This window comes from Amblyomma mixtum, chromosome 3 (genome assembly GCF_055824585.1).
Source record: "Amblyomma mixtum isolate Tamu chromosome 3, ASM5582458v1, whole genome shotgun sequence".
In the NCBI taxonomy this organism is placed as follows: Eukaryota; Metazoa; Arthropoda; class Arachnida; order Ixodida; family Ixodidae; genus Amblyomma; species Amblyomma mixtum.
Window position 1 is genome coordinate 61,834,956 of NC_143014.1, and position 112,591 is coordinate 61,947,546.

Below are 112,591 nucleotides of genomic sequence, written 5' to 3' on the forward strand. Positions count from 1 at the left end.
GAAAGGACTGACTGGGAGAGCGAAAGACGAAGGAGGGAGCGCCTTCATGAGCACTTGGCTTGCGAAGGCTGGCCGCTAGGCGTCGCGCTCCCTCCTGTTTCTTTTCCTCCATGGGAACTGCAGACTGAAGGTTTTCGTGGCGAAGCGCGCGTTTTCGATCGCCAGTACGTCTTCGGCATCCATGCGCTGAGCTTTCTGTTGTTCCCATTACACACATTTCGCGAAAGGGAATGCAAGCACGACCACTACTAATTTAAGTTGCTATTTCCGCACATATGTCAGAGGGATCGGCGGGGTACGTAAAGGGCTGACCGTATAGTACCTTTCTGCTGCTGGTATCTGCCTGAATCACAGCAAAATATACACCATTTGGTTTGGTTTATGGAGGTTTAATGTCCCAAAGCGACTCAGGGTATGAGGGAAGCCGTAGTGAAGGGCTCCGACGATTTCAACCCCCTGGGGTTCTTTACGTGCACTGATATCGATCGCACAGTACGCAGGCCTCTAGAATTTCGCCTCCATCGAAATTACGATTTATTACAGTATATGGCACTTGGCCAATAAACGTGACTTCGGGCCACAGAATTCGTGACAGCTAGCTTCTCTGCTAATATTTATTCAAGCTTTGATAAATTAAGCGAAAATACTTTTCTATGTGCCAGACAGCAAAACCGTGAGGAGATTTTTCTGTTAGCCCTGTGACTGAGTTGAGCTCACAACGATAATTTGGTGATGCAACTGGCGCACCCCCACGCAGGCGACAACAAAGTCCTAATTGAGGGGGTACTGTAAAGCTGGCTGGAAAGATTAAGAGCACATTGGAATTGGAACTCCATGCTAGCCATACACCTAATGCTTGATGTTGACCAAAAAGTTTTCTCTGCGCCGGCACCATTAACATGGATGTCAAACTAAATGTCATGATTAACCCATCAATTTCACCCGTTTGATAACGCAAAGACTTCGTGCAACATAACCGCGCTGTGTAAGTATGCTCGGCAATGTTCATTTTAGCCACGAAGCTCCCGCAGTCTCCAAAGAAACGCCCGCACCGCGGCGCGCCAGTCAGCGTCTTTGAACGCGCAGCTACAAAAAGAAATTTAACGAAGATGACACATGTGCAGTGTGTGGTAGATCTGTAGAAACAATTGAACACCTCATACTGAAATGTGATGGTATCCATCCGGATGTCGATGCAGGCACAGTCACTCTTCCGGAGGCCCTACGATTTAAAGATAACAATGGTCATGTAAATAAATCTGCAGTGGAAGTTAGCAAAAAGCGATTGGAGGATTGATGGCTGAAAAGCAGAGATGTGACATAAGTGTAGGAAACCGTAGGTAAAGATGGCGAATCTTAATGAGAATTAACACAGTTGAACAAAAATAAAGAAAAGCTGAGCATGGTGGCAATTTCCACCATCCACCCACCCATCCATCCACCCATCCATCCATCCTTCCACCCATCCATCCATCCATCCATCCACCCACCCACCCACCCACCCACCCACCCACCCATCCATCCATCCATCCATCCATCCATCCATCCACCCACCCACCCACCCACCCATCCATCCATCCATCCATCCATCCATCCATCCATCCAATGGCCGCGCTAGAGAATGGCTCCATCCATCCATCCATCCATCCATCCATCCATCCATCCATCCATCCATCCATCCATCCATCCATCCATCCATCCATCCATCCATCCATCCATCCATCCATCCAATGGCCGCGCTAGAGAATGGCTCCGGATTCCTCTATGCTATAGTGCCTAGAATATACTGGCTAGTGTGCTGAGCGCGGGCGGCACGGTGGCACCCGCGGTGATGCCTGCCGCGGCGGCCGCGTAGCGGCGCTGTGGTGCGGGAGGGTGTAGGGTGAGCGCGCGCGTCGGGGCGAGCCGGTTTCTCGCACGCGTCGCGCCTCTGAGGGTTGGAAAGGGCTAACCAAACCAAGTGTAAGCACACAGGAGCGTAAGCGGTTGATGGGATTCAAGCTAAAAAAAAAAACACCTTTCACAAAACGCACAATTCGGTTTAATAGAATGAATGCAGTATGTTTAATCAAAGGGGAAGTGCGAGTGGGGGTAAGGCTTTTTGGCCAACAGAAAGTACGATAAAGTGCGTATTCAATTGCAGTGGCAACAGAGTGACAGTGACACTCTGTGACAGTGCAGAGGCACTGTCACAGATAGCCAGCAACAGATAGATACTGTGTAGGCTTCACCTACACAAATTAACTTTGAGTGTGATAGAGTAGCACATTTTATACTTGCCAAAGCGGCAGGATATCAAACTTACAGCTTTTGAGTATATTAGTACGGAAACAGATAAAACACTACGCTATTATGAATGCATTGCAGCCTATAATTTATATAAATTTTAAAAGTTCCAAGTAAAGAGAACTTGTTACGATTACGGCTGAACGTGTCCATGCTTTTGGTCTTTTCGCTTAAAGCCTAAAAATCCTTCGTGTTTTTTTGCAAGTATTTTCGCCCAGGCAAAATCATAATGCTCTGCTTCCGAAGGTGCTCGCAGAGCTTTGGGCTCCTCATTAGCAAACATTCCACAATCCAGGCATCATCGTAAGGCATGCCTCTCAGAGACTTTCGTCTTGCGGCCAGGAAACAAGCTCTCACAGCTAACTGCTGCTTCTTCGGGAGTGACTGCATTTTTGCCTCGAGTGTTTCTTAGCTCAGTGCATTGTTTTGCTCCTTCATTTGAGTCACATGTTGCTGAGCATTGGCCACGCTTTTCTCTGTCTTTCTCAAAGCACGAGAAAATTTCTCGATTTTTTTTTGTCACTGCAAGGATCTTTCGTCTTTTTTCTTTTGTACATGTTGTTCTGCGAGAGCTTCCGTAAATATTTGCACTGCAAGCAAGACTCTCCTTTTCTATCGGTGGTCAGCAAGCATTTCTCTGCAAAGTGCATACTTCTGTATGAAGTGTGCTAGCCTGCAACAGGAATCATGCCGCATCCATTACAAAGGCCACGCAGAGCCAATTCTTAGATTAATCTGCCTCATGGCGGGATGTAAGCACGCGCTTTTCCTTTTCTCTTCCTCGGAAGTAAATTGTGGCAATTACAGAACCGTGCTCACGCAAGGTTTTTACAAAAGTCACCATTCTTTCGATTAATTGTTTCGAGAAGTCATCAGTGTCGGTCTCGCAACAGACATAAGTTAAAGCGGCATTTGACGCAGCAGGCAACTTCATCCATGTCACCGGAATCAGAATTCCATCGAACGGGTGCCGAACATCACTTGGGCACGGACACTGCAGTATCGCTTCGCTATCACACACCAGTCCTGTAGCAATCTCTGTCTGCTCGGAATCGGAACGCCTCTGGAGTTCCTCTGATGCGCCTCCACGAGCGACGCAATGAGGGTCAACCCGCGTATCATCCCCGTCGACTGCAGAACACAACTCGGGATCCACCAGCTCAACATTTCGCTTCCGTTATTTAGGTGCCGGTCCTTGGTCGCAAATGTTTCGCACCTTCTTTTTCACCGTCTCTTTAGGCACAAGATGAGGTGGATAATTTTCGAATACTGTAGGGACAGCATCGGGCTTCAGGCGTGAGTTCATTCACGACGCCGTTCACCGTAATCTTGAAAAGATCTTTCGATGCATTCGTTCTCGAAATGTTTTCATCTTATTTTCCCATTCAGCATGCCGTGCTGGGTTCGCCTATGCAGTGAACAAAGATACCTTTTCTTCACCGATAACCGCTTCGACACAACGGAACAAAACACGTCCTCTCTTTGCATTGCTGCTTATCCTTTAACATTTCAGGGTGTTTTTGCTCACGTTTAGCGTCTTCCAGCTTCACAATCCAAGAGATGATGTCTGTCAAACATTGATTTCACACGAGCAATCGCGCGAGGCTGCCGTATCGGCGCGACAGCAGACGACAGGAGTCCGGCGGCTTTCGCGCACCCTCCCGACCGGCAGCGCCCCTTGCGGCCTCTCCGCGCGGGCATCGCGGCGAGGGCCTCGCCCTCCCGTACGGAACGCGCGCGCTGCGCACACTAGCCAGTATATTCTAGGCACTATATCTATAGAGGCTAGAAGTTTTGACTAGTGTCGTGAGCAGGCGCCCTCGCCAGCCGCCGCGCCGAAACCTGTTTCGATGCTAGCGTAGGTGGCGCTGTTCGCGGCAGGCGAGTTAGGCGAGCCGAGAAGACCGATGCCGCCGCCGCAGCTCCTCGTGTCGCTCGTCGAGTCTTTCTCGTTTGTTTCCGCTTCGCTCACTTCGTTTCTGATTGCCTGGCATGTTTGTGCGCAACGCATGACAACGCATTTGATAAAATGCGTGTCTACCTAGCCTTCAAGCAGTTCAGCGATGAGGTTTTGAAAGGACTTTTTTTTTCACAAGGATAAGCTCGACAAAATTTTCCGTACTACTGAGCCAACAGAAGGATTGGTGAAGCTCATGGAACGCTTGATATTTGTCATGGCATCAAGGGTGCCCTCCAAAGGGCTTCGCCCAGAGTAAGCAAGTGCGAGCTTTCTGAAGAATTTTTAGCTTTTTTGAATGAATGGGAACGGTACGCCGCTCAGCACGGCGATGGATTTCTCAGTGCAGGGACTGCCCTCGGACTTCGTGTGACGCTGAAAAGCACACTGTCACTTATGATTTATGTGACGCGTCATCACTATAAAATACAAATATCTCCTGACAGCCAATTTGATCCACGACAAATTCGAGAATTTATTTGGAATTGTAAGACAATCATTCGGCTGCAATGACCACCTCTCCAGAACAATTTTTGCTTATAGTAAATAACCTTGCCTTCTACAACTTGGCAAGGTCGCCAAGGAATGGAAATTCACCAGCTGAGGTTGTGAGTTCTCTTGATGTAAGGAAAGAAAAGGTGGCACAGATAACGAGCCTAATCGATGATCTCTTGGACGAGGGAAATCTCGCACATGCTTCAGCAGTGCTGCAAGAGCAGGACAGCATGTTTGACCATAAAGGCGGCGTAGAAAAGAAAAGTGACTGCCGACTCACTTTTTATATGTCGCTGGCTGCGTTGTCAGGAAATCACTGAAAATATTCCCGTGCCCCTTCGCATGTGCATCTTGGCTATCTTGCCCCTAGAGGCTGATGAAAATGCGAATGCCTCACTGACGAGGCAGGATGACCATGGAGGTTTGGTGAACGCTTCAAAGCGCATTGAAGTGCTAATAACTGCACTAGAAAATGCATTCACTGCCTTTTTCAGCAGAAACAAGCTGCATATGCTGGTAGCATGATGTCTTTTTTACATTTTTTACAAGGGCGTGAACTCCAAGAAATTGGCTCCAGCGAACACTCCCGCGCTCTTACAAGGGATATGAATAAGTTTTATGTATTGACAAGGTAGCATTTTTTACTAAGGCAATGAGCAAAGATAAGGCGTCCAATAGCGGGAAGCAAAAGCTGCTCGAGGCGGTGCCAATGAAACTGCGTCAGTGAAATGTTCCTGTAAACAAAAATTCCGTTAATGTGTTCTGTTCCCTTATTTATGTGATTATATTAATGTATTCGGAGCTGTAACGACCATCCGCGAGTGGTGCCTTCCACACGTGAGGCCGTAATTTCGCTCGGTCGCTATACGAGGCAAGCTCAAACTCTTGGATAACGAGCCTTTGTTTTTGCGCATGTCGTGTTGTGCTCGTTCCTTTCCCTTCGTCGTTGTCTTGCTGCACACCTTTTCTTTATTCCTTTTTCCGCGAAAATGGGTCAACCAAAGCATAGAAGAGCAAAAATATAACTGCTCGCGGCTTCAACAGGCTGTGTCCACCTGAAGAAGTAGCTTCGAAAGTGGTTTGCTGAGAATACCGTTTCTGACCGATGCCGCATGCCCCGCAGAACATATGGACACTCGTATTATATTTTATGCTTTGGCCAGACGAATGTCACAGCCGTTACAGCGAGATGCGCGCAGCGAAACGCGTTTCCCGGCATTGCTGCCGAGCGCGCGCACAACACACCTGCCAGCGGCAGCGCCATCTGTGAGCCGTCATTGCAAATCATTTCCACTGCGCCCGCGCGTTCACGACACTAGTCAAACCTTCTAGCCTCTATACTATATCTATCAACGTTACTAGAACCAAATCAGTTTCACAGCTCCCCATACCGCCCAGCGGAGGAGAGTGTCCCAAGCGGCGGTCACGAGAACTAGCGGCGCTGCAGTCGAGTCTTGCTCCCTGCCGGGCGCGTCGTCTGCTACACGCAGCGCGGAAGCGTGGAGCGGCCGGCATATATGAGTTTTTGGCGGGCTACGTTCGCGCTCTACGTGGCTGCAGTAAAATAATACTTCCATTACGACAGCTTTTGCTTCGAAGCTACGTGTTATCTTGGAGAACACGTTTGTGTGATGCAAAATTAGGCTGTTAATATTGTGAAAAAAGTGCAAAAACGCTGTCAGCACGCTCGCGAGCATTGTTTCTTCTTTGCTCAATGGCTTGTGTTTTGTAGCGCGCACCCTAGTGCATAGTTCCTATAATGTAAACAGATCGGACAAAGTTTCTGTTCGTGGGTGCACTCTACCTTAGAAGGTAACGTAGTGAATGTCATGTTTGCTGCGGTACAGCGCAGATTGCCTGCATTGCGTGCAGAAAGCTGCAGGTTAGCCTGTGCAGTCTATTCACTGAGTGCTTGAAGTCTGCTACTCGCGTGAAACGAGACAGTGAACACAGAACACAGGCAAACGGCCTCCGTCGGCTTATAATCAAAAGCGTTTTTCTTAGTGTCCTGCTTTTGACTCAGCGGCACTACCTCTGATATCATTGTGAAAAAGTTTTACTATTATGTTTTCTGAACGTCGCGTAGGCGGAGTTATTTAATGAAGTGGCTGCAAGAGAAATCAGTAGGAAGGAACGCACGCACAGTGAAAATAGAGCAAGAGCGAGCCTCTTGAAGAAGAAAAAATAAATTTATTGCACGTAATGACAGGAAGTCGTCATTCTATTCGCTTTACGACCTTGAGAAATGTCATCTATCTCCTCCACGTCCCCCTCCTCGAAAAAAAAAACAAAAACTTTTATTGCTTGTAGGGGAAATTAATGCATTCGCAAACTAGCACTGGACAGCAATGGTAGACACACGATATTGAAGGCATATATTTGCATTGGAAGGGCACTACTTACAGAGGAGTTAATATCATGAATTCATGAACGCAACAACGAAAAACAAGCAAAAATGCAATATTGTCAAAAATAGTGGTGGCATATACGAAAATAAATGAAATGCACCAACCAACTTCGAGAAATTCATCAACGTATACAAATTTTCCAAGAATCGACAGCAATGCAAATGACAATGCTACTTCCTCTTCGGTAAATATTTGATTACGCAGCAGAATCTAACAATTTGTTACATCCTTATTTACATATAAACATCGCAAAGTGCATATATGTAGGGCATGTATTTTGCCATGATTGCACATGTGACAGAAGTATTTAAGCAATATAATTCGCATATGCAAGACAATCTATACACAGAAATAACTAATAGTTAAAACCAAAATAGTTAAAACCAAAATAAAACCTGCACAGCAGGAGGAAATGAAATCGATCAAAGTAACTTGGCCTTTTTCCTTGCAACTCTGACTTTTTCTGTAAGCTCTGCGTCGCGGTTCTTTTTTCTGCAATAGAAGTGCATTCGCATCACAACATAAAAGTTCACAACTCTGGCTGTCACCTCTTCGTAGTGATCGGAACACCCCAAAGGAGGGACACCCGATTCCTCTAGGTTATCTAAAACCTCCCAGAAAAGATCACCGACCATTGGACCATTCTCAAGTGTATGCTGTACAGTTTTCTCTATTTCCTTTATCGTACAAAAAAAACTTGCGCGAAGGATGCCGCAAGCATCCTTGCTTAAACGCGCGCAAATCTGTGAGCTGACGCTCAAGTGGTCTGGGCTCAAGCGCGTGATCTTCAGGGCTAGCTGTCAAAGCTTTCTTGCACTCTGTGCAAGACATTACTTTTTCCATCTTTTTATGGATATATCCACACAGGTAATAGACAACTGTATCTTGAGTGTCGGCTTTGTGGTAGCCATGGTCGTCCTCATGGTTGTCCCCAGAGAGAACCACATACTGCAGTTTTTTAGAAAGCTTTAACTCGACAGCTGATTTCATCTCGACTGCAGCCTTGGCTTTCTCGGTCAAGCTGTCGTGCAGGGAAACTAGAACTGACTCGCAGGTGCCAGAGCAGTTCCCTTTGATGGCAGTTTTGACGGGAGTATACAGCGACAGCAATCTGTAGATTTGGCTGAACTGGGTGATGGTTGGATGGTCCTCGTCACCGTTGAAGGAGCGAACCAGGCCGAAAAATCTCTGTAAAACCAAGGTGCTTGCAATCAAAAAGTAATACTGGCGCCCAAGTCTAGATCGCATCCCAAAACCGGCCTGAAGGTATAACTCCGCACACACACACACAAAAAACTTCGTTACTGAACTCCGAAAGAATTGGCTCATTTCGTAATATAACATTTATGTCTGTCTAGTATGCTGCGGTGAAGAAAACTGAGGTGATTTGCCATGCCCTACCCTAGAAATGTCTACGCTTATTAATACTGTCAATATACCTTGCGTTTCTTACCTCAAGTGGGTCCTGGTTCAGCTTAGCTGTCAAAACGTACGGGACGCCGGCCTTATGCAACTCGTCGATAATATCCAAAATGGACAGCAGTGTTACCCGCAACGATTCTGTTGTCTGACGTGAGGCAAACAAAAGCATGTTCTCGTTGCAGTGGTTGCGTTCTGTTTCATTTAACATATCCAGGTAGTCCTTGATGACCTAAATATGAAGAGAAATAAAGGGTTGTACTAGTGGGAAGATAAATCAACGTATTCTGAAGACGGTGCAGACGACAGTAACAAGGATAGAGAAAGCACATAAAACGGTTTGCCGGTTGTTTTTTTTGTGCCTTCACTGTATACCTGCTGCCTCTTTGCGCCGTTACCAGAATACGGTACAGTGAATAAATTAGTGAAAAGCAGCCTAGACTCATACCTGAATTCGAGGAGAACCCTTCCTGATGCCTTCAGCAGGATGCCTTGCGTTCAGAGCATCGAAAAGGTCGTTCGTGCTCCTGGTAAAGGCTTCGGTGCCGGAGGAGTCTCGTAGCTCTGTGACGCCAGCGTCTCGGTACACCTTCAGTCCAATTGCTGTGCTCCGGCTGAACAACTGCAAAAGGTCAGTTGGATGATGTTTACACTAACGTGGCGTGATAAACGAAGGTCGTAAGCACGGGTTTTTGCGGTTACCTGCGTAGCAAGCCGTACATTCATTCTTTGAAGATTATTCGGCTGAACGTGCGCTGCTTTCAACTTCGGCACCACCTTGAGGTGCTTGTCCTTTTCCGTTTCGTACAGAGCCTTATAGTGACCAAAATTTATGTTTTGCGTTCCAGCCTGAAACGTGAATAAAAAAGGTAGCAGTTAGGCTTTCCTCAAAACAATGAAAAGTATTTCGTCATGGCTATACTTACTTGGCCCCTTTGGTGCTTTAGAAGATGATTTCTTACGCACTTGATGATGTGTGTGGCACATCGCAGACAAAGTATATGAACTTGCCGTCAGGTAAGCATGGATGTGGCATCTTGTGGCTGGTACCAGCCATGCTGCCGTTCACACCAAAATGCTGCCACATGGACTTGTTGCTTCCCGCTCCATCGCTTACAATGCTGAGGACAGTTGCTCCGTACTTGTGAAGCCTCACCACGGCCTCAAGCACCAGTTCCGCCAAGACGCGCCCAGGAGCTGCGCTTTTGGTTGCGAAGCTTGCAATTGGCTGCACCCATCCTTCAAACATTGGCACGAACATGAGAACTAACGCATGGTCTGCCTCCTCGCTAGCATTTCCGCTGACGACACCACCGTAGTCGATGAAACCGTCGACTGTGTATGTAGATTTGTTGAAGTCATAACATTGTTTCAACTTAATTTCGTCCAAGATTAGAGTGCCGAATTTCCCATGGCCATCTTTTGTTTCCATGTGTGTTTGGATTGCTTCAAGAGCAACAGCATTAAATCCATATTTGCAGGGAATGCCCTTCAGTATTTGAGTTAGGCGACTCATGCTTGGTAGTGGTAGCATCTTGAGCTCATTCAGAAGCTTGTATGCTCTCGGACTTGCCAGTCTCACAAGCATGCAGTTAAGAAGCCATTCGGCATCGTATCTGATTCCAGACGGCGCTTTGGCTTTTATTTGCCTAAATGCCGTGATTAAAGCCAGCCGTTGCAGGTTTGGAAGGCCTTCTAGCTGCCGTTCTAGTTGCTCTTCTGAGCTCTTCTCGAGCTTATCTTTTAACTCAGATATTTCTGCCTTCCGTTTCTTGTTAGCTGCCGCAGCTCGCAGCAGGGCTTTTCTAAGACGTCGTGTCTTTAGTTGTTGCAGATGTTTTAGTTTTTCAGAATTTTTTGCTTGACGAATTTGTCTACGCAGCCTCAAGCAATAAGGACAAACTCGCCGCGACGTTATGACAGAGCAGTTCTTGTGATACCTCGTACCTCCGCATGAGCTTTGAGATGTGGCTCCCTCACACAATTTCATTTCATCGATCTTCTTCATAAGAGCTTCTACGTCAGAAACACTCGCAATGTGATATGAGATCTTCTTGTGCAGCTTGCTATACGCGTTCACAGTACATGATATTTGCTCATCAATCAGAATGGTCTTCTCAACAAGCAAGTTCCCCTGCACTAGACGGCGAGTGTAAAATATGCCGCATCTTTCGTCGGTTGTGGCGTCACGGAAATATTCGAATTTCCACTGCGTTGTCGGTAATGCTGCGGACTCCAGACGGTCAAGGTTAAAATCACTTTCTGCAGCGCAGCTGTCCGGTTCGGAATGCACTGATGCGCTCTCGGAATCCTCCAAGTTACCTCCTGGCAGTGCTATCGCGACACACTGGGCACCGCGATCCACTGGAGGCTTTCTCTTCGCCGTAGTGCATTTTGGCTTTGAAATATGCGCCGGCAATGAAGGAAACAGCCTCGGGAGGGCGCCTGGTGCCAGCATCCATTTTCCTCTCTCCAAAAGCACTTCCTTACCTTGCACTACATGACGATAGTGCTTTAGAAGGTCTTCTTCCTCGAAATGGAGATCACAAACTTTGCATTTCGAAGTCAGTTTGCGATCCTTTCTGTGAAGTGCATGCTCCCACCTCTTAAACTCGATGGGGTCTTTCGGCGGCCCGAAGAAATGACGCTCCGTCGAGTCATCGTTGCGATACCCGCTATTGCACCCCGGTGCAAAGCAGGTTGGCATGAAGAGGCACGATGTCAGAAAATACAAACAAAAATGAACTGAGAAGCTGACGACACAAAGCGGCTGTCGCGAGCGCGCTTTAAAAAGGGCGCAGCAGGGCCGGCAACCAGCGTCTCCGCTTCGGCGGACGCGGTTACTGCGACGCACGTCTTTTCAAGGGCGCAGAAGGGCCGGCAACCAGCGTCTCCGCTTCGGCGGACGCGGTTACTGCCAACGTTACTAGAACAAACCAGTAGCGTTGGTTACTGCGACGCGCGTCTTTTCAAGGGCGTAGCAGGGCCAGCAACCAGCGTCTCCGCTTCGGCGGACGCGGTTACTGCGACGCACGTCTTTTCAAGGGCGCAGAAGGGCCGGCAACCAGCGTCTCCGCTTCGGCGGACGCGGTTACTGCCAACGTTACTAGAACAAACTAGAAACGTTGGTTACTGCGACGCGCGTCTTTTCAAGGGCGTAGCAGGGCCAGCAACCAGCGTCTCCGCTTCGGCGGACGCGGTTACTGCGACGCGTGTCTTTTCTGTCTCTCTTGCTGTTATGTTAATACGTAAATAGTTTTATTACCAGTGTACCTCTCCCCCTGTCCTCTCTACTCTCCCCTCACCTCTTTATTTTCACTCCTACACACTGCCTGCTATCCTTTATTTCCGCTGCCCCAGCTCAGGTGCTTCCAGCAGCGATGGCAGATGCCGGAGCTAGTAACAATCTTTTTCCTTCCATTTACAATGTATTGCTGTCATATCTTTCAAATCTCTTGTTTCTGCACGTATCAGCGGTGGTGGCTCAGCAGTCTTTCAGTGGCCCGAAGAAATGACTGGCCGGGGAGTCATCGTTGGGATACCCGCTATTGCATCCCGGTGCAAAGCAGGTCAGCATGTACTAACTAGTCATAACCCAATTATTCACGAATGGTTAGTCATGACTAGTTAGTAATTAACCAGTCATGGCTAGTCATGACTAACGGCTAACCATGACTATCGGCTAACCAGTCATGACTAGCAATGACTGGTTAATTACTAACTAGTCATGACTAACCATTCATGACTAACTGGGTCATGACTTGGCCCATGCCTTACTAGTCATGATTGGTTATTGAATAACTAGTCATGTCTGGTTAATGACTAGCTAGTTATGATTAACCAGCGATGACAAACAGTCATGATTGATTAATGACGAAGTAGTCATGTCTGGTTAATGACTAGGTAGTCATGACTAACCAGCGATGACAAACCAGTCATGACTAATCAGTCATTAACCAGTTGTAACTAGTCATGACTGGTTAACTAGTCACGATTGCTTAATGACTAACCAGTCATGACTAATCAGTCATTAGTCATGAGTAACCAGTCATGACTAACCATGACTAACGGCTAACCAGTCATGGCTAGCCATGACTGGTTAATTACTAACTAGTCATGACTAACCATTCATGACTAATTGGGTCATGACTTGACCCATGACTTACTAGTCATGACTGGTTATTGGCTAACTAGTCATGTCTGGCTAATAACTAGCTAGTCATGACTAACCAGCGATGACAAACCAGTCATGACTAGTCATGACTAATCAGTCATTAACCAGTCGTAACTAGTCATGACTGGTTAATGACTAACCAGTCACGATTGCTTAATGACTAACCAGTCATGACTAATCAGGCATTAGTCATGACTGCTTCATGACTAACTTGTCATGACTAACCAATCATGACTAATTGGGTAACGACTCACCAATCATGACTAATTGGGTCACATGAACCATGACATACTAGTCATGATTGGTTATAGACTAACTAGTCTGACTAGTTAATTGATGCCTGCTTATTGACCAACTAGTCATGATAGGTTAATGATGAACTAGTCATGTCTGGCTAAGGACTTGCTAGTCATGACCAACTAGTCATGATTGGTTACCGACGAACTAGTCGTCTGGCTAATGACTAGCCAGTCATGACCAACATTACTAGAACTTGGTTCCAGTAACGTTGGTCATGACAAACCAGTCATGACTAATCAGTCATAACTGGTCATGACTGGTTAATGACTAACTAGTCGACTGCTTAATGACTAACCAGTCATGACTAATGTGTCATTAGTCATGGTTAGTCATGGATAACCAGTCATGACTAACCATGAGTAACGACTAATCAGTCATGACTAGTAATGACTGGTAATTGAATAACTAGTCATGACGAACCAATCATGACTAACTAGTCACGAGTTCTTAATGATTAGTTCAAATGCCAAATGAGTAGCTAGTGACTTCAAATGCCAAAGGCATTTTGTTTTTTGTTAAAGCCTGGATTTTTCACAATGAATGACAAAGGTCGTGGTTCGATTCTCAGCCTCGACAGGTTTTTTTTTAGTAGTGACGCCTACACGCGGACACATCTGCCGACACGGCTGCTAACGACAGTATGAGGCATTAAAGGCTTTAGTCTTAAAATTAACTGAAGACGACACAAAACGGCTGTCGCGAGCACTCTTTAAAAAAGGCGCATCAGGGCCAGCGAGCCGCACCGAGCGGCGACGAGGGAGCAAGACTCGATCACAGCGCCACTAGTTCGCGCGACCGCCACTTGGGACAGCTCTCCGGGCAGAGCTGCGAAACTGATTTGGTTCTAGTAACGTTGATATCTATGCTATTCTGGTGATGTCCCTTGCGAGTGGGATTCTGAGAAGCCAGAAGTATGGGGTGCGTTCCAATAGTCCCGAGTAGACGTCTACTTAGACGTCTTGCCGGACAGCCGCCATTTTGAGACGCGTTCCAATTTTCACGAAGCCGTCCAAGAAGACTGCTTCGCCGAAGTCCACATCGATGCAGGCTAAGTTCCTGTCTAAAGATGGCGGAGCAGTTGGTGCAGTCAGAGCTGAGTGAACCGTGCTCTTGGCGGGCACTGGAGGCCCGGAGACGCACCATCTTTCAAGTGTCAGTCATTCCGTTAAGTTGATTTTTATAGGAACTGGCGGCAAATAAAGCCGTCTTTGTGGACCTACGATTATATTTGTGAATCGCGCGAGAGGAAATCGTGTGGGTGAGATCGTCTGCTGAAGCGGTAGCGATGAACGCACCATTATTGCAGAAAAAATAAAATAAAATAAGAACTAGCAAACTACTAACAGAGTGTTTTTAACTTGTTTTATTAAGAATTTTAAAGAACATAGGGTTGCAACTATTCGCAAATGTTAGTTCAGTTTATATGCCGCAAGGCGGCGCGTGAAGTAGACACGTTCCAATATGTAGACATGTAGACGGCTTCCTAGACGTCACACTAGACGTCTTGTTGGACGTCTAGAGAATTGGAACGCACTGATGGTTTTCGACATGGCTGTTTCACTGTTGCCATACTATCTGAAATTCTACACGAGATGGCCAAATGCACTGATAAAAAAGAGCGACTGGATATCACCTTCATTGATTTTAAAAAAGACTGACAAAATATCCCACCATAAGAGTTTCGAAACCAATTTATTGAACAATATGGCAATGGATTGAGGCATACCTAACAGAAAAGTTTCTCGACAATGTTGCCAGTTTAAATAAGGATGTACAATCAAGTATTCCACAAGCGTCTGCGATGACTTTGCTTTTACCTTTGTATATCAGCGACATGAGCATCAGCTTTTTACCAGAAAAAACATTATGCAGACGATACTATTACTTATTGTAATATACAATCTCATGATTATCAGAACAGACTGAATGAGCACTTGGTCATAAGTAGTGCTGGGTGCAAGGGGTGGCCAAAGGAAATGAATACAGAAAAGACAGCTGTTTTGAAGCGATAGCTTCACTCTGCTAGATAAAGCCGGGTATCGCCATGTGTGCAACATCACGAGCATGACTGGCAGGTGGCGCCAAGAGAGCAGCCCAGGAGGCAGGTTGGCCACCTAGGTCAAGTGACCTCATGCGGTCCAGAACCAAGTGCTAGCGACATCAAATTAGTGGAACTAAAGCGCCAAAATGAAATGAGTGGACAGACACGACTAGAAGAGGAAAATAATTAGGACATATTTTGTGTTTCAAAAGCATTCAAAAACAATTGCAGTGATTCCTTTTAAAATGTTTAGTTGTGTGCATTTTGTTAGAAAGTATAGCTATAGTATAGCGCTTGCTTTGTAAAAATTTTTATGACAGCGTTCGCTCAGAGCAGCGGCAATGGCAGCGGGACGATGCCAAGGTTGACGGTGCTCTGATGTCATACCCTTGTCATATCTTTTGACCACGACCCCCTCTATAAACTTCCGAGACTTCCGACCTGTTCATGCTGGCGCTCCATCTGTCGCCAGATTTGCTTTTGCTTGTCTAGTTTTTTTTTAGTTCGCCAAACTGCCGCCACAAGCCGTGGGCGCTGCAACTTGCCCCCATCGCTTTGCCGGCTTTGCTCTCCGCTCTCCGCACGGCTGTCTCCGCGTGCTCCGCTTGTTGTTGCGTGCCGAAGGTGTTTTCTTTTGTGTCATTCGGAGGTGATCGTGTATAATGCCTGTATACTTGCTTCAGATGTGATGTTGGTGGGCTGTCGGTAAATTGCTGGGTGCTATGTAGTTGGAGCTTGTATATTTTCGATTATGTCCTTAGTCATACAACCTATATTTTAACTGGTAGTATACTGGTCGTACTTCGCAGTGTTGGTGGGTTGCACATTAATAAAATATGTTCTGCTGGTCTGAACATTTCAGTTTCAGATTACTGATTTTCATGCATTTGTGATGCTTCAAAAGCAATGTCTGCAAATGTGAACAGATATCGTCAAAGTACTGGTGCTGGAATGTACCATACTATATTCAGGGAATAAAACTTTGCTTGAACTGTGAGCTTGCTTCTTACCTCTATTTCTTGCCGTGCAAAACTGCTACATACAGCTGCGTGCAAAAGGTTTACAGCATGGAACTTGCATGGAATTCCAAATTTTCGTCCATTAGTACTGAGCATGGAAACCGTGAAAATTTGTAGCAGTCATAACGAGATTTGACCGCTAAGCATTTCTTTTTGAGAAGGAATCCATTCGCAGCAGCAGAATATCGTTCCTGAATTTCATTCTGCAGAGGCTTTTAAGGTGGATCTAATGTTAATAGGTGTTGATCAAGATTAACCACCCATGTTCATCTAGTATTGCAAACAACAGGATGTCTAAAAGTGTTCAACCAGAACACATGTCCTTTTCCAAGAAGAAAATCCTACGGAAATAGTTTTTCAGCACAAGATTTTCATAGGTAGAGTATTCAAATTGGTCATACTACATAAAGCTTGGCTTTCTACATAACATTCCTATGGATCAGAAGCGCTCACAAGAGTTGCTGAATGAATTTCAGTTAGCCTCCTAACGCTTTAAGCTAGGTGATCCGCAGTAATGAAAGCGCAGGGCACCTTCGATGCGAGATATGCGGCAGTTAATGCCAGCGAAGCTCGAACAGTGGCCATAATCGCGAGAATTAACGGTGTTAAGGGTCATTTTGAAGATGTAGGCACGAATAGTCGCTGTAGCACGTAGCGGTACGCCGACTGTTGCCTTCGTCCTTAGAAGGTCGCTATTACTAGACCCCAACGCGTAAAACACGGTTAACGGAACCTGGAAACAGCAGGTCGTAAAGGTAACCGACTTATACGGGTGACAGTTTACGCTAATTGTATTTTTTTCGCGCTGCAGGAACTTGGTTTTCAAGATCAATGTATTGACTAGCCCATGCACGAATTACTTTTGCACCAGACAGCGAAGCGTTGCTGCACAAAATGAAGCAAGGAAAGGAATATAAGACTTGCATTTTCCAGGCCATGCGCTGTATATTACTGTTCTTTGTTTTTCATACCTATGCGTTCCCACGGCAAAATCGCTCGTGCACTGGATCAGGTAGTCAATCGTATTTCGGAACCCTCCGCTACGGTGCTTCTCATGGCCAGAGTGCTGCTTTGAGACGTTGAACCCCATGAATCAGTCAATATACGCGCTAGGAACACGAAAAACAAACAGAAGAACGCGCACTGCGGTGCGCCAGGACCAGCCAGGACCGTGGCGCACGACATCGCATCGTCTGCTGTGGGGGTTAGTCCAGGCGACACCTGGCGGTACCTTCGGTCCCTACACAACAGTTTTTAGGTCCGCGCGCCGCCGTAGGGGTGGCGTCAGTGAGCAGGTCGGAATAAAGCCCCTGAAAAAACTAAAGTAGCGACAAGACGCCCTCCCTCTTCTCTCCTCCTCCCCCGCGCGCCGGGCGAACGACTTTTGTTTTCTTTGTGATTTCATGTGACTGCGGTGGCGACCTCTAGCCCGCTCCGACGGAACTAACGCCCCTTTTCAATTGGTTGCGCTGGATTCCCGTGCTTGCCGAGTTCTTCTCTAGTCTCCGCATTAACCGTGCGTTCCGCTGCATAAATACATCGGTGACTTAGGAGAAACATTTGCATGCTTCACTGAATCGTCTAAAGGCAAAAATGAGCACGCATAGATGGATTGTTTTGGTCGAGCCGCACGCGCACCATGTCCGGGAGCGCCGGGCTCTATGCGGAGTGCGAAGTTTGATATCGAGAGTGGAGCGTGCATTGAACGTAACCGTGAATCACGAGGCCGTAGAATGAATTTGCGGTGATCTGTTTTGGTGAAGAGGGGTATGCAAACAGAACGACCGTCCCCGCCTGAACGCTGGACGTGCTACTACGGATGCAGAGGTTTGACATTCGAAAAGACACCTGCAAGTGAAGGCATTCTAAATGCCCGTAGTTCATCCGCTCTTCTAGTGGCTTTTGGTTTTGGTCTGCTGCAGTGTATCGCGGACCAGGTAAGACGCTTGAGGGAGTGCTCGAAATACGGTATGAAGGCCACGCTACGTGTGTACTTATCTGTGCCTCCCCTAATGTTCTCTCGCGTGCATGAACTGTAACGATATAGACTCCCGCATTAAAATTTTCTTTGGAATAGTTACTTAGTAAGGACAAAACCTACCTCGCAAATATCCTTCGCCTGCCAGCAAAGGGATAATAAAGTTCTACATAAAGTTCTACATAAACGATGGGCACTATCACGCGTACCCACAGCTACTGGTCATATTTCGAGAGTAAACGCAAGCCAGCGCGCGCTAGCTGGTGTTTCCACCAACGGTGCCTACGGTGCCTTGACGATGCATATCGGCGCGATAATTCTCTTTTTGTCTTTTTCTGTAATATATCTATATATAATATACACACACGCACGCGCGCACGCGCGCGACTGCAGAATGTAACGCGTGCGCTTCACCATGTCAGAGCGCAGTTTGATCTCCGCTTATAGTACGCACGTATGTCTAACTGCGGCATGCGCTCAAATTTAAGGAACTCACTCTACAGTTAGACGTGTGCCTCGCGTCAGCAAGGCAGAAATTTGGGCGAGTTGGTACGTATTCATGATTTTGTTCACAGCGCATGACAAGAACGGGAAAAACGCCTCGCGTCAGTTACACGTTTGCGTGCGTGCAATCACGATGCGCTCAACGCAAGCTCCCTTATGTCGAGCTTACTGCGGCCATACGGTCGATTGCGAACAAACCACTGCACAGCGTAGCTTGAAAAAAAAAAAAAGGAAAACTCAGCAGCTATTGAAAGCACGTCACTGACCTCGCAAAGTCTGATCGATGGCGTTGCGTTAAATTTCGCCCGGCCAATTCTGTGTAACCAAACCTTCCTCCGGCCAGCGTCGATTTTCGATGATGGAATTGCGAAGAACCGCTTTCCGCCGTCGTGACGGTTCTTGTACCCGAAGGCGCAGCTGCTCGTCATGCCGCACAGATAGACGGCTTGAAGTTAGGTGACTGACACACGTTCCGAACAAAACAAAAGCCGCTGTTCTTCACAGCAAGCAAAAGCGCAGTGTCCGCAACGACGCCTGCCGAACCTACGGTGCGCGGTTGGAGCGGACAATATGGCGTCTGCGGCCGCGAAAAGCGCGGGTTTAAAGGACTTTTGCGCGCGAAACCACCGACCAATGGGAAGAGGCGACGGGCGCCAGCGACCAATGGGAAGAGGCGACGGGCGTAGGAGAGGGAGAGGCGGCGTTTTGCAAAGGTTGTCGCTACTTTAAAAATTTCCAGGGGCTTTAGGTCGGAAGTTTATAGAGGAGGTCGTGCTTTTGACCATTCTGCTTGCTTTTGTTTGAAACTCGATTCTGCTAGCCCTACTTTTTCCTCGTTGCTTGTTGCTCGAGTTCTTGGTGTGCATCGTTCGTGTACAGTTTCCGCTTTTCCCTTTTGCCAGCGCTTCTGTGTAGTTTCGTTCGGTTGGGTGCGGTTCTGTCGCTTTTGCCCCAAAAGGGCATCGTCTGTGGCCATGGGGCCCCCGTACGCAAAAAAGAGGTGAGCGGTTGCACGATGTGCGAGCGATAACCTGTCTGGCGGCGTCACATTTCATCGCTTTCCCAAGTAGGGGACGAAGGAAAAAGGCACAACGAGAATTGACTGCCTAAAAATAGCGTTGGTGGTCGGCACTCGTCGCGTCTTCATTCTTCGTTCTCGTGTCGGGTGTCGCGCTGAAGCGTCGCGGCGTTCAGTTTATTTTCCCGCCAAGCAGCACGTGAAGCTCACGTCACGAATATGACGTCACTAAAACACGTGACTTCGACGTCGCGTTTTTGTTTTAATTATGACGTCACTTTTTAGTTGTCCACGAATTTCGAAGATAGCGCTGGCTGCGCACCATAAGCCGCTATGTTTTGAACGTATGGGCTTCTAAGCAGCCTACGCTACCATAGTACATCTACTTTGGCGCCATCACAACCTGCCTATCGGATAGTGAGCAAACTGCCCACCGTAGTAGGTGACCATTAATGATTTGTTGCTCGGGATGAGCAACTTGGGCCACACAAAGCACACCGCTATAAGCTTGCCATCTCAGGGTAGCGGTGCATCGGTTAACCACAGCACCACTGCGCTAGGAAGACTATGAGGACTCCCAGGGATCTATGAATGCATAAAATAGAGAATAACTTCCTGCCTATATGCGAATTACCCCAATACGCTATTGCATCATGCCCTTAAGGCGTGGCTTAAGTGTCCCCCTCCTTTGTTATTTTAGTATCATAGTAAAAGGCCCCCCCCCCCCCCCCCTTGATTTTATTATAGAACTGATGCCATTCTGAAGGATGTCACCGAGTACAGGTACTTGGGCTTGTGCCTCAGACATGATCTCAATTCATCAGCAGCACATGTAAACAAAGTTGGCGATAAAGGAATTAAAAAGCCTTCAGACACTACAGCAGATATGAAGCAGACTCCTACAGCTAATGATATATGCAAGCCCAGTTTGGGAGCCTTATGTCGAGTAGAATATTTTGAAATGTGAACGCCTACAGAACAATGCTCTTAGGTTCATATAACTTATTCTAGAATGCAATCATCTTCAAGACTTGGGAAAGGCTAGATTTACAACCGTAAAGAAAATGGAACACAATAGGATTGTTTTCTTCTACCACATTTTGCGTGGCTATTAAAGCGTAAACCTTGCAAGATGCAAGAGACAGTTTGACCGCGTCAGGGACGAAACACACCAAACATAATAAACCACCGATTTACAGGAGATTGCTTTCGTTATTCTGTTCTCATGCAGACAATAGCAGAGTGGAACAAAAACTATCAATGAAACTATAGGTTCTGAAGTTAAGGGAGCTTTGAAGCTGCATTACAGAAATATTTCAAGAGTTCTTATATTTTGTATACTAGCCTTGCTACATGTCATTGTTTAAGTGTTCTATGAATGCTGCATCTCTGCTTTGTTTCATTTCAATACTAGTCAGTGAGAACTGCTCTTGATTACAATTTCTTGCACTTTTGTTACTTTGGCTGTGTGCAGTTTTTTTTTTTTCACATTGCATACAAGTTGACTGAAAGCAATGCTATATAGTATTTTCGGATATTTCTACGTATGTTTAAATCTGTTTCCTACAACAGTTTATGCCATATCATATACTTTCAGTAGTGTGCCATAATGCTAATGTTCAATGGTTTCGTTTACTCTTATCGTATTTCACGCACAGGCGACTTCAAAATTTTGTATTTGCGGAGTTGCGACTCCTGCCTTGGCCTGTGCCGGCAGTATGAATAAAAATAGCAGACGGCCCACACTGGCCAGCACAGCCCAGCGCTTCCGAGAGCACACTGTTTTAGTCGTCGATTTGTATTGCCAGACTGCAGTGGGTTTTGAGCCTCTTTGCAGATTCAGAGCAATATGTCGGATAGCAGATTAGAATTTGTCATAATCTGCCATTCGCCACCCGCTACGATCTGCACATCGGAAGCTACGGTACGCCAAGCGTTCCAATCATGGCACCCGTAACGTCACATGCAGGCCATTCAGAAATGATTTTGGCAATAGCCAACTAGATGCACGCCTTTACAGTGAACATTTCGCAGCTTTAGACGTGCAGATAAATTCATGTACGGTAAAAAATAGGGGCTGAAAAACACAGTAAATTGCATTTGCACTATTTGCATTTGCAACTGCATTGCACTACTTCATTGTGTAACCCAGACTTTCCTTTCATCCGTGCCTCTCGCATGTAGATGAGCCCACAGAAGTTTGCAGAAGATGGGAAACAAAACACCCCCAAACTTTTGCCTTTAGGCATGGCTCAATATCGAGAGATGCACAGTGCAGGCAGTCCGTGGTTGCATGCATGAACTGCTAAGGAATTTACCATCTTCGTGCCCTCCATGCTCCATACACTACTTGGTTGTTCGTGCACAGGAAAAGTACACAGGTGCACTAAATGACTGCACTAACTTTTTCCACTTGTGGCCCATTTTGCTCTCCTACACATTATGCCACCCACTGCCAACCTATAGTAGGATACAACTTAAAAACAAACACAGCAGTTGGCAACACTGGAGACTGTCCGCAGCATCCTGTATTACTCTGCTAACCAATGACAATAACAAAAAAAATCACTTTTCTAATATTTGACCGTATCAAACAAGCAAGAGGCATCAAAATTCTTGCAACTTTTAATTTCATCTCATGATTAGCTTCTTTAGATAATTAGACAGCTTTGACAACAGTCTACTTTTTGTCATTGAGGATTCGCAGGCCTGAATGTGGATGGAGGTTCACTGCAGACTTGAGTTCTGACTATAGTTCCCAGTTTTCCACTCTGTTCCATAGTTCTGCATACTTCATTGCAACATAACATTGGCTGTTGCTTTGCCTGCATACATCTACCACTGCAAGATGCAACAGCACCAACTTCTTACAACTGCTTCCACATTTATGATGCGCTTCACTAGTGCTGCGCTCTTGCTCCATATGCCCTCAAAGCATTAGGCTTACCTAATGCTCTCCACACATCTCAAAGTGCCCCACTGGCTATCTTAAGGCTAAAAATAGCAGCTTAAATGCACACTGAACTTAATAGTTTTGATGCTTTTCTGCTCTTTTATGAGTAGTAGGCATGTGGCCTGAAGATGACTAAGCGATTCCCCATGGTGACAAGCACTAATAAGCTACGGTGCTCTCAGGCCATGGACACCGTAACACTTGCACCAGCTCGCTATGCTGATATGAACACACGTAATACCTGAATGAATCAAGTGAAACAAGATTCATTCCATGCAGCTGTCCCACTGCTTCTGATGCAGCAGCACCACAGAGGAGGAGGAGGAGGTATGGACAAAGAAAACAAATGCATTCCAATGCACTCACACATGAACACTCACTTTTATTTGTTGCAGTTTCTGGAAGACTGCAGCCAAAGCTAAAACCAGGTCTCATGTGGAACCCTGGTACTGATGGCCAGACAAATTCTGCTGCTTTGACTCATTTTTGAAGTCTTCACAGTCTCCCATACTTAAATTAAAGCTACTAGTTTATTCACAAAAATCCAGCAAAATGCCACTAAAGTGTAAATAATAATAATATTCAACTCCACTTCAACAAAACGATAACTGCATTGCAAACCCAAAACCAGTTCCACAGGGCATGCTACAGTAGTATATACTCACACCAACAGTGCTTTTAAGCAGCGCACAACCTAGTAAAAAAGCAACCAAATTTGCAGCTTCACATCTGAACAAACCACAAGGCTTTTAAAAATATCACGCTCTGAGATAAAAGCAGCCGAGAGAGGACAATGCAGAGCTGCGGCTCATTAAAAGTATACAACTGGAACCACCCAAAACTATAGTATCAAAAAAAAAAAAAGAGAGCTAAGAGTATAAACACAAATCTGAACTTATATTCACTTCAAAGTCACTTCCCATCACAATCTGCTTGCATATGCTGTAGGTACGCCCATAATCTAAACATAAAGACCAAAAAATACATATACATTTCAGCATTTAAACAGTTCGATTCAATGAAAAATTTGTTCAAATTACACTCCTGACTAAAGGAATGAATATAAAAAGTAGTTTAAGGAACAATCGTCCCAACAAATAGTTACCACAGTGAGCATGAAACCTTGCTCACTGTTCAGTTAGTGAAGCACTATATATTCTAAAGACCTTTGGTAGGAAACTAACAGCTTTGGAACTATGATCAGCCCTGGTGTGGGCCCTCAGCTTGAGCAGCCATGGTAGAGTATTTTCTCTTGGCATAACCATCAGTCTTCGCATGACGAACCTGTGCATCAAAATCTGCTCAACAAAGAACTCCTTTGCATATACAAAGCAAGACTAAGAAAAAAAAGTAATTAAACCCAAGCAGGAAGACCTACAAGTTGGGGTAAAAGGCTACTACAAGCAATGCAATTTGTTTCTAGGCAATCAAATTGATGCAAGACGCTCTCTCTGGTGCATAACGATGTGGGCAATATCAGTGTAGATGGTGGGCATAATGTACATGCCAGAATGAGCAATGAGCACAATTATCTACTCTGGAATTGCTCAAACTTTCACAAAGTCAACATGGTAACCTGTTTACGTTTTCATGAACCATACAAAGCTTCTTGTTGCCATCAAAAAAGGCATGAGCACTGAGTTGCTTAGCAACCTACCAGATGCAAACACCCACCCAAGCAGGTCTCTCGATGTAAATATAAAACAACTAAGGTAGTGACCTTCTATGTGCAAACTGTCTTCGAAACATTCTACTGACCCTATATCTTCAAATATGTCATGAGAGGTCCTAATGTTCAGGTTTTGTTCAAGTTCTAATGTTTTGAAAAGTTCAGATGCTTCCAGGCATTTCTGCACACTACAATTAGTGGGAACTAATGACGATATAGAAGAGAATTCAAGTAGTATGGATTTACATTCTGAAACTTGGGCTTCTCAGTTCACACCACGTTTTGAAATTGCAGTGCTAAATTATTTTGGCAAAAGCTGCATACTTAGTGTAATAACTTCCTATAGAGCACAAAATTCTGATCAGGCCACATGACACTTTATACACATAGAACCCATTTGGGAAGTGAGTAGAAAGAAAAGCTAGGCTTTTATGTTGAAATGAAAGCCCCTATAAGGGTATACTATCAGACCAACGCGCTTGCACAGCAGCACAAATAGTAAGAGGAACTAATGTATAAAGCTTCACAGGTATCTGACAGAAAATGTTAAGCTTTCTGAATTATTACAAGCGTGCACAGAGTTATGAAACAGAAAGACAAATGTCGACACTATGCACTGCTTCCAGACTAGGTAATCCTCTCACACAACAATGATCTAGACCAGCTGCCTTGAGAGCATATAATCATGCACAAAAAAAAATCACAGCAAAAAAAATTTTACAAACTTTTGTAAGGTCATTTAAAAGCGAGTTATGACCTTCAGTAAATGCGCTTTAAAAGGTATTAACAATGAGGTGCTTTCATTCTGCATAGCAATAATCTTCAGGTAGTACTTGAGTCTTCAACCTCTGACAAATCCAAACGCGGTGGTGTGGATGAAACTGGAGAACTTGACACAAAGTCCGACACCGAAGCCTGACGCATCATCCGTTGCCGGAACCCATCAGAGTCAAAAGGGGTGATGTGCTAAGACAAGAACAGAATCAATCATGATAGTGTTGCCACTCATCATCGTTCCCTCAAGGAGTGCAACCTTTCTCTTTGCCAGAACATGAGCCAACGTACGTGCCAAGCCATCCATGCACATGAAAATAATGGACAATACTATCTAGGCATTAGAAGGACGTTTGGACAAAAGGAGCAGACAGCCCCTGAAAGAATGAAACGTGCGTGCTTTGCCAGTACCATTGCAGACAAAATATCGCCACTGCCAAATGAATGCAAGCATGAAACGAGGACCAGATGCAGAAAGCCAACATGCAATAAAACCTAGCAGAAATTCCAAAACAAGACATGAGCCATACATAACACAAAATTATCTGCCAATGGTAAAGGCTACGTTTAACGCATAAGCAGTACCTCAGAGCCGCAAATTATGCCTGCCACTGTAGCAAACACAAAGCAAACATCTAGAATGAACATATGCGTGTCACTCTTTGGACTACACAGATTAGAGGGAATGAACTTTTGAACATGCCACAAGCTGCTATACCATGACAACGTTGCGAGAGACATGCGAAGCAACTACAACAACGCAAGCTGCCTTCTTGGACAAGCAGATAATATGCACTGACCAAGCAAAAAATTCAAGCAAATAAACTCCACAATGAAGCAGAAAAAGATGCCTACTACAGTCCATTGAATTTAACTGCCCTCTGACGCAAGGTAGCACCATAAAATCCAATGATCAATTTCAAAGTTGTAAAACATTCTTGTAGTTCAACCTTAGTCAAGATACTGCTGATTTAGCATGCAATAAAAACATGGAGCCAGCATTTGCAATTCTGTCTTCAGGGTTGGCAACAAAAATCAGCCTACAGCAGTGCAATATGTGGAAGTAGTGCAAGCAGAATATTCTTTCTGGAAGCAATAGCAGTAAGTCTAAAGCATGCAAAATGTACAAAGAGCTATACCATGTTACATTCCAAGGAAAATGATGAAACAGCTTACAATCATCAGCTACAACAAAGCAAAACACCAGCAATGACATGTTTAGCAAAAAAAACCTAACATTAGCATCTAACAACATAAACATGTCAGTTTAACTTCCCTGCTTTCAAGTATTTCATTTGAAGACAAGAGCAGATGTCAAAGCATTTATCACTTAAATATGCAAAATCCAATGCTGCCTTTAAAAAGCTGATAATAAGCAGAAACAGAAAGATAACACTAGCTACAACTGCATCCCAACGTTAGTTTTTAAAGGAGAGCTCACAAGCACCCTGGGTTTCATTCTTAAGACACAGAGTGCACACGATGGGAGAAGCAATAATGCAAGACAGAAAGGCAATACATCGCAATGCTAGCATTGGATGTTATCTGGCAACCTTTTCAAGGTAACATAAAGCAGTACACCTTGGTATACACCTCCAATTACTTGAGCCTACCTAGGCGACCCTAAACCCAGCAAACTCATCCCTTCACCTGGCCTCAGCTACCTCCGACTACATTTCCCTTCCTTTAGTATCCATTGTCTCACTCCAAAAAATTACTAGCAGTCTGTTCTGTGTATTATTAAAAGTCTTGCCCAAGTCTATTTCATTCTCTCATATTCGGCTACAGTACTTCATATGCATTCACTTCACAAACATTAATTTTTAAGCCAACTATTGCATTTTGTTTGTTCAAGTCCTCAATTAGGTGCTGCAATTCACCGTTTCAGTTACTTAAAAGACAATGCTGCCACCAAATCAGAGGCTACCAAGTTCTTTAACACCTACTTTCCCCCAATTCAACCCTCTGATCACTTCTGAGCATACAGCGAATAAGAAGATATACAATCAAGCCCGCTCATAGCGAACATGACAGTCAAGTGCCGTCCGTCTGTTATATCCCAATGTGCGCACTAAGTCAGCCAGACATAACAGATTCACCCTCCGTAAGGAGGAGTTCTGTGGTGCGCTCCTTATGCAGTATGTGGGGGCTCACTGTCACCTCAGTAGTTCTGGCACTGGCTGGCCCATTTTCGTACTGCTGCTTGTTTCTGCCTTGGCTAGAAAACACTGAGAGCTCTACGTGCATGGCGATTAACACGCCAGTTGCCACCATAAAGCCTAGCCCGTACCAAAGGTCAGTTTTAATCACAGGCCGAATGTCAGTTAATCACGAAATTTAAACCTGCAATTGTGGTCATTCCTCCATATACGGCACTTTGTTTTAGTCAGGGCGCCATCTTTGTTGAGCGGTGACATGTGGCAACATTTCAGTGAAGAGAACACCAATGCTGCCTGTGAGTGTGATGGCAGTGGTGAGCTTTTGTGCAAAGAAAGTGTTCCAGGCCGTCCAGAACCAAATTTTGGGCCAAACATAAGGCATGCTCATTCAGCAAGTTTAGCACAAATGTAGTGCTAGTGAAAGGGCATTTGTGGGGCACACTATTACCATAGTAGATGACAAAAGCTATAAAAAGCTGTCCATCTTGACAGCACACATATTTGGAAAAGTAGGTGCATATGCTTTTTTCAGTTAGTAGCATTAATCTCTCTATAACCCGCCTCGAAAAGATTCCTGGAGTTCCACATTAGATGGCACAGGCTGGGACACTTTTTTTTCCACTTCATTTTTCTTAGTCCGACTACAGTATTAGTCCCATATTAGAAGGGGAGGGAGGTAGTATTGCCAACCCATGAATGTGCCACCCTTCTTTCAGGGCGTGACATTCCTTTAATAGGCAAGCCTTGTAGTAGCCTCAATGCATGCAAAAACCATGATACTGTGCTCCTGTGACAAATTTTCTTTTTTCGTCTTTTCACTGCATTTGTGTGAAAACCGTCCTAGTCATGGTTTTCACATGGAAGGTGAAAGCTGATGAGTTTTTAATGCTTTTGTACATCCCTGATAGGGAGTGCAACAGCGTAGTGTCTCCCTGTTTGCAATGTGTGCATGTTCACTGTAAGTGGGTCCCGCGATCACAGATGCTTGTTCTAACTGAAGCTCGATCACATAGTCTTAACGCTATATTGTCTTTGTTCGTACAAAGCAAGTGTTCCCTTTAAGTGGGGCCATTATAAGTGAGCTAAACTTTTTCTCCCTGCCCGACACACCCTCTGATTGGTATTTTCTTATTCTTCCTGTGAAGGACTATAGTCACTGTACAGTTGTACACATTTGAGTGACAGCAGCATACAAGACATTTTCGATACTGTAAACGGTACTGCATCATACATTATAACTAGAAACTCCCAACTTTAACTTCGTGGCCAAAGAGAATACTGCCCAGGTGAGCCCAAGCCAGAGAGGCCATGCGGACCGGGATGTGGGGGCTCTCAACAATAGGCTACCTGAAGCCACCTGATTAAGTGACCACAAGACATTGGGCACGAGAGTGGGAGCACTTATGGGAGGACGTATAATACAGCTATCACGGTCAATTTGGCTGGGGGCCTTTGGTTGGGAAGAGTTCACTCCTAGCATATTTATGCAAGCACTGTCCACACCCTGGCTACTACGTCACAACCAAATGAACACTAGCGCTTCCACTGAATCTAATATATATTTTTTTTAATTTTCAAAGACTGTACAAAGATTATATTTAGGGTCCTTTGTTTTCAGGTTTCATTTTTTCTGGAATTCAGGGGGTACAAAATGGGGTGTTATTTTTTGAGCTCAAATTCAGGTCATTTTTTGAAGCAAAAGACAATTTACTAGAGGCATTCGTTTTTCTGCTGGATACAAAATGCCCAATTTTTGTGCACTATTTGATAAATAAAGAAATGGCAGCGTACAGCAAAAAACTTTGTCAAAATCATCTATTAAATTCATTGCATATACGTTACCAATCTCTTACACAGCATTTCAGCATCTGTGCAAGACCTGTCTGCCTTTATTGTATACCAAGCGAAGACATTCTACATCACAGCCGCCACTTAAAAGGGGCTCTGAAAGGCGGTCTCAATAATGTTGCGGTATGCCTAGAATGTGAAAGGATGCCGTTTCACAAATATCCTCCAGCAAAAATTTTTTTAATGCGCTTCGTGGAAGCCAAATTACCTGTAGTTAAAATTGAATTTCTGCATTTTCGTGCCTTTCTCTTTCCTCCCGTCACTTTTGCATACTGAAATATTTGCGCTCCTCTGCCGGCCCCACCCGCTAGGCCTCTCCGCCGGCTGCCGACGCGCGTGGGAGTCCTCCGGGGGACGGAGCTTCCAGCTGCAGCCATGGTGGCTGAGTGACGTCAGAAAGAGCTGGCATGGCGAACCAATTATAGCCTTCCGCCGCTGACGCAACAAGCTCTGCATGACACGCTGCACACGAATTCGGGCAAAAACTCGGCACCGCTGGCCGCCCTGAGGCGTAGAAGCGCAAGTTTTTAAAAATATACTGTAAATGATCGGCTTGCTCGTCAGGTCTTGTAGGCGGCATGAACACTCGCTGGCCTGTATACTCTACATAATGCAAGCGCATTATAGCCAACCCCAAACATCCTTTTCAGGGACCCTTTAGGTGCGCGAGAACCTTGGAGCCCGACGTCATTAGCGCAAGTAGCACTTGATACAATGACGGTAGTACGATGTCTGTTTGGTACCTGTGTTTTTGCTGCTCGATTTTAAATCACACTTTTAAAACTTATCAAATTAAGCTGCATCATGAATATCAAGCATTAAAGGGGGTTCAAGATCACCAGAAAACCAAAGACACCGCTATGTAAAAAGCACAAGATATCCCCATATTTTCGAGCAGTGTCTTAGCCTTGTGCACTAGAAAGCCTATGTTCTGCACTGAAATACCTACATAGTCTAGAAGGCGCATTTTCGGACAGAAATCGTGGTTTAACCCGAATTTTTAGAAATCTGTTTCGGGTGCAAGAATTGGGTAACATTGGGTTTTGCCTGAAAACAAAGGGCCCGAATTTAATTACATGTGCATTGTCCTTCATGACCCAGTTGACATGAGCTTGCTCTTTTTTAGAGTACCCTTTCCACAAGCCAGCCTACTGCCTCAGTTCTGCTGGCATTTACATTAGTAAATATCTTGTAAACAATAGACAATAAGCTAATTAGTCATCTTTTCAAGTCCGGGCCTCATCCTTCTTGCGGGTCAGCATTACGTTAACACTCCTTGGTCAGTCACTGGCATATTTCAGATCATGAGCTGTAAACAAAGTTGCAAGCTTTCCGAGCACAATACTGCCGCAGTCTTTCAGTGAGTACGTAGTCACTTGATCATCCCCTGCCAATTTTACGCCCTTCTTCCCACCAGCATACCATTTATCACACCCTGGCTGTCATACACACCTGCTTCACCATTAAATTAGCCACTTCAGGATCCAACGAAGGGAAATCCGGTGGCATCTGTGTGGCAACTGACGACTGTGAGCACTCAAGGAGAAACTCTCGTGAGTACGTTCGGCGGTTTGATTGTGCATCATCTGGCAGATCAGAAGAATCTAACGAAGCAGAAGAAGGCACTTGTGGACGGTCAGCCTATAGACAAGACAATAAAAAGAGAAAATGTAACCAAGTACATACTAATGCGAGCACTAAGCACATACCTTGGCTGAAAACTCTGGCGAGCTTCCAGATCTCTTGAACTGCTTAGTCTGTACAGGTGCCTCCACAATGCCAGATGCTTTGGTGGCTGCAAGCCACACAAGTGTATCATGTAGTACCGCTGAAAATACTAGAGTTATGTTGCTAAAATGCAGCTAGACTATAAGAAGACAGGTGATAGATATTAAACTCTCTTTTAGTACATGCAAAAAAAACAAAAGAATGCAATTTTTGCCTAGTGCCACTAAATTTGTTTGCCCTGTTGACAATAAAAGATTACATTACAATATATTAGAATGCAATTTCAAATCATGTACGTGTCAGATGAAAATTTCAAAGCATAAAATTTCACCGAGCTTTAAAATCAATAACTACCGTATTTACTCGCATAATGATCGCATTCGCGTAATGATCGCACCCCCGAATATTGTTGGCAAAATTCAATTCTTTTTATTCCCCGCGTATTGATCGCACCCCGAACTTGCCGCTGCAATTTGTTGACGACGTCGACTCCAGCCGACGATGTTTGTACATGCCATCTGTCTGACAGATGGCACATGCAGATGACCATCTTGCTCTGTCAGCATTACAGCAGCAGCCGCCTGTTGGTTGACCTGCAGTCACACGGGCAGTATAAATGCGGTTATGCTTAACTGCGGACACCAAACTTTACTGCGGTAATCTCGAATCACGGTTCGCCGTTGTCACAAGGCTCGCCACCATTCTGGGTTGCCGTGCAACAAACGAAGCAACGCGGTGATCCGGCTAAACTTTCTTGCTCTCGTAACTAATAAGCCCTGGGATACAGGAATGTCACAAATGAATCCTCCTTGAGGATCGCTGACCTGTACCGAGTTGCTGGTAGGAATAATAACTGCGATACAAGCTAGTTTTACGTTCGCAGCCGCGTAGCAGCTGCCGCCGTTGCAGCGCGACTGACCCGATCTGCTTGCAAGCCAGCTCCGCTGCTAAGGCGTCGCTGAAATCGATCGTATATATTTCTTTTAATACGAAACAGTTAGGTTGTCAGTAAGGCAGCGCCATAAGTAGACCATTCATTATAGTGTTGGTCAATAGACCGATTTCACCAGCAGTTGCGTTATGCCACCGCCGCCGCAATGCACTCTGGGAGTTGTGGTACTCCAGCCGGCGGCCGCGTCGGTGCAGTGCGTGGCGCACTCTCTGTGCTGCTTCTGCTGCGATCAGCATTGCACACCTCGAAACTCCGTCGTGGTGCCTCGTTTCCTTCAGCTGAACACAATAAACGAAACGGCGGAAAGCTACTGTGACCGGGTATAATGCAATCAAGGCGCAAAGTAAAGTGGGCTGTCGTGCAGACAATTCCACGAAGGTAGAGTGTACTAGAATGTGTTGAGTGGAAAGAGAAGAGACCGGTTCTATTGTTAGCCGCGGCCCCCACTTGTGTAGAAAGTTGCGGCGGCGCTGCTGTCGCCCGAACTTGAAGAGCCTTGCATGCTGGGAATGGTAGTTGTGCTTGCTTCTGCAGTTATCGAGAAATCCCTGCTGGCCTGCTCTTAGCCTGTGATGCCTCCCAAGCGATGGCTACATCACTGCTACGTGCCAGGGTGCAAGACGGGGTATGCTCGAACTGGACAGAACCGCAAGCTGTCACTTTTCAAAACTCCAGCTGAGGAAGAGCGGTGGCTGGTTTGGCAACTGAATTTACACAGGTCTGACAAACCACTGGACGTCGACTGTGCAGTGTGCAAGCTGCATTTTGAGTCATGTTTCATTATAAGAGACTATGTGCACATTGCGAATGGTGCTGAAGTGCGAATTCCGAGGATCTCCAACTCTTTCTCCCGATGCGGTGCCGACAATCTTGCCAAACCTGTCTAACTACCTGAGTGTGAAAACACCAGCACTGAGGCCAGAGAGGAAAGAGAGAGAGAGAGTTCCCGATGGCAAAAATTTTAATGCTGCCACATTAACAAAAGCATGTGATTTAGGTGGCTTGCTCTACCCCGCATTGCGCATCAGTCAGCTTGAGGACGTTTTCATAGGATGTTTTAGCTCTGGAGAACTGCATCACGATAGAATCATGGATGTGCTTGCTCTTCTAAACAAGACAGGCATGAACCGTATTGGATGTGATCAGCACTTCAAGGAGCTCACCTCAGATTTGAATGGGTTTTAAAAATCTTGTGACCAGAACGCATTTTTTTTTGTCAAAGGTCTCAACAAGTCTCGTGACTTCGCCCGAAGGAAAGCACAGCAGCATTTAAAGTTGAGCCGTGTGTAGAAAATTGAGATGCAAGATTTTGTTGAGGACCAAGTGGGGCGCACAGTCCACGTAAATAAAATTGGTTGTGTCATGCATATTCGTGTTTTTTTTTAAGCGGGGGGAGGGGAGTGGCTACTGCTGCCTTAATACTAGGTTGCCATGCACAAAGTCTGCCTGACCTATTATTGGCGCTTCTCTTAAGTTCGTGGAATGTTGATATTAGATACATGAACTAGAACTGCACTTTTACTAGGTACAGCCTTTGTCAAGAGCTCAGAGCTCACTGGGTTTACTTCTAGCCGTATACATGATTTTAGTTTCGATACCTGGGCGCCGCCATGTTTGTTTTACTCGAGCGCCGCCTACCGCCGACGCCATCTTGGGCTGATAATTTGCAGCCGGTGGGCTGCAGACGAAGCAGCGTGCGATCTCTGAAAGTGTCATTCGCCCGTTTTATTCCTGCCAAGCCTAGAAATTTTGGGTGGGCGTTCGCCTCGTGTCCATCCTCGTGTGTGCTATGCTCCTGCGATAACCAACTGGGAGCAAGCGACCATTCCTCGACGCAGCGAACGATCAGCATCGGTGAGTGCCATGCTCGCAGTTCACGCGTGCTTTTTTGTCGCCGGTTGCCTGTAGGGCGAATGCGGCACGGTGTTCCATGTTAGAAAAACGAAAGCAAAATGTGTTGAAACACAAGATCGCGGAGAGCAATGAATATCTAGTTTTTCGTGGAGCGCAGTTTTTCATGAACGCTTTCGCTGCCTGCTTGGACACGGCGAGTGTGATAGTTTAGATGCTGAGCTTGCGACAGAGTACCCCGTTTACAAACTGAACATTTTGGAAACAGCGAGTACATGACCGAAACGAATCCGCTTCTGATGTTTAGAATGTTTGTTTGCGGAGATACGCGCGATGAAATTGAAATTCGGCCCCTCCTGCCGCTTGCGTAGCGCTGTTCGTGCTACGAGCGATACAAGCCAGTTGACTGAAAGCAATTCGCATTCTCGCTTTCTCCGCTCCCGCCAGTACTCACTGTTGCACAAATACCAGAAAATGTGCAATTACACGATCTAATAGGTTGGTACGCTAATGGAACACCACTTACTGATAGGCAGAATCGCCGCACCTGTGTTGAGAATTCCAGTCCCAATCGGGTCGGGGCACTGCTCAAGTCGCTGCGTTTGTTGTATCTCTGGCACGGTTATGCATAGTGTGGATTTTTTTTTACAGTGCATTCGATGCGATTTCAGTCGAATAATTTATTACAATGCGTGGCAGAGTTTACCGTCCTGTGCATGCCGTGTATTTTTTCATCTTACGTTGCCATGGCTGCATTTTTCCTCACTTTGCAGTTGGGTAAAAGTTCATATCGCCGCTTCTATTCATGCCATGCTGCGCAAATTAAATTAGTATTTTTTGCACTAACGACATGTTTATTTTTTTCAGGTGGCGATCCCCACACCCTCCCGATATTGACGATCATGTGGGGCGGCGAAACGAAGTTGTGGCCAAATTTGTGAAGTCCTCACATAGTGTACTGCTGAATTAAAAGAGCTCTGCCAAGGCCGTCCAAATACTTGATCCCTTAAGATTATGCACAGATTATAGTTTGGTAACCCAGGCGCTGCGCTTCGTTCCGCGCCCGATATTAGGCGCAGGCAGTGGGTTTGTTTCTGTCTGCTTTTCGTTCACAAAGTGCGCTAACTTTTAAGCTTTTTGTTGGCGCAAGTATTTTTTGTTCCACAACTACGCCCACTGCCAATGCAACTCGGGACCGGCGGAAAAGCGGTGAAGAAATGGGCACCGCAGACGTGCTGAGACCTTCACATAACATGGTGCGCGTACATACTGGCGGCGTTCGTTCTTTTCTACTTTCGTCGACTGTTTCCGCAACCGAAAATAAAACAAAGATGTCTAGAAGACGTTGGTGCTCCATACAACATTGCTGCTTTTGTTGTACAGACGCAAACACGCGCTTGACAGGTAGTTAAGCAGCCGCGGACGTTGCTCCACGCGCCCGTTTATCAGCCCAGGGGAGGAAGGCAACAGTGGGGTGTCGCGCAGCGCACGTGTTTGAGAGTATTTCTCCCTCTCCTGCCTGCTCCTCGTAAAATGGTGTATACAGTAGAACCCCGTTCATACGTTTTTCACCGGACCGGGAAAAAAAAACGTAACAGCCGGGAAAACGCAACAGTGAGGAAAGCACCGAAAATTAATGAAAACAGTGCAGCTTTGACTTGAAACAATTTATTTCCGCAAATTGGACTTTAAAAAATCGAGAACGGTGGATTGCAGTTTCTTTCGCTCGCTGGAAAGAACAACGCGTTTCTCAATAGCAAAGGCCACATTGCTGTCAGCGTCGCTTTGCGGTGCGGCCACACCGCACGCAGCAGTGCTGTGCAGTCCATGCTGAAGCGACGTTGTGCTCAGCGTCAAGCACTGAAATGTTCGTAGGCTGCTCGCCGCGCTGCTCCGCGTAGGCCGCCCTGACTGCCTGTCGACTGCGTTTAGTACATCCAGCTTTTCCTCAAGGGGAAGCGCCTTCCGCTTAGGCAACGCTATCACGCCATCAAAGCACGATAAAGATGTTGTTGCGACTGAGAGAAGGATGAAAAGGAAATTGCACGGGCCTGCCTACTGGTTCCAGCCGAGCCACCACCGCTGTCACTTGCAGATAAGGAGAGGTGAAAGATAAGATAAGAGGAAAGAGAAAAAGAAAAGAAAAGAGGCGCGTCGGCGGACGCTGGCTGAGAAAAACAGATAAGCGACCGCAGCCGCGCGCCTCCTCGTCACCACCTCCCACGATAAAGATCGCGGCATTCGGGCTTGGCGTTCGCGAGGCAGATAACCATCTAGTGGCGGCCTCTCCAACTCGCGTGCGGCTTCTTGCAGCCAGTTCTGTAGCCAAGCCTGGCCAAGACTCGTCAAAAATCAAAATGGTGGTTGGCGCGCATTACCCGGGCGGGTTCGGGGAGCCCGGCTGCGACGTATCATGCGGGATCGTTTCCTCGGCTACGACGTAACAGCGGGGTTCCCAATACATTGGATCCTATGGAAGCTATGCCGGGACCCGAAGAAAACGGCGTAACAGCCGGGAAAACGCAGCAGTGAGGAACGTAACAGCACTCAGCCCATTGCAGGTAACGGGACCAAAAATCTTACCTTCAGGAGATATGGAACGCTGGAAATGAATTACGAACTACGCGGTGTGGCTCGGAAGCGAACCCCGTCGGCTCTGAATTTTTGACCAAGGCTGTACTTGCACTGATGCTGCAAATAAGTCCGCTAGTTCGCCCTTCTAAAGAACTGCGTGCGCTAAAAGACAACTAAAGCGTTCCATGCGACCGCGGCACGCTCTTCGCCGAACCCTGGCTTATTCCCCATCATGGGTGTGTGCCATGTCATTAAGGGAACAACAAAATCGCAGTCACTGCATTCTGCTAGGCTGTTATGTAATTCCGTGTAGCAGCATCGTGCAAACTGAACAAGATCACGGATGTACACGGGGGAGGGAGCTCCTGTGTAAATTTCCAGGCATTTCACTTACTGCTACGCATTGTTTTGGAGCTTTTTTATGTGGTGTGTGAGGTCACAGAGCACTTGCATAATTAATTTTACTACAGAGGAACGATGCATTAATTTTAATATCACGCGGGCATTACGCAGCGACTTCCATGCGCGGCAGCAAACGGCAGGCTGACCGAGAAGACACATTCAAGTGCAGTTGACTGCAGCGCCACCGCCAACTTCCACGCGCACCGGCCTCTCCGCGGCGGCTGGTCACGCTACTCAAAACACTCTAGTACACACTCTAACGAAGGACTACAACCAAGATGGCAGCTGGCTACTTCCGGCAAATGCGCGCATGCGCAGTGGGCATTGCGAAATCGGTCTATTCAAAAGCGCCGTCCACTCTGGCTTCGATACGAAACAAGTTAGGCCTAGCGACGACCAGGGAGTACAGAGCTCCGTCGTCCGCCGCGCTCGCAGGCAGCACCATTGCGGTAAGCGCGCGAAATCCGGTGCTCCAAGCATTGCGAACGTGCGAACGTGTGACCTCAGTGCATCAACGATGTGGCAGGGACCGGACATTTTTCGGCATAACGGCGGTAAAATGCGTAGCTTGAGCGCCGCAGGACGTTGCTGTTGTAGCTGTTGCTGCGCCATCAGACGAGATCGAAGGCTGCATAAAAGCGCCGTCACGCAGCACTATACACACTGCCTATTTTGATGCGTTCCTCTTGGAACGTGATTTAGTGCGAAGAAAGTACGTTCTTGACGCGGGCCACCTCGTGCGCTTTTCACACTCTACCTTCTCAGTTAACAACGTAAAGCCTGTTTCACATGCAAGCGAAAATGCTAGCGAATCCTGCCGCGGCGGCGGAAAAACCTGTTTTGAGCTGTCACTGCGATAAGCGGCAAGGTTTCAACAAGTTAGAAATTTTCGCTGCGACGCGCCGCTCAGTCGCTTGCATGTGAACCAGATCGCAGAGCTCGGTTCGCGATAACCGCGTTTAGCAGCGTAACCGCGGGTAGCACGCCCGTGTGACAAGGGTTGTCTGCCTGCACCTTGTTTGCGTTTTCGGTGCTCAGAAATTTTTTGTACCGTGTCATGATCGCAGACCTAAATTTCCGTCAATTTAAAAAAAAAAATTGCGATCAATATGCGAGTAAATATGGCAGTAAATACAACACAGGTGGTCATAAATTAAAAAAAAAAGTTCACATAAGGAATACCAAGAATCTCACTAGCAGAATGGCTGCTATGATAAAAATCGATTTCTAAGCTATGGAGTGTTTCTTTGATCAAGAAAAGGTAGAAAAAGTTCTGTATAGCATCATCCACCTTGATGTGCAAGCAGCATGGCAAGACCACAAATATGTATGAATACTGACAAGGCAATGGCATCCTATTCTGCTGTTCCAACTCGTAAAAGCTGTAGTTTCAAACTGTGCGGGATACATGTTTATTAACAATCACCTAATCTCTTACCAGTTGTTTCCACCACGCCAGAGCCAGAGTAGCAAGCAGGTAACCTGCCTACTGAAGGAATGAAGCTCAACTAAACATTTGACTATAAATGCCAGTGAATGTTGATGCTACAGGGAAAATGCTGAAATCGCTACCAACCCTCTCCTCTCAGCCATTTACCCTTCAACTAACAGGCTTTGATTTTGCATAAAACAAGTAGGAAGTAGTTAACCGATTCAACATGCTCAAATTGCGGGAATTGTAACAGAACAGCTGCAGTAAATCTATAAGAACAATTTTTTACTAAGAGTGCAAATGCTCCCAGGGCTAGTGTGCCTATTTGCAATGTCAACACGGTACCCCTTCCCTAGTCCGTCATCCGTAAACGGATCAAACTAGACCACATTTTACTGTGGCAACAATGTTTGAGAAGAGTATATTGCCATGTTTTGCAGTTTATTTCATAACAATTTCTTTGTTGATAGACTCCAGACTACAAAGGTAGGGTAGAGCAGCATTTAAATAAAGGAAAGAAAATATCAAAACAAGTCTTTCCGTGACTCAGCATAACTCCAATAAGCAGCTGCTCGAAACTATGGACGTAAATTGCAATTCCAGATGAGATAAGAGTTAAGACCACTGGTAACTCGTCTTTGGTAAGCACAGTACAAAAGCATACGAGCACACTTGAATACCACTTGTTTGTGCTGCTCATGATGCATATGATGAGATTTACAAATGCAGCAAAAGTCTCACATGGTTTAAACGGGCTAGGGCCAAATTTAGAAAACAGGAAGTTGCACACTGCATATGCCCTCCATCATATGTACCATTTGTCAAAAAAGTTTTCATTCCACTGCACCAATGTTCATAGCAATCTTGTTGCAGTGCAACGTCCCAGCAACTGGTGTCCCAAGGTGGTTTTAGGGTTTAGTATGGCAAGAAGGAATTCTCTAATCACTCTCTCAAGCTGGTGCAGACAATGCAGCTATTTGGGGAAGAGACGCATGTGCTTCCACTCTGGGCAACCTGGGAACTTTTGCGACAGACGGTACTGAAGCTAGTATGCCTTCCTATAGATGTGAAGAGGGCTCAGCACTTTGGAGCACTTAACTTCAAGTTTCATACTTGTCTTTTTTCGCCTTTAACACCTTAGTCCAGTCAGCTACATACCAATCTGTGCGGGCAGGTTCTTCACTATGCTGCCAGACCGAGAAACGTGCTTTGGAGACTGGGTGGGTGCCTTTTCCTAAAGAAAACATTCAAACTTCTATCAGCATAAATACTGGCAAATCGTTTTATTACTTTCATGTTATTCAGCAAATATAACCAAAACTCCATTTAAGAATTTATGCACACAATATTGCAATTCTGTATAGTTTCGCAGTTTACCTCCTTAGCAGCAATAGTGAGGAACCATGCAGTGAACACTTCACATGCAAGAGTCAACAAGGTAAGAGCACCAAAGTTGGATCCAACACAAGAACGAAGTGGCAAATGCTCCATAAAAGGACTCCTGCAGCCAACGGCATCAACCTATCGTCATGACGTTGGTGAAGCGATGTGCAGCTGCTAGTGGCAGTCGCTAGTGCAAAGTACTTAACCATACTTTTTTTAACTGCTAGCAGTATAAGTCCTCTTTCGGCAAAAAATCCATGGTCTCTCTCTCTCTCCGCGTGCATGCGCGAGTGAATCCTCCGCCTAGCTAGCACCGGTAAAAAAGCACTGCCCACCTCAAATTCAAGTTATTCAAATTAAAAGACTCAATGGGAAGGCGATCAATGTAAAACCAAAATGTAAACCAATACTGCTAACACAGATTTGTCATATCACATCACATGATCACCCACACATTTCTGGCCCTTTACTGAAAGCGTAGGATTTATAAGCTACAAATATTGCCTGTCTGTCACCACAATGTGGTAATCAATAGATCTCAGCCGACATCAATTTGTCTCCATTGTGCGTTTAAGAAAAGAGCCTGGGGCCGCATTCCGTGGCAACTTCTTTTCTAACTTATTTCTCTGCCCCAGCACCAATATCGGTTACACCCTGTGACATCAGAAGTTGATAGCTAGCAAGCATGACCATTTGCTAGTTGCCAAGTAATAAAAGGTCGAGAAAAACACCTTACAAAATGCGGCCATAGTCTTAGAGAGACGACAGCAGTTGAGCAAACCTAAATGCGAAATTCTACTCCAGGAGTAAGTTCTACACACAAAGTGTTTACAGTGGCGGTAATGGCCACAAGCATTTTGGAGCAGGCTTTGTAGAATTCAATTTGGAGCAGCTCCCTTGTGTTTTGTAGCAGGAGCCCGACACTGAGAAACAAGGCAAAAATGCGAGGATGTTTCACCTAATTAGTGCCAATGTTTAAAAAAGGACAACATGCTTCATGCAAATCTGAATCAGTAGTGCAAGGTTGTAGGCAGTCGTCTTGACCAGGTCAGCATGTACTTTTAATTTGCCAATTTAACAATGACAAATTACCTAACCTTTTTATTGTTAACTTTGGCACAATACATACTTTTGCAAAAGCTGCAAAAAATGTTGAGAAATGCCATTTCAGTTTTCTCCAGTTTAACTTTAGCGTTGTTTCTTATTTTAAACTTAAAATAAAGCCTGAAAGATTTAAAAAGCGTCACATGACTGTCCTGCATTGAGATTTTAATTGGCATCCTCAAACACCTGCTCCAATTCAAGGAGGTAGGTTACGAAAAGCCAAATGAATGAACAGATCACTGGTCACCGCATGGGTCACAGTGACTGTTCTAGGGTGAGCACAGGCACTTTGCTTAGTTAGAATTATGATGCTGCAGCAGCACTACCATGCCCCTGCAATGGTAACCACCATAGCCACCACAGCCACCCTAACCACGCCAATAATTTCTTTTTGCAGTCCAATATGGCTGTGGTTCTCGCAACAAAGCATTTTGTCGCACATGCATGTTCCTCTTCCTCAAAGAGCAGTGCCGGTTTCATCCACTCATGGTCCTGGCCTTGCCAAGTGTGTCCCACGAGCTTCGCTGCTTCTGATTTAATTAACGGGACACTGAGGACAGACTGAAGTTTGGCCTGCATAGATACATCGCCTTATTCTTACGACAAAAGCTTTCATATAAAACAGAGCTCTTATAAGCTAGAAAAGGCAAAAAAAATATTTAAAACAGGTGTAGCCACCACTGGCTTACTTCACAAGTATACGGTGCATTGACACAGTTTTTTTGGGCGAATCGTAGAGGCCTTCAAAACAGTGATAATGGAGCTATTTCAATGCAGATGTGATGAGTTTGAATCAAGTGACGGAAAAACATTTAAATGCACTTTTCCCATTCATATAAACGCTGTCGGGCGAGCATCGGCACACATGAAAAGAGATTGAGCTTAACTGCGAAAAAAAAAATATATATTAGGCATTTCCTACGAAGAAACACGGTTTGGATGATTATCTTGCACTGAGACTATAAATAAAATTGTAAGCTGCGGAGTTTAACGTCCGAAAGCGACACATAAGCTATGAGAGATGCCATAGTGGATGGCTCCGGACATACTTATGACATCGCACAGCACATGGGTGCCTTTCGCGTTTCACATCCATCAAAACATGGGGGCCGCCATGGCCAGGATTGAACCGGGTACCCTGGCTCAGTAGTCGAGCACCTAACCACTAAGCCATCACGGTGCATTTATAATTCCCAAGCTTGCACGGGCAGAGGACGTTCGGCAAGAACACAAGTTCCAGATCATGCGTGTACAGCGTGGTCACGATATGCCAATCACATCATTGCCAGTGCTTTAATTTGAACTCCTATTTGAACTCCTCTGAATTCCAGAAGTCTGAATTACGTGGTTCTATCGTGCAAACAAATCAGAACAATCCCCCCAAGTGCAACCATACGGCTACAAAAGAAAGCTCAAGAGATTTCACAGAAACCTCGTAGGTGAAAAGTCTTCCTGGTTTGGGGTCACAGCAAGTGCAATGAGGTGAGTGAAATAGAGCTATCAGTTGTAACACATGCAAAACCTTATTCGCAGTCATACATTTATTCTACGGGACTGGTGATGGTGCTGCACAAGCCTGACAAATCTAGCAGGACAAAGATTTAACGCTATATAAGGCACTGCAAAGGCATCTTTTTTTTTTCCATCTGCATTCACCGTGTTCGTTTTAGACAATGTTGCCAGCATCAATGAGGCAGATATGCTCAACGTGGTTACACCGTGTTCTAACAGTTGGTGGTAAAGGGCTAGCAAGTGAAACAGGGCAGAAATAGACTCTATAGGTCATCTCATATGACTCCATAGGTCTCCATAGGTCACATTTTGGCACCGCATTCCCATCACTGCGTTTATAAGTAACAGGAAGCTGAAAGCCCGGCCAAGCAACTGCTATTTTTGTCTCTGAAGCTTCATGTCCTCCTCTGGGGCGTTTTTCTTGTCATGCAAGACTATCCTGAGCCACATGTAGCCTATTCTGTGCCACATGTGGCCCCCTTATCCCCCTAACTTCCTAATCTCATCTGCTAACCAGACTCTCTGGCACGCCCTGCTACACTTGCCTTCTCTTGGAATCCATTACGTTACCCTAGAGGCCATGAGTTATTGTGCCTTCGCTTTACATGCCTGGCCCATGCCTATTTCTTCTTGCCTTCGACTTTGATATCATTACTTTTTGCTTGTTGCCAAACCACTTTGCTTTCTCCCCATCTCTTATTACATTACACCTATCATTTTCCTTGCCATAGCTCGCTGTGCTGTCAATTTAAGTTCATCCATTTTTTTATTCAGACCCATCAATTTGTAACATTGTTCTTTGAATGCAGTATTATGCTTTTTGTCTCACTTCATTGTTTTGCAACTAGGAGTGCAAAGTGTGCATGACAGGGTGCCTTCCTTGTATTTATCAGTAGCCCTGTCACTACCCTTTATACAGCAGGTATACCCTCTCTCTCGCCCCATCCATCACTCTATATTAATGGAAACAAACTATTATTATCATTAAAAATATTCAGAAGAATTGCAAACCAGCAGAACAGCATCATTCTTGAGAAGTTCAGGAAGGCAATTCCTCTTCTTCAAAGATTCGCTTGCAGCGTGGTATAATTAAAAAAGTTCCAGACATGTATCTAACCACTATCTAAGCCCACAGACCTTCACCTGTTTTATTGTAGGCCACATCAGAAAGACAGTTGGAGCTGTGGTAGACCCAAAAGCATCATGCTAGTTATAGGTGCCGAATTTTCAATGCCCGGCTAGGGGGCTGGGGTCACTTAGCTCCCTCTCGTTTTTGTATTTGTTCCTTTGCATAAATAAACACTGAAAAATAAAAGACCTGAAAAGTAAAATTTCTCGATCCAGCTTCTAAAAACGCAATGCAAAAAAAAGCTCATTAATTCAAACTCCAAGAGACAAGAAAAAATGTTCAAATTACAATGACCCCAAAAAAACTCAAGAATTGCTGGCAGCACGGCATCTTCATTTCGTGAAACACTGAGCAAAGATTGCCTGATTTCAAGATGAGAGCCGCCTGGCAATGACTTTCACGTTTCTATCAATGCTATGCATGCATATGGTCAGGAGCATCAAAGCAGAACTGCTCCAGAATCATAAGGGCCTCCCGCACCCTTTATGGTGTAATGCAGTAGAGCTTCATGGCTACTGTGTCACACCCATCATAAGTGGCGCTGTCGCGTGTGAGGAGGCTTAACCGCACGACCAGTGAATGGGACATGACGAGCGTACAGTTTTGACACACTGGAAGAACAAAACCGCACGGATGCAAGCGAAGGAATCTGCGCCATAGCAGCGAGAGAAAAAAAAAAGGAGGAATCAACAGGTACAGTTGGCTGGCTGATGCTGGGTGGGATTCAGCCGCCCCGCTGTTGTGAGTTGGTACGAAGCCTAGAAAAGTGAAGCCGAAACTACACGGTTGGAGTTCACTCAGATTCGAGGCCGCCCATTCGTTGTCACACCTGCTGTCGCGTGGAATTCAGGTTTTACGCAGCGCTATTTCCACGATCGCTTGCCGTACCCTTCAAACTTGGACGTAGTGTCCCTCTGGGCGCCAGTTCAAATTAACCGGTGCGAGACCCACAGTGTTCGAACTTGTGAGCGTCCAACGCCATTGACTTGCATGGGCGTTGGCCAGGACCGAGCCTGCAGTTAAAATTATCAGGATTTTAAAATTAATGGGGGTCAAATTAATGAGCTTTTACTGTATTTGATGCACAGCTGTAGCGTTTGGACCCATATTTTTTTCTTTTAAGCACCCCTCTAAGCATGTCAGCGGCAACGAGAGATGCACGAGGCATAGTCACGACTGAGAATTCAGTGTGCTAAACTGCTAGTTTGAATGACCACTACACTTCATACATACAATAACTTCAAAACCTAACAACCCAACTCTTCTAGGCCATCTGAGAAGATTCAGTGTGTATCAGCCTGACCATGTGCAATTTGCTTAAAAAAAAAAAAACGAGCAACCTAAACTACTATTGAACTATACTAAACAATTGTAACCTACAGATATAAAGCTTGAGGCACATCAAACTTCAAAACATACAACCAAGCTCGAGCTCTCAAAACAGAGGTAATGGAAATTCAACTTTCCACATGTTCTCAGGTTGACAAAAGAAAAAAAAACATGACAAAGGCAGTTATGCAGCTGTATAAAACAACTGCCTCTAGCTTCTCAAACCTACTTTACATACCATTCACCATATGATCTTTGCATCTTCAATTTGAAATGCCTCAGAGGCAAACGAGCCTGAAGCCTGGCGAGGTAGCTTCAGTTACCTTCCAGTGCACACATTAACATTTCTACAGCACACTTCTACTGAGCAGTTTTTTTTTTTCTGCTGAAGTTCCAACATGCTGTCCTTTGAACTCACTATTACTGTGCAGAGAAATGGTCTGTGTACATTTGCTTACCATCAGTTCTTGTTCACAATCTTCCTTATAAGTCTCCTCATCACTTGAGCTGCTAGTCTGGCTGCTCGGTGGACCGCTGTGTCTCCTTACAGCACTGGCAAAAAGCAAGCATTTTGTGTGAATGAGTGCACCTCACAGATCTACACTGAAGCGTAAGAACACATTCAAGGAGCCCAGAAAGGTGAGCCACAGTACTTAACTTGTTCACTGCGTTGTGCATCACGCCAATTTTTTTTTTTTTTTGCTTTGTGGCCTTATAGTGAAGTCCTCCCCCTTAGATCTCATAATAAAATGTGGCCCACGACTTCATTATGTGACCCAGCATACAAGGCTGCACAGCATGGATAAATGACCCGACCAGCCGTGACTCGCAACGCAGTGAACGTGTTAACAGAGTTGACTAACCCTGCAATGCCCAGGCAATGAGAATGTTAAATGAAAGTTATCAGGTTTCAAAATTCACCACTACTTCACTACAAAAATGTAAAACTGGGAAATTGGTAAATAAATTTAGTTAATATTGACAATTTCTGAATGTCTCAGGATGATAACACGGCATGTAAATATGCATGTGCATGCAACAGCATAATCCAATCTGCCAATACAGCATTTAAACCACTTAAAATTTGAGGGTTTTTTTACTTTAGGATTAGCTAGTCCATCAATTCACCTTTCAGCAGGCTTCCTGCATCTCTTGACAGCAGACACTTTGACCCTGCTTTAACAGCTATAGCTGCTTTAATAGCCTGAGAAATCCCTATTTCCACAAACATGTTAGCAACTCTAGTTCTGCAAAAGGAATGAAAACTATCCACATTTTTACATAATCATAGGTGATACACCAGGCATTACAGGGTTAATACAAAGGACAAACTACTAGGATATTCAGCAGCTGCAGTATTTCTTCAGTACTCTCCTACTTTGTCACATAACGCTAAATAGACTGCAGGCATTTTCAACATCACCTAACAAGTTGACAGAAGACATAGCACATCAAATAAACCCCGAAACAACAGGATGTGATGTTCTGGTGGCACTAGTGCGAATGATTTTAGCTACTTTTGAAAAGCTTGATGCAACAGTGTGTATATAGTGTGAATGATTACAGCTACATTCAAAAAAGCTTGAAGCACTTTTGAGGGCAGATATGCAATAAGAGTGCTGCCGAGCACTATGCATATGCTACAAAAGCAGCATAAAATATTTTGCAGATTGCTTCAAACAAGTCACCTAGAAAAGGTAGGCTAAAAAGAAAGTGCAGCAAGCTTGAACACTCAACTGCTTTCATGTGCTGGCTCTTTCTGCACTCTATCAAAGAAGAATGTGGAAGAAGAAGGTGGATACCAAACTTGGCACCCTGGCCAATCCCCCGCCCTGGGTATGTGCCATTAAGCCTGAGGACATCATCATCACCACACAGCACAGGCAGTTCTTCAGGCCAAGATGCCCATCAGAGATGCATTCATAGAGGATGTGCACATTTTCTGTCCGACCCTGCATGTGCAGGTTATTATACTACAATCTCCCACCCTCACACTCCATCTGTTTTTCCTGTGCAGAGCAGCATTCCAAGGGCATATTTCGCTAGCTTCCTTCCCCACTCCATCTCACGCAAAAGCTTCTCCCCATTTCTCAAGAAAACGTGACGCTACATGATTCAAACTAGTTTGTTGGCCATCAACAGCCACAGTGAAAATGAAACCCCACTCTGAAGGCCAAGATTTTTTTTGTAAAGACTTTGGCAAAATCTCATTGCTTATGCATGTCCAACAGAAAATACAGAAATATATTCATGGAAAACTACTGCTAGGAAAACAAGCAAAAACAATCAAAAACTGAACTTTATTGACATTAAAACAGACGAAGTCAATGTGCGAAGTTCACAGCAATTCACACCAGGTATACAAAGCAGCAATAAAAAGCTTCATATGGAAAACAACGAAAATTGCACATACACAATATTTCACACAAGAACAATTGGTTAATAAAGACAACACAAGTTTCACCTGATATATTTTCATTTTAAAACCTGAATAAGCTAAACGCCGTTTTAGTAAAAGCTTTTCAGTACCACAGCACACACTTTGTTCGTCTTTGGTTTAGTGTCCGGGTTCATTTCCCTTAAAACACTATTGAACCACTCCATTTTGTGGCAACAGGCAGTCCATCAAACAGTGTATTAAAAGGGACACTGAGGAGAAATTGAAGTTGGCTTGTATCGACAGAATACCAGCTCCTGATTACAAAAACCCCACTCATACTGACAACACTCTTGTAACGTAGAAAAGAGCAAGAACAAAAATACAGGTATCGCCGCCACAGGCCAGACTCGCAAGTACAAGCGTGATGACATCATAGGACAAAACAGTGTTGCTAGAACCAATGGTTCTAGCAACACTAGGACACGAGAAGCGACGAATCACTGAGGCGCAGCCAATGCATGAGCAAATCTCCTCGACGTCGTCAGATGGCGCCACGTACCTGGCAGCTACGCGCGCGCCTGCAGCATCGGGACCAATCAGCGCCTGCTCACCGGCGGTAGGCGGGCTCCCGGTATTCCGCTAACGGTAACAAGGTACACAATATGCTAAAGGTGTCTATTTGCGAGAACTTTGTTGACGACTTCGAGAGCGGGATCCATCGTAACGCTGGCAAAACGCCGGTGCAAACGTAAAAACGTAAACGAAGCGACGGTAGCGACGGCCGCAATAGCCGAAAGATGCCTTCAACGTGCGGCCGGCGGTACCTTTCTTTTCGGCTGCTGCTAGGCCGCACTGCTGGCCACCAGAAATCACGGAGTCTGCATTACGTCATGTTTCACGTCACTCAGTCCTGTGTCGTCATAAGAGAATCCCAAGTTTGAATCACAGTGGCGGGAAAAACTTTTTCAACTTCGAATCCGAATTCCTCAGAAATAAATGCATCTTTCGCTGCCGGCCAAGTGGCAACAAAGCCATGAAATGCCGAACTATCGTATTTTGCTATAAAAAAAATATTAATAGAGCTCTCCTCACTGTCCCTTTAACTCTAATACAGCACCAAAACTAGAATGCATGTGTAATGGCAGAAAAGTTTCTATGCTGTGAAGGAGCAAAGGCACTGATGCAGGAGGGCTGTGGGCCTGAGGTCTCCTACATTCCTGTCACCAATCCACTCTTTTTACTGCTGCTCGACAAAAAGGTTGGTTGGTTTATTTGTTTATTGGGGTTTAACTTCCCAAAGCAACTGAGGCTATGAGGGACGCCGTAGTGAAGGGCTCCAGAAATTTTTACCACCTGGGGTTCTTTAACGTGCACTGACATCGCACAGCACACGGGCCTCTAGAATTTCGCTTGATATGTAGGCTCAGACGAGGAGAGCCATCTTGGTGTAATTTTTTTAATTTGGTTATGTACTGCCTTCTTTCATTTTACTTATCTTGTTGTATCGAAATTCAGCCGCCGCGGCCGGGATCGAACGATAAAAAGGTGTTGAGGCACTATCGGACGACAAATCAGACATACAGTCGAGCCCACTTATAACGGCCTTACTTAAAATAAATGCACATTAGGTCTGTGACACCAAGTCTCTAAAAACAAATGCCTGCAGACATGGGACCTGGTTATAGCGAATACACAGGCACCACAGTCCTCATTGGCACACACGTAAGTATACAAAACCTTGACAGCTTTCGCTTTCCTGGGGAAAGCAGTGTAAAGGGTGTAGGTCTTATGAACATGAAGGAAAACCGAAAAAAAAAGACCACCATACGAGTGCACCTCCAGCATCGAGGTCGTCGAGAGGCTTCCTTCGCTTGGAAAGTGACCTCCCAGCTATGAAGAGGAGCGGCACAACATTCTTAAGCTGTCAACGCTAGCTATCATCCCCTTCAAACGGAGGACCCCATGAATATTGCGGTAATGTATGTGGAAAAAAAAAACTGTGGGGATTAACATCCCGAAGCGACACATGAGCTTCATCGAAATACAGCGCCATGACTGGGATCGAACACGCGACCTTGGAATCAGCAGCCGATCGCCAAAGCTGCACACAGCACTTTCAAAACTGAATCGAATGAGATTTCTGTAGATGTGCAACCGAATCTGATATGAACAGCATGCATAATAATGCAGTGCAGCTATGAACTGAATATGAATTGAATAGTGACAGAAGTGAATTGAACATGAATAGAACTTACAAATATGTGGTACTTGTGCAAATATTCATACAAAATGAATAATCATGTGAAACAGCTTAGCACTAGCGGCAATGCTGCAGTGAAGCACTAAGACTTAAGGACTTGCAACTATAGTGGAGACAAGAGCTGAGCACTGGTCTGCACTAAGGGGCACATAACATGAAGTGTGTACATGAAATATGGCAGTCATGTCGCACGTATCAGCGAATTAATCAGCACTACTTCTCGTTTGATGACAGGGGATATTGTCGAGATCAGGCATCTAGGCAAGGTCTGTTAACCTGCCCGTGTCCTGCCACATCGGCCAATCTTGGAGGCCATGCAACAGCATTATGAACCCTGTCACACATCACAATCACATTGTGGCGATGAACACTCCATACCACGCTGCCAGTCGAGACAGCATGCTGTGCAGAGTCACAGTGTGCAGTGTTTCTGAAACAGTCTTAGAAGGAAATTACGTGGCCTGCCCTACTCAAACTTTGCGATTTGAAAACTAGTAGAAAAATTCAGAATCAAATATTGACTAGTGGTTGGGGGACTCCCCCAACTGAGGCCAACAAATGGAACATTTTAAAAGTAATCTGCATTGCAACAAAACGCACCTTGGCTGCAATATTTGGCAAAAAAATTTAAATAAAATGGAACAGTGTAGAGAATGTACTACGAAAGCTAAAACCCATTAAGGCAGAAAAAAAACACTGGAGTTTCCAGGCCACATTAAACATCACACACTAATAAGAGTGGCACTCGAGAGCGTCTTGCAACGCTGCCAGGGAGTCCACAGAACGCCATCGCCTGTTCGGCTCTACGCCTTGCTTGTCGGTAAATTGGTTTTTGAGGAAAGGAAATTTATCTGTCTCGCATATCTCGGTGGACACCTGAACCCTGCCGTAAGGAAATGGAGGAAGATAGGAGTGAACGAAGACACCGTATTCACTAGACGCGCCTTTGTTCATTCCAAACCATCGAGCTGGCATGGCGGAGTGGTAGCATGCTCGTCTCACACTCCGGAGGCCCTGGTTCGATTCCCCAACTCGACCGATCTCCTACTCGGTTTTATTTATCTGGTCTGACTAGAAAGGTTAATTAGCCTACTTAATGAATTAAGCAACTAACCTCAGTCCCACTTACTTGGAGCATCACTATACCATCCCTTTAATTGGTTGCATGGTTACTAGCGAAAGTACAATTGGCCCGTTTGAAATTCGCGCAGTGTGACATGACGATTTCGACCAATTGAAAAGCGTGACATTTCTGTCGACAACTCCTGCTTACAACAATGAGGCATTAAAGGCTTCCGCCTTAACATGTATGCCAACTTCTACAAAGATGAGCAGCTGTGCCGCGCGACAACTTGCTTTCGCTGGCAGCCAAGGCGATAGCCGCATTCCACAAAGGCACTTTTTTGCACTCTCGGTTTATAGGTTTAGGTTTATGGAGGTTTAACGTCCCAGAGCGACTCGGGCTATGTGGGACGCCGTAGTGGAGGGCTCTGCAAATGTCTACCACCTGGGGTTTTTTTACCGTGCACTGTCATCGCACAGTACATGAGCCTTTAGAATTTCGCCTGCATAGAAATTCGACCACAGCGGCCGGGATCAAACCCGCATCTTTTGGGTCAGCAGCCGAGTGCCATAACCACTCAGCCACATTGGCGGGCCCTTTATTTTTGCAATCTGTCCGTGCTTAACTAGCAGAGTGTCCCGGCCCTTTAACTGGGTCAAAACATGGTTCTCGCCAAGACTAAGCATAGAAAGTGTTGAACATTTTCTGTGCACAAAAACATTGCCACTGTTGGACCCAAACACAGCGTTGGAGTGCTCTTCATTGAAAGGCTGCCATTGGTTAGTGCTCAGCAAAGACTGTATCCTGGCCAAAACTAAGGATGCTCAGATGCAGGAAACTAGGCTGACTTATGTAAGCGCCATAATTCAAACCAACTACCAATATGTGCTAGGCCTAAACGCATGTCTTGGGATTATGATCGGCTTGCTGATCGTGATGTGTGTGCTGCTCACATTGTTTTCTAGCAGAGGCAGATGGGCGGTAATACAAAAATGTGCCAACCAGTGCCAAAAACTGCCAGGCCAATGGCAACTCCTGCAGGTCACGTAAAAAGCACACTGCAAAACTCAGCCTTACGAAATTCCACAGTCAGTTATGTCTCATCTTCTTACAGCGAACATCAGGACATAATGAACGAACAGTGCGTGACTGTCTACTTCGTTACAAGCGGGATCGACTGTATTGCACAGATTTCATTTCCAACATAAACATGATGCAGCCAAATGCACTGGCCTCTTCAAGCTGCAATACCGAAGACACTCTAACCTAATGGCATTCAAGAACACAAGCAATAACCCCCCTGCCTGCAACCTTTAATAAGACACCAAGACCAAGTGGAGAAGAATGTTCTAGCGTTCCTTCACATCCACCATGCAGCTGTAGAGGAATAAAATTTTCAAAAATATTCCACAGTAACACACATGCATTGCATGGCACATCAGGAGATCAGAAAGCTCTGTAACAAAACAGGATTAGCTGTAAGAAGAAAAGAGAGAACAAACAATCAGACATGATCAGTGCGTTAACAGAAAAAAGCACGAACTCAACCTACTCAACTAAAATGAAAAATGAATATTTTTTGCTCATATAACTAACCAAAAGTGGAAGCATGTAGGTTTTTATTTAGACTTCCATCTGCCTTTTTCCTGCATATGACGAGGCAAGCAAAGCACATTTGTGAAACAACGTCAAACAATTGCTAAACAAGCAAATCCAAAACTGAATTAAAAATACTAGTACTGATGTGGGAATGCTTACAGAGTGATAAAATGGTAAAAACTAACAAGAGGGCTTCAGTACCGACTAGTGGCTGCTGCTTCCTTCCCCCTTTCCCCATGAAAAGTATAGAGCAACTACCTTGACATCCTTGTAATTTACCCACAATTTATTATTTGAAATGCTTACAGGCCCCTCTTATGGTAACTCGACTAACAATCTAAAGTAACTAATAATTGAATTACCTGAATGTTGAGCGGTATGCTGATAGCCACAGGACAACCAAAATTTTGCACGAGCAAAGCACATATTTTTCGTTAACAAGAAAAAAAAATACTGCAAAAGGGTAACTTGTGAGCCCTTCCCTCACCGTAACTTTTTAAAAATCTTTCTAATGAGCAGTATTGTGAGCTTGCTCTCGGGGATCATATTCATCTGCTACTATGCATGACCGGAACAAGTAATTTTTCAAGTTGAGAGGCACAGTGTTTTGTTTTTCTCTCTTTTGTTCCCAGTCTGCACACATCTAGTCCCAATTACCCTGCAAAAATCCTTACATAAGGGCACCAGGAAAAAAAAAAGCCAAATCAGCACTGGTTACTAGTCGCAGTTTATCAAGAGTTTCCATGACGAAGTGTCTGGAAAACTAAGCAGAAAATAGCGCATATTTATAGTACTGACGACCCATGATCATATTGTATCAGCATGGCCTCTAAAATCGCAGCACAGTGGGCAGTAACGTCATTCACAGCGAAACGGTAAACATGAGGAGCTGCCCCCATCAACACCAACTTACATAGCCAATGGTCACGACATGTTTACCTCTGCTTTAGGAAGCATTTTCAAGACGTAGGTACCTGCAGATAAAATTTATTCAAGGTTAAAAAAAAGGGATGCCAGAACCCCACGTTAATGTTACCATGCTCCCTAACCTTCAGCACAACCTTTCTTGGGCACAGTTTACAAGACCAAGGTCTTTCTGGTGCCATGAAGTCTGCAGTATGGCAATGAAATAGCACTCCGGAAAATTTTCAACACGTTGACTAATACACGAATGCATTGCTCAGATGTCACATGATGCCAACCCAAATGATTGTGGCTAACTTTGGCCATGGCCAGCACTGCCAGCATGCAAGCCGCATCTAAATGCACCAATTTAAAGAAGTAAAGAATAGGTATATGCAAATAGCCGTTTTTCGATTCAAAGCGAATTCACAGCAAATAGTAATTTTCTTAAATAATTTCGAATCGAATATTTCAAATACTTTTGGAACACAAAAAAAGGCTGAATGGCACCATAAGCATTCCCGAAATCATATATTTTTAAAACACACAAGGCAGTTACATAAAAAAAGAAAAAAAGAGAAAGCACTGAAGCTTTGTCGCACCTACTGAATTTGTTGAGTTTCTGCAAAAATGGCCAATGGAAATTCAAGCCTCCGACCTACATATGGTACCAACGTATGTGGGGCTCCAACTGCTGCTTTCAGGCGGCGACTCCTTGACACCTGCTAGGCATATGCACCACGTGCCCAGCACCACCCCGCCTCAGGTGCTGGATAAGGGCACCCATCTCCACACATCTCATGCTAGCTCCCCTTCGTGCTTGAGCCGTCGCGCTTATCAAATTTCACGCGGAGAAGAGCAGCTGCGACAGCTGCAGTCAGCTCAGACTCATTCCGCGGAAGTCAAGGGAGCCGCGTGTTCTCCGGTTAGAGAGATTTAGCATAGCACAATCCACTTCCGCAGGGTGCCATTGTGCATGCCCAGATTGCCCTGAGGACGTCACAAGGTGCCATGTGCCAGCCAGCTGTTTGCACGCCTGGCCCATTGGAATCAGCATGCGCACGCTGGATGCACGTGGAAGCTGATCGCGCTATGCGAAATGTCTCTACTCATGGATGCCGCCACGCAGGTTACAGCGTGTGCGCACCGCAGGTAGCGCGGCCGTAGACGCCTGGCAGGTACACATCTGGGCACCGCACATCGGCCTGCTTACGTTGTTGCTGCGAAAATGCGTAGTCTGGCTACGGCATATGCACAGGAATGCATTTACGCAACACGGAGTCTGAGCTTTGGAACGCAGAACCAAAACTACACACAGCAAGAGTGCCAGAAATGTTATTCATACGAGACCAAGCATTCTGATCGAATCAAATATCAAAATTTTTTAATACAGTGGAACCTCGATTATACGTCCCCCGGTCATGCGACGACCCGCATTTTACGACGAATTTGTGCGGTCCCGGCAAAACCCCCACAGAGACAATGCATTAAAAACCTCGGTTATACGACGCAAATTTTAGAAGGACCCCGCTTCGTACGACGTTTGGCTCGTACCGTCCGTCAAAAAAGGTCGTCAGCAAACGCAGGCCGGGATGTACCGTATTTTCGCGATTCTAAGCACCCCCTGAATCTAAGCACCCCCCCCCCTATTTTCGGAAAAAAATTTCTGAAGAAAAACTTCGCAAGCGAATCTAAGCACCCCCTTTTTTGCGTCGAAGAGAGCGTTGCCGAGGCCGCCAAGTGCACTTGCTCTCTTTTTCGTCTAGCCTGTGCAGTCGGAGTCCCGAGGAGGCGCGGCCTGCGCGTTGTTGTTGTTGTGACTGAGAGAAGGATGAAAAGGAAATTGCACGGGCCTGCCTACTGGCTCGAGCCAAGCCACCACCGCTGCCATGGGCAGATAGAGGAGAGTTGAAAGATGAGAGGAAAGATAAAGAGAAAAGATAAGACGAGCGTTGCAGCAACAAATGCGTCCGCCGGAGCCGATGCTGCTGAAAAAACACATAAGCGGGCGAGGCCGCGCTCCCCGAAGCGAGGACAGCGGCGTCCACGGCGCTTTTTGTGTTGCTGCGTTTAGTTCCGACACTACAAGACAGATGGCGGCACAGAACTGTCTGCAGCTATTTTTCTTTTGAATGTTTCCTAAATAAAATGTTTTTTCTCGTGCCCGTTTCATCGAGATTTCGCCGCGAAAAGAGGGGCCCGGGGGGGGGGGGGTCAGTTTAGATTTTTCGAATCTAAGCACCCCCTCTCACTTTGGGCATCGCGATCGTGAAAAAAAGGGGGTGCTTAGAATCGAGTAAATACGGTAGGCACACTTTAGCCAGTCGATAACCGGTGCGGCTTAATCTTTCCACCTATCAAGAAAACCGCGCGAGCCGCTGCCCCGCTGCTCACGGCAGCCTCAACGGCCATTTTATCTTGTTTGTTGAAGACTAGCCCTCTGCCGGCAAAAATGTGCTGCATTTGTGTTCCGAAAAAAAAAAAAAAAGATGACGATATCACGCTTGATTTTCGATTATACGACACCCGGATTATACGATGGTTTCGCGCGGTCCCCTGAACGTCGTATAATCGAGGTTCCACTGTATTCGCACATGTCTACTGAATTATGATGACCTGCACTGCTGCTTTCAATTCTGAGCCAGACGGAGTCACCTCCCCTCCAAACTTATGCAGCAGCGCTTGGAGCAGCTGAGGAGGCTAATCATGACTGTGCCAAGCCGCCATCGCACTACAGATTTTTGCCATTGGGAACACCCCCAGATACCCCACCCTGCCTCAAACCACCATCACCGAATCACTGTTGCAAGCCCTAGATCCAAACTGCCCTCTCCCATGGATGAACTGGTTCCCACCACCATCCCAACTTGTCTGCACATACCAGAAGGCTCTGACTGAAGCATGCTAGCATTGTCCTGAACTGGGAATTCAAGTAACAATGCTTTCTCTCTCCCCAGTACAAGTTAGGTAAAACATTAAAGTCATGCTGTCCCAACAACAATTAACATGATCAGATTCCCAAAGTACAAGGCAGGAGCTTTAATTCAGCCCGGGTTCAAGCAGTTAACTCTCATCAGGTGGGTCAGAGGCACCTTGGAAAGAACTGAGTGACGTATTTTCTTGTTGGGTATTCAGCTGCAAATCCTTCGGAAGGAATTTCATTAGCTACACTGAGCTTTTCACCGTGCCAGAAAGTGCCAAAAAAGTCACACTATGCCCCAGAGAGACTGCATCAGAGGCGAGGGGACATGTTAGCACTAACTCATGGCCTGGCATTCCTTCTTATACTGGATAAATTGTAAATGGATATTTGTGCTCTGGAATCAGCTCCAGGCATGATCTTTGGTGCAATGTTCATGATTTTGGTTCGGGTGCACTTCCCATCCTTCAACAAATACAAAATAAACAATACTGCAAAAAAAATTGGGGGACGCTTCAACTTCGCCTTTCAGAGTAAACGTGACAGCATTATTGGGTCCCGTTCAATTTGCCTACTCAATTTAATATGTAATTCCTAATTAACATACTCATAATTACTCATGTATGATCAGTACAGTAAAACTTAACTGATACATTAAAAAAAAAGTGCAAAAATGTATTACCTGAGAAAACATGTGATCCAAATTGCCTAACTTTGAAAAATCGTAACTGGTGAATGAGCCACAAAAACATTTATTGACAACCTCAATCCACAAAAATGTCCATTAGCATTTCCTGGCACAAGATGTAAACAGATCCTTTTCTAGTGCTAGCAGAATGTAGTCTGCATTCACGCTGTCTTAAGCACGGAAGGAACTAGTACGCAATGCATCCGGTACATTGGCAGTAGTGGCAAAGCAACCAAAATCTATTCGTCATTTCCAAATGCTTCACCCCATTGTACCCAAGTACAGTGGGGAAGCCACTGCAGTGGCTTTTCTGCGACACAGGACCATTAATGCTATCGCATTAAAAATGTGCTCAGCAGGCTCCACAAAAATGTTCCGAATTCATACCCACTTTCAGCATTGAGGAACAATGGCACAAATAGCCCATTTAGTAGAGGATGCGCGAATATTTGAAATTTCAAAAATGAATCCAATATCTTTTGTCATTCAGTCCATATTCAATTCGGAAAACGGATATTCGAAAGTTTTCCAACATTTGGCAGTGATTGAAAACAGCCGACTTTCGAGATCTAATCCTGAAGAAACTGCAATATCTGGGCAAATTTTCCAAAGAGCAAGCTAAAAGGGTCAGGAAAACAGTCAAAGTTCACTTTTATTGATCAAAGCAGTCAGTGACCATTCACTGCTGTTTTCACTTAAAGCTCATACTTCAAGAAGCGCTGATGGAGCTCAATTTAGCTCTCTTATCGCCGTGGCCTTGTGCAAAAATTAAAATTCCCCTGTGAGCACCAATTCTCACCTTAACATCAGCTGCTCTAACTACCCACCCTCTTCACTTTTTTTGTCCACCGTCTATTGCTTGAACTAGGGACATCTTCATTAGCATTAGTCATTGATGCTGCCAGGGCTGCTTGCAGAGGATAATTTGGACAGGCCCCCAAAGGGCGACCATGTAGAGGTGTGACCAGCAAAGCAAGAGACCATGCATACATCCCTTCTATTGCATGGTTTACCGTTGCTTGCACGCACTGGACGTGCAGGCAATGGCCAACATGACAACAATCAGAAGGCCACCATCGCTAGGCCAAACAATAGTCCAGCTGCACACCAGCCAGCCAGCTGACCCCAGCTGCGTGCTCTTTCAGATGTTGCGAGCCAGTCTCTTTTTCCTTTTAAAAAACACCTCACCGATCCAAAATCACCACGCGTTTAACTTACTTCTGTTCGTATGGTTCTGCAGTGCACTAAAAGTTATTCCTCATAGTGTGCAGGCAGTGCAGCATTTAACAGAACAGCGAAAAATAAAACAGGGAAAGCTTTAATCCTAAGGGGTACCCAGCTCTTTGAAAAATATTTTTCATTTAAGAAGTCTCAATCATGCAATGTTCAAGGAACTTGTATTTTTGTGTGGCGATTTAAATGTCTTTTAATTTCAGTGCAGAACAAGTCCTGGTGCACTTATGCAATATGTTATGCAAGTCATTTGGAAAGAGCATTTAAGAAATACTGCTGCAGGGAACTTGCTGAAATTGATGCCATTGGTTCATCTTGGCATCGAGGAGTGCAAAATGGACAAAATTATCATCCTGCCTATCATACAAGTAGAGTTATGGGGTTGCAACTTTCTGAAGTTGCCACTTCAGAAACGGGAAGAAAAGTTGGTATCCCTATTTGTGAAGTGCCAACTTAAAACCCTATAACCCCTAGGCAGGATGATAATTTTACCTTATGCACTCCTCGAAGTCAAGACAAACCAATGGCATGCATTTCAGCAAATTCCCTGCAGCCAAATTTTTTCAATGCTCCCTCCAAAAAGACTCATTTTTTAAAGGGTCACTGCCTCATTTTATATGCTAACTTTACAGGTTTCATATTTTATAAAGCCTATGAGCAGTACACATTTCTGTGCCTGTCAGTGTTTTCGCATGTCCAGTTTTGAAATGAACAAAGACAACACTGTATGTATATTTTCTTTGTAATCCTTTTATACTGAACAGATACCTAATTTGACACTTGAAGCCATTTTTTTTTCTTTCTGCTATTCAAATCTGAAAATTTCAATACAGTCAGGCCCACTTATAACAATACTGGTTATAACAATATATCGGATATAACAATGGTCAGTTGTGGTACCATCAGCTTTACCATGTGTTCTATGGCAAAATAAACTGCTTATAGCAATGCTGTCAAGGAACATTATTGGTTATAACAATTAAACCTGGTAATTGAGTGTCAGCCATTATAGAAAAAAAATCAAGAAAATGCTACAACCACACCAGCAAAACCATGCTTACAACACAAAAGTGCGCGCGTGCAGGGCCGACCAATGTACTGAGCCGGCACAGTGACGCCATGAAAGCAAAAGAACCCATGAATGCGTTCCTCTGAGCAAAAGGCCCATGCAGAGGAGATAGTAGGGAGCGTGGTAGGAGCCTTGGCAGAGAAGTCCATTATTAACATTTCTGAGGGGTGCGCCGCTCGCAGAAAAAAGTGCACAGATGTGTTTTTCTTTGGTTTTACACTGTGAGCTACGGCTGGCATCGGCAGCGCGCGTGCTGTCCCATCGTCCGCTGTTCTTTGCTAACTTGCCCGTGGTCCCCGCTTCACAAATTTCACGTGTCCCAGGGGCAGGCGTCATCGCATCAGGCGAGCTGCTGCATTGGCTACGTGCACCATGCGTACTCCCAATCAGTTGGTGCAGTGCGCGTGCGTGCAGCCAGCGCGGTTTTTCTCGTGTCAGCTGTCACCGCACCCTTAGTTCTGCATGCTTCTTGAATTTCCCGTAAGAATCACTTCCGGAAAGCTGGCTTGATTCCTGTGACGTGGAGCTGCGCGAAGCTCCCGCAAGTGCAGTGATGGCGGTGCTTTGGTCATCGGTCAACGGTGAACATTTTTCCGGTCCCCTGAAGTTTGAATTAATGAGCTTTTACAGGCATTAGAACAATCAAGCCCCTCCGGGCATTTACTATCAATAAATGCTCTGAAGTTAGTCATCTTTTCTTTTTTTCAGCACAACCCTGTTATAACAATTATTGGTTATAACAATGGCATTTCCATGGCACTTGAATATTGTTATAAGTGGGCTTGACTGTACTTGCACACCCCTGCTATCTACACCTTAGGCATTAGAAATAAAACTTTGTGAACTAGGCTTAACACATGTAGCTTAACACACATTCCTGCTGGTGAAGACAAACGGTAATGCATTTGTGATTATTCCTTTCACAACTTTTTTTTCTTTTCTTGGCACAGCAATGCACAAGAGCCCTCCTTTGGGAAAACCATTAAACAAGTACAGCAGTACCACTGCCACACCCACTACTGCACAACTGAGTGAATTGAGTTACTGCGCAGTTATTATCAATCATTTGCTACACTGCTGACATTGGCCACAAAGTAAGTAAACAACATATTATAAGGGAGTAACGTTTCTGAATGGCCTTAACAAATGACAATAGTGAATGCAAGCTCCCGAGAGCAAGTAAAAGCTCATACATATAAATATGCTCAATATGCTCAATAAATGGAATGTGCTCCCACAAGCAGTGTTGCCTCAAGCCAAATTCAATCAGTGCAAAACACAGTACCCATAAGTATCTCAAAATGCAGTTCTTTATGAAAACACCATCCGACTCTAATTCAATGAGTAAAATAGGCCTCACATAATAGTCCGATGCCTATTACTGCCCACATGACCAAGGAAATCCTCAAGAATGCAAGTCAACCTTCAGGTGGAATCTTCATTAAACATCAAACTCTGACATACCTGTCTAGCAAGCGAAAGTTCATATAACTTGGCACAAGTTCTAGCAATAAAGAAAATTTTAACACTTCTTCACGTGAACACCTTGAGCATATAAATCATAAAGTTGTCTACAAGCTCCAGTATACAAGAATGGCATGCTCAGGTTGTCACTTTCCAGCGAAGAGGTGATCCAATGACACAAAATTGGTGCGTGGGCATGTGATCCAATATTCGTGGAGCTTCATTTTTGTCTGCCCATAAATGCCCCAGCATATCACAGGTGTGATGTTAACTACTGTTAACACCATTTGCACAGCAACAATAAGTATGTTATGTTGACAACAGCAAGTCCTGCCTTGCTTATTATGCTGTCTTACCATAACCAGCCTTATATCCACTTTGAAAGTCTACTAAACACAACTAGATGAGTGAGTTCACACATACTCTCACGGGGCCCATACTCTGGAAATGTCCACTAAAGGATAATCCAAACTGGTACGTCTTGAGCTAGGCACATTCTCTTGATCCAAAAACCAACTATCATCAGTGGTATCGCAGACTTTGTTAACTAGTGCCCGCAGTTTTTTAATACCGCATTTACTCGCGTAACGATCGCACCCGTGAATTTTGTTGGCAAAATTCTTTTTTTTTTATCACCGCGTAATGATCGTCGAGAAATTGCAGCGGCAAGTTTGGGGTGCAATGTCGAGTCTAGCTGACGATGATCATAGTTGCCATCTGTCTGACAGATATGGCACGTGCAGATGACCATCTTGCTCTGTCAGCATTGCAGCGGCAGCCGCCTGTTGGTTGACTTGCATTCACACGGGCAGTCTAAATGCGGTTATGCTTAACTGCGGATACCAAACTGAACTGCGGTTATCTCGAATCACGGTTTGCCGTTGTCACAAGGCTTGCCACCGTTCTGGGTTGCGGTGCAACGAATGAAGTGACGCGGTGGTCCGGAGCGAAGTGACATTTGCAAATATCTTGCAGCGCAATTGGCGCAGTGAGTGCAGTCCGATGGCGCTGTCCGGTTGCAGCACTGCCTCCACAACCGAATACCTTGCCGCGCCGCCCGCAAGCTGCCTGCACCAAGGCAACTTCTCTACGGCGGATCCCTGGAGCCAGCATCAAAAAACCGTGCTAAGCTAAACTTTCTTGTTCTCGTAAATAACAAGCCCTGGGATACGGAAGTGTCAAAAATGAATCTTCCTTTAGGATCGCTGACCTGTACCGAGCTGCTGGTCGGAGTAATAACTGCGATACAAGGTAGTTTTATGTTCGCAGCCGCGTAGCAGCTGCCGCCGTTGCAGCGCGACTGACCTGATCTGCTTGCACGCTAGCTCCGCTGCTAAGGTGTCACTAAAATCAATCGTATATATTTCTTTTAATATGAAACAATTAGGCTGTCAGTAAGGCAGCGCCATAAGTAGACCATTCATTATAGCACTAGTCAATTCAAAAGTGCCGTCCGCTGTGGCTTCACTACGAAACAGGCTAGGCCTAGCGAAGAGCGCCATCCTCCGCGCTTGCAGGCGGCACCATTGCGGTAAGCGAGCGGAATTAGGTGCTTCGAGCATTGTGAACGTGTCAGCTACATCAACAATACGGCAGGGACCGGACACTTTTCGGTATTACGGCAGTAAAATGCGCAGCTTGAGTGTCGCGGGTCGTTGCTGTGCCTTCGGATAAGATCGAAGGCTGCATAAAAGCGCCGTTGCGAAAAAAGTATGTTCTTGAAGCGGGCTTGCTCGTGCGCTTTTCGCACTCTAGCTTCTCGGTTAACAAGGTAAGCCGAGGCCGCTGAGCTCGGTTCGCAAAAACCGCATTTAGTGGTGTAACCGTGGGTAGCACGCCCGTGTGAAGAGGGTTGTCTGATGAGCAACTTGTTTGCGTTTTCAGTGTTCAAAAAATTTTTCGTAAAAAATTTATCCCGCGTAATGATCGCACCCCTAAATTTGCGTCAATTTTTTGAAGAAAAGGAAAAAAAAAAGTGTGATCATTATGCGAGTAAATACGGTAAAACACAGCTGCCTAATATAAATAGGAAGTATTTACACTAGAGGTTTTATTACATGCACAGAACAGCAAAAACAGGTCAGATGTTGTCACACAGAAGTCACCTCTACATTTGAGGCTCCAATGAATTGTCATGGATTGAAATGGATACATCCACGTAGTGGAAATTTCCAAAATATAAGTCCTGCTCTCACAGGCGCATTCACGATCACCACCCTAACCAGCACAACCAGTGCCACTGACTTGGAAACAAACAGCACTTTCTTTGCCTTCCCTGACCTCGCTAACACACATGTGCAATTTACTTGGGTGTGGAACCAAACGTGCCACAATTCGGATGAGAAGGGTTGTGTCACAAGACATGAGACTTGTGCTAGTCCAGTCTCATCATGTGACTCATTTGTAAAGCCTTTGTTCAAAGTGAAATGCACGAACTCGCACAATGGTGCACCCTGCAAAATTTCTTGGCCAAGGTACAGTGCTGTCTGCTATAAAAGAAAGCATCTAAGCATGTAGCCCCCAATGAAGGCACCATGATTGAACTTTTGCCCTAGTGACCAATCTTGCATCAGATGCAGCAACAAGTGGTGCACTGAGGCATCAGCTAATATGCTCTCCTTGCTTCCTCATGCTTGTGTGGCTTGGCATATGGACCATACACGTGTTCCTTCTCTTACTCAACCCTGCTCAACATATCTGCCTCAACAGACAGGTTTGTTATATATTTTGTTTCTTGGGGAAGTTGCAAATCTGTATGCAGAGTAAGACTGATAGTTATCAATGTGCACCCAGCATCAAGTTTACAGATCACGCTACATGGCCCAGACTACATGGAAATAGTGTTTTCTAGCAATACGTGTACCCCGCAAACTTTTGAAGCTAAGTGTATACTGGTTTCATTGGATTATGATCCACGCTTCAGCAAAACAGTAGAGAAGAGACGAGGGAAGCATCAAGACAGTGGTACACCCAGCCAGACAGTGCCTCCCCTTTCGCCTCTTCTATTTTGTTGAAAAAAATCTGCCAACTCGAGAGGTGAAATCCTTAATGAAAGCAAGACCCCCCCCCCCAAAAAAAAAATTTAAATGTATGTATTGCACTTGAAAGCCAATCCATAACCAAGCACAAAATGTACAAAGAATAAGCCAATAACCAATGATGTGCACTCACAGCCCCTGCCACGACGCTGTCTCAGTGCACAGGTCAGTGGTTCCACGGCTGTTAGAGAGCACTCCTGGCTCAGGAGACACATATGATCCCTGGCTGGATGGGGAAAACTCGTCTGGCATCTGCAAAGCAATGCGTTTTGTAGAAACGCTGTCATGAAACCTGTTCTACTTCAAATCAATGAGAAAACGATTTCTATCGCTAGCCACTGCCTAGGTAATGCCTAGCGGAAAAGCTGCCCACACGTTCTGCAGAACAGTTTCCTAGAACAGGTTTCCCGCCTGCAATCAGCGGGTTACCATGAAAAGGTCCTGGTTTCCGTTGCTGAGTCACCTAGCAAGCTTAACTCACAGCACATGCCCCACAAGCAAGATGCGGTGTGTCAAGAAATGGGACCCGCTCTATGCCATACATGCACAAAGTCTCGCATAATGTTAAAAAGGTTGCCACAAGATAGTGCAAACATTGTCTTTTATGTGCCCACAAAACTGTAGTCACTGTGTACCTATATCTGCAAATAAGAGTACAAATAAATAAAATTCTACGTCAAGCACCAGAGCATGTTCACGAGATCTGCGAGCAAAGTTGTGCACGCTCTCCTCCTGTCATGTGGAAAGGCCTACATTGGCCAGGCTGTCCAATGTATTAATGATCGCTTAAGGCAGCACCAAACCTCGCTGCAACCAGATAACACAGTTAATCTACCTAAATATTGCTACCATTGTAAAGACGGTACACCCTCTTCAATAATGTCAGAATGATCGGCCACGGAAAAACACAGAATGAGAAACCTTAGAAGTGTTCAAAATCAAGAAGCTAGACTCTGAATGTGTCAGCGGTGTTTCTTGTCAGCACTGTTGCTTACAGCATGTGCGCCCTGCCCTGTTATGGCAATTGCACAGAGTAAAATCGAGTTGTGTTTCCAGCGTGGTCCTGTCTACTCCTTGTGAACACGTCCTTTTGCTTTGCTTTCTTCCATAACCATACACCAACTACCCAACAAGCTATGCTTCTTCAATACAGTTTCTACCATTCTCCAGATGTTCCAAGGCAGAGGAGCAAAACTTCAAAAATTCACCACATAATCCGAACACACCAGGAAGCTTTTCAGAAGCCAGAAATGCTAACAGAATACTAAACCACTACATGCAAGGCACAGCATCACTCACCTTATCAGGAAACACTGCTTGGCCAGAAAAATACTTCTCCAGTACCATCTTGACCGACTGCAAAAGACATTGCAAGCACTCTCACTTGTTGAAATGATAACAAAAATAAAGGGCAACCACAACTATCAGTCAAACACAACAAGTGGGATTAAAATTTGCAAACACAGCCCACTGACAATATACTGGTGGCAAATGAACTTGAAGAAGCACGGTTCCAAATTGTGGACAGGTTTTTGCATTACTGAGTGTTCCTTCTGTTTGCGACTACCAGCCCAGTTCCACTTCATTTGCAATAATTTCTCCAGGGCTCTCAAAATGTACACAGAAAGCTTGGTCAAAAAGAGCAGACGCTGTTTCTGGCGTCTTCTCAGGTTACTGTTGAAAATTCACTGCACTTTCAGTACACGTTATCTTTATAGCTAACCTAAACCTGGATTTGAAATGAGCAATGGATCAAGCACTAGATTTTTCAACCCTTTACAAGCCGCACTATGAAGCAATGTTTCAAAGTAGCAAATTCGTATTGACAATTCACAAATGCTTTCTGAAATAACCATGAAAAAAAAATGTAGCTACATTTAAAATGACCAAGCAAGTTTTTTTCGACTTTCCATTTTTGGAACATTGGCGTGTCCCATATACCGAATGCCAATGTCGTCTGAAATGTCTTTTATGGTGTGCACAGTGTGAACCTTTCCCTGCTATCCAAAGACAAACCTTATAGCAGCCTGCAATGGCTTTGCAAATTATGCACAGCAAAAATTATTGAGAAACCCACTGCACTTGAATATTGTTCTGTTTCACCCTGTGAGCTGTATCGCATTCAGTGCTTCACAAGCCGTGGAAAGCAGCAATGGCTTTCTTCAGCAATGGTTTTTACAGCACAACTACGATAGACAACCCACGCATGGGCCCCATTCTGCGATCACGTGACCACCTTCTGCATGTGCCTGGCACAACCTTCAGATGGGGTGTGCTACAGGGGTTGCAATTATCAGGAGGGAGATGGGGTGCACGAGCAAACCCTGCAGACAAGCCCGTCTGCAAAGAAAGATGCTACTACCATGTTAGCGGTATGTTCCATGCAAAAGCTCAACGAACAGTGCAGATTAATTAAAAATGTTAGTCACAGAAACCTGCACAAGAAAAAATATCAAACAGCTAACAACTTTTGCAACAAATCCTATGCTATTTGAAACATTACTTCCACAAGCAGCTCACATTCAGCACGCTGAAGAGCAAAGTGCGATAACGTGAAAGTCAAACAAAAGCACGGAGCGCTATATGGATTTACGAGTAAACTCATTCATTAAAACTTCAGGAGACTGAAAAAAAAAAATGTCTGAATTATCCAAAAGCTCAAATTATCGATCACGACATCATGGGTTCTGCATGAAGACAATGCTCTGTCACACCTGTCGCTCGCTGTCAGGGAGTTTTTGACGGGACAAGGCATAATCACGCTTCCCCAGCCACCATTATAGCCCCGACAGGCACTGCTGCAGAACTTTACAGAACTGATGCAGTGAGTGCTGGTGAATCGGACGGACCTACTGAGCGCAATAGTACATATTTTGTTAGTGGTTTTACAGGATAAGAAGCACAGTAGGCATTTGGAGGCTTAAAAGAAAGAGGTAAACTTTCAAAGCCACCACCACAGATCAGTTGGCAGAGCACTGTACGTTGTTGTATGTGGTTGTTTTTCTTTCTAATCAATTGACTTCCAGGTAAACATGATCATGCTACTAATTTCCCATATATCAACACAACAAATTAAAAAAAAAAAAACATTCCCCTATGCTTTCCTTGGTTGCGGTGACTGTTGGCTTCCTTCAAGTGCGTGTCATAACGAGCCCCTCATGTCTCTAACCCTTGTATGCTCAATTACTGCTGGCAAAGCAACCAAGGCCTGACCATGACAATGCAAAGCAGTGCAAGCACTCAAACAGCAGGAAAGATTATCACAGGGTTATGTTTACCAAATTACATACAATTTAAATATCTCTATTCCGGACACATTCCCATATTTTCTACAGTACAAACCTTGAAGCCACAAAATCCTTCAGAACACCGAAGGCAGGCTGGTCCGTTCATTTCAAAGTAAAAACAGCATGAGAAAGGAAACGACCTCGCATGAGTGAATGAGGTGAATATCTAACGAGCAGATTAGTGACTATTGCTTAAAATTTTATTTATCACAGCTGTCCTCGCTGGCTCGCTGATGTGGTTCTCGGCCCACTGCAATGGTGCTCTTGTGGTTTTCGTTTGTTTACCCAGCCAATAAAAGGCATCGCTCAACATCAGTTAATTTTTATGTATCAAATATCCATTTAAATTACAGCATTCCACAGATTGGTAGATGACCTGTCACGCCATCAGTGCCATGGAAGAAAAACTCTATAGTACTACACTAACTCAGAAACAAAGCTCACTGCAAAGCATTTGACAGCGCCACGGTTGCTCAGTCGCTTTAGCATTTGGCTGCTGAGCTGATGGTCGGAAGATTGAATCCTGGCCATGGCGGCTACATTTCTATGAAGGCAAAATGCAAGCATGCCTATGCACTTTGCAATGACACTGAATGTTGCAAATGGCTGAAATTACCATATTTACTCATGTAATTAATGCACTTTCTTTAGATTACGGCTTCCAAAAGGGGGCATGTAAACAATGCGAATATTTGGTGAACACGTCCTAAAAAACTCTACAAAGGTCATAACACACAATTCCCAAGCCAAGCAATTCAATACAACCATTGCCCAGCTGATTCTATTTGCACCCATAGCAATTCATCCAGACCCCGCATGTTTGTAAAAAAAAAAAAAAAAATGCACACCCCACAGTCAAGCAAGAGCCCCTAAACAAAAGTATCAAGTGAAAAGAAAAAAATTGAAGGCAAGCTCACCCTGATAAGCACAGCCTTGGTTCCGCTGATACGAACAACATCTCTGCCTACAGTGATGGTACTTGTGTATTCGCCCATGCTGGCATCGCCCATGCTGTAGCTGTGCACAAGGGATGGCTTCTGACAAGATTCTTTAGTACCCATGTTGTAGTTTGCAGTCTCATCCCCCATTTCCTGCAAGATGAAAAGAACACACAGGTTCTCCCAATGCCTGAGCCGTACACATCTTGAGAGAAACGTGCTTACCCGAACTGGAGAAGCATTACGTCGAATGGTGTCCTCAATCAGTTCTTTCGCTCTCCTGTCCAAAAAAAAAAGTCAATTTAGTGCCCTTTTCAGAGAGACAGCAGTATGCTCAGGCTAACACAGAAGCCATCAAAACAGACTAGCAGCTGCTTTCAAGAATAAAAGCATGCTTTATCTTCTGGCACAACGCTTCGCAGACACGAAGATGGAAGTATCACGAAGCCACAGCTGTCTATGCACAACTGCTGGGGTACGACGTCTAAAGCCTGGCCCGCATGGAGCGTTTTTTGCCCGCGAAATCGCGTCGCGCGCCCAACGCCCGCGCCGGCGTCGACGAATTCACTCCCGCATGGTCAGCAGCAGAGCGGCGCGCGCTACGGGCGCGTTATGGGCGCGTTACGGGATACGTTGACAAGATGGCTGCGCCCTGCTCGCCCACTTCGGAATAAATACGTGTCACCCCTGTATTCTTCGACGTGATAGCTCGCTCAAATGGTAGCGGTTCACTTTTACTTCGCACAGCTCGCCCACGCGTAGAGGTATAAGCGATAACTAGCCCTTGTTTTTCAGATAATTTGGCGATTTTCAAGCTCTTAGGCCTAACTAAATACAGTGTGTTTACTTCGCAAGAACGACACCTGGTGAAGCAGTTGTCTAGCTTTTAGTCACTTTCTACATTTTCATCTATTTGCAGTTTTTCTTCTTGGAACGAAAAAAGGCTCGCAATGCACGCACCCTAGTTATCAGTAATTACGGATAAAAAATTTCTTCAACACAGCGTTGATGTGCTTTGGCATCTTGTCACTGTATGGCGCTACCGTTTACGCGTGCCCCTGATACCCTGAGGGACGGCGCGGCCAGCTAAAAGCGACTCCTCCGAAAGACGACTCGCTGCTCGGCCGTTTCGGCCGAGAAACCCGAAACCCAAGCCTCGGTACTATAGTGAACTCGGTACCCTCGGAGCGCCAAACGCCCGTCTTCCCGGGAAGCACGACGCAGTTTTAACGGTCAAGCTACAGTGCCAGAGAGAGCTCGCGAGCGCGTCTCTCTCGGCCGGCGTGGCTCCGTCCAGAGTCACGTGACGCCTGCTCCGGCTCTCATTGGGCCTCTGTCGCTGCCCTCTCCCGGCATCGGCGCGGCGTCGACGTTTTTTTCTGTTTAGACAGAACCCGACGATTTGGCAAAAACGTCCTCTCCGGCGGCAAAAAAACGCTCCGGTGCCGTCGACGCCAACGAATCGCCCGGAAAAACGCTCCATGCGGGCCACGCTTAAGACATTATGAATATAGTTAAAATGATTAACTACGGTGATAAGCAGGAAGCACATCCAAGTTGCCATAGATGCTGGACATCAAATGATGTTTCTTGCAAAAAAAGGTTCAAAACCAGCAAAGACTGCTTGAGACAAAAGGATGTCCAATAACCACAACGCAGTAGCACTTAGTTCAATTTATCTAGCATGCATGTAGGGCAAGTGTCACCCTAGTGCCATCTGGTGTTTTCTCGGGTTATCACATAAGCAATAAACTTCAGCTGATGTCCAGGAAGATTTATGGTCTCCGTCTCTCATGTTTTCATCCTTCTGTTTAGAAGTGAAAGTATATCAATCCATGTTATAGCCCAGCTACCTACTTCGAATGCATTGCATGCAGAATACAAGATACTAATGCACACTTTACTGTTCTAAAAGAGCCTCACACATTTACATACAATACACACAATACAGCCTTTCTATCATATTTTAAATAAATGTTCTCAAAAGGCAGAACGAATGCCAGTTTTTTGTTAACAAGTTCAATATTATTGCTCTTCTGTTTCACTTTCGAGACATGCAGCAAATGGAAGACATATTCCGAAACTGCTGAAGCTTTCTCACTAGATGTGGAATAAAAGCGTTAGATACCTTACCCTTTACTTGCCACAACTTTACTTGTTATGGAACGTTAGATGCATACGGGTGCTGAACTGCGATAACTGCGATCCCTACAGTGACAAGGCGCAATTCTCTACTACTAACAAGAACTTGCTCACGTTATGGTCTCTTCACTGGGACCAGTGATCTGCACAAGCCTGTCCCGAACCCCTGGATTCACTGAAACCACAAAAAAGAATGTCAGCCAAAAAGTGACAGATGCAGAACCTTGACAGTGCAGTGAACAAATGGGGCAGGTGCATTCCAGTAACCACTCTACAAGCACAGCATCAAGCTTAAATGCAAAAACACTCGAGCACACTGCTACCAAACTTGGCATGCAATGATGCCAAATACAAAAATTTGACAAGTACAAACTAAACAAAACACTCATGCAAATCTGTGCAATAAATGCAAGCACTTTTCTGGCTTGAGCCATTACAAGGTAATACGACAAATTTCCACTAAAAAAATCTACAAGCACTAAGTTTAACCACAAACATGAATGCCCCCTTAAATTCCTTTCCCTGAATATTTTAATGCTTACTGCCCACTTGCAGGAAAATATTTCACAGGGCCTCAATGCAGGACAACTGAAAAATATGCCAAAGATGAGGTGCTATAACTCTTCTGGACCACAGCTGATGTAGAAGTCAGAGTTGCAGCCAATCCAGAAGAATTCAAGAACAGCCCACACTACCAAGCAGCCAGCATGCAAGTGCAACAAGGCAAGTCATTTGAACAGCAGTCACCTGTCCCTTATTTTGGCAATGTAACAGCTTCTCAGAGCCACAGAATGAGACAAACAATGAGCATCTAAGGTTTTTACAGGTTGAGTCAACTCTTTACAAATTCCACATGGTACACAGCTTAGTATGTTTACTACTAGTGGTTGCTAGATGACAAGTGCCAAGCACTTAGAAAATGTAAAAAAAAAAACAGTGCACTGGCAGGAACAAGTGTTTATTCACACAACAAGCACGATTTTCCCGGAAATCTTAATTATAACAGAAGGAACTTGAGAAGACAACACAATGGCTTAACTGCTCTTGACATCTGCGTAACTTGCTTGCCCATTTCTTTACCTGCTGGTCATTCTACAAAGCAAGAAAAAAAAAAAAAGCAAGACAGCTGCCACAACTAGGTGCAATCTGTCTCGAAGTTTATAACAATGTTGCCTCAAAGCTTCTGGTCCACTTGGGCTATTCTGTTTGTCGAGTGGCTGCAAGAAACTCCACCTAAATCTCACCATGCCTAATTTTATTGAAACAAATTGAGCCTTTTAAGTTAAAATAGGCCAGCTATCACACTAAATGGCCTCTACTCATGATATTATATGGCAGCAACAGCTCCAAGAGGAGTGACAGATGATAAAGATCCTTATGGCCTGAATTATTGTTCCTGACATAAGCTAGTAAAAAAAAAAATACTATTCATGAGGTGTCTTTGATACAGAAAAGGTTCCCAAAGTAAACATCTTTCTGTGGATTTAAGTAAATAGGTTCGAATGGCACAGAAAGACAAAATATGGCAAGCCAAAGAACATAGTGCTGTGTAATGCACAGCGGTATCTAAGTGGCTACTTCTCCACATGAGGAAGCCCACTTTTAAAAATCCCTTTTAAAAATTTTGAGGTCACTGCGTCTGCAGCAGGACTCTGTACCAGGCATGAGTAGAATCCCCATTACTTTAATGTTCTGAACAGATGAGGAGAAAATTCTCCTTACTTTCCATAGAATTACATCACTGGAGCCTCTGTAGAAGCAGCAATGCAAAACCCTAATGCAAGCTCCCTAAACTGGGAACATTTGAAACAAAAAAACTACCTAAATGGGCACAAGGATACCTCCTCTAAGCTAGCACTTTTTCACCTCTACTTGCTACTGCCAACACCTGATTAAGGAGGACCAAAAGCAGGAACACCTACTGGAACAATGTTTACACATGTGCTCACATGACGCACATCAACAATGACACTGTTACCAGCAATGCCAGCATACCCCTTCGGCCATGTTCTTCCAGCCATGCAGGCAATGAATGAATTAAACTTAACATGAAAACAATGTCACCTTGATACATACTGCTGGAGTTTACCTCAACATTAAATGTAATTTAAAAGGCTGTGCAGGAGCCCAACATTCTGCTTTGTAATGACATACGACAGCAAATTTATCTTTACACACAACTGCAACATAAAAGAACCATTCACTAGGAACATATACAAGGACAGACGCCACTCCTTGTCAGGCATGTTTTCCTTAAATGTTTTTTTTATGCTTGCAGTTGTTTCAGAATCCAAATCAACTTGCAGACAAATCTGCCTTATGTTGAAAATTTATTGACCCGGTATGACTGGAACACAAGAAAAAGCATATGAAACATTAAAAAGCTAAGCCAATAGCACAGCTTGTTCTGAAGTAATTTATTAAAAGGTGGAATTTTTACAGCACACACAAATTCCCCCTCCTAGCCAGCCTATTCCCTTCCACTTGACTATTAAGCCAGTATATGTGCAAATCTGAAATCTAGAGCTCTAAAAGTTGTCACTGAAAGCTACATACCTCACCATAAAATCACACATGAAGAAGAACGGTTAACAGGCACTAGAAAAACATACAAAAGCCTACTAGTGACTACAGCCAGGACTTTTGTGCAAGTAATAAAAAAAGCGCTAATGCTACAGAATGGCTATACAGCCATCTTTAATCTCTGCAAACATCCGACTACCAATAATTCCTCTTTTAATGCACAAGAATATGCACCAAAGCTGAACAAAAAGTGAATTACAGGAAGTTTGGTGCCAAAGGAGCACTTTTACATATTTTATGTGAACACATTTTTTTTTTCAAGACTTCTCTGAGATCATTCAATTTACACTAGCACCGCATCAACAATCTCATCCTCTTCAGCCGGCTCAGCACAAAGCACCAGCTGAAAGGAACTGCAAGGTAGCAGCTCAGTCCACAAGCTGCCTTGAACCAAGCCAAGGCTGACTAGCAGCAGTGTAGCATGCCAAGGGTTTCATCAAAAGCATAGCATGACAAGCTAAGGGTATCAGCAGTACTAGTGTGCAGGCTTGGGCAGCATTCCTGCAGTGAGAGGAGCTCAAGCGCCGGTGTGGGAATAGTGAGTGAGTCAGTGGGCAAACTGCCACGCCGTGCAGTACGTCACCTCGCTGGAAGGAGATCACCGTGTCACTCAGTTCTTCAATCATGTGAACACGACGCCCCTTGATGCCCATCACTTTTTCCAATGAGGACAAGCAGTGTGTTCGGAGGCAAAGAAACAAAAGCACAATCTAAATCAGACAGCTGCAAAAGTGCTAGAAGGAACTTCTGGCTCTCAGATTCAGTGCACATTACTCAACCGATAAATGAAACTCTGTAGAAACCAAATGAAGCAGTGGAAAGTCTGCATCAAGAGTGGCATAGATCCAGATTGGAAAACCAGGGAAGCTACAGTTTAAATAAACTGATTACTTTAGCTTGCATTAAACCAAGGCTTAGTGGCCTCGATTACAGTGCAGCCTAAATAATTTGGAATTTTAATGCAAGCTTTCAGTTTATTCAAGGTGCTTTAACCTACCAATACCACATTTATAATTATATAGTTCGGTATAGTTTACGGGGTTTAATGCCCAAAAGCAACTCAGGCTATGAGGGCTGCCGTAGTGGACGGCTCCAGATAATTTCGACCACTTGGGGTTTTTTTTAATGTGCAGTGACATCACACAGTACACGAGCCTCTTGCATTTCGCGGAGCCGAAATGTGACTGCCATGTCCACGACCAAACCTGCGTCTTTTGGGTCTGCAGCCAAGCACCATAACCACCAAGTCATCGCGGTGGCTTTATAATTAAATGATCATAAGTAATTAGCTTCAGGGGAAACCCTGTTGTGAAACAAACATCTTGGTATTAGTGAAACAGCTATTCGGAAAACATCCATCCTAAAGAACTACTTCAGAGAGTAATTACAGGTGGATTTATAGCAGCCTGAATATTCCCAGCTCCACTTGTAGTCAATCTGACCAACAGCCCCACCACCTTGTTGAACTAAATGTTTCTCAGAGTTCCATTTCTATTATCACTCCTGTCACAAGGTTTATGTCCTGTCACAAGGTTTATGTTCACATTGAAATGGTTGTGGATGTTGGTACAGTCCCTACGACTTTTAAGAACTTCTTTAAGAAAAAAGTTTTTGCACCAAGGATCAACCTCAGCTTGCAAAGTTTCAGCTTTCAGTGAAATCCATGGAAGCACGAAAGACGCCTTAGTTGCCCTTTAAACAATTAGTATTCTCCAAAAGAGCCTCAGTGCAAAATATTGCCCAACATGCTTTCAATCAAATAAAATTATGCATGTCTTGCAACCTTGTATTTATCACAGTTATGATGGAGAAATTAAGAAGAAAACTCATTTCTTCAACATATACATAGATTGCCAAATTTTTAAGTTCTTCAGCTAAAAGTTTCACATCTACTGACGTTTTCACAAAACACTTAAAAACATGTAGAATATCTTTTCCAATGCTTTCCTGCTCAGAAGAATAATTGAAACCGCTTTTCAGAGGCACTAATTTAATCCAGTTTGGAGATCTTCCCTCCAGTAACGTTACAGAATGAGGAAAAACTAAGAGATAGGAGTTGCTTGCACTTATGGGTGGGGTCGTTATTCCAGAGCTTGAGTAGCCCTGCGGAACTGTTGGATGAGGGCCCATTAATACTCCAGGTCATCGCTTTTAGTTCATACATATCCAAGATACTAAGTGTGTAGTTGAAAGAGTTCTAATATTACGAAAAAAAAAAAATAATTCACAGTTTTAAAATTCACGAAATTCAAAACTACTGCTCACCACTTCTTGTCAAAGGTCTTTATGCCACAAAAGTACACTTTTTACACAATACTACTAAGGTTGATCTCCTTGGACACTTGCCATTTTTTTTCAAATAAATCTAACACAAAATCAAAACGTAACACCTGCACCATTCGCATCTGAAACAAACTCAACATACTACTCTGTCATGAACTAACCATTTACTTTTCTATTCCCAGCAAACTTGTTTACAACACAGCAATGACTGACCCACAACTGTGACCTTTCAGACATTAGATCCAATAATACCTTGGTATGTAGTGGACAGATGCCATCGAAGAAAAATAAAACAGCTTTCTAGCAAATTTGTGATCTGTACACACTGCATAGGACAGCAACCTTTGCTACACCTGTAGACATGGCAACTACAAACTCTCAAGGGGTAATCCAGGACACCTAATAACTACTCTGGGTCAAAAAACAGAAAAGCCATCCTTAAGGCCAAAACCCTGCCCATGTCAAGGAATACAAGGTGGCTAAATCCATTAGAATAACAATGGACATGAGAGGAGCTGGAAGAAATGAACTAACACCAGTCATTCATGCAGTTTCTTCCATACATCCTTTTTCTTGGAGACCATTTTATTTCTATCGTATCTAACACAGATGCCTTTTATTCACTTTCTTTCTTCATTGCAGAAGAAAAAAAATAGTCCCACTGAGAGACAGAAAAGAGTATATCACGCCATCATAACAAACCCCACTAACTATACCAAGTGCACCTATCGATGTGCCACGCTTATCACCTCAGAGGGAAGGGGGAGGAGAGGAAGAAAGCTCAGGAGGAGACACACAACTTTAGAGTGGCAGAACCCCCATTTTCACTGTTATGGGCAACTTCACTTCTACGGGGAACACCGTATTTGAGACGTCAAAATCAATCCCGCACATTAATATCAGTTCCCTGCTTCACTAACAAAATTTTGAGGGTTGTATTAGGTCATTTCAGGTATCTTTTGAAAGGGCTCATTGTTTTCTGTCGGTACTTCAGCCATTCAATGTCCATACGAGTTTTTTGGTAATGTTTTTATGAAGCATCGTTTCTGGGTATAAACACAGCTTCCATTTCGGTTTGCTGTTTTCACTCTTAAAATGGTTCCAATCTGTATTTTCAAAACTGGTTGTTGTGTCAGAGAGTGAGGACTCGAACCAGGCTGTGTGAGAGCTTGAAACTAATAAAACTGAACTTAACAATCACCAGATATGAAATCAAAAGACTGTTTCTTTCACAGAAAAAGTTGCAAGGTAAAGCAGACACCCAAGTCACCTGTCCTACCAGTCTACATGGCACATCACACATTGCACCAACACCAGCCAACGTCATTGAAATTACATAAATTATCTTGTCACACTGATGAGAGATGCAGCAAGTGGCTTTACATGTGTGCTTCCAGGGGCCCCTTGAAACTTCAACCACTTTTGATCCTGATCACCTGACATGTTAGTAATCCACTTTCACTGCTAACCAGATGAACACTTGCAAAATGCTTTTCAGAATGCTTTCCTTCAAAACTTAAAGTATTCATTTAGTTTATAACAGAATGACATCAGTGCAGTGAGCAGCGAGATGCAGCTTGCTAAAACGTGTTTCGTGTGACATCTCTAATTACAAGGACAACACCGTTCAGATGTAAAGAATGAGCGCACGGGGCACATGTCCTGTAAACACTAGATTGAGTCTGTTGACCCTTCATGTGCAATTAATTACCTGCAGATCATAGCCAGTTTACCTAGAGCGCAATAGTTCGGCATCCCTACTACAACTGTGCATAAAAGTACTTGCTGGTGCACCACAATGCAATGAAAATGTCAATGTAGCTTGGTTCAAGGCCTTTGTCCATTCACATTTGCTATGATCACAAGAATGCTCCAGCTTAGTCAAACATAAAATTCTGAAATGCTTCACAGCCTCCAATACCAAAGGGAGCTTATATTCTTTTTCCACATACTATCAACACACCACTACGATATTTACAACATGCCACGTTCCATGACTAAGAAATTTTTCCTTAAAGCACTGCAGCACCTGAATGCTAACAAAACTAACGCATTATAAATAGAACCCTTTGTTTCCAGGTTTTATTTATTTTTTTTCCCACATTCAAGGGGTAAAAATCACTTTTTTTTAAAGCTCAAATTTTTGTACAAATAGAGTTATTGTAATTGTATTGTATTGTAATTCGAGCTAAAAAAGAAAAAGAAAGCATCAACCAATTTTTTACCCCTGAATTTTGGAAAAAACAAACATACAATCTAAAAACAAAGAGCCCTAATTAAAAACCACTGGCTTTTGTCCCATGTGCATTCATAGCTAGAGACCACAAGAAAAGCTGCAACAATACAATGGACTCAATAAGCAGCATAGATGAGGAACAATGTGAAAATAAAAGTAAAAACATGCTACAGTCAGATACAACTCAACAACGCAGCGGCAAATGCCCCTCAAAGAAGGCCCTCCAGCCAATGGCGACGGCCGATTGTCATGATGCCACGGTTAGTCCCTTTACACAGAGTCACCTGCCAGTCGCCTCCGATGCCAAGCTAGGGATTAACTGAGATGTCATGAAAACCGGTAGACGCCATTGGCTGTAAAGCCTCCTCTGACAGTATCTGCCACATCGTTTTTAAGTTGTATCAGACTACGGTGCAGGTATAAAGCAGCACGGCACTGACAAAGCTGTTTGATACAGCTGCGCTGTTTGTTGCAGCGCAACTTAACTGTAACAATTAGCATTTCCCCACAGTTTATTTTTTCACCCGGGCAAGTTATAACCTACCTTTTCATGTACAACAACCCTTTCTTCCAAGTTTAATGCACTGAAGGAGACATGGGTGAACTAATAAACTTTTGAAACACAACTTGCGAGGCAGCATGAAACCACGCAAAAAGTGAGTAAGCTGCAAATGAATTTGCCAAGTTTACATTATATCCCTTCAGGTTCGGCAACAATGAGTTATCCAATGTAGCAAATTCCTCAGGTACTTCTAAGAAAACTCTGAAGGAGAAGGAGACAGCCAAGATTCTGATGACGCGATCATCCCTGAATGCTTCAATGAGAAAGAGGATACTTGACAGCCTCATGGAATAAGATAAATGCTTGGCCTGCCTTTCTTGTCTGCTTGTCCATGCCCATAGTATCCAAAGCCATCCGATACCTTAGGTAAAAGTCAAGCTAAACTTTGCTTCGAAAATGGTTTTCCAGAATTAATTACTGACAGAACAATGTAACAAACACTATACCGGAAAACCGCATTAACTTCTAATTAATAAGGTACTACTGCTTCACATGCTCTCACTCAAGCCAGTTCAGAAGACAATAACCTATTATAACTGCACCCCCCCCCCCCCCCTTCCACAGAACATTCCACAGAAGCCAAGATTATACATGCCCTCTGAACTAAAGATAATTTTAAGCAACCCAAGAAAACGAAGGAGCAATATTTTGTAAATGACTGCACAGCAGCTGCACAATGATGCACACAAAAACACATAATAGGCATTAAAGGATATAAAGGAGGTCAAAGGCCACAACCTCTTCCTCTATTAGTTCTACAACTGGCAGTTTTTTTTCAGCTGCTGGCCTCCTTTGAACAGTCAATCATGAATGGAAACTTCCCTTAGCATATATTCCTTGAATATGCGAAGTAGGATCGTGTTATCAACATCTGCTCTCAACTGAGAGCCTACAATATCTACACAGCACCACTGGTGACAACGATAGTGCGCTTGGCGCATGATTACTGCACCCCTTGAATCAAATGCCAACAGAAAGTATTCGTGTCACACAGATACAACTCAAAAGGTGCCAGTGACGGCTGCTTAGGCTTCGACAGAAATACATTGAAAACGAATGAAGACTCATGCCCGAGTCAAGACATTCCTCATCAGTGTGCATACAGTGTGTAGACATACAGATGCTCTTGCCTCAGGATCCAAGCCTATTACACACTCGTTCTCAACCCACCCATATTTGCTGCTCTGCCTCATTTGCCTCACCAAAGTTTGCTCCTCATGGAACAATTCAAATAGATGCCCCTGAAACTGCCCTTTAGTTCGCAAAGATGCTTTCAGGTACAGGCTTATCACTTGTCAAAGCAAGCAGTAAAATGTTTCTATGCCTCCTACTTTCCTCGTCGCAAAGACACCCATAGACTTATGGCCCTAAAATACAATAAAGAGTCCATACAATGGCTACTGAACATATCACCATGAAATAATTTTTATACACTAGGCAGGTACCCAATTATTGGAATTTAATTAGACATGTATATAGGATATTAAAAAAATGGATTTGAACTGGTAAAAGGTTGTCAAAGTGGCTGAAGCACAGCTGCAGTCTGAGCAAGGTAACATTACCCTCTTACATCAAGAAAACTGAATATAACATTGCATTTATGAGGTGCTATATTTTACAAGTCAAAATAAATATTTCCCTACCTTTTCCAGAGTCAGAGTTTCGAATGACAATCTCATCCTTCAAAAAATTTCGGCCTGGAATCCTGAATTGAAAGATAAAAAAGAACACGTGCAGTGTTAATCTACCAATACTTAAGAACCTTAAACATGTTTAATTTCTGGCACAATTGTTAACATAATTGCCTGAAAATGTGCTTTGCTATGTAGTCCAAACATGCAATCAGATTTTGAATAGCTCAACTAGAATATGAGTTATAAGGAGTTTTGTAGTTCTGAGTTCTTTTTTACAGCCCGTAAGCAAAAACTGTTCAAAAATTATTAGAAATACTATTCAGAGAACTGCAGCACACAAGACAAGATGCACTTTGTACGATGATGCTGTTTTTACACTTACCTCAGAGAAGACACATTGGTAAAAAATCTATGAATAGAGCATACAAAATGGCTTGGCTGGTAATTTAGGAAAGCAACCAATCAAATTTAATGCACAATGTAAAGCCAGTAAAAACAGCCTCACCACACAGCCCTACTCCTGCCAATAAATTTATACTAGGCACATTTCAAGTGCACAAGGCAAACCTGAGAAGAAAGCATGGAAGGCAGAGACTGTATTTGTAGAATCACAAACAGAGGTAAAGAGACTTGAGGTCCACGTGCCCTTACTGAGTTGCGGAACTGAGTTGCAGGAAAAAAGTTGTAGCGTAGGGCGCGAAACGAGCGTTTAAATGATAGCAAAATGGTGGTGGCTGGGGAGTGGCATCAGAGTTGCGATCACATGAAGTGGAACGTCATTTCAATGCCCTTGCCGAGTTTTGAAACTCGGGGGAAAAAACCCACCTAGGCGCAAATGATTTCACAACACAAAAAGAGACGAGGAGACAACGGACAGGCGCCCGTCAACATGCCTGACTGAGCTATATTGCTTCGTTTCTCAGCCGTACCACTCAAAATATTCATTTTGTTTGTACCTTGGGCTCGTTTTGAGCTGGGATATTTTGCGTAGATATAGTCAGAAGTAAATCGACCCTTTCGCTTTTTTTTCTCCATCTTACGATCTGCATCCTCCCTTAAAGGTGCACTAAAGAGGAATCTGAACTCGTCTTTTTACCATGGGAACCCGATCTACACGTTCTACACGATCTGCACCCGATCTACAATCAGACCTTGAAACTTGGTAGGTATTTTGGGCATACTAAACCCGAAAATGGCATCTCTGAAAAATTTAAAATTTCGAATTTTTTTACCGTTTCAAGACCCATGTCTCCCCTTGAGTAAATTAGGAATGAAACATGTTATGCTGCAACAAACATCAAAAAAGAGGCTAGCTGTCATATGACGGCTACAATGCAACTCACTTTGCTGGTTTGCCAAATTTTCCTGAACTTTTCAGAACTTCTGTAGGTTGTAGTGACAGAGGCGGCGATGTTGCCGGTGCAATTGGTGCCATCGTGTGCTGCTGCTGCTGCGGCTGCACTTGAAGCTGAGGCAAGAAGGCTAGTTGGGTTGATGAGGAGTTGTATGTGCTGAATTCATGACCCTAAAAAAAGTTGCAAGTGAAAAATGCCATGACAGTGAGATGTGATAAGGCAGATTTTAAACACCATCTTCATTCTTTAAAGAATTCCAATCAAACAGCTCAAGGTCTAGAACATCAGATGCTACTGTGCCATCATGTGGAAGGGCTGGTCACTTCAACCCACATAGCAAGAGGTACCCCTCATTTTTGCTGCTATTCAGCATGCAAGAGCAAAGTAAAAACCTGCCGAAATACAAATGAGGCTTGTTTTGCAGTACACTTGGTGTTTCTGTCAACCACCCCAGACCCCCCCCCTTCCCCTTTCCACCCAATAGGTTCACGATGTTCACTTTTCATCTCTGACCTAACAAACTGATCAAACTAATTTCACGCTAGTCACATCTTTTGAATTCCACATGGTATCCGTCCTAGACTTTAGAGACTTGCTGTGTTGGTGGCAACTAAAGGCTGCATTCTGGTACGAATGCCTCCTCTACACTTGGCAATCCAAAGCAGAAAAATGGCTACACTCCGAGTGGATGGCAGTGGGCAACTAAGCAGGTCAGCAAGACGACTCACTGAGTATTCCTTAAGCTTGTCTTGCTCACGGATTTTGACTACACAGCATGCGATGCCCCCTGACATAATTGATAAAGGTTTTAAAGTAGCAGGATTTCTAGACGCAATGGAAGGCATCAATAAAGGCATGAAGGGGCTGAACCCCAGTAAGGGCAACAATGAAACGAAAGAATCTGAACAGCATTTCTAACGAAGGTTTATGGGGGTTTAACGTCCCAAAGCGACTCAGGCTACGAGGGACGTCATAGTGAAGCGCTCCGGATATTTCGACCACCTGGGGCTCTCTTTAATGTCGATTGACATCGCACAGTACACAGGCCTCTAGCATATCGCCTTCATCGAAAATTCAACCGCCACGGCCAGGATCGAACAAGAGTGTTTTGGGTCAGCAACCGAGAACCAAACCGCTGAGCCACCGTGGCGGCAGATGTTTCTAACGAAGGGATCTGCAACCAAATGCCACATACTGTATTATCGCATGGCATAAAGTGGCTCTTACATGTGTTAGCAAGCCTCCACTATGCAATGCACGGTGAGCACACACAGCTTAATGAGCTGGATAGTCCAGCAACCACAAGAAGTAAGACTGATGAGGGTATAGTGCTCTAAAGCGTTATAACGAGGCCAGGCATGGATTCATGAGGAAGGCTTATGAAGGAAATAATTCAAAATACAACCAGGCAACAAAACTGAAAAACATCTTGCTCCACTTGCACGTGACAAAAATAGCCAGTAAGCTGAGAGCATCTGCATGCATGGAAGATGACAGTAGGAATCTTCCATACAAACAGCAGAACTTTCCTCCCCATAGTTACCATGCCAGGACAGCCACAGCCCATGTTGTAGTCACACTTTAGGTGGCTACACTGTTTTTGACACTAAAAACCATAGGTACCACATACAAGACAAGGGTAAACACAGAGGGCTCAAAGAACCCTGCTCATTACCTACAATGTGAGTAAAATTGGAATGTTTCTCTTTCCCTTTTATTTTCACTTTTCTTTCACAGTGCGATCAGTGAAATGGCTTTATTATCCCTGCAGTTCATACGGCAACAATCACAGCTAGGACAGTTTGAAAAGAAAAGGAGAACTGACTCTGGCGCTACTTGCAGCCCTTTTGGTGTTTCCCTTGAGTTGTTTTCCAGGTTAAAAATCAGACTTGTGAAGAATTTCTTTTTTTACTAATTTGCCAAGCATACAGGAACAAAATGGAAAATGGATTCCCAACTCATCAAAGCAGCAGCCAATGATGGTTGCCACCGCACAACCACAGCCAAAATCCACCACGTGCATAGCAACACCAACCGGTCAAAACATGCATTTCTGGAACACGTCCTATTCTATGTAAAACAAGATAAAAGCTGCAAGCTCAACATGCACTGAAGGGCCCCTTTATGACGATGATAGTGAATTTTTATGACGCAAGGTGGTCAAAGAGCGCCACAAGGTATTTTCGCTTGCTCAAGGTGAGGTCAAAGACCAATTTCCCAATCACCCTGATTAAGCCAAGCACCAGGCCAGGGGAAGCTTGTACCGACTGTACCACCGATGGGTACCCAGCAGCACTGGGAATTGAATCCCGCACCTCCCCCCGCATGCGAGGTGGGAAGGGCCTGGCAAGACTTACCTCCAGTTCTGCAAGCTTGCGCTTATAATATTCAGTCCAATTCTCATTGCACTTCCAACCCATGGCACGCAGTTCAATCACCTCAAGAAGCCTGAGGCGGCCAACTACATCAAGCCTCTCCTCCCGTGATGCATTGCGCAGAGTGACATAGTAGCAATCCAACTGATCTGAAATAAGTTACCGATTACACCTACCACACCAGTACACATGCTTAAAACTGCACAAGAATCAGAACAGCTTACAGAAGTAATTCTTTGCACAAAATGAAGCTGCCTTTTTTTGTTTTCTTGTACAAGAACAGTTGAACCCCTTTATAAGAGACAAGCACCAGGAAGCAGTTTGTCTCTTATATGAGAGGTCTCTTATAAGCAGGGTACCATGTTTTCATTTTGTAACCAGCTCGTATTTTGTATGTAGGCACCCTACGGCTAAAGAATGCAAAAAAGAAGGCCATAGCATGTTATTAAGTCATTTTCAAGAGCATTTACTTGCTGGGCCTCCACAAACTTCGGGACCACACCCCACAGCTTTCTCACATTCTTTTGTTGCTGAAATAATTGTCAACGTTGGTCTGCTTGAGAGCTGTGTTCACACTGTTCTTCAGTACCGCTTGTTCCAGCTTGGATACTGGGCCAAGAGCTTCATGGCCGCTAGGCCAAAGCTGTATGTGTCGGCAAACTTCGCCAAGTACACTCATGACTCTCAAACCCTCAAAATGAAAATGAAATGTTTTTTTAACCAACCTGAGCTTTTAAACTAGACAAATCTAATCAGCAACACCAAATATTTTCAAAGTGCTTCCAAGTTTTAAAGTGCTGAAAACATAGTATTTATGAGTAATTAAAACCCACACTAAGATCATGACATTCTGAAAAAGTGATACACTGCATTTATGTTCCTTGGTTGGAGGTAAAAGCATAAGAGTAAAAGCACACTGATGGTATCTCAACAACACGTCATTAACATGCAAAATGTTATTCCCCTGAAATATAGGAACACTAGATATGTGGTTGCTGTTAAATAACAAATGCGCTAGCCATTAAGAGCTCGATGAAAAAAAATCTATGACCCAGCACATTACTGCTCAGTTTGCTGAAGTTCCATCAGCAGATTTTTCAAGTCACATGGCAGAGATATATATTTCAGCGATATATGCACTGCTCTGAAAACATCTCAACAGATTCATCCTCTTCATATTCCCCTCAAAATGAAAAACCATTTCAAATTTACCTAGAAGCTACCTCACCTACAGCCAATCAGAATAACATGTGACACTAGAGGTGAAAACGTCTTTGCAATTGGTAAAGAAACATGGCATAAAAATTGTGCACATTTTTCAGTTTCACGCTGACTAAGGACCTTGCCACAAGTGTGGTGTCACCTAGTTTTCACAAACGTGGACAAGCTGCATAGAAAAAAGTTCATACCTTTGAAAGAAGACTCCATTGAAGCACCCTTCAGTTTTAGAAGTTCACAAACATTAGCAATCAGGGGCAGTATGGTAGCATCATAGTTTCCATTGTTCACAGAGATATGGAGCATTTCTATCTCCTTGAGCACATCTTCATCAGTAATGGCACATGGCGCTGCAAATACATTCAGAAACTTATTTTGTGCAGGCAAGTAAATTTATGGCACGTTATGGTTATGAGAAGAATAACGACGTACCACCTCAACATAAGTGAACAAATGGCAATCTGTGTTATGGAGAAGCTTAATATTTCTGCCATCTCCACATGAGAATTGTGCACTTCAACTGCACTTTGCTTCACAAAGCCCATCACTCTATTCTAAGCAACATTTTCAATATGACAGGTGGTTAACTCCGCAACAGCTTTTCTAGGCAGTGAACAGAGGGGTACATCATCTATAACTGTCTTTCAGCAAAATTGTTTGGCCAACCGGTGTGCTCAGCCACCTGGTGTGTTGCTCTCTCTGCAGTACCTTCACATCATCGCTGGGACAGCTGGCGCCATCTATGGAAGCTTCTTGTTGCTAGACGAGCCTAGGTAATTTGTAATTAAGAAAACTTTTTTTTCTTGACTTTCAATGCCAAAAGATGCAAGTTGTTAGAAATATGCCTTAAATAATGAACAGCAGCAATGTAATACATTTAGGAGAAAACTAATAACTGCAAGTGGGGTCTAAAGTCCACTGCATAAGAGAAGGTTTATTTTAACTACGTAGCTTCCACTCCCATTGCCAGAAAAAGTTGTCTGTGGAGTATAGTACACAAATTTTGAGAGCTCCTCAGCTCAAACTTCTGCTGCTGTGCATGTCATTTTAGTGCTTTTAGTGAGACAGAAGCAGGACTGCAAAAACTAATTAATTTCTGTCACTTGGCTGCAGAAGTAAAAATGAATTTGCATGCTGGCTAAGCCACAGGGTGGCTCTGCATGGGCACAGTTTTACTTTGATCTATATCACCTCGCATTTACTTCTAGCGTTGGTAACATGCTGCACTTGCCTTGCTCACAATTAAACCCAATGTACTATCCTTATTTACTGAGAATTGTGTGTGATGTGCCAATTTATAAACTGATCTAAGGTGCCTAGAAGGGGAGGTGTGAAAAGCACAGTGGAATGGCGCCCTTGTACACGAATTCCAGTACGGCGAAATCAAGTGCTGCAGTCTGGGGCGCCGTCACCACACCGGCGGAAAGGCAGCAGTCGCCGCAGGCCTCAACAGCATGTATGCGTGCTTAGTAAAATTTGCAGTGTAGGCATCTCGAGAAGGCTTTCCATTCACCACAAGAAATTTCGTCAGCCTCAAAAAAGATCACGCCGTATATTTATGCAGCAGTGTCACTGTGCATAATTTTCGCACATGTTTCTGATGAGCACGGTGCGATTTCCGAAAATGCCATGGACAACCTTTGTCTTCAAAATGAAGACACATGAAACATCTGCTGGTATTCCTGAATTAAAAATTTTTGAATGGCACAAAGGAACAAACACAGGAAGACACGGAGGCGCTCCTTCTGTCTCCGTGTCTTCCTGTGTTTGTTCCTTTGAGCCATTCAAAAATTTTATGATGAACCAACTAGCCCAACAGCAAGTACTTCTGATATTCCTGCTTTTTCTAGTTATGACGATTCATGAAATAAGAGCACAACGGCAACTGTTTGTGCTGAGCGGCACCTCTTGCCGCAAACAATCTGACGACGGCGCTTTGTATGTGCTTGCAATACCAGATATAAATTTTCCACATTAAAAAGTATTGCTCTCCATCACGCCTGCCTGAAAAGAAGAGTTTACTATTTTTATGTACCAAGAGAACTGACATTTGTGGAACACATTTCGAAGCAAAGTACGCGGTTCTAACATGTTTATATTTACCGTAGACAAAGCGACTGCTCCTGATATGAACTAGAACTGCTCACGCTGCATTGCAATTCTTGCAATATTTAGTTAAACACAACTGGTAACTGCGTGTATCAGTCCTTGATGCGGGAATTAATTTCATTTCTGAGGTGTAATTTAAGCCTCAGTTACAAGCTCAGCACAGTATACAAAACGAAATGAAAATATTTTAGTTCAGGCAGATGAAATATTGCCATGGCTAATTATCACTTCTGAAACGTGGTTGGTATACATAGACTAAAGAAAGTGACTGGGAACGTAGTTTGCATTCCTTTATCTATATTTTTGAGTCTTGAGATTAACACCTGGATTCATCTGTTCGCACTTCATTTGGTGCCGGTAGCACACCCTGCTTTATTTGAAGCAGGTTGCAGCTGGAAATTAACTAGATTACGATACTGCACGTCTTCTAAATATCTTTTTTTTTTAGGTGGCGTAGGGCCTACTGTATTTCCAAACATTCCATAAGCCCAAAAATAAAAATAAAATGAATGCTCTGCATTGTTGAGCCAGTCTTAACCGCTTGGGGATTAGCATCATATACGGCAGGACATCAATGTGAGTTCAGACATGATGAGAGTTAAGTGCGATAGTTTTCACACACTACTTAAGCAATGAGAGGCCAAATTTTCCTGCTTGACAGAAATTCCTCTCCAGCGTGAGCCCAACCTCAAACTACGCACAAAGAAAATCTAAAGCCCCAAGACGCGTGAAATGCATAGTTGCAATGGTTAATTTTTAAAAGGTTTGCACAGCATAAGTAGTGCAGTTTACTTGTCGGGTCAATTTATATCTAGAAAATGCATTGATCTCAATTTCTGTACTACAGATACTAAATTATGAACTTTCATGCGCAATTTTAAAGCTCATCGGTTCCAGAAGAAATTAGAAAATTGCTGAAGAAGCGACCTTCCTGCAGATTAGCCTGGGGCTACCGAGGCAAAAAGCAAAACCGTAAAAAATGAAAGAAAAGCCAGCATAGGCTTGCTTGGAAGTGAATTTCTCCCTTCAAAAATTATCAAATGTCATCCACTCCATTCCAACTTCCAACTAGAAACTAGCGAATTAGTAGACCTAGGTCATGCCGCAACTCGTTTACGATTCACTGTAGTGCTTGCCAAAGTTGGCGGTGGCTCTGTGCAACACGTGAATTTCACGAAACGAGAGCACCGGTGAGGTTTAAAGAGGACTTGTAGATAAGTGCCCCACAAAGTATGCACAGCAAGCACCGTGAAAGCTTTGCCACTGCAGTAGCAAACAGACACCACACGACATGGTGACTGCGCCCCTGACAACAGCGCCGCAGCATGGCAATAACGCATTCAGCAATCAGTTTCGCATGGCCGGTTTTCACACCTTCCCTTCTAGACACCTTAGCTGAGCCCATCAGCATAAAGAAGACCATCCCTGCACAACTCAAACTGTGTGCTAGTATCTGTCAGCTCCCTGAAGCATTACAGCAGTCCTGCCGTTCTCAACACAGCAGCCAGCCACACATTCGAGGACATGTGGTGCCCGCATTTTCCATACCATTTGCATGCACAGTGCTTTTAAACCTTATTAGATGGTTGTATAACTTACCATTTGCATCAATCAACATAGTCACACTCTCTTCCGGACTGAGCACAGCTGATGGGGCCTTCTCTGGATCTGAGTTTAGGCGTAGCGGGCGTGGACGCTCAAGTTTTCGCACGCCCTTAGTGCTTTTAGCTGACATCTCTGCAGACCCTATTACCTAAAGGGGCTGAAATAAAAAGACTACTTCAAAGCAAGCTCTAAATAAACGATTTTACATGGTGTAGTTTCTGGCTTCAACACGCGTGACGCATTTTTTCCCTGATCGTGCACACTAAACCATGAGAACAATGGTAGGAGCAATATTAGGCAGCAGTAAGTCGGGGTTCTATGATGCAACAGCTCTGGGCTGCAATGCAACAGCACAGAAACAGTGAAGATACAGCAAATGAACTGCGACAAAAACAGGTCCCTGGGCTACAATTACAGGACTGCACCACTTCTAAATTCATTTTGTAGTTCCTAAACTGAACATATATAACTATACTGCACGTCCGTTCATGAACGCAGCATGTTAGCACATCAAACGCCAAAAGACTCGTCAGCTCAGCGGTTAAGTGGCAGTGAAAGCGTTGCAAAAGATTCATGCCTATGAAACTCCGTTACTTCACGCGCGAGTTGACCTGGAATGTAGTACGCTATTTGAAGCTGCGAACTGCAGAAATACTGCGCTGTTGTTAACTGCGTGACGCTGAAGAAGAGTTGAGAGTCCAATGAAGCACTAACAGATGCTCTGTGGCTTCTCCGAAAGCACGCGGAAACTAAGAGGCAAGGTGGTGACACGGCAAAGCTATGCCTTCGTTCTAGGCTGCAATGGTACAAAAATTTAGGCCTAGTTCACTGACACCGCGTGCTGCAAGTCAGACGAGGCTACAACAGCTGATATTAATTGCACCATTTCTAAATGAAATTCCCCTATATGATTTTCTGCCCGTGCAGTGAAATTCCTGGCCTCATAAGTTCGTGTCACACAGCGTGAGCACGTCAGAAAGGCAACGAACATGCTGAGAAAACGCAGCCGTTCTCCGAGTGAAGCCCTTTAGCTTACTCGAGAAAAGATCTTTAATTACAAACTGACACAGTTGCTGCTACGCAGTAATCAGCGCATCAACGGTCGCTGACCCTGGCATATCATGACACATTTCAAGATTGTGTAATGGTCACCATGCCGACAGAGATTACACCATCATATCAGAAATGCAGACAAGATTACATTTACGCGATGAGTAATAAGAGAAAATATTCTGATGTCATACCTCTCTAAAGAAAAGATACAGCCACCACTTCGAACAACGATGACGTGCAACGCTAATAATGGCCGACTGGGTGGGCGCATAGAACCCGACCGCCCCCACCCCTTTTTTTTTTTTTTTTTGGGCATGACACGCCTTCTAGTGGCAGCAGTAGTAGTGCAGACGACGAATACGAAACTGCTTTTGGGAAGTGTATGAGTCACCGTTGAAGAAGTTGTGGCAAGAGTTACATTACAATTCTTTCCATATGTAAAATTCAGATGCAAGCATGCGAGTTTTCTGCATCCGTTGCAAATTTCCCCTCAAAAGCCGACTGTCTCTTCGCGGCTCCCAAAGACATGCTCGTCTATGGGACCCCTGGATGTCTCATCCACAACAGAAACTTTTACGTGATGACAAAAATACTATCTGTATGCTTGTAATTTTTAGTAATATACAGTAAATTTCTGGCAAGGGATACGACAATGTAGGTCATTCTGGCAATAAGTGCAGTGCAGATAGTATGCAAACATCTATTTGCGTGCTGTGCACTTGTATAGTACCACACGTTCGGCTGGGACGAGCACGGCACGAGTGTAGGGTGCCTCGACTGCGCGCAGCATGGAGGAAAGAACTCCATGGCGCGCAGCAATCAACAACGTTCTCAATCAGTTTCAGTTTCGCTTGCTGGCGTGCCTATCGTGGACGTCGCTGGAACTAACGGCGCTGCAGTCGCGCTTTTCTACACATCTCGCGCGTCGTCCGCTACACATTCATAAAGAGGGGCGGCGCCGTGCCCATACCTGGAGGTAAATTATTTTTTCCCGGCGTGAGGAAACAAGAATATGGCATAACTGGTGTTGGTACATGGCGAAAAGCTGTTCCGCTCGGAGGGTAGGGTACAACCACTGGGGTTTGGGCAAGCGATATCTGAACGAGGCACTGCACGAGGCGAGCTGCCGTTCTCTTCCTCGCTCGAACCTGTCTTCGCAAACGCAAGCAACGCGCACAGATTAGCTGCTTCGAAAAAAAAAAAAAACAGCAGTGTTTGTGAACACCTTCCGGCTTTGTTGGCTGTTCATCAATATTTGTATTTTGTCCTGCACAGATATATATAAACCATCTGTTTCCAGCAGAATGTTTTCAAGGTCAGTGACAGAAGGTACAGTTTTGAACAGCTACCATTCACGAAGCAGCTACCATCTTCTTCCACAACAACAGCCCTGGGAATCACTACACGGCTTGCCGCTAGCTTTCTGCAGTAGAAAACTTATTTCGTCCTGTATAGATTCATGTTGCCACTCCGTAGATGATTGAGTCGTAGTCACACCAGTCGTACGTCAGTGCAGTTTCCGCCGAGCGGGAAAGAGACATCAGGGGTGGTATTCTGCCGGTGTCGCCTTTTGCGACATGTCGCATATGGGCGGGGCCTAAAAAAGTGCTTACAGATGCTCGAAGAAACGGAAAAAGCCGCCGGCACTTTCGTCTGCGGTGCATTCATTCACTCTGAGAAGCGACAATTTACCACTGCTGATTCACTAGCAGCAGTAGTTTCGTATCTTTTATAGAAAGAATATTTGCCATCACATGACTTCTAATGTTCAAAAAACACTTGCAAATTTAATATAAACTCGCTTTACTTCATTTAAGTCTATAAAACACCGCGAAAAAGCTCCAAATCTATTTTTCTTTCGTTCCGGACGGTTGTGCTAGGTTTCGGCTGCGTTTCGGGCAGTTGCAGACGGTAGCAGTGTAGCTGGAGGTCCCATTAGGCTTGCGCGCTCCAGAATCGAGAGTGTATTTAAAAAACTAGGCTGAATTGCAGCTGAAACTTTATCGTCGAAGCAAGGTAAGTCATAGCGAAAAGTAACAACACCAGTAGTTGCCGGTAAACATGCCGACCGGAATCGCAAGGACTGCTGAATTGGCTGAAGCGGACGGCTCTCGCTTGAAAGGACGTCGCCATGTTTTCACGCTAAGGGCGCAAAAGACGCAACTGCCGATTGCGTTCGTACGCTAACGGTAGCCCGTCGCCCGCGCGAATCGCTTCAGCGCATTCCGTTGTTCGACTAAGCGTAGTAAATTGGGGCGACGCAACGGTGACGTAGCAGGAAGGCGGGTCCGTGTCGTCACGCCGCCGTCACCGCGGCTCGAGCCAATCAGCGAAGAGCGAATGCGACATGTCGCAAAAGGCGACACCGGGAGAATACCACCCCAGCTCGTTCGGGCTGACTGCCTCTACGCAAACCACGCCTGAGGAGGACGTATACTGTCGCTTGAAGGATCTACACACTTATCAGTCTACATGACAGCACGCGTTTTTGGTGACTTTCGCCTGCATTTCACAATTTTTTGCTTTGAGAATCGATCTGGAAGGCTGGGAAAGAGTCGAGGGCCGGCACCGGACACTAGCGCCCAGTTCTCGCGGGGTATTCGGATCTCTTGCCCGTTCACAACAGGCTTGTACTCCCATGATAATATCTTCATGCTCAAAATGACGCTCACATATCTCGGTCGAGCAGCGCGCGCTAGCAGACGGCACTGATGACGCAGAGGAATTTCGCTCGGTTATGGCCGGAAACAAGCTTAATTCGACGAAGTGGAAAGAGACAAAGCATTTCAAGTGGGCGAATGTTGGATATATGTATGAAAGACGTTACGATGCATTTATTTGCGCTTCACTCAAGCACTGCATGCATGGCCGACGAACCATGTGCCTTCCTATTTTGAGAAAATTCAGGGTGGGAGTCTTTTTCGTCCTTCCTTAGCTCATGCAGCGGACGTCTGAGAGATATCTTTTTGTTATTTCGCGCAAGTAGCCGCAGTCGTCGGCCGCGGAGAAGGTCAATGCTGACGCGCGGCAGTCATATGACGAGACCTTGAAACTTTTGCTTTTTGCATCTTGCTTCAGAGGAATTCAAGACAGTGCCGATCGGTAGATCGGTCGCGGCGCTGCAAAGATGGCAAGGTTCAAAAACCACTGACTTGTCGACCATTTTTAACATATGCAGACTGTTGCAGAAATAAACGTGCGCAGTATGCTTCTCAGCTAAACGGGTGGATTGTTCGAGCTGAAATTTAGCACAGAAATGGCATTTGGTCGGCAGAATTGTTGCATGCTATATTTTTTGGTTACTTGCCTAAATTGATCGAAAAAAGTCGTATATTCGCATCGTCTGCGGCGACGACGAAGGAAATCAGACCGTTCTGTCAGCGATCGCACTGGTGGCGCCATCTCGTTTGTTGGCCGTAGAAACTCAGCAAAGAGATGTGTTTTGCGGAAGGTTTGAAGACACTTTCAACTGGTTTTTTTAATGGTCACAGAAAACTCAGTTTGACCAAACCTGCGCTAAATTCCAGTGTCGTCTGCTTTCGTCTGTTCGCTACCGCTACGGTTTGATGTCGTACATTGCCGTTGAATTAATGCTATGAGCGCTTTGACACCCTCCTGAAAGCATTTCTGTATTATGTTATCTGTGTAGATACCATGTGGTTCTCCTTTATTTGCAGAGGGACGGGTAAGGAGCAGCGGCCGTGCATTAACTCTCACCAGTCAGGATTTTGGTGGCCCTGGTAAGGGTCATTTTTCAACGCGTTCTCGAGATCCTGTGACGCTCAGCCTTCAACGTGGCCGCCGTTGGCTTGAATGCACACCTCCAGGCGGTCTCCATAACTTCTGAAAACATTTGCCCGCATTTTACTAGTGACCTACTCAAACACGTGCTCAATGCGGGCCTTGAGCGCAGCAATGCTTGTCAATGTCCGGCGCTGCACACAAGTGATTTTACTTATGCGGGAAACTTGTGCGGGAAATTTTCGTTCAAAAAACACCGAACCTTTGAGGCGTAGTGTGCTGGGGCGCCGTCGGGCTGAAAGATGCAGATCTCTTGCTGCATGTGAGTCTGGTTCAGCTCAGGCAGAACTTCATTTTGCCGCAGCGACAGGTACGAGTCGGCAGTGACAGTATCAGTGAAAAAAAAAATGGTCCTACGACCCCTTCTCGCCAAATCCCGCACCAAACTGCCACACTTGGAGAGTGCACAGGACGTATTCCCCTAAGTCCTGCTGCTGAAAGACTATCCCCCTCCACCCTTCCTTGCGGTTGGGAGCCCTCCAACATCAGTGCTCGGGCGTTCCCTATCAAATCATAGGCAACCTTAAGTCTGAGGAGCCACAGCTTCTGTGGATGACATGAGCACGCTCCTAACTCGGTCATCTTCGCGTTGGAACTAGGTCCTGTGGATGCCCTGCTGCAACAAGCGAAATAGGGGTGGACTTTATTCGTTGCATTTGAAAAATGATATCAGCAATTATGGGTCTATACGCTTGGAGAATCTAGTTCTACTGAAAGAGCAAAAACACACGCGTGTGCTTCTGAACAGCAGCGACGTACGAGAGGGACGACTGGTGGTTGAGAACATCGTGAATATGAGAAATATTTCAAAACTCGCGCTAAAGAGCACTTTTTGTGACGTAATTTGCTACGGGCTTCCGGCATAATTAATTTGACCCTGATTCACCAGGGCCCGCTGCTGTGCCCTTCGTCATGGCTCCATGTGCTGCCGAATATGGACGTGTGGTCTTTTGTATAAGTTACTCGACAAATTTACAGATAGTTTGCGATACACTCACACAGGATATGTACGGTATGATACTTGCGCGTTTTTAACCCTTGAAATTGATTTTGATGTCTGATTAGAAACAAATCACCACCGCATGCAGCGGTGGCGTTGTGGTAGAGCACCCGCCTCGCATGCGGGAGGTGCTGGTTTCGATCCCCAGTGCCGCCGGGTACCCACCGGTTTATTAACGGGTGCAAGCATCCCTCCGGCCTGGTGCTCGGCCTTAAAGGAGGGAAATGCTTAAAAACCAAGTGGCTCCTCTAACAGTCAGTACTGACCTTCCCGTGCGGCTAGTTCGCCTTCGAACGGTTGATATCCGCCTGATGCGGTGAACCTGATGTGCGCCTTGTGTTGTGATGGGCCATAGTGGCCCAATATTTTTTTTTCCCAATTTGAAGTCCCTACAACTGGTAGCCGTACGATCTTCTCCCATGCAACCCCCCCCCCCCCCCCCTCGGACCTTAACTGAAAAGCCAAACACCGGGCGGGTTGGAATTTCTACTTTTTGAGCAATCCGTAAGTAACTGGAACCATGCTTGTGTGCCATAAAAGAACCGAATGAGTTCCTAGCGTTTTAAAAAACCCACGTCAGCTTTAGAAAACAGTGTTATTTTGCTGGATACGATTGCATAGGAAAACTTTTAGTGTCCAACAGAAAGAGGTTAGCTGTAGGGCTACCCGCCTAAACGAGGGCCGAAAGGTCTTGCATGGCTCGCGGCGGCGGCGGCTTTGGAGAGTCGGACTAGTCGTAGTTGAGTCTTCGGAGCTCAGTAGTAAGGTTCTCCCATTGGTCTTTCGACTTTATGTGTCGTCCCTCCCGGGGGGGAGGGGGGGGGGGGGGGGGCTTAAGGACACTTTTATAGTATGTGGTCCAAGGTGGCTCTAATTTCGCAGTGTGCGCATTTTTCCGACAATTGCCCCGGGTGCATAACACTCCTGAGGGCCGGGTTTCGAAATGTGCAAGTTTGCAACCGGCGCCAGCTGATGGCTTGGTAACTGGTTAAGAATCTATCCGCTCGAGGAACTCTAGCTCTTTGAAAACGATAGTGTTGCGTAATTTCTCTGCATCCCACCATGCGATCCCTGTCTTTGAAGACCTCTTCGCTCGGGTCCGCCCGGAAGGAAAAGCCTCGCGCGAACTCGTGGGCCGTCTCATTACCAGGCAGGGATGCATGTGCTGTTGTATAGACTAGCGTAATTTTTCGGTCTGTTACATGATGGCTTACAATTGTATTCGTCGAGTGTGATGGAGCTTGTCTAGAATGGCCCTGCCGGTTGTGGTCCCGGCTAAGCGTTCGATTTGAGACGTTCCTACTGCTTCCGTAATTTTTTCCGGGGTTTTGTGCATGCCTACCTCTAGGAGGCGGTGAGTGGATGTACGGATGGGCGACTCTAGAGCTTGCTTCGTGCACCGCCTGATAATTCCATCTATATTTTCCTTTTCCGCCACTTTGAGATCGAGAAAGGGGGCAGCATACGAGATACGGCTAACTATATTTATTTATTTATTTCGAATACCCTCAGGGCCCGGGTCGGGCGTTACAGAGGGGAGTGGAATACACAACATAAGATAAAAGCACAGGCATATATATATATATATATATATATATATATATATATATATATATATATATATATATATATATATATATATATATATATATATATAGGGGTGTCAAAAACAGTGCAAAAATAGTAAGGAACACCAGAAGGTAACAATAAACATCAAAGAATTCAATACAAGTACTACAAGTAAGGAATACCAAAATATAACTAGAACACAATACAAGTAGTAATACGGGGGTAAAAAATAAATGAAACAGTGCGTAACGATTAATCAGGAACACCAAAATGAGCTTTTAAGGCATTTTTGAACAATGTAACATCAGTAATAGACACAAGATCTTCGGGAAGGTGGTTCCACTCTGTTATTGAGCGCGGGAGAAATGAATTATGAAAGGTATTTGTGTCGCATGCGAAAGATCCAATTTTATGACGATGGTTCACGCGGTGTGACACATAAGAGGGCCGGTGGAGTAAAAGATCGTGAAGTGTGTCGTGGTAGTATATTTTATGGAGCAAACAAAGTCGCTGTATCTGACGTCTCAAGGAGAGTGGAGGTAGGTGTAACGTGTTTTTCATGTTAGTTGTGCTGGCAGTACGATGATAATTACTGAGAATGTAGCGAGCAGACCGATTCTGAAGAGCTTCGATGGTTGTTACCAGATGATCAAGGCCGGGATCCCATACAGAAGCAGCATACTCAAGCTTTGGACGGATAAGTGTTTTATAAAATTGTAATTTAAGAGATGAAGAAATGTTCGCAAAATTACGTTTCAGATAGCCTAGAGATCTGTTAGCGTTGCTAGTTATATAGTTGATGTGCTGTTCCCATGATAATTTGGATGAAAATAAGACGCCCAAGTATTTGTAAGATGTTACATGTTCAAGCGGGGAATCCTGAAGAATATAAGAAGAAACAGAGTTAGTTCGAGATACATGCATTAAGTTACACTTGTTAGAGTTAAGAGTCATTAACCAATCCTGACACCATGCAGTTACTGCGTTAAGGTCTGATTGCAGAATGTTTTCGTCATTGGGATTGGTTATTTCGCGATAAATTACACAGTCATCTGCGAAAAGGCCAGCGCGAGATTGAATTTTGGTGGGTAAGTCATTTATGTAAATTAGAAAGAGCAAGGGAGCAAGAACGGAGCCTTGTGGCACGCCAGAATCAACGGGGACATAATTGGAGTCGATTTCGTTAATCGTTACGTATTGGGAGCGATTAGTAAGAAAACTTCTCAACCATGCAAAAGCGTTGAGATCCAGGTTAAGTTGGTGTAATTTAAAGAGCAGTAGAGCGTGTGATACCTTGTCAAAAGCCTTAGAAAAGTCTAAAAATATGCAGTTGACAACACCGCCGTGGTCGAGGACGCTGTGAAGAAAGTGAGTGAAAGATGCCAGCTGCGTTTCACATGAATAATATTTTCTGAAGCCATGTTGGGAACTATGAAAAAAAGATTGAGAATCAAGATGGGTAGCGATTTGGGATATGATATGATATGCTCAAGAATTTTGCATGGAACACATGTCAAAGATATGGGGCGATAGTTTTTAACATCATGCTTGTCACCATTTTTATGTGTGGGAACCACCTTCCCTACCGCCCAATCATCAGGAACCAAACCGGTGGATAAAGATTGGTCGAAAAGTTTTGTTAGGATGATAGATGAATAAAATTTGGTGTTTTTAAGGAATTTTGACGTGATACCATCAGGACCAGAAGCAGAAGAGAGCTTCAGGCAGTCAATAATCTTTTCAACACCAGCTGGATTAACTGTGATGGGAGGCATTGGCGATAGCGAAGGTATGTCGAACAGAGGTTTAGGGACGTCTGCATGACTAGAGAACGATGCTGCAAAAAAATCGTTGAATCTAGAGGCACATTGTTCACCTGTTAACGGCAGACCACCGCTGGAGTTAATAATCATCCTATCGCTTTCAGGGACTTTTACTGTTCGCCAGAACGGTCGAGGATTAGAACGTAGCAGATTGGGGAGGGTGTGTTGAAAGAAATAGCGTTTGGATTCCCGTAAAGCGCGACTGTAACTAGCATTCGCGGTGCGATAGGCTTGCCATCGCTCTGATAGTTTTGAGGTTTTAGCTAGGCGGTATAAACGCTTCTTTTTATTGGCTAGTCTTCCGAGAGCTTTATTATACCATGGTGATTTGGTGCACTTAATTACTCGTATGGGGATGCGCTTGTTGATGAGCTCGGCTGTTTTGTTTTTGTACAAGTCCCAGTTTAATTGTAGGCTGCGATGTTCAAAATTGCTCAAAAATTCGTCACAAAAAGAAGATAATGCACGAATAATTTCGTCGTAATTTCCTCGGCTGTAATTCCTAACAATCATTTTTTTTTCCAGCCCGGGGGGCAGGGAATCCCAGCGTAAATTCAAGGAGTGAGTGGTCGCTAAGTCCTGGAAGAATGCTGAGGTTTGAAATTGATTCAGGGCATGTAGTTAAGATAAGGTCAAGAGTGTTTTCAGAATGACTAGTGCATCTTGTAGGCAGTGTGACGATTTGAGAAAAATGGAACGTTGAGCACAAGTTAATAAAAGATTTAGATTCTGAATCAGTAGGAAGATTACTGGGGCCATCCACGCCCCAGGAGATATTAGGGTAATTAAAATCACCCAAAAGAAAAATAGGAGATCCAGGATACCGAACACAGATTAGATTAATGACATCGTGGAGGTTGTTAATGAATTCGATGCCTCTGGGTGGTGGACGATAACATACACCGACTGTGATCTTCCTGCCTTTTATGTTTAATAAAACCCACGTTATTTCTAGATTGCTTGTCACATGTATTGCGCATGAGGATATATTATGGTCTACGGCAATTAATACTCCGCCACCTGGCCTGCAATTTCTATCATTACGGTAAAAGTTGTAGCGTTTGTTACATTCTAAAATTTCATGGTCGCGTATTTTACTTGAGAGCCATGTTTCTGTTAGTACTACTACGTGGGATGCACAAGAATCAATAAATGAACTTAACTGTTCACGGTTTTTCAGGACACTTCGAATATTAGTATACTCAACAGAAAGCTCATTAAAAGGTCCACGACCCCTCTATGACCGCTAAGGTGATAAACTAGAAGGTTGGATGACGCCACTGGGAGAAGCGCTCGAGGATAGCGAAAGGTCAGCGACAGGTTTTTCGGTGGCCACAGGCTTGTTTAGTTGAGATTCAATAACGGTTTTCGTGGCAGGGTTGTAGGTGTAGCACTTCCCGTATTGGTATGACGTGCTGCGAGTCTTGGCAAATTGTAAAAGCGTTTTTCTAGCTAGCCTAGTTGAGGAACAGAAGTCTTCGCCGACAGAAACCTTGGCCTTTTTTATCATGTCTCGATTGGACAGAATTAGATCCTTGGTCTTGGAATGAACAAACATGGCGATAATGGGCCTGCAAGAATTCTCTCCGGCACGTCCGAGCCGATGTGCACGCTCAATGTCATCGGAGCTTAAAGAAGAAAAGGCTGGTAATTCAGAGAGTACTGAAATTAACTTTTGTTCAGCGTCCGATGGGCTTTCTTGGGGCACTTCAGGTATGTTATAAAAGATTAGATTATTGCCCCTGGATCTATCTTCGGCGTCATCTAGGCGTGCGTGTAAGTTAGCACATTCCTGCTGGAGGGTTTCAATACTTTCTTGTGTCGCCAGCATATCAGTTTGCAGAGTGTCGATAACAGACACCTTTTCTTCCAGGCATGTTAGCCGGTCGACAACTTCTGTCAGTTTTTGACCTAAGCTATCTTGCTTATTACTAATTTCAGTAACTGAAGCTTGAAGTAGCTCTTGGCTGTTTTACACCGCGACAGTTCTTGAGTGTACGTCGCGAAGCAGCTTTGATATTTATTCTAGATCCATGCTTTGTGTATTAGCCCTTGTACCAGGGCCAGGGCCAGGATTTAGTTCAACATCACCAGCAATTAGTAATAACACTTTCACGACATCAGCACACTCAGATATCACAGAAATAAGCACTTCTGGGCTCGGAAACAGCAAAAGGCAACGATCTCCGGTTTTCTTGCTATAGAAAGACGGATAGCAACTGACCTGCACAATGAAGAAACGGTTGGCATAAGTAGTCCGCATCGCCGTGCTGTCTCCGAGCCCACTGAAGGGTCCCTGTGGCGACGCTTGGTTTATATCGTCGGGCAGGGATGACGTCACTGTAGTCGATGATGTGAAGGTAGTTGGCGGGATCTTTAAAGTTGCAGCGCTGTAGATTAGACTGTCTTGCGCTGTGCTGTGGCACGTTTCCACTGGAATCCCAGGCTCGTGATAAGGCGCGAACAGGACGGTGCTTTCGTTGAAGGCGGCGTATCCAGAAGATGCCAGGAATGCGAAAATCTGCACAATGAAGAAACGGTTGGCATAAGTAGTCCGCATCGCCGTGCTGTCTCCGAACCCACTCTAGGAACCCCTGTGCCAACCGCAGGAAATTATGCTCTTTCATGCCGTGTCTCCTGTTGGCAATCCGCTGTATGACGCGCATCGTTTGTTGTGCGCCGTTATCCATCTTACTTAATGCATCACCGCTATACCCGTTGCTTTGTATAATCATGCCTAGGATTCTGATTTTTTCAACCTGAGTGAATTCCGCCCCTTGCGTTTGTAATTTGATGTTAGGGATGACTAGTTTTTCTATGGTGCAGAGGTCGATAACAAAGAAGTTCGGATTTCGGTGGCGAGCATTGCAAGCACCCTGGCCAACCCCCCGCCGTGGGTATGTGCCATTAAGCCTGAGGACATCATCATCATCATTGCAAGCCCCTGTGGCTAACAGTTTTCGACCTCATTTATGGCCCTGTAGCGCATTTTCAATGTGCGCGTCGCTTGCACGGGTCATCCACATGGTGATGTCATCCACATACATGCAGAAGTTCCAGTCATCTATCCGCTCCAGCCTCACCGGCAACCGTATCATGGCCACTTTAAAGAGAAGGGGGGGAAGTACTGAACCCTGCAGGATGCCTATGCTGCCCAAGTGTATGTCTTGAGACTGAGTTTTACCAAACTGGATGAGCGCTATCCTGCTCGAGTGGAAATTTGCAATGTAGTTGTATGTGCGTTCCCCGACGTTGAAGATAGCCAGGTTTTCTAGTATTGCCTCGTGTTTTACATTATCGAATGCTATGGTGAGGTGAAGCCCCACTACTACTTTCGCATCGATCGACTTAGTGTGTAATATGTCATATATCTAATATGTCAAAGGGATCCAAAAGGAATCTGACCTGCCTAAACCAGCGACGAAACGTGCATGTTGCAAGAACTATCGAAGACACAAAGAATGACAAATACGTGTGGTAAAAGCACGGTGCGGAAAGACGTCAAACGATCTGGGTCATCTTATACCCGAGATCGTCGTGAACAGTAACACCAGACGAAAGAATGAGACTTGATCGATTATAGTCTTAAATAGGAGCCCTTAAAAGGCAGCCAACAGCATGGCCCCGTTAGCGACGCTGCAGGCTACTGAAAGACGTATGGACCAGTTAACCCTTAGCCCAGTGAAATGAATGCGCTCTACGCCGCCCGTCAGTACTCGCGCAGACAAAAATTTTTCACTTGGACGAGCAACGGTGCACTGTTTCAAGACGCTCCACCAGCTACAAGGTGTTCCACTGAGGACGCATTACAACAAATACCTGAGGTGTATAGGCACCGCAAGTGTTACTTTAGCTGAAACTAAAAAAATATATATATTTGCTTTAAAAGAATACCATTCTCTCATTTAGCACTGTAGTTCAAGATCAGTGTTATGGCCTTTTAAAGCAGTTCTATATCTTCACAAAAACTACCCTTGAACGCATGCTCTATCATACATGATTCCCGATAATATTTTGCTAAAATGTCGCAACCGCGTAGTTATACTGAAAACTAAGGTGGCTATGGGCCTTTTCGTCACAGACGAAACTCACTATAACTGATTTAACCAAAAACAAAAATTCATGCTGTAAGGGGTTAATACTGGGGCGTTAAAGAAAATTAGACAGTACAAAAAAAAAAAAGAAAGAGCCTGACCGCGTCACCTTGTCGCACGCCCTTACTACTTAAACCTCTCGTCTCCCACATAACTCATCTTGAATGCACGAAAAGTTCATCAAAAGATCATCGTAACTGTGGATGAAGCTAAAAATAAAGTCTAGAGCATCTCCGCCGTCTCCAAAAAGAATCAGCAAATCTGTAAATCTTCGTGGCTAACAAACAGCTAATACTACAATATTGTCCTCATACATTAAACCAGGGAGCCGCTGCTCTAAGACGATTCCGCCTAATCTGCACGATAGATTATGCCCTAGATTTCTTCCTTGCGTACTTTGCCCCATATTTATCACATAAATCATAAACAGCAGGGTGATATAGGACAACCCTGCCTTCATACTTTGCATACCTCGACAATTGTACTTATTGTCCCTTCCCACGTAATTACAACTTTATTATCTCCGGATCTTTCTTTGGGGAAATCTATTATCTCATGACCGATACCTTCATCTTTGAGTATGTACCACCGAAATCCCCTATTTAAGTTGCTGTGCGCACCGCTTTTGTCCAAGAAGTTTAAGTACACATGCCTGTTTTCCGCCTTAGCTTTTTCTGCGCGTCGGGTAAGCATGAACATCGTCTAAACGCCTTCAGCTTCTGAAACCATTCTGAAGTTCTCCGAGTATCTTATTACTTTCTATCTATGTGCGCAGTTTTAATTTCACCGCCTGCATTGCGAGCCTGTATGTAACAGATGTTATCGTCATTTATTTATTTATTTATTTATTTTGAACAAACTGCAGGCTGAGCGCCCGAGCAGGAGTGGTATACATTTACATAAAACTCAAAAAAGCATGAAAGCACACGTTACAAAACACATCAACACACAGAGTAGACCAGTTGAAGCGGTTATTACTGCACATAAAATATAAGCACAAAAAAAACACAATCAAAACCGACACCCAAGAACTGACAGGAGGCAAGATGTCATAGTCATTACATACTTAATTCCAGCATATCTAAAGACTGCAGGGAAGGAGCAGGCAAACTATTCCAATCTGCAATTGTATTAGGGAAAAAGGAGAATTTGTATAAGTTAGTCCTTGCAAAGTGAGGCGTTAAAGAGAGGACATGAGAGTGGTGTGTCTGCCTAGTGGTAAGAGGGCAAACGTAAGGGCTAGGATCAGTAGCGAGTTTGTGATTAAGAGAAATAAAAATTTAAGACGGAGGAATTTTCTTCTTGCTTGCAGAGCGACAATACCATTTTCTGCCATTAATTCAGACACCGAATCGGTGCGACCGTATTTGGAATAAATAAAACGCACTGCCCGTCTCTGAATTTTTTCAAGAGCATTTATATTGCACATCGTATGGGGCGTGAATGTCCGCCCTATCGCCTTTCTTTTTATAAATCAAATGCATTGTACTCTATCGCCAGCTGTCCGGAATTTGCTTATCTGTTATGACTGTTTCCAATGCTTTTAGTGCGAAAGTACTACTCCAAACGTACCAACCCCGAGCAAGAATCTTGTAATCTTTTCTCGTGCTCCGAACTAATCCGAGCTTATCCAAGTTACTCGGATAAGCTCGGGTTAGTCCGGAGGATCGTCGTGCCAGCTCTAACCGGTGGGAGGTACAGCAGTTCGGGAAGAGCAACATGGGTCGCACAGTCCCTGCTGCAACAGAAACAGCCACCTGCCAGTGCAGTGGCACATCGCTTATTAACCGCTGCGCCACTACGCTGGTAGGGGTATATGAGGACTCGCCGCCATCTATGAATGTTAAGCAGACAATGACCAGTTCTGCATATATGGGCATTAAACGGCTAAGGCTATCGCGTCATACCCTTAATTGAAGAACACATGCTTTCGCGCGTCTGCTTGATTTAACTACATTAAACCCCTACCCCCTTTTAACAATGTTTCCTAGCTGCTTGGACCAAGTGCATTAATCACCGGGATTAAGATTTCGTCTCTCCCTGGAGTTGTGTATTTCGGAATATTTTCCTCTGCCTTTTTCCGCTTAAGATTTGTCAGTTCTAAGCTAGTTTCCGTTAGGCTGCCGTGTGCTATTTCTCTATACGGGGAGGTTATCCTGCCGTCGCTCCTACTCAGCTGTAACCATGGGCGTCCGGAAGGGGGGGGGGGGGGGGCAAGGGGGGCGGTGATATCCTCCTGAAAAAGCTGCGCTGTCTTCGCCTATGCATGTTCTCTTGAAGCCACCTTTCTTTTTTCGGTGGCCCCGAAATTTCCGTATTAAACCAGCTTTGTGGCTTCCTGTTTCCTTTCCAGCGGTTTGCCACTTTCACATGTTTCATTTTTTTACCGATGCGTCGTTCTATAGCTCATTATTATAATCCCAGACAATACAACAGAGTAGCTCCCTCGCGGGACAAGCCTCGTGTAGCGCAAGGGATGTGCAGAGGCGGGTGAAGTGAAAAAGAGTGGTGCACCTTTAGCTGCTTAGCGAAGCTCTCGTCCTTGGGTCAGCCACTGAAATTCGATATGACCGAGCTTCTTGTGTAAGGCCACTTGCCACCGTGTTACCAGCGGCTCCAATGTGAAATGGCATTGGAGCCGCTGTAAATGCTTCGAGCTGTAGCTTTTACAGTACGATCAGAGATAAGAGGAAAAACATTTTCTTCGGAAGTCCTGCGTTGCAGGCACCATAGGGCAGACTTGAAGTTGAGACAAAATCACAACACTCTGTGCAACTTCTGAGCAACTTTACAGTGGCCAAATATTCAGCTGAAGTTGACGCCACACTCTCTTTGAAGGCGGCCCGCACAAGATATCCGAGGTCAGGCACAACAAGTGCGGCAGAGCATGACTGCTCACGCAGACACACGCGTGTAAACTTGCAGGTGGCCCTCCGTTGATGCTGTAGACGTGCCCCACAATGAAGGCGCACGTGCCACTTTATTCATGCTACCGTACACAGGATGATCCACTTACAACCTGTTGATATCAACGCCAGATGCCCTGCAAGCAGTGGTTTGCAAGCCGGAGGAGCACAAGACAAGCAGGATGTTCTTCCTATGCTTCGCTGTCTTGTGGCAGAAAAGGACTGCTACAGGCAGAAGATTCGAGAAATTGCGGAAGTGTGCCCCCATCAGAAGGCCGAGAAGGCAGACGACACTACCTACTTCTCCAAAATTGTGCTCATCGCTGATGAGACGAAAGCGGTCTCTTACAGCAGCGGGTAGCTGCGTAGCCCACACATGGCTGCAGCGAGACCGCGTAATAAGCGTGGAGTCGCTTCTGCACGTCACATGCGAGCCGCACCGTTGGATGCTCGATATGCGTGGTCTAATGGTTTTCAAACCGACGGAAAACGTATGCTTGGCGATGTCACGAAGCGTTTATTTGTGGCCGTTTTTGGTCGTCGGAAGCGTTCCTAATTCCTGCAAGGATCATAATGGACAGCAGCGAGTAACAGCTACTTACGGTGAATTTGCTGTTTAGGTTTATGGGGTTTTAACGTCCCAAAGCGTCTAAGGCTATGAGAGACGCCGTAGTGGAGGGCTCCGGAAATTTCGACCACCTGGGGTTCTTTAACGTGCACTGACATCGCACAGTACACGGGCCTCTAGAATTTCTCCTCCAAAGAAATTCTAGCCGCCGCGGCCGGGATCGAACCCGCGTCTTTTGGGTCAGCAGCCGAGCACCATAACCGCTGAGCCACCGCGGCGGCGGTGAATTTGCTGTGCTTGCATAGGTTGCACAGCGCGTGACAAGTGTCTACGTAGTGAATGGGATCGGAGCGAGTGCTTTTCCGTCAAGGCGGAGAAATGTGCTCCTGCGAAAGCTCACGACGTACACCGTGTTTTCCGAATGCTGAAATGAGCTTGGCTTTATGCAGGTAGTCGCATTTGTGGCGTTGGTTGCAGTGATCGCGACCGATGCGCGAGGCACACTACGTTGTTCCTGCTACTTATCCATCACTCTTTTTGTACTGTGGTTGAAAACTCACTGGAAGTTACACTGCCTCCACTGAAAGTTACGCTGTCGCGAAACGTGCAATAACGGTTTCTGAATGACTACCCGATTTTTATCGAATAGTCTCCATCGCGCCAAATACATTTACTGGAACAAGCAAGGCTGCAGTACAAGCTGCTGGCAACCATCATATCTACAAAACCACATTTTTTAAAATCGCTAAGATTACATACTTTAAATTATTAGTCAGTAATTCAAAATAGCACACTGCAGTGGATTTACAATGCTGACAGAGAAAAAAATAATTGTACTTGCAGTATTTCCCAAGCAGTGCACAGGAGTTGTCGCTGTAATATGTAAACAGGCATCCTCCCTGCCTGCCTACTGACAGTATTGCAAAAGACGCGTATCTATTCAATTTATAATGATTGCGTGTATCTGAAGTGTGCATGCATTAAAAATACATAATTTAGCACACTGCTGTCAGTCACGAATGCAATGCACACGAGAAAATTATGACGTTTTTAACCATTTGGCACATGTACAATCAAAAGTAACTAAAGCAGTTCTGCATTTCAGAGAACAATGACAATGCAACAATACTGATTTATTTTTGTTGTGTTTTTCAGGCCATTATAAAAGCCAAAATAGAACGAACTCTGTGGGTGGAAAGGGGCAGAGACATGCATCATTCGCCTAAAGTGCAGGGCTCCACAGTGACAGCGGGACATCAGTTCTCTTCTAGCGGTCTTTCCTGAACTCACATCGCAGTTGCACAAGCCAGAATGCAGCATTGAAAACAAGTGTGGGATGTTCTGCCAAAGGCGAGTCATTGTTGACATGCACAGAACAAGCTTGCGTATAATCTGTGCAACTCAAAAGTATCCTCAAATGTCCCTGTGCATGCAAAACAAAGTGGGCACCCAGTACGCATTGCATATAAGTCTACACATGCCTTCCTCATTAATGTCGACGTAATGAGATTTAGAAGCCAGTAAACTGGATTACGGGTAGAGAAAATACAAGGAATAATTTCGAGGGTTTACCTAGTGATAGCTCCTGGCTTATGCTGGGAAGGAATACTTCGCATCGTCAGGGAACCAGAATACGATGACCATAATTTCTGGTCATCTCAAGCAAACCCTATCATTTCAAGCAGAATTTGTAAAATTAGATTTCCGTTATGAGAGCTACAACGTCGCAGAATAAAATGAAATTATTTTTTAGCCAATTAAGTATGCGACCCGCTTACATGACAATGTTCTCCGGTACAACTCGTTTCTCCACGTTTCACCTCGCGCGAATGGCCACTTCGCCACCTGATGTCAAGCTGGCTGACGTTAAGTTGCAAACAGATTTATGGATATGCCCCGGTTCTCAAAGTAGCAAGCAAAAGTGAGCATTGCTAGCAGTTACCGTTCACTGATGTTTGTACCACTTAATATACGTAGAATCTTGGAGTTACAATTTATCAACATCTTCAGCAAAATACATCTATTTCACGGCTAGTCTGATTTTCAAGAAATGAAATTAAGTGAGGCATCGGTTTGGTTTATTGGAGTTTAACGTCCCAAAGCGACTCAGGCTATGAGGGACGCCGTATTGAAGGGCTTCGGAAATTTCGACCACCTGGGGTTCTTTAATGTGCAGTGACATCGCACAGTACACGGGCCTCTAGAATTTCGCCTTCATCGAAATTCAGCCGCCGCAGCCGGGATCGAACCTGCGTGTTTCGGGTCAGCAGCCGAGCGCCGTAACCACTGAGCCACCGCGGCGGGGCAAGTGAGGCATCGATAGGCATCAGAAACTTGGAAAAGAACAAGGGGGACGCCTGAGATTGCAGAAAAAAAAGGATACGTAAGAATTAGCATGAAAAATCTGCCGACGGCTGGTGGTTAAAGCTTGGATCCAGTTTAGAGTTATTGAATGCAAGTTATAGCATGAGAAAACCCGCCTTACAAAAGTGAGGGATCTTATCACATGCTTTATCAAAGCCAAGAAAAAAAGCGTAAAGGGATGTTGCAGTAAAGGTGCAAGTGCGTGTTGGAAAGAATGAGAGCAAGTTGGCTATGCACAGAACTTAATGGGCCGAAGTATACTAGCAGCGCAAGAATATAAAATGTGTTTTACGATTTGGCGCGCACATGAAAACGGCACATTTAGAGTCATAGGTGCTGGGTGATTACGGGAGGCACACGAAGGAACCAAGCTATGAAGAGGTAGGACGCTATCTTCACGGCATGCACAAGATATGTATGAACACGTTGCTTCCTGTCCTGTTGTTGCCTTCTGTATGTTTCACAGAGCTTGAGCTGAGTGTTGTTGACGCTGCATGTTGATTGCATGTTGACGCTGTGCTAACGGACGAGAACGACATAGCAAGGCTACTCTGTGTGGTGGCGTTGTTTGTTCTTTCCCATCGTCTTTGTTCCTAACGTAGGTTTGCAAGCTCCACAGGGCTCATTTTCCTATCTGCAGTTTCAAAGTGGCGTCAGGTAAAGCCAGCTGCTATTCTTCAATCGCCACACTGCTGTACCATACAACACATTCTTCTGATCAGCTTTCATAATTTGTAAAGTGAAATTTACTTCTGAGGTGACCTAGTTAAATAACACGGCATAATTACTTATCATGTCAAATAAAAAATTACCATAATTTTATGTATTGGTCATGCCTCGTTAGTAATTGGCCCTGTTATTTGGACTCAAATTATGGACAGTATTTCTGACGACAAAACTTTTTCAATTAACTTACGCCTCGTTAACATGGAAACTCGGTTAACTCTTTCGCTACCGCGGAAAAATGCACGATTTGTAGCGTACTGAAAGAAAATTTTTTTTCTCAAGAACTAATACACCCAGCACATATTGCAATGCATGAAATTGTAGCTTATTAGTTACACTTCTGAATGAAACAAACACCAGAGTTGTGTGTGCAAAAGTAAATGAACATTTATTTGTGAAATTTGCTAAAAACACAAAAAAAGTAAATAGCAAAAACAAAAATTACCGGCTGCACTAAGCCCGAACTTGATTAGAGGAAAACTAGAATATACAAACTGTTGCACATGTTTATAGCTGTCATTATTCGCAGTTTCAGCTATGAGAAAAATTTACTGCACTTCCCATGGCTTGTCAAGTCAGGGGTCATGACTGTGGTGCCACTGTGAAGAGCAATCAGAGGTGAAGATGTGAAGTACAGGTAGACTGACAAGTGCTTCACATAAGGTTTTATCTTTGTTCCTCCCTTGTTCTCTGATAGCCGAGCTTGTAGTTTCTTATTTTTTTCATTCTTTTCGGTTGGTGTTGAATGGATTCTATGAGAGGATTGGGGGCGTGGACTTCTTTTCCCTCATCATACCCGAAGATTTCTTGAATGAGCTGCTCCCTGAAAGCCAGCTGATAAAGTTTGGCATTTTAGGCAAGCTCTAAAACACCAGGATCGATGAAATAAGTTTTATCGATGTGGTTCAAAAGCCAGGACACTTTCCAAGTGTTGCCAATAGAAGCTGCCGCCACTGAATCATCCGCGTCCGTTACGTGAAAAAAAAAACAAAAACAAAAAAGCGAAAAACCAATTTTCAGAAATGATTTTTGATGGCAGAGGGCCAGAATAGATTATTCTGGTATTTCAGTAGAGATACAGTCGTGGCAGGTCAACAATTCCAATGTATATGATGATTCCAATGAACATCAGAATCTCCAACAGATTCACGTCTTCCCATGAGCCGTCACGCCGAATTTGCTGAAAATCTTCATCCATGCACACTTATTAGTGTTTCCGCACACGATCTTCATCATTTCCGCCGTGAAGAGCATCAAAAAAAAGTCGAGAAGTCGAGCGAATCTCCGAGCGCCGCTCCGCAGCGATGTGCCGATATGGACACCTAGCTGTCGTCTTGGTTGAAAAACGCAACGCGACCTTGAGCATTTGGCAAACTGTCTTCGCCATACGTTGTCAAGATTCAACAGGAAAATGGCGCAAAAGACGTGGACAAAAGAGACAAACACGACAGGACCAGCGCCAACTTACAACTGAATTTTATTTCGCACCAAACCCGCCTTTATGTAGGCCAACACGCCCTAACATCCGTGTAATCACGCACAGGCAGTAGAAAAGATCACAGTAAGATATCTAGCACATGAAGCGCAATAGCGACCACGTAACATACTATCATGGCTAAAAAAAAAAAACCCAACAAAAGTATAGCAAACAACACTAAAATGGTCATGGCCAAGCAACTCTTCAACACCAAAAACGATACACACTCATGAGTGATACCAGATGACCAACAAGAAACGTGGAAAAAGGTGAAGAATGAAGCGTTAAGACCAAAGCAAGACCCTGAAGCACAAAAATAAACCACTGTCATCAATTACAAACCGTATGCACCGCAGAAAACACACAGCGAACGAAAACAGAACCTACATGCAAGTACGCGCTGACGTTCCAGGCTCCCGAGGCGAAGTCTCGCTGCCGAAACCGAAATCCAACGTTTGTACATTGTTGCCCGACTAATAACCGCTGCTTTCGTCGCAAAAAACGGAACCGAAACCGGCCGACGTGCTCGGTGTCAGCTTTCGCTTCCGAGGAGCGAGCGGCGACGCGGACGCCATTTTCTCCGGCTGACGGTGCTGCGGCCGTTCAAAGTTTCATTTTTCACGGCGCCCCCTCATGTCAAAACACTGAAACCAAGGCTGCAATCGAAAGAGCAGTTGTTGAGCTCGCTAACTAGATGGCGGAGCACGTCCACAACGCTCCAAAATTAGCTTTTTTGCGCGGGCAATTTGAATCGATCATATGCGAACGATCGCCTATGGCGCAGTAGCGAAAAAGTTAAGACAGTGGACGGAGTGAAAATGCACAGAGCCCATTGTCGCAAGTATTCTTGTCGAACAATTATGCAGAGTGCAAAGACTTAAAATTTTTTGGATTTGAATAGATAAGTAGAACACTGACTCAATCATATATCTTTGTTGCACACTGGAATTGCTATCATACTGCTTTTCGCACTCTGTGCACATGGTTTTGTTTGGTTTGGTTTATGGGGTTTAAAGTCCCAAAGCTACTCAGGCTATGAGGGACGCCGTAGTGAAGGGCTCCGGAAATTTCGACCACCTGGGGTTCTTTAATGTGCACTGACATCGTACAGTACACGGGCCTCTAGAATTTCGCCTTCATAAAAATTCAACCGCCGCGGCCGGGATCGAACCCGCGTCTTTCGGGTCAGCAGCCGAGCACAGTAACCGCTGAGCCACCACGGCGGCAACACAGAGTTTTGTGTTAACCCATGAACTGCCAGGCCCATCGACTCCTCCTGCTCACGCACTTGCTGGTTGCCAAAGCACTTCTTTTTCTGGCGTGGAAATCATCGTCAGCGCTTGGCGACTCACATCCTGGCGCAGACTGCTCTTGTACAAAATGAATTACGCTGCTTGAAAATAAAAGAACAGAGCCATTTGCTTGCATTATAACCTCTAGAGCCTCACAGACGCTTTTCCGCAGCCCACAATGCTAAGTTAGCACTTTTTAAACATAGTACACCATGTTGTCACAACGTAAACAGAAAACTACTCTCTGGCTTAGCCCACCAACTTGCAGAGAAGTTTTTGTTGTCACCAATTCTTCACGCGAATATTATTGCAGACATAGGTCCGCATAGGTGCCACGGAATAAAAAAAAAAGACGGCGCTCCGGAAGAGACTGTTGCACTACACACCGATGTTTTCACACGTCGTAACCCGAGCACCCATCACCACAAAATGTACTGTGTGGAGCACCAAGCCGCAAAAGGATGGCGACGCAGCTATTGTCGCGGAAGAAAGCAGACCGACGGCCGTGCAGCCAAAATCGTGTCACGTCGCAGACAGGGCAGTTTTCAAGCCCACTACCTGCACGAAGCGCGATCAAAATCGGTGACGGACCCATAGCGCTTCGGTCGCGATCAAATGCGGCTAGCTGCACAACGCCGAGTTCATTTCAGCATTCGGAAAAAACTGCGTGCGTAGTGAACATTCACACGTGCGCATTTCTCTGCCTTGACGGGGAAGCACTTGCTCCGACCGCAATCACTTTCACTACGCGGACATTTGTCACTGTACTGTGCAACTTATGCACGCACAGGAAATTCATCGTGAGCAGCCTCTTTTCTCCATGGTGAGCAGCTGTTCCTCGCCGCTGCCTTCCTCGCAGGTATTAGGAACGCTTGCAACGACCACAAACGGCTCCAAATAAACGCTTCGTGACATCGTCACCGCGTAGGTCTTGCATCAGTTTGAAGACCGTTTGGAAACACATATCAAACATCCAACCGCGCGGCTTTCATAGGTCCTTCGAATCGACGCACTTTAAGCATTCAGAGTAAAGTATCTAGGATCCAACGAGGCAGCTTGCATAGACCCTTGGCCTTGGAACCACTTGTTTTTAACGGAGTAAAAGCACCGCGACCGCTGCGGCCACACATGAGGCGGCCATTTTTGCTGTCTACGGAGCGGTTCTATGAGGTGGCCTTGCTTTCCCTGCGAATTGGCCATGTACACTTAACCCATAGCCTCCTCCTAAGAAAGGAGGACCCACGGTCTGTGAAGAGCGGAGTTGTACGTAACGCGTTACAAGTAATTGATTGCTTGTAATATATTGTATATTGTAAGTTGTGACCAACGGTAGAGCTTTGAGAACCTTGACCTGACAGCAAACACTGCTCCTAGCGGGGTTGTTTCTTTTGTGACAAAGCGAGAACGAGCAGGATGCGGAGAAGCATCGTGCACGATCAATATAACGAGACAGCCCTGTAGGGACCCCCGCTCTAGCCAAATGGTGCCGCAACCTACCTCCCACAACATCCAACTCGCAGGCTTCCACACAAAGCACAGAGCAACATCGAAGCATGGCGCTTCATAGAGGACTTGAACACTAACATCGAAGCAAACCGCAACTACGGGCGTGTGTGGAAGGTGTTTATAAGTTATTTATTTACCCTAAGGGCCCTTTCGGGCATACACAGGGGGCGAGTCGATTAAACAATGTTGATTATAAAAAGCACTTAAGTAAAAATTGCACTTCACAAAGTACACAGAGTGGTTTGCCGGCAAAAATTCACGAGCGAAGTAAAAGCATTTTTAGAAAGTACTAGTTATAAGCTTTCAACAAGAAAGTATACACAACACAAACGCTGTGTTGTGTATCCATTCTTTCATGTGTCTCGTATTCCCGCGCTGTTTAACAATGACAACTCGCCCAAACCGGCGCCTTAATGGTCCACAGGTTATTTTTTTCGCTGTGAGATGGCGCCAGCAGCCGCATCCTCTTACGTCAATCCGATGTCTTGTTTTTCCGGCGCGCTTTCAAAGCGTCCTGCAAAAGGTTTGGTTTGGTTTATTGGGGTTTAACGTCCCAAAGCGACTGAGGCTATGAGAGACGCCGTAGTGAAGGGCTCCGTAAATTTCGACCACCTGGGGTTCTTTAACGTGCACTGACATCGCACAGTACACGGGACTCTAGAATTTCGCCTTCAAGAAATTCAGCCGCCGCGGCCGGGATCGAACCCGCGTCTTTCGGGTCAGCAGCCGAGCGCCGTAACCAGTGGGCCACCGCGGCGGGGTCCTGCAAAAGGAATAAAACGATTCGTGCTAAATAGAAAGAACACCTGTCATTTGGCTTTTGCTACCGAAAAATGTGTTCTGGTTTTACAGTGCTGCTAGCAATGCCGGATCGCATCCCATAGAAGCTCGGCGGCTTGGCTAAGTATACCTGCGGAACAAAAAGGAGATTTACTACATATCTCTATTGCAAAGATAATGAAAAAAATTAGAGGGCACACATATAAGGATATGACACGATAGCGTAATGGGTTAATTTCCATATATGTAGAAGATGGTAGAGAGAGGGTGTGGTAGATGGTCCTTGGCGA

The 112,591-nt window shown here is 44.8% G+C and overlaps 2 protein-coding genes across 7 annotated transcripts; both read right to left on the bottom strand.

Moving 5' to 3' along the window:
- Window positions 1-7,619: 7,619 nt before the first annotated feature.
- On the bottom strand, window positions 7,620-9,461 carry LOC149350393 (uncharacterized). Its single transcript, XM_089576877.1, has 4 exons — window positions 9,268-9,461; window positions 9,014-9,187; window positions 8,600-8,797; window positions 7,620-8,334 (listed from the first exon to the last, which is right to left on the bottom strand). The coding sequence occupies exons 1-4, from the start codon at window positions 9,289-9,291 to the stop codon at window positions 7,792-7,794; spliced, it is 939 nt and encodes a 312-aa protein (XP_089433003.1). The 5' UTR covers window positions 9,292-9,461; the 3' UTR covers window positions 7,620-7,791.
- A 13,448-nt stretch (window positions 9,462-22,909) lies between these two features.
- On the bottom strand, window positions 22,910-88,699 carry LOC149350394 (eukaryotic translation initiation factor 4E-binding protein Mextli-like). Of its 6 annotated transcripts, none has more exons than XM_089579403.1 (18): window positions 88,587-88,699; window positions 87,337-87,499; window positions 83,820-83,978; window positions 82,393-82,559; window positions 80,024-80,205; window positions 78,690-78,751; window positions 72,549-72,620; window positions 69,497-69,557; window positions 67,466-67,520; window positions 67,220-67,393; window positions 64,315-64,371; window positions 63,149-63,267; window positions 44,857-44,950; window positions 39,100-39,175; window positions 31,195-31,323; window positions 30,712-30,797; window positions 30,455-30,643; window positions 22,910-23,836 (listed from the first exon to the last, which is right to left on the bottom strand). In XM_089579403.1, the coding sequence occupies exons 2-18, from the start codon at window positions 87,470-87,472 to the stop codon at window positions 23,753-23,755; spliced, it is 1,902 nt and encodes a 633-aa protein (XP_089435529.1). In that variant the 5' UTR covers window positions 87,473-87,499; window positions 88,587-88,699; the 3' UTR covers window positions 22,910-23,752. The 6 variants fall into 6 exon arrangements, with proteins under 6 accessions (XP_089435529.1, XP_089435528.1, XP_089435530.1 ...); XM_089579402.1 differs by having other exon boundaries at window positions 22,910-25,187; XM_089579404.1 differs by lacking the exon at window positions 72,549-72,620 and having other exon boundaries at window positions 22,910-25,187.
- Between the last annotated feature and the right edge of the window lie 23,892 nt (window positions 88,700-112,591).

Coding starts and splice junctions, on each gene's coding strand:
- LOC149350393 (XM_089576877.1), bottom strand. CDS start 9,291: ATGAATGTACGGCTTGCTACGCAG. Junction 9,188..9,267: donor ATGTACGGCTTGCTACGCAG/GTAACCGCAAAA, acceptor GACCTTTTGCAG/TTGTTCAGCCGGAGCACAGC. Junction 8,335..8,599: donor TGAACCAGGACCCACTTGAG/GTAAGAAACGCA, acceptor TTGGTTTTACAG/AGATTTTTCGGCCTGGTTCG.
- LOC149350394 (XM_089579402.1), bottom strand. CDS start 87,472: ATGTCAGCTAAAAGCACTAAGGGCGTGCGAAAACTTGAGCGTCCACGC. Junction 39,176..44,856: donor ATTGTGAACAAGAACTGATG/GTAAGCAAATGT, acceptor TGTTTTCTTTAG/GAAAAGGCACCCACCCAGTC. Junction 25,188..30,454: donor CTAATTTAATGGTGAAGCAG/GTGTGTATGACA, acceptor TTCTTGTCTTAG/CACATCACCCCTTTTGACTC.